The sequence below is a fragment of the Pleurodeles waltl genome, chromosome 4_2, assembly GCF_031143425.1.
Source record: "Pleurodeles waltl isolate 20211129_DDA chromosome 4_2, aPleWal1.hap1.20221129, whole genome shotgun sequence".
Taxonomy (NCBI): Eukaryota; Metazoa; Chordata; class Amphibia; order Caudata; family Salamandridae; genus Pleurodeles; species Pleurodeles waltl.
The window spans coordinates 118565554-118709732 of record NC_090443.1 but is presented as its reverse complement, the minus strand read 5'-3'; the positions used below and the strand labels follow the sequence as shown (position 1 = coordinate 118709732).

Sequence of the window (144179 nt, the reverse complement as noted above, 5' to 3'; positions counted from 1 at the left end):
GAGGGGGGCTGGGGAATGACAGCAATCCACAGTGGACCCGAGGGTGCCTATTTCCAAAACATGGCCCACCATGCTGCAGTAGAGCAGCAGTGATGAGGAGGCGGAGCCTGAGCAAGGGTTGGGAGGGTGGTTGGGGGATGAGTACCCCGTGGATAGCTGGGCCCCTAAGGTCCCTACCCGAGTTTATGGAGCCCAATCGGGGAGGGGGAGGAGGGGCAGACCAAAAGGGGGATTGTGGGTCGTCTGAAGGGGTAGTGGAGGAGGCAGTTTCAATCTCTGGCACCCCGGACCTTCTTTGGCAGGACACGCTGGACTTCGACGAGGATGAGCCAGGCGAGCAGTTTGCGGCTCGGTCACCCTGGCTTGAAGTGAAGGCGGGGGACGGGGCGGCCGGCCAGATGGCGTCAGCAGGACGGCGCGGAGGACGGCGGGAGGCTGCGAACGCTCCCACTGGGTGGTGTGGCTGGTAAGGGTTTAGCGCCCGCCGACGCCCGGGGGGAGCAGCGTCCGGGCTCATCAGGTATGTGGGGGCTGGTGGATTTTTGTCTGCAGGGTGTGAAGTATGTGGTGGTTGCAGTCGGGACCGTGAGAGGGGTGAGGTTGCGTGGCACGCGGAAGAGTCGGACACGAGCATTGAAGAAGGGGAATTGGTGGAAAGTGGGAGTGAGACGGAGTGGTGGGAGCGAGGGAAGGGGCGGGGGGTTGCTAATCCTGTCCTTAAGTCATTTCAGACTGAGAAACGGTTGCTGGGGCGGCCTGGGGGCCGCAAGAAAGACAGCTCTGGGTTGGAGGTGCGGACGGCTCAGGAGCGGCCCCTGTTACTCTCTCCAGGTAAGGAGTCGACGAGCTCAATGGTCTCGGTGGCGACTGAAGCGAGAGAGGATTCGGTGCGCTTGGTCTAGGGAGTGTATGTGCAGGACACGAGGTGGCCACTGACGCCGGGGAGGTCAAGAGTGCGGTCGGGGACGATCCTAAAGGGGTTGGAGCTGCGGGCGGGCCGGCGGCTGGCGACGGGCAGCAAAAGGGTCAGACGACGGGTAGCGCAGAGGAGGAAAAAGAAGGGGAGCCGGCCCCTAAGGGGGTTAAGTTTCCTTACATGGGCACGGCAAAACCGTTAGGGGCTCATTTGATGCAAGCCACGAAGGACAAAATCTGGAAAGGGGAGTACCTTGACGTGCTGAAGTTGCTCCACCGAGAGGTGCGGGCAAAAGAGGGCTCCAAGGAGGAAGAATGGGAACTTTCTAAGAGGCCAAAGGTGCCGGTTAACATCGAGAACTGGACAGCGGCCTTCTTGATTTTCACGAACGTACATTGTGAGCGCTTTCCGGAGCGGGCAGTGGCTTTGTTCAAGTATATGGTCATTATCCGGAAGGCTCACCTTAACTAAAGGGGGTATGCATGGAGACAGTATGATGAGGAATTCAGGGCCCGCATGGCCGCGAATCCCGAGGTGAAATGGGGTGAGATAGATTCCGACCTCTGGCAGCACACTATGGGCCCAGCGAAATTCGGGAAGACAGTCTTTACAGCCAGTGGGTTGCCCATCACTTATCGGCCCTTTCGAGAGCGCCCCACCCAATGGGTGGGGTCCGGGGGCTCTAGCCCAGCTAACTCCACCCCTTCGGGGACTGGACGCTCCAGCGCCTGCTGGGATTACAACAAGGGCTTGTGCACTAGGGAATATTGTAAGTTCCGGCACGAATGATCTAAATGCGCGGGACGCCACCCTGTCACGCATTGTACTGGGTCGCAGGGTGCCACCAATTCAGGAAGTGCCCAGGGGCAAGGTGGCGGGGGCAGACAATCAGCTAGCTACAGGGGCAGGGATGGCCAGCGACAGCGGCAGGGCGTTCCGGTTGAGGTGGACAGACTGGCGGAGTGCCTAGTTGGGTACGACAGACAAACAGACGCTGACTTGCTCATACGGGGCTTCCGATGCGGTTTTCGTTTGGGGTACGAGGGGTCCGCAGGTGCGGCAGTGGGCGGAGAATCTTCGATCCGTGTACGTCAAAGAAGAATTGGTGTGGCGGAAGTTGGAGAAGGAGGTGCGTGAGGGTCGCATGGCTGTCCCTTTCTCAAAATGGCCGATGCAGAACCTCATTGTGTCACCTATTGGTGTTATGCCCTAGAAAGAAAGCGGGCAGTTAAGATTGATACATCACTTGTTGTGGCCTGAGGGGCCGTCGGTCAATGACTTCATCCCAGACGCCTTGACAAAAGTGTCATACGCGTCAGTGGATGTGGCCATCGGAATGGTGGAGCAGCTGGGTCATGGAGCGCTAATGGCTAAGACTGACATTGTCAGCTTTTCGGTTGCTGCCCGTACATCCAGATGATTTCGAGTTTTTAGGGATCCAATTTCAGGGGTTCTGGTATGTAGACAAAGCACTCCCAATGGGGTGCTCCAGCTCCTGCGCGTTGTTTGAGTGCTTCAATACGGCTTTACGATTAACAGGTCACCAGCAGGTGACGCATTACTTGGATGACTTCTTTATCGCGGCTCCGGTGGGCATCCCGCGTTGTGCGGCGGTACTGGGTCAGTTCGTGGAAATCATGGGAGACCTTGGTGTGCCCTTGGCTCCCGATAAGACAGTGGGGCCATGTACGGCGCTGCCATTTCTGGGGATTGAGCGGGATATGGTAACGGGTAACGGAAATTGGATATGTTGCAAAAGAATTTACGACATGTTGCAGAAACGTAAGGTCACTGTGCGTGACATTCAGGTTCTGTTGGGGTACTTGAATTTCGCCTGTTGGGTGGTGAGAGCGGGGAGGACGTTTTGTAGGAGACTTGCTCTGGCGTTAACGGGACGGGCGCTACCACATCAAACGTGCGTTTGAAAGTAGGTGTGCGTGAGGATTTGAGGATGTGGGGCACATTTTTGGACACTTTCAACGGGATTCCTTTGAAAGCTTGGCAGGACTGTGATTGGGATGTACAGTTTTTCTCAGATGTGGCGGGGGCAACGGGGTTTGGTCTGTATTGGGAGGGGCGTTGGTGCGCCTAAGAATGGCCGAGTGAATGGAAGAATGGGGGTCTCAATATAGCGTTTTTGGAGCTTTTTCCATTGGTGGTAGCGGTGTGTCTGTGGGGTCAGGAGCACCGGCACTCGCGGGTGCTTTTTCGGGTGGACAACATGGCGGTGGTACACGTAGTGAATCGGCAGTCGGCGCGGGACGGTCAGGTCTTACAGCTGCTGCGCGTGTTTGTGCTGCAATACTTGAAGAATTATATATTTTTTTGAGCGAGGCATGTGCCGGGAGCTAATAATGACATCGCCGATGCTTTGTCTCGTTCTCAGTGGGAGCGATTCCATGGATTAGCCACGGGTGTGGACCTGTGCAGGATAAGCATGCCTGGGGAGCTATGGAGAATAGGCACAGCAGGATGCTATGGCTCATACTGAATTCTTTGGCGCCGTCTACCAGGCGGGCGTATGCCAAGGCTTGGGAAGAGATTTTGGGCTCCGGGGCACGGCGACGGGTAAGGCAGGAGGACATGGTTAAAGATGTAGTACAGTTCATTATGGGTTTGATTGACCAAGGTCAGTCCAGGGTTACGATATCGGGTAAGTTAACGGCCCTGGGGTTCATGGGTAAGCTTCTGTGGGGTTATCCTCCTTCCGGAGGGGAGTTGGGGCACAGTATTCTGGAAGAGTGGGCAAAAGAAATGGGCAGCACAGGGCGCGTTAGGCGCCCATTGTCTTTGAAATTGTTGAAAAGGCTGTTCCCGGTTTTGGGAGTGATTTGCTTTAATGCGCAGGAAGCGTTACTTTTTCGGACATTAATGTCTTGGTTGTTTTTTTGGGGCCCTACGGGTGTCCGAATTGCTGTGTTTAGCGGGGGGCTTGGGCATTCAGTGGTGTGAGGTGCGCCCCGGCGCGGACGGAGTCGCGCTGCTAATCAGGAGATCGAAGACGGATCAGAGGGGTGTAGGTGCTACGGTTTTTCTTTGACGCTACCCTGATAGATCCATTTGTCCAAGGGTTTTGGAGGGTCAGTTGCGGAAGGAGACAGGTTCCAGTGAGGGCTCAGTATTTCGACATGCAAATGGGAGGGGGGGTGACAGCTTCGCAGTTGTTAGCAGTTTTGCGCAAAGGGTTGGCCTACTTGAGGGTCGATGCCGTGCTATTTGGTGCCCATTCTTTTCGGATCGGGGTCACAACGGAGGCAGGAAACAAAGGGTGGGGCAGACAGGAGTTGATGGCCTTGGGGAGGCGGGGATCAGATTGCTTTAGGCGATACGTGAGAGGTCAAGAGTTTTGGGCCTAGTGATTTGTGGGTTGGTTGGTATATGTGTTCTCATTTTCTTTTTCTTTTCCAGGTGTGGTGATGGGTCCGGAGGCGGCACACCTTTCCATTTGGCTGATCGGACACTCATTTGTCAAATGGGCCCAGCGCCAGGCCCGGAGGACCGCTCTTGGAGAGAATTTAGGTTTTGATCCTGCTCGGTATCAGGTCCGCTGGTTCTGGAAAAGGGGGATGCGCTGGAGTGAACTTTTGCCTCATCTGCAGAAGGTGGCGGGGAGGGGGCAGTGCCATGATTTGTTATGTATTCATTTGGGGGAGAATGATTTAGTGGTCACCACTGGGTTGAACCTCATGAAAGTTATGAAGAGGGATTAACAGATTCTGGTGACTCAGTGGAAGGGATGTCATGTGGTGCTCACAGCATTTGTTCCGCGTCGGGTTTGGAGGGGGGCCAGGAAGCCGGGAGCAATAGAGAGGGCTCGGCGCAAGTTGAACAAGGAGATGAAGAGTTTTTGCAGTGATCGGGGTTTGACCTTTTTTAGAACACGTGGACTTAAGTTTCGAGGATGCAGACTTTTTCAGGGACGATGGGGTTCATCTATCGTTTCTGGGGAATGGAGCTTTATCTTTTGCAGTTGAAAGAACAATTGAAAGCTTTGCTGAAGGAGGCCTGAGGGGGGCAGAAAAAGTCAGGGTCTTTTTCTGGTAGCAGTGACAGCTGCAGGGCAGGCAATAAAAGCTTGGGTGGAGGACGGAGATGGCAGGGCAATTCAGGTATTATAGGGGGAAGGAGCATTAGGTGGAGATGGACAGGCAGGAAACTGCTCATTAGCAGACAGGTTCAAAAGAAGCGGGTAGGACAGGAAAAATTAGGTAGACGAGAGGGGTAAAGAAAAGGCAGGACAAGAGCAAGGAGGGGGAGGGTCGGGTAGGGGAGGGGGAAGGACGTTGGATAGGTTTATTCTATGGTATGTCTAGTGAGGCTTTAGTTTTGTGAGGCAAAGGCCAAGGTGGGGTAATTGTTAGGTGCACCTGTTCCAATAAAGTGGCCTTTTACACACAGAAAACAAGTCGTGGTGTTGTTCACTCCTTCCCAATTAAGACTTTGCCATTAAGTTAACATTTCATCTCAGACTGAGATGAAATAGTAACTTTCAAAAAAAGTCTTAAATGTTTATGAGATCAGTGTTTGTGCCAGCCTGACTGACGCCATTTTGCAGATGGTGAGACTGCTCTATGTTGTTTCACGTCTGTGTGGTACCAGCACTGAAACTTCTCTTGACAACGCAGTGTATGGGCACCTTCTACGTCATGCAGCAGTAGCACTAGCCAGTTGCACGGCTTACAGACTGCTAACAAAATGACACTCCTATCTCACCAAGTGGAGGAGGTTCTGATTCCTCGAAAAAATGTTGCTTTCAAATGCAAACAAGAAAGGATGTTTCTCTCCTGTTCTGTTTGATGTTAGTGCTTTACATTTGGATGATTCAGTCCTGCTTTATTCGAGGCGATGTGGCCTGCGATTTCCTTGATCAAAGTGATTTACAGCCCTGAGTCCCAGCTCTATGTCAGAGGTACCCCTGCTTCCAAATGCAAGCAGTAAATACACAATCCATTGTCAGGACATAATAAACACGGGCCGGGGAGGCTGTAAGAAAGGCATGACAAATGGTCTTGGGCTGTAGTGTATACACTGAAAAAGGAAATTAGAGCCTTGCTTTTCAGGCACACTAGTCTGCTCATGCCTGTGACAAGGGAGCTAGCACTTAAGATGTGCTGTGCAGCTTCATCGGCAGCACACATTCCCTCTTAGAAGACCTTGTCTGGCTGCAGCGATGGTGTCCTGGCTGATCCAGAGCCATCAAAAATGGTGAATTGTCCCCAAGATAAATGGGGTGCTACTGGTCATGGCGGCTTTGTTGGCCCACCACCTCTTTTCAACCTGCTGCATCATTTAACATGTTTGTAAATGATGCAGCTGTATGTTTGTAGTGAACCAGCCAGGGGAGCTAGTCCATCAGGATGAGGGTGATGTGGCCATATGTTTTCATCCCATGAACAAGACGTGAAATGTCTTGGAAGGTGCCGTTTACTGTTTACTGTTTACGTCTTACTATCTCATTGTGTCTAGTTTAACAAATCACAATAGCTTTTTTTTTCTTAGATTTTATTTGTCAAGGTATTTAGATAAAGAAATCTGTGAGGTAATAAGCACTGTTATCTCTGTCCATTATAAAGTTCTCAAGTTACAGAATAAAGCAGCTATCTCAATATCATTAAATGTTTTTATTTATGTCATAACAAGAGTGTAAGAAGAAAATGTCAGACAGGTGCACTGCTGAGAGGGGACAGACTAGACTACCATCTGTGTAGATAAGATAATTAAAAACCTTGCTGGTTGCACTGTAAAATCTGCACACTACAGTAACTAAACAATTTTAATTCTGTAAAATAAGATGTATTTTTCAAGTGTTTAAATATTTCAACTCTACACTACCACAATTGCTTTTTAACCCAACTTGCGTAGTCAAATTTGCTTTAAAATGCGTTATTTTCCCACTCTTTTTTTCAAAATTTTCTTTGGGGGAGATCCCCCCAAACCCACTTTTATGACAGTCGTGCTCACTCGCTTCGCTCGCGGCGCAACACACATCGACAGCTTTTACGCCCCACCACTTTCATAAGTCACCAGCCGCCACTGCTGTGCTGTCTCCCCTGCATTATTTAACCTAATCAGTGAACGAGGCTTTCTTCACTTCAGCACGCATACGTGGGTTAATGACTTACTGAGAAGCAGCAATACGCACAATACACAAATATAACAAACAAACAGATAAAACAATAAAAAACAAAGTTGAAAAGGCATGGTTCGTAGTTGCTGTTACTTCGCCATCTTATAGTTATTGCGCGCAATACATAACGTCTACTTTAAATCGGTCAAATTAGCACTTTAGTAATAACTTGTATGAGACAAAATTCTTTGAAGATAAATCTATCTTGTTGCCGTTGAATGGGCGAAACTAGGAAGCAAATAAGTAACATTTAAGGAACGTCTTTTAGCACAGCTAAGAGTCTGTGTGGCTGGATGCTGTAGGCTCCTCTAAAAAACAAGAATGGGCAAAGCCAATTTCTCTTGTTTATTTGAGAGCTATTGTCTTTTAGCCATGTTGTACATCGTGGTTGCTGTTGAGCATTGCTAAAAGTTAGTAGTGTGGTGCAGAGTGGTGTAGAGTAGAGTGGCGTAGGGGAGAGTGAAGTAGAGTGGTGTAGACTAGAGTAGAGTGACCGAGAGTAGAGTGGAGTGGCTCAGAATGGCATTGAGTGGAGTGGTATAGAGTGGCGTAGAAAGGGATAGCGTAGAGTAGAGTGACATAGTGTGGAGTGATGTGGAGAGGAGTAGAATGGCGTGGATTAGAATAGCATGGTGTAGAGTAGAGTGGTGTAGAGTGGAGTAGAGTATGGTGGCGTGGAGTGACATAGAGTGGAGTGGAGTAGACTGGAGTGGCATAGACTAGTGTGGAGTGGCATGGAGTGGAGCGGATAAGAGTGGAGCGGCACAGAGCAGAGTGGCATAGAGTTGAGTGGCGTAGAGGAGAGTGGCCTAAAGTGGTGTAATGTGCTGTAGAGTGGAGTGGCGTAAAGTGGAACGGCATGGAGTAGATTGGAGTGGCAGAGGGTTAGAGTGGTTGAGTGGAGTGACGTGGCATGGAGTGACCTGATGGGGTATAGAGTGGAGGGGCATACAGTGAACTGGAACTGCGTAGAGTGGCATAGAGTGGAGTGGCACAGAGTGGCATGCAGAGGAGTTTATACTGAGCACAGGGCATAGAGTGAAGTGTCATGGAGCGAAGTGGCTTAGAATGGAATGGTGTGCTGAAGAATAGAGTGGAGTGGTGTAAAGTGGAGTGTGGTGGAGTTGGGTGCAGTGGAGTGGCGTAGAGTAGAGAGACACAGAGGGGAGTGGAGTAGAGAAGGCAGGCGTAGGGTACAGTGGCATGGCGTACAGTATAGGGGTGTAAAGTGGAGTGGCATAGACTGGAGTGGATTGGCATGGAGCAGAGTGGCAAAGAGAGGAGTGGCATAGAGTAGAATGGCATACAGTAGAGTGGCGCAAAGTAGAATGGCACAGAGTGGAGTGGCATTGAGTGGAGTTGTGTAGACTGGAACGGAGTGGAGTGGCACGCAGTGCAGTAGTGTATGGTGGAGTGGCACAGATGGGAGTGGAATTGTGTGGAGTGGCATAGAGTGGCGTAGAGTGGCGTAGAGTGGAGTAGCATAGAGTGCAGTGGCATAGAGTGCAGTAGCGCAGAGTGGCATTGAGTGAAGTGGCATGGAGTGGTGTAGAGTGGAGTGGCGTAGAGTAGAGTGGATTGGCATAGAGTGGTGTGGAGCAGAGTGGCATAGGGTAGAGTGCCATAGAGTAGAGTTGAGTACAGTGGCATGGCATGGAGTGGCCTGATGTGGATTAGATTGTAGTGCCATGGAGTGGAGTGAAGTGGCGTAGAGTGGAGTGGTGAAGAGTAGACGGGTGTGGCAAAGATTAGCACAGAGAGGCTGGGAGTGGTGTAGAGTGGCATGCAGTGTTATAGAGTACAGTGGCATAGAATAGAGTGACGGAGATAGAGTGGCATGGAGTGGAGCAAAGTGGCATAGAGTGGAGTGGTGTAGATTAGCGAAGAGTAGAGTGGAGTGGGGTAGAGTAGAGAGGCATAGATTGAAGCTGTGTGGAGTAGAGCAGTCTGGCGACAAGTGCAGTGGGGTTAAATGGGGCGGAGTAAAGTATAGTGGTGTAGAGTGGAGTGTCGTAGAGTGGAGTGGCACAGAGGGGAGTTGCACTGAATGGACTGGCGTACTGTGGGAAAGAGTGGAGTCGCGTGGAATGGCATAGGGGAGAGTGGACTGGCATTGAGTAGAGTGGAGTGGCATAGTGTAGAAGGGCATAAAGTATAGTGGAGTGGAATGGCATGGAGTGGCATAGAGTGGCATATGGGGTGTAGCGTTGAGGATGGGGGGTTGTGGTGTTACACCCCCTAAATATGTATTATACAGTAAATAATTGGGTACAAGTGCTTTCAGTCTGGTATAGTGAGGTGTCTGTTGGATTTCACCTGGGTTTTTGTACATGCCCACACTGACAGAAACATGCACACACACACACACTCTCTATGTCTGTTGTGAAGGCATTAAAATGATTAGTTTCAAAAAGATTGTGTTTTAAGTACCCCTAAAAATACCATTCCCTCTCTTTTCACTTCACCTTAATGCCTTTTCATGTCTTGCTTCTCATATAATGTATTTTACTAAGAGACTCCGGTGTGATTGTTGGGAAATCTGAGGCTCACCCGCCTCATCTTATTGACCAAACCACACCCCTGGTGGAATAGAGTGGCATAGAGTGGAGTGGCAGAGTGGCATGGAGACCAGTCAAGTAAAGAGGCCTGATGTGGATTAGAGTAGAGTGGTGTTGAGTGGAGTGGTGTGAAGTAGAGCGAAGTGGCATAGAGTGGAGAGACGAAGAATAGAGGACAGTGGTGAAGAGTAGATTGGCGAGGCGTAGAGGGGTGCAGAATGGTATGCCGTGGAGTGGCAAAGAGTAGAGTGTCATAGATTAGAGTGGTATGGAGTAGAATGGCGTGGCGTGGCATAGAGTGGCGTAAAGTGGAGTGTGTTAGAGTAGCATAGACTAGAGTGGCATAGAGTAGAATGGTATGGAGTAGAGGAGCCTGGAGTAGAGTACAGTGGTCCAGAGTGGAGTGGCATAGACTGGAATAGCATACAGTGGAGTGGCATTGAGTGAAGTGGCGTTGAGTAGAGTGGCATACAGTAGAGTGGCATAGATGGAGTAGCGTAGAGTGGAGTGGCGTGGAGTGGCATAGGTGAGAGTGGACTGGCACGAAGTAGAGTGGAGGGCATACAATAGAGTGGCATCGAAGATAGTAGAGTGGAATGGCATGGAGTGGCATACAATAGTGTAGAGTGGAGTGGCATAGAATGACGTAGAGAGGAGTAGCATAGAGTGGAATAGTGCAGAGTGGAGTAGCATAGAGTAGCATAGTGTAGAGTAGAGTGGCATGGAGCAAAGTGGTGTAGGGTGAAGCGGCATCGAGTTGCATGGAGTGGCACTGAGATGTGTGGAGTGGTGTGGCGTGGACTGGAGTAGAGTGCCACAGAGTAGCATAGGGTGGAAAAAGGGGAGGAGTGGCATAAAGTAGGGTGGCATAGAATGAAGTGGTGTACAGTAAAGTGGAGTACAGTGGAGTGGAGTGGAGTACAGTGGCATAGAGTGGAGTAGAGTGGAGTGGTGTAAAGTAGAGTGGCATAGATTGGCATAGAGAAGTGCAGAGTGGAGCGGCGCAGAATGAGTGTAGAGTGTCATGGAGTAATGTCATTTGGAGTGAGCTGGCGTGTAGTAGAATGGCATAGAACGGCATTGTGTGGTGTGTAGTGGCATGACGTAGAGTGGCATAAAGTGCAATAGTGTAGAGCAGAATAGAGTAGAAGAGGAGTGGGGTAGAGTGGCGTGGAGTGGAGCAAAGTGGCAGAGTGGATTAGAGTGGCATAGAGTTGGTGACATAGAATGAAGTTGCATAGAGTACACTGGCACAGAGAACAGTGGCATAAAGTAGAGTGTAGTAGATTGGCATGGAGAGTCGTAGAGTGGAGTGGCACAGAATGGAGTGGTGTAGAGTGTCATGAAGCAATGTGGATTGGATTAGAGTGCTGTAAAATAGAATGGTGTGGAATGGCAGTTTGTGGAGTAAAGTGGCTAAAAGTGCTGCAGTGTGGCATTGTATGGAGTGGAGTAGAATAGCATACAGTCTCCTAGAGTAGAGTGGAGTAGCGTAGAGTAGAGTAGAGTGGGGTAGAGTGAAAGAGTGACGTAGAGTGGAGTGGTGTAGAGTGGAGTGGAGTGGAATGAAGTAGGGTGGAATACAGTGGCATAGAGCGACATAGAGTGGAGTGGCATAAAGTTGTATAGAGTGGTGTGTAGTGGTATAGAGTAGAGCATAGTGGAGAAGAGTGCCTTGGAGTGGCATAGAGTAGAGTGACATGGAGTGGTGTATATTGAAGTGGTGTACAGTAGAGTAGAGTGGCGAAGTGTACAATGGCACAGAGTGGCATAAAGTAGACTGGAGTGGCATAGAGTTGCGTAAAGTCGCATGAAGTGCTAGTGTGGCATGGTGCACAGTGGAGTGGCGTTGAGAGGTGTGGAGCAGTGTGGAACGGTGTGGCATTGAATGCCATGGTGTAAAGTAGAATGGCGTAGAATGCCAATGTGTAGAGTGATGTAGAGTGCTGTAGAGTGGTACTACGTGGAGAGGAGTGGCACAGAGTAGAGTGGAAATGAGTGACGTTGAGTGGAGTGGCATAGAGTGACCTAGAGTATAGTAGAGTTGGATAGGGTAGAGTGGATTGGCATAGAGTAGAGTGGTGTGGAGTGGCAGACTGCCATAGAGTGGCATAGAGTGGAGTAGTGTAGAATGGCATAGAGTAGAACAATTTTGGGTGCAAGTAACCTAATTTAGGAACCAAACTTAAAATCAAGTCAAAGGTATAAGGCGTTAAGGAGATGACTGGCCAGTTAAAAAAGGCAAGCAACGGCAAGCATCATGAAGGTGTACATGTGGCATTAATATATTAAAACATTATAACGACTTACTCCCATGCACCTAACTGTAATTTTATTATAGTTTTACAAGCAAGCCAAAAGATGGAGACATAGATAAACAATGTCCAAAAATGCATTTGAAAACAGAACCAATGGAGAAAGCAGCACAAGAAAACATGTACCTCAATCACAGGGCAATAAATGGATGGACACTAATTAATTGAATTGATCTGTTCCTGGTCCATGCGCCACAGAAAGAAAAGGAAGTGACTCCCGACACGTGGTAGCCAATTAGGAGGCAGCAAAGAAGAATGACAGTGAAGCGGACCATTGGTAAGCAATAGGAGGGCTTTAAACCCCTTTATTGTAAATAATACCCCTTACATGCAAGAGCGCATGCAGTGATGCGCTGTCTCAGACTAGACCTAATCTCAAGGAGCCAACAAACAAGCCATCAAACTTTACAGGTCATTGTTTCTTCACACAAATATGAAATGCCTCCTACAAATAAACGAGAAGAGATTTGGTCTCATGGCTTAGTTGATTACCTTGCAGCCTGGAGACCTGGTTTTTAATTCCGTTTTCAAGCAGGTGTTGCACTGGCTACCACCCTTTTAGATGGGCAAATGCATCTTTTGTTTTGTCATGCTTTTTGTAAAATAAATTGTTGTGCTGGGGATCTGCTGGGCTCTTGCTAATGTTTAAAAAACATTAGATAAGAGTATATATTTGTTTTATTCTAAAATACACACATTGCCATAGTAGTCCCTGCACCTTAAAGGAACTACTTGTAGAGTGGGCTGACTCACTGCAGCATGGTGTATTGGAAGGAAGAAATTTGGGAATCATCTAACAATAAACCAAGTGATGAAGAGGGGTGGATGAAAAAATATCTTTCTATCTTTCTATCTATCTGTCTATCAATCTACTGAATAAAACGTAGGTTAAAGGTACGGAAAAGTTAGGCAAAAATGTCAGTTAAAAACATACAGTTTTAGGTCTCAAATCTATTTTATTATTTCTGAGAGATAACACATACATACACTCACCTACATCCAGTGTCCGGTGAGGTTTAACCGAGGAGAATAAGACCCATATTTATACCTTTTTAGCGCTGCATTTGTGTCATTTTTTTTACGCAAAATCGGGGCAATCTTTCAAAATACAATTGTGGCCCATATTTATACTTTTTGACGCAAAACTGCGTTGGCGCAGTTTTGCGTCAAAAATAATACCGCCGGCTAACGCCATTTTGGTGCGACGTGCGGGCGTCATATTTATACTTTGTCGCACGGCGGCGCCAACAGCAGGTGGGAGTCATTACTTTTGACGCACACTGCGGCGTCAAGTCATAAAGGAAAACTACGTTAACGCGGCGGAAATGACTGTAGGTCGATTTACGACACCGCAAACCGGTTATGCGCCGTTTTTTTTACGCAATAGCGTCAAAAAAACAACCGAACACAGTCATTTCACCAGAGGAGAGCCAAAATGGATCCCAGATGCCACTACAGACCCCAGTAAGATGACAGCAGACCAGGAACCAGCCAGGAGGACCCACACAAGAACCAGGACACTTTTAAGAAGAAAAGAAAGTGTCGCTTTAGTGCAGAGGAGCAGGAAATTCTGGTTAAAGGGGTGACGGAACACCAGCACCAACTGTTTGTCACATCAAAGTTGCCAATCCGTAGGAGAGAGGCCATATGGCAACAAATTGTCGACAAGATTAACAGTGTGGCTGAAGTACGCAGAACAGTCATCGAGTGCAAGAAACGCTGGCATGACTGCAAGTGCAGGACCAAGGAAAAGATGGCCAGGAACAGGAAGGCAGCACTGCAGACTGGAGGTGGGAGTCCAGCACACCAGGAGGCCCTGGACCACATGGAGGAGATGGTCGCAGCCGTCATCCCTGAGGAGATCGTCACAGGGATTCAAGGACAGGACAGCGCAGACTACCAGGAGACGCACATGCAGGGTAAGTCGCATGGGGAATTAAAATGTAATAATGTCATCTACAACCGGGGGGGGAATACCGACCACTAAATGCATGGAAGTCATCTAATACATGGAGTGGCATGGGTAAAGGGGCACGGCAGAGGGGCATGGCCCGTTCTGAGAAGACTTGGGGCACACCATTACACAACACCAACAACAGTCCCATGGGGGCATGCTGTCATGCCAACGATGGAGCAAAGGGAAAGCCACGACAGGAGGGAAGGCCCTACGTCAAACTGACATCCTGGCACACATCAGCCAACATACCCCCTACATTAACTAGGGCCCTATTAGCAATCCTCTAGCCATACCGACAACTGGAATGTAACTGCGACAACAGTTGCCACTACCACCTCTGCTCTGTGTGCAGCTCAAGTAGCCAATGGCAGTAACCTCCCCATGGATCATACACACCTAAATTATGGGTTGAGGATGATGTAGGAAGTTGGCTCTGTATGTGCTATTTCAAAGTAAGGAATAGCATGCACAGAGTCCAAGGGTTCCCCTTAGAGGTAAAATAGTGGTAAAAAGAGATAATACTAATGCTCTATTTTGTGGTAGTGTGGTCGAGCAGTAGGCTTATCCAAGGAGTAGTGTTAAGCATTTGTTGTACATACACATAGACAATAAATGAGGTACACACACTCAGAGACAAATCCAGCCAATAGGTTTTTGTATAGAAAAATATCTTTTCTTAGTTTATTTTAAGAACCACAGGTTCAAATTCTACATGTAATATCTCATTCGAAAGGTATTGCAGGTAAGTACTTTAGGAACTTTAAAGCATAAAAATTGCATGTATACTTTACAAGTTATTGACAAATAGCTGTTTTAAAAGTGGACACAGTGCAATTTTCACAGTTCCTGGGGGAGGTAAGTTTTTGTTAATTTTACCCGGTAAGTAAAACACTTGCAGGGTTCAGTTCTTGGTCCAAGGTAGCCCACCGGGTTCAGAGCAACCCCAAAGTCACCACACCAGCAGCTCAGGGCCGGTCAGGTGCAGAGTTCAAAGTGGTGCCCAAAACACATAGGCTAGAATGGAGAGAAGGGGGTGCCCCGGTTCCGATCTGCTTGCAGGTAAGTACCCGCGTCTTCGGAGGGCAGACCAGAGGGGTTTTGTAGGGCACCGGGGGGGACACAAGCCCACACAGAAATTTCACCCTCAGCGGCGCGGGGGCGGCCGGGTGCAGTGTAGAAACAAGCGTCGGGTTCGCAATGTTAGTCTATGAGAGATCTCGGGATCTCTTCAGCACTGCAGGCAGGCAAAGGGGGGGGTTCCTCGGGGAAACCTCCACTTGGGCAAGGGAGAGGGACTCCTGGGGGTCACTTCTCCAGTGAAAGTCCGGTCCTTCGGGTCCTGGGGGCTGCGGGTGCAGGGTCTCTCCCAGGCGTCGGGACTTTGGATTCAAAGAGTCGCGGTCAGGGGAAGCCTCGGGATTCCCTCTGCAGGCGGCGCTGTGGGGGCTCAGGGGGGACAGGTTTTGGTACTCACAGTATCAGAGTAGTCCTGGGGTCCCTCCTGAGGTGTTGGATCTCCACCAGCCGAGTCGGGGTCGCCGGGTGCAGTGTTGCAAGTCTCACGCTTCTTGCGGGGAGCTTGCAGGGTTCTTTCAAGGCTGCTGGAAACAAAGTTGCAGCCTTTCTTGGAGCAGGTCCGCTGTCCTCGGGAGTTTCTTGTCTTTTCGAAGCAGGGGCAGTCCTCAGAGGATGTCGAGGTCGCTGGTCCCTTTGGAAGGCGTCGCTGGAGCAGGATCTTTGGAAGGCAGGAGACAGGCCGGTGAGTTTCTGGAGCCAAGGCAGTTGTCGTCTTCTGGTCTTCCTCTGCAGGGGTTTTCAGCTAGGCAGTCCTTCTTCTTGTAGTTGCAGGAATCTAATTTTCTAGGGTTCAGGGTAGCCCTTAAATACTAAATTTAAGGGCGTGTTTAGGTCTGGGGGGTTAGTAGCCAATGGCTACTAGCCCTGAGGGTGGGTACACCCTCTTTGTGCCTCCTCCCAAGGGGAGGGGGTCACAATCCTAACCCTATTGGGGGAATCCTCCATCTGCAAGATGGAGGATTTCTAAAAGTTAGAGTCACTTCAGCTCGGGACACCTTAGGGGCTGTCCTGACTGGCCAGTGACTCCTCCTTGTTTTTCTCATTATCTTCTCCGGCCTTGCCGCCAAAAGTGGGGCCTGGCCGGAGGGGGCGGGCAACTCCACTAGCTGGAGTGTCCTGCTGGGTTGGCACAAAGGAGGTGAGCCTTTGAGGCTCACCGCCAGGTGTGACAATTCCTGCCTGGGGGAGGTGTTAGCATCTCCACCCAGTGCAGGCTTTGTTACTGGCCTCAGAGTGACAAAGGCACTCTCCCCATGGGGCCAGCAACATGTCTCGGTTTGTGGCAGGCTGCTAAAACTAGTCAGCCTACACAGATAGTCGGTTAAGTTTCAGGGGGCACCTCTAAGGTGCCCTCTGGGGTGTATTTTACAATAAAATGTACACTGGCATCAGTGTGCATTTATTGTGCTGAGAAGTTTGATACCAAACTTCCCAGTTTTCAGGGTAGCCATTATGGTGCTGTGGAGTTCGTGTTTGACAAACTCCCAGACCATATACTCTTATGGCTACCCTGCACTTACAATGTCTAAGGTTTTGTTTAGACACTGTAGGGGTACCATGCTCATGCACTGGTACCCTCACCTATGGTATAGTGCACCCTGCCTTAGGGCTGTAAGGCCTGCTAGAGGGGTGTCTTACCTATACTGCATAGGCAGTGAGAGGCTGGCATGGCACCCTGAGGGGAGTGCCATGTCGACTTACTCGTTTTGTCCTCACTAGCACACACAAGCTGGCAAGCAGTGTGTCTGTGCTGGGTGAGAGGTCTCCAGGGTGGCATAAGACATGCTGCAGCCCTTAGAGACCTTCCTTGGCATCAGGGCCCTTGGTACTAGGAGTACCAGTTACAAGGGACTTATCTGGATGCCAGGGTCTGCCAATTGTGGATACAAAAGTACAGGTTAGGGAAAGAACACTGGTGCTGGGGCCTGGTTAGCAGGCCTCAGCACACTTTCAATTGTAAACATAGCATCAGCAAAGGCAAAAAGTCAGGGGGCAACCATGCCAAGGAGGCATTTCCTTACACAACCCCCCCCAAACGAAAGAGGATGAGACTAACCTTTCCCAAGAGAGTCTTCATTTTCTAAGTGGAAGAACCTGGAAAGGCCATCTGCATTGGCATGGGCAGTCCCAGGTCTGTGTTCCACTATAAAGTCCATTCCCTGTAGGGAGATGGACCACCTCAACAGTTTAGGATTTTCACCTTTCATTTGCATCAGCCATTTGAGAGGCCTGTGGTCAGTTTGAACTAGGAAGTGAGTCCCAAAGAGGTATGGTCTCAGCTTCTTCAGGGACCAAACCACAGCAAAGGCCTCCCTCTCAATTGCACTCCAACGCTGCTCCCTGGGGAGTAACCTCCTGCTAATGAAAGCAACAGGCTGGTCAAGGCCATCATCATTTGTTTGGGACAAAACTGCCCCTATCCCATGTTCAGAGGCATCAGTCTGCACAATGAACTGCTTAGAATAATCTGGAGCTTTGAGAACTGGTGCTGAGCACATTGCTTGTTTCAGGGTGTCAAAGGCCTGTTGGCATTCCACAGTCCAGTTCACTTTCTTGGGCATTTTCTTGGAGGTGAGTTCAGTGAGGGCTGTCACAATGGATCCATATCCCTTCACAAACCTCCTGTAATACCCAGTCAAGCCAAGGAATGCCCTGACTTGAGTCTGGGTTTTTGGAGCTACCCAGTCCAGAATAGTCTGGATCTTGGGTTGGAGTGGCTGAACTTGGCCTCCACCTACAAGGTGTCCCAAGTAAACCACAGTTCCCTGCCCTATCTGGCATTTGGATGCCTTGATAGAGAGGCCTGCAGATTGCAGAGCCTTCAAAACCTTCTTCAGGTGGACCAGGTGATCCTGCCAGGTGGAGCTAAAGACAGCAATATCATCAAGATAAGCTGTGCTAAAGGACTCCAAGCCAGCAAGGACTTGATTCACCAACCTTTGGAAGGTGGCAGGGGCATTCTTTAAACCAAAGGGCATAACAGTAAACTGATAATGCCCATCAGGTGTGGAGAATGCTGTTTTCTCTTTTGCTCCAGGTGCCATTTTTATTTGCCAGTACCCTGCTGTCAAGTCAAAGGTACTTAAGAATTTGGCAGCACCTAATTTATCTATGAGCTCATCAGCTCTTGGAATTGGATGAGCATCTGTCTTGGTGACAGAATTGAGCCCTCTGTAGTCCACACAAAACCTCATCTCTTTCTTTCCATCTTTGGTGTGAGGTTTGGGGACTAAGACCACTGGGCTAGCCCAGGGGCTGTCAGAGCGCTCAATTACTCCCAATTCCAGCATCTTGTGGACTTCCACCTTGATGCTTTCCTTAACATGGTCAGATTGTCTAAAGATTTTGTTCTTGACAGGCATGCTGTCTCCTGTGTCCACATCATGGGTACACAGGTGTGTCTGACCAGGGGTTAAGGAGAAGAGTTCAGGAAACTGTTGTAGGACTCTCCTACAATCAGCTTGCTGTTGGCCAGAGAGGGTGTCTGAGTAGATCACTCCATCTACTGTGCCATCTTTTGGGTCTGATGACAGAAGATCAGGGAGAGGTTCCCTCTCTGCCTCCTGATCCTCATCTGTTACCATCAACAGATTGACATCAGCCCTGTCATGGAAGAGCTTAAGGCGGTTCACATGGATCACCCTCTTGGGGCTCCTGCTTGTGCCCAGGTCCACCAGGTAGGTGACCTGACTCTTCCTTTCTAGTACTGGGTAAGGGCCACTCCATTTGTCCTGGAGTGCCCTGGGAGCCACAGGCTCCAGAACCCAGACTTTCTGCCCTGGTTGGAACTCAACCAGTGCAGCCTTTTGGTCATACCAAAACTTCTGGAGCTGTTGGCTGGCCTCAAGGTTTTTGGTTGCCTTTTCCATGTACTCTGCCATTCTAGAGCGAAGGCCAAGCACATAGTCCACTATGTCTTGTTTAGGCTCATGGAGAGGTCTCTCCCAGCCTTCTTTAACAAGAGCAAGTGGTCCTCTTACAGGATGACCAAACAGAAGTTCAAAGGGTGAGAATCCTACTCCCTTCTGTGGCACCTCTCTGTAAGCGAAAAGCAGACATGGCAAGAGGACATCCCATCTCCTTTTGAGTTTTTCTGGGAGCCCCATGATCATGCCCTTTAATGTCTTGTTGAATCTCTCAACTAAGCCATTAGTTTGTGGATGGTATGGTGTAGTGAATTTATAAGTCACCCCACACTCATTCCACATGTGCTTTAGGTATGCTGACATGAAGTTGGTACCTCTGTCAGACACCACCTCCTTAGGGAAACCCACTCTGGTAAAGATACCAATGAGGGCCTTGGCTACGGCAGGGGCAGTAGTCGACCTAAGGGGAATAGCTTCAGGATACCTGGTAGCATGATCCACTACTACCAGGATATACATATTTCCTGAGGCTGTGGGAGGTTCTAGTGGACCAACTATGTCCACACCCACTCTTTCAAAGGGAACCCCCACCACTGGAAGTGGAATGAGGGGGGCCTTTGGGTGCCCACCTGTCTTACCACTGGCTTGACAGGTGGGGCAGGAGAGGCAAAACTCCTTAACCATGTTGGACATATTGGGCCAGTAGAAGTGGTTGACTAGCCTCTCCCACGTCTTGGTTTGTCCCAAATGTCCAGCAAGGGGAATGTCATGGGCCAATGTTAGGATGAACTCTCTGAACAGCTGAGGCACTACCACTCTCCTAGTGGCACCAGGTTTGGGGTCTCTGGCCTCAGTGTACAGGAGTCCATCTTCCCAATAGACCCTGTGTGTTCCACTTTTCTTGCCCTTGGACTCTTCAGCAGCTTGCTGCCTAAGGCCTTCAAGAGAGGGACAGGTTTCTTGTCCCTTACACAGCTCCTCCCTTGAGGGTCCCCCTGGGCCTAAGAGCTCAACCTGATAAGGTTCAAGCTCCAAAGGCTCAGTTCCCTCAGAGGGCAGAACTTCTTCCTGAGAAGAGAGGTTCCCTTTCTTTTGCTGTGTTGCAGTTGGTTTCCCAACTGACTTTCCTGTTCTCTTGGTAGGCTGGGCCATTCTTCCAGACTCCAGCTCTACTTGTTCACCCTGTGCCTTGCACTGTGCTCTTGTTTTCACACACACCAGTTCAGGGATACCCAGCATTGCTGCATGGGTTTTTAGTTCTACCTCAGCCCATGCTGAGGACTCCAGGTCATTTCCAAGCAGACAGTCCACTGGGATATTTGAGGAGACCACCACCTGTTTCAGGCCATTGACCCCTCCCCATTCTAAAGTAACCATTGCCATGGGATGTACTTTTCTCTGATTGTCAGCGTTGGTGACTGTGTAAGTTTTTCCAGTCAGGTATTGGCCAGGGGAAACCAGTTTCTCTGTCTCCATGGTGACACTGGCACCTGTATCCCTCAGGCCCTCTATCCTAGTCCCATTAATTAAGAGTTGCTGTCTGTATTTTTGCATGTTAGGCGGCCAGACAGCTAGTGTGGCTAAATCCACCCCACCCTCAGAAACTAGAGTAGCTTCAGTGTGGACCCTGATTTGCTCTGGGCACACTGTTGATCCCACTTGGAGACTAGCCATACCAGTGTTACCTGGATGGGAGTTTGGAGTGGAACCTTTCTTGGGACAGGCCTTGTCTCCAGTTTGGTGTCCATGCTGTTTACAGCTATGACACCAGGCCTTTTTGGGATCAAAGTTTTTACCCTTGTACCCATTGTTTTGTGAAGAGGCTCTGGGCCCACCCTCCTGTGCAGGTTTTTGGGGGCCTGTAGAAGACTCTTTACTATTTTTAGTTTTGGTTGTCTCATCACCCTTCCCCTGGGGAGTCTTTGTGACCCCTTTCTTTTGGTCACCCCCTGTTGAAGTCTTGGACACCCTTGTCTTGACCCAATGGTCCGCCTTCTTTCCCAATTCTTGGGGAGAAATTGGTCCTAGGTCTACCAGATGCTGATGCAGTTTATCATTGAAACAATTACTCAATAGGTGTTCTTTCACAAATAAATTGTACAGCCCATCATAATTACTTACACCACTGCCTTGAATCCAACCATCTAGTGTCTTCACTGAGTAGTCAACAAAGTCAACCCAGGTCTGGCTCGAGGAATTTTGAGCCCCCCTGAACCTAATCCTGTACTCCTCAGTGGAGATTCCAAAGCCCTCAATCAGGGTACCCTTCATGAGGTCATAAGATTCTGCATCTTTTGCAGAGAGTGTGAGGAGTCTATCCCTACACTTTCCAGTGAACATTTCCCAAAGGAGAGCACCCCAGTGAGATCTGTTCACTTTTCTGGTTACACAAGCCCTCTCAAAAGCTGTGAACCATTTGGTGATGTCATCACCATCTTCATATTTGGTCACAATCCCTTTGGGGATTTTTAACATGTCAGGAGAATCTCTGACCCTATTTATATTGCTGCCACCATTGATGGGTCCTAGGCCCATCTCTTGTCTTTCCCTTTCTATGGCTAGGAGCTGTCTCTCTAAAGCCAATCTTTTGGCCATCCTGGCTAACAGGAGGTCATCTTCACTGAGAGCATCCTCAGTGATTTCAGAAATGTGGGACCCTCCTGTGAGGGACTCACCATTTCTGACTAACACAGTTGGAGACAGGACTTGAGGGGTCCTGTTCTCCCTATTTAGGACTGGAGGAGGGACATTGGCCTCCAAGTCACTAATTTCTTCCTCTGTGATGTCATCATCAGAGGGGTTGGCTTTTTCAAACTCTGCCAACAGCTCCTGGAGCTGAATTTTGGTAGGTCTGGAGCCAATGGTTATTTTTTTGATATTACAGAGAGACCTTAGCTCCCTCATCTTAAGATGGAGGTAAGGTGTGGTGTCGAGTTCCACCACATTCATCTCTGTATCAGACATTATTTTGCTAAAAGTTGGAAGACTTTTTAAAGAATCTAACACTGTTTCTAGAATCTAATTTCAAACTTTTAACAAACTTTTAAACTCTAAAAGAAAATGCTAAACAGGGACTTAACACACAAGGCCCTAGCAGGACTTTTAAGAATTTAGAAAAATTTCAAATTGCAAAAATGAATTTCTAATGACAATTTTGGAATTTGTCGTGTGATCAGGTATTGGCTGAGTAGTCCAGCAAATGCAAAGTCTTGTACCCCACCGCTGATCCACCAATGTAGGAAGTTGGCTCTGTATGTGCTATTTCAAAGTAAGGAATAGCATGCACAGAGTCCAAGGGTTCCCCTTAGAGGTAAAATAGTGGTAAAAAGAGATAATACTAATGCTCTATTTTGTGGTAGTGTGGTCGAGCAGTAGGCTTATCCAAGGAGTAGTGTTAAGCATTTGTTGTACATACACATAGACAATAAATGAGGTACACACACTCAGAGACAAATCCAGCCAATAGGTTTTTGTATAGAAAAATATCTTTTCTTAGTTTATTTTAAGAACCACAGGTTCAAATTCTACATGTAATATCTCATTCGAAAGGTATTGCAGGTAAGTACTTTAGGAACTTTAAAGCATAAAAATTGCATGTATACTTTACAAGTTATTGACAAATAGCTGTTTTAAAAGTGGACACTTAGTGCAATTTTCACAGTTCCTGGGGGAGGTAAGTTTTTGTTAATTTTACCCGGTAAGTAAAACACTTGCAGGGTTCAGTTCTTGGTCCAAGGTAGCCCACCGTTGGGGGTTCAGAGCAACCCCAAAGTCACCACACCAGCAGCTCAGGGCCGGTCAGGTGCAGAGTTCAAAGTGGTGCCCAAAACACATAGGCTAGAATGGAGAGAAGGGGGTGCCCCGGTTCCGATCTGCTTGCAGGTAAGTACCCGCGTCTTCGGAGGGCAGACCAGAGGGGTTTTGTAGGGCACCGGGGGGGACACAAGCCCACACAGAAATTTCACCCTCAGCGGCGCGGGGGCGGCCGGGTGCAGTGTAGAAACAAGCGTCGGGTTCGCAATGTTAGTCTATGAGAGATCTCGGGATCTCTTCAGCGCTGCAGGCAGGCAAAGGGGGGGGTTCCTCGGGGAAACCTCCACTTGGGCAAGGGAGAGGGACTCCTGGGGGTCACTTCTCCAGTGAAAGTCCGGTCCTTCGGGTCCTGGGGGCTGCGGGTGCAGGGTCTCTCCCAGGCGTCGGGACTTTGGATTCAAAGAGTCGCGGTCAGGGGAAGCCTCGGGATTCCCTCTGCAGGCGGCGCTGTGGGGGCTCAGGGGGGACAGGTTTTGGTACTCACAGTATCAGAGTAGTCCTGGGGTCCCTCCTGAGGTGTTGGATCTCCACCAGCCGAGTCGGGGTCGCCGGGTGCAGTGTTGCAAGTCTCACGCTTCTTGCGGGGAGCTTGCAGGGTTCTTTCAAGGCTGCTGGAAACAAAGTTGCAGCCTTTCTTGGAGCAGGTCCGCTGTCCTCGGGAGTTTCTTGTCTTTTCGAAGCAGGGGCAGTCCTCAGAGGATGTCGAGGTCGCTGGTCCCTTTGGAAGGCGTCGCTGGAGCAGGATCTTTGGAAGGCAGGAGACAGGCCGGTGAGTTTCTGGAGCCAAGGCAGTTGTCGTCTTCTGGTCTTCCTCTGCAGAGGTTTTCAGCTAGGCAGTCCTTCTTCTTGTAGTTGCAGGAATCTAATTTTCTAGGGTTCAGGGTAGCCCTTAAATACTAAATTTAAGGGCGTGTTTAGGTCTGGGGGGTTAGTAGCCAATGGCTACTAGCCCTGAGGGTGGGTACACCCTCTTTGTGCCTCCTCCCAAGGGGAGGGGGTCACAATCCTAACCCTATTGGGGGAATCCTCCATCTGCAAGATGGAGGATTTCTAAAAGTTAGAGTCACTTCAGCTCGGGACACCTTAGGGGCTGTCCTGACTGGCCAGTGACTCCTCCTTGTTTTTCTCATTATCTTCTCCGGCCTTGCTGCCAAAAGTGGGGCCTGGCCGGAGGGGGCGGGCAACTCCACTAGCTGGAGTGTCCTGCTGGGTTGGCACAAAGGAGGTGAGCCTTTGAGGCTCACCGCCAGGTGTGACAATTCCTGCCTGGGGGAGGTGTTAGCATCTCCACCCAGTGCAGGCTTTGTTACTGGCCTCAGAGTGACAAAGGCACTCTCCCCATGGGGCCAGCAACATGTCTCGGTTTGTGGCAGGCTGCTAAAACTAGTCAGCCTACACAGATAGTCGGTTAAGTTTCAGGGGGCACCTCTAAGGTGCCCTCTGGGGTGTATTTTACAATAAAATGTACACTGGCATCAGTGTGCATTTATTGTGCTGAGAAGTTTGATACCAAACTTCCCAGTGTTCAGGGTAGCCATTATGGTGCTGTGGAGTTCGTGTTTGACAAACTCCCAGACCATATACTCTTATGGCTACCCTGCACTTACAATGTCTAAGGTTTTGTTTAGACACTGTAGGGGTACCATGCTCATGCACTGGTACCCTCACCTATGGTATAGTGCACCCTGCCTTAGGGCTGTAAGGCCTGCTAGAGGGGTGTCTTACCTATACTGCATAGGCAGTGAGAGGCTGGCATGGCACCCTGAGGGGAGTGCTATGTCGACTTACTCGTTTTGTCCTCACTAGCACACACAAGCTGGCAAGCAGTGTGTCTGTGCTGGGTGAGAGGTCTCCAGGGTGGCATAAGACATGCTGCAGCCCTTAGAGACCTTCCTTGGCATCAGGGCCCTTGGTACTAGGAGTACCAGTTACAAGGGACTTATCTGGATGCCAGGGTCTGCCAATTGTGGATACAAAAGTACAGGTTAGGGAAAGAACACTGGTGCTGGGGCCTGGTTAGCAGGCCTCAGCACACTTTCAATTGTAAACATAGCATCAGCAAAGGCAAAAAGTCAGGGGGCAACCATGCCAAGGAGGCATTTCCTTACAGATGACAACTGCAGCAATCCCCAGAAACAAGACAAAGGCCCCAGTACTCTCAAATGTCACTGCCCATAGTTGTCGCAAACATCAGCCAATGTAAACAACAATAGGAGCTACACAGCACTAAGGACACACCCATGCTGCATATGTCAGGGTCCATCCTGTGCCTGGGTAACAAGGCAACATCCTAAATGTCATACTGCTCAGACAACAGCATTGAGGAGGGGACACATGTAACTGGTCACTGAAATACACCTGCACAGTCAGAGGAGGAAATAGGACACTGATACGACTATCAGGGCAATCCAATGTAACACACATTCCCCAACATCAGCAGGACACATTAACAATGCCAACATCCATATCGGATCATAACATTGCCATGCATAGGATATGCCACATGTCGATTACATTTAAGTGGATGTGAACGATCAGAGATTGGGGCAGGTCCAGATTGTTAAGTGTGCTGCCAGGGCCATCAGTAAACCCACAGCCAGTGAAAGTTCTCACAATGAGAATGGATGTACACGGAGGGTCGAGTAGGAAAAGAAGGTGGCAATTCTCTATTTGGCATAAATCAACACCTAGAGGCGATGAGGCTGAAAAGTCTGATAACTCAATAACATACATGTGACACACAGGTGGGCCATAGGCCTGGAAGAATGCCCATCTGAAGGACTGGAGAAATTAACACAAAACAAGATCACAAAGTGAATTCATCAAAAGGCAGGCATGTCACATCAAAATTGCCACAACACAGACACACTAATTGTACCCTGTTTCATTGCAGAGGAAGATGGATCTCCTGCCGATATGCCTGTCCCAGATTTCCCTGATGACATGGATGACGAGCCGATAAACATTCCCCAGGAGACTATCCAAAAGGTCCTTGAAACCCTCCAGACCCCACCTTCAGTCACAAGGAGGAGCACAGAACAAGCAGCCATCGCAGAGGATCCACCCACCACCCCAATTGTAAGATCTGCCAGCTCCAATACAGCTGAGGACTCTGACGACACTGGCACCAGCTTTGAGAGAACTGTAGTTGGAGTACAGCGGGAGCTGGCCAAGGAGGTGCGTGTGGGGATGCAAACTATGGTAGCCAGCCTTGAGGGGGTGCGTTCGTGCATGATGTCATCTGCAGATCAGGCAGCAGCTATGCAAACCCTAACATCCATACTGCAAGGGCTACAAGAAACTGTCAAGGAATTCACCACTGCAGTAAGGGAGTTGCCACAACACCTCGCACCCCAAACCTTCCACTGCATGCATGAATGCAATCATGACTCCCTCAGGGCCGACCTGGCTGCCTACCATCGTGATGTGGCTGCTATTCTCAAGAACCAGCAGACCCTCCTTTCTGCAGTACTGCCCTTAAGACCTTCACAAGGAGCAGCGACCGGGATATCTGACTCCACGTCTTCTAACACTTAGGTGTGTGTTGCCCCTTCACAACCACCACCACCAAGAACAGAGGAGGCAACACACACATCAGAAGAAGAAGACATGGAACAGATCACATTCACAAGGAAAATTACTCGGAAGCACTAGTCCCTGCCACATGGCCCACATTTACCAAGGTCCTGCGCATTGTAACTTGTCTTGCAACAACTTTACTCAAGCACTGTTCTGCAAACCACTGTATATCTTGACACCCAGCCCAGTGATTGTCTCTCTCCTACTCATTGCCAAATCCTGTCCCTCTGCACTGTCTGAAACATCAACCTCAGCATGGCAAAAGCATTTCCGTAACCCTTGTGTTTGATCCCAATTTAAAATGTCACTATAATGGACTCACAATCATGGACAATGTACAGATAGCACTACAGCACTTTTCAATAAATAGCACTTACACAACAAATCTGTCTCTGGGTAATGTGACATATCAACTGTGAAGTAGATAACTGAAATGTGCCTACTGTCAAATTACATAGCTTGTCAATACAACTGTCCTGATAATATGTAGTCAGAGAATTATGCACAGTGCCCATGATTGCATCATACTCTGCCCTTCCTGAGGGACAAATCGGATGAAGTGAGAAACATAATACCACCATGCTGTGTTGGACAGAAGAATGCTTCCTCAGGGGATAACTAAGTCATCAAATAGTGGTCGCAAAATGTTGTAAACATGCAAAAATAACACAATAAACATGCCACACTAATCTAAGTAAACGCTACAAAAACTGCACAAATGAAGGTGTCTGAGTTAACATACAAATAGGTAATCATGCCGAACTGTGTCACAAATGATGTATGAGGGTCATGAAGACAAGAATACAAGATTGCCAATGAGAACTCATCTTATAAGGGTGTGCATGATCATCACACTGCAGTCAGACCTAAAACTGTTTCCCCAATATCAAGTCTGGAAGCACTGTTAGTGACTTTAAAAACACACTTATCAACAGAAACACATTGGGATCCATATTAACGGTGATTGGTGGTTGCAACAAAGGGTCGACACTTTGCAAGGTAGCTCTGGGCTAGCTGCCAATCGTACAGCTCAGTTGGGATTTGTTTGTAGCATAGGACACAGATGTTATAGTACCAAATTGATGTACACTGAATCCAAACCCACGATCAAGTACCATTCAACACATACTATTAAGGGGTAACCAAATATTTATTAAATGCCAACCACAGATGAGGAAACTGAGGGAAATATCTTACCTACCCTATTCTACCCTGACTACTCATTACCCACAACTGTCCCTAACTAACCTAAGCTACACTTAATTATCACATGTAACGAAATGTTCTAAACATCTACCTCCCACCCCCCTTATGAGACAGGACACATGGAGGACAACACATACTAACCTAAACACATACTATACTATCCTAAACAAATATATATATTTTTTTTATTTTTTAACACACAAGAACCCCAAAATAGCCCGACACACACAATAAGTAAAAATATAAAGAATGAGGACCCCCACACACCAACACTAACTAAACTAACAGCCTATACTAACCTAACACTAAGCCCCCTAAGCCCACTAACTATAAGAACAAGGAAAGAGGAGGGAGGGGAGGGAATCATGTCCATCAAAAAAAGGGTCTAGAGGCTGGCCCTCCGGAGGGTCCTCTTAATGTCCTTGACCCGCCAGTTAATGTGCTGCACGTCCCGGCTCAGGTGGCTCAACTTGCGCAGCACTTTGTCCATCTTATGTTCCACTCTGTTGAAGGCTGCAGGGTCAACAGATGGAGCAGTGGCAGTCTGGGTACCGGTGGAGGAGGTCTGTGTGGGTGTGGTGCCAGGCCTAGTGGGCTGTCCTGCACCGGTGGCAATGCTGGGGCCAGGAAGTCCAGCAGATGTTGGACCAACAGTGGCAGCTGTGGGTGGGGCCACCTGACTCTGATTGGTGGTTGTGCTGGTGGTGGCTGTGATGGGCAAAGTAGGCCCACTCTGTGGGAAGGCTCGCCATGCCCCGGAGGCCCGTTCATGGCGATATCGCCGGGCCATCCTCCGGAACCCCGACTCCATCAGCAGGATGTGCTGATATTGCATGGCCCGGCGCTGAAATTCACGGACCTGGTCTGGAGTCATGTTAGCAGCTGTGAAGACAAATGCAGATATTCTACATTAGTAACTGTATTGTGTGAAATGGCACAGCAAGTTAATCAGACATTACACCTACTGTACTTGTAACAGCTTATATCACAATACAGAGCATTAAATGTCCCTGAGGAAGTATATGGCAGGCCACACTACAAAGGTCACATCACACAAAGCACATCCATAACCTACAAGATGGGTAATAACTGGCTTTGACTTGCAATCTGAGTTCTGAAAGTTATCATCTAAGAATCATGCTGCATATCCTCCGCCAAGAGCTGGGCTACAAATGTCAGTGTACGGAAAGCAAAACTAAAGCCACATGGTCTGCAAGTTGTAACTGGACTTGCCAGTATAGTAAGTACCAAGTGCCAAACCTGAGTGTGTATACTAGTATGCAACCAAACCGTCACTTATTCACATGTATGTGTAACATACCGGTAGCATCAGTACTAGGTACCCCATTCACAAACCCATGGCCGTGTTTGAGGGGGGGCGGTGGATACACAACTATAATTTGCCAACAACATGTACACCGAGGAGTGTATAGGAAACTCCACACATGTTTGTCTCTACAGACACACCACAGGTAAAGTCTATCTACAATTAGGAGTCAGCAAACCCTAGAGCACTCATAGGGTCAGACATGTCAGGAAATGCAGAACTTAGTACACAACATATACTTCCAGTGAGGCCTGACTTACATCAGACACAGAGTTGCTAGAACACCCATGATCATGAATTGCATGCACACCTGGGCCATTGCACTGAGGTTCCACAGACTTGTTGCACTACATGTGGAAGTACATGCTGCGAGGAGGTTCTACCTACTGTTTCAAAATAACGTAGGTAAATAGGGAAGCAGATGTCTATTGGAAAGCTATTAGCTCTACCAATCTTAGAGAATGTGGGTCTGACAGGCTGACTAAATTGGGGCTGACTTCCATTGCGACTCTTGGTGATACAAGTGTCATACACATGACTATCCCCTGTACTCACAGTGGGGCCTACAGGGATGTCCTACAATCCCTACATGATACCATTGGATACGCATTGGCAAACTCAAAACATGTGAGAACTGCATTCCCACTCATGGAACAAGAGAAAAGCTTGCCCAACGCATCATACCTTGCTATGCGTCCAACTCACACGAGTCCATAACCAGCAGACACAACACAGAACAGACATATCAACACTTACTGGAGTGGTCTGGGGCCTTAAATGTCGCCACCTCTCCCACAGTGTAGGGTGCCGGTCCACCTGTAAGGTATGGAAGGAAGAAATGTGCTCAAAATCTGTGCACAGTGCAACAATTTCATAAACAAAATCTGTGCACAGTGCAACAATTTCATAAACAAAATCTGTGCACAGTGCAACAATTTCATAAACATTTACAATGTGTAGGCTTAAAAATGAAATGGCAGCCATTCAGACATGATGGTACTGGATCTGATATATCACGGCCAACTTGTACATAGCATGGGTCTCCTGTGACAGTTACACACATATCTGCACACATACATTGGCCCTAACTATCATGTGTTTGCAAACATGCCCCATAATTGGTGAGCACTAAAAAATATGGAGTGTAATCGTCTCATCATGTGCATCCAAGAGAGACATCCAAAGCCTGGTTACTTGAGGACTGCATTACCAGTCAAACATGCCTTGTGGCCATGACACATTTATTGCACATAGGCCCAATGTACAGAGGGAGGGGCAGGGACTTTTGTAAGCCATCCTGTTGTTACAGTATAGTCAATTGATGTGGCCCAGCTATGGTGATTTGCACCAACCATGGAGATGTGAGGCCATGTGCATACACTTGGACTGCCATCCATATTTGGATTGTGGCTCAACTAATTCCAACAAACATCTTAAGATGTTAGCTGAGGGCACCTTACACCTTTTCACAATGTTTTCAAATCAAGAACTGACATGTATCCAAAAAGATCAAGGAACACAATAATCCCACACATTCATAGTACTTCTGTGAACGCTTTCCTTCCACACTCACCAGACTCACATGAGACATATGTCTGAGCCACTTTGCTATTATCAATTGACGTGAAGGCAGTGGAGAAGTGTGGCTAGTGGAGAAGTGTGGCTCAATGGTTAGAGCGGCAGACCCTGATGCAGAAATCTGGCCCGGGACCAGGGTTCAATTCCCGCCTCGGTGGGTCTTGGGCTCAATTTCCTCAGACCTGATCATTCTTGCATCGGTGCCTAATCTAATTCATGGGTCCCACTCTGTAACTCTGGGCAATAGCTTGCTTAATCTCCACAACGGCCCCAACAGCGCTGGGATGCCTGGCTTCAACTTGGAGGTTGCCCAGGAGTGGGCACCTCACAGGGAAAAGCCAGGAGGGGTTCCACAGTGGTATGTGTACATCGCCTTGAGACCCTAACGGGTGAATAGTGCGCTATACAAGTACAAAGTTTACAGTTCACTCATTTTCAGCATCATGTAGTGATTCTAAAGTCAGTCTAGCAATTGCGTCAACATAGTTGGCCTAAATGTTGGTACATCTGTACTTCTCTGTCAATAGTACCCAATTTAGACATGATTGGCTCATATTTTGTTAACTGTTCTGACAAAAAGGCCGCACCAATTTCCTTCATGGAAAAGTAACCTGTAAGTTTGCTGAGCACGTGCTACCTGACAGCTAGCAATTGTGATCCTTGCCACAGTGCATCAATGATCCCCTTATATTTCCCAAGCATTACACACAGTCAGCAAGTTAGCTGGCAGACATTGCACTAATCCCCTGATGTCACCACAGAGCATTTAATTGTGCACATTAACATAATTCATACTCACCAACAGTGCCACCAATCATGATTCCCAGGTGGTCCCTGGTGATGAGGTCAGCCCACCGGTGCTTCAGCTGGTGGTCACTCCTCTGGCTGGCATACACACGCTGCAGGTGATGCAGCACCTTTCCCCACCGGATTCTGCGCGCCTCTATCAGATACCCCTGTATCACCCTGCCCCCTGCCTGGATCATGAGCGGCAAGAAATGCGTCACCAGCCAGATGAAGTCCCCCAACTCCTCTTCCCCCATCCTGCCAAGACGTGGCCTACCAGGCATACTTATAAGTGATGATATGGAATAGAGGTAAAAGAAATAGAAAGGGGAAAAGGGGGAAAGTAGGGGTACAAAGACAGAAAAAAAGTAAACCTAAACACTAAAAGAGCCCAACTATCCCCAAACTAACACTACCCACAACAGACTCCCACAAACAAGAAAAACACAAGATAAATGGACAAATGTAGACCAAACACAGTACTACAGTATACACAAACAATATTTATTTCACAAATGGACTTTACAGATAGCACACAGGACAAAAACAGCACAAAATCTCAGGACAACACTCTCTACACAGCCACACAGTCTAGAAGGATCATAGACTGCAAAGTGAAAGTGAAAGTACACCCACTGTACATGATCTGTAAACAGGATATCCTATTACTTTACTTCCTGTATGAAAAGTCCCGCCTTTTTCGCGTTATGCATCATTTTTTGTTTACCAAAACTGTATTTGCGTCATTTTTTTTGACGCACAGACCTGAATATTAACCTGCATCCACATAATGATACATGGACTGTACAAATATCTGGATGTGGGCTAAATTTCACTCCTGTGCGTCAAAACAAATGACGCAAATATAGTTTTGGTTGTCAAAAAATGACGCACAACGCTAGGGACGTCAAAATTACAGTTCATTAACTGGTTTGGGGCATTTTTACTTGTTTTTTGGTTATTTTACATTCGGAACACATCAGAGATTGGCTAATTGAAGACAGTATGGTGTTGATGGTGTATGTTCACATGTGTGACATCATACTGCAGCGGAACATGATCCACTACACCCTTCACAGTATTTTTACAGTTGGCTGACGCAATAGATGGTCATAAGTGTGGCCTACATATATGTGTTGCACAAATTGTGCATGTTTGGCATAAGGAGAGGATAGCAATGTGACGCACATATGTACAATACCTAAATGCCTTTGGCTCAAAGTGTGTGCTTTGACAACTAATGTGTTGGTTGACCAAGTGTGTGTGTATCACATGAAGCATAATTGTACATATGGTTGTATGAATGTGACGTCCATGTGTCCAATCCTTAGATGCAAGTCAAATTGAAAATGAGCGAGGGCATGTGTTAGTCATACATGTAACAACACCCGTAAAGTGTATTTCCAAGTTTTAGGGTCACGTAGACACCACATGTGACATAGCATGCACCAGATGGATGGCAGACGCTTGTTCATGTCAATGGTCCAGATTTTCTACATCCTATGTCCTAGAGTATTGGTAAGAGCTTCCTAGGCACTACTTGGAGAATCCCACAGTGAGTCATACACATGCATTGAGGAAGTGGGTACCATGTTGTTTGCACAGACAGACAAGGGTGAATCTCATATGTATGATGACACCACAGTTGAGGCCATAGAAGTGAGCCCCAACTATCAAGTGGCTGTGGTGGACCAGCATACAAGACAGCACGTGTCCACTTATTTCCAGTGATCAATTCCACATGTGTGTGGTCCAATGATGATCCTGTAGATTATTTGGGGTGTAATTTGTCACAGTTCGGTCCAGGACTCATCATGAGTCAGTGGCAGCTATTCCTGTATCTACTGAGTATCCTTGGTTGATCAATGTGAGTAAAGTAGATGTGGACATGTGAACCAGCATGTGGATGGTCCCGCCCTATCACTAAAGACGTGGAATGAGACAGTCAACAGGGCAACCTTGGTGTGCTGAGTGAGATAATGTCTCAGGTGTCATGTTCCGGCAGGTGTCATTACAACATTTGTATACAGGTTGGCCTCTGCACTTCCCACTGCATCTGGGAACATCATAGCCTCTGTGCTGATTATTCTCGCAGCTATTCACCACACACGGCCCATCACTATGTTGTGCGCACTGTGATGCTGTATGTGAACTGTCAGGGTCCTGACATTTGTGTATTATTCATGGACATTATCAGAGGTTGTTGGTTGTGCTGAAAGCCTGCGGCCCTGGGACACTGTCACACTTTGTCATTCATGCATAAATGCAACCCAGACAAGGGATGGGCCATGAATTTTGCTTTTCCAAGAGGATGTAACCCAAATTGTACAGTTAAAAGGGTGATGATGCTATACAATGTATTTGGGTATGCATGGAAGAAGCCCATGCCCAATGCCCCCTGATGAATGAGAGGTTTGCTAACGCAAGTGTGGTACATATGTAGACACAGGGATACTTTAGTGTGACACACAGACAGTTGCCAGTCAGGCTGACAGAATGCAAGGTGATTCAGGATCCAGTTACTTGACAACTTGCGTAATCAGTGGTCTGACTGAGACTGTTTTGTGGACAAACCAGACAGTTGACATGTCAAACTGTGTACTTCCTGTGTTTTTGAAGGTGACAAATGAACCCAAGGGCTGTGTTACACGGCTTAATTAGTATCAATGCTTGACGGTGTATTTGACATAATGGCAACTCCTATGCTGTTTCAGGCATCATCAGGGGCAGTGCTTTTTGAAATGGGTGGTGTGCATGGAGGTGATCACAGGTGTGGGCTGCATCTGTTTCTCACCAGTCCTGTAGGTGAGACTTGCATTCTAAGGGCCAACAGACATTTTCACAAGGGGAAGCAATCTACATGTGCTAACAGGGCTTTGAAACTAGAAGACAGTGTATAAATTGACCTGACGTCTTTGCAGTCAGATGTTCTATGACAATGGCATACCATAGGAAAGGGTGTAGCACACTGGTTTGCTAATGTTGGTCTGTGTGTGTAGAGGAGGTAATATCAGGGTACACATCTTAGTATTCCAGGGACCTCTTCCGACAGGTGGGTTGTGACCAGGTGCATGGGTGTGTCATGAGTTAGGAAATGGGCTGATATGTACATGGAATGTCATGTGCGCAATGCATGTCATATGTGTGGCACTTGTGCTGTCTATGTTCTGCTTCTAGGGAACTCTAGTCACAGATATTCCTTGCAAATATTGGATGCAGTTGGACTTACTGCTGTCAAGGGTCTGGTCAGGCATTCTTGTCACTGAAGCGAAAGCACATTGACTGCCTCATGTATGAGGCTTGTTTTCCCCTTATTGAGTGATGGTGTCTTAGTTGTGTGCCATATGCTGTGTTGGACCTTGCTTTCAACATGTAGGTGTGAAATAGTTGTGGTCCTCTGCTATTGGCCTTCAAGGGAGATATGTACATGATATATGTCATTAAGAGTGTGTGTGTATATGTGACCATTGTATGTTAGGCATCACATTAGCTCTGGGATGTTCTGTGTCCTACTCAGTATCTCAGCAATGCTCCATGAGCCAACACTCTTATTCTGATAAGTAGAGATGAAGGTGTGCAAAAAGGAATAGCCAGACCATTATATGGTGATTAGAATAGATGTTTATTTCAATTTGTTAACTAAAGTGGTGAAGGTGATCATATTCAGAAGAAATTATTTACAATCTGTTGCCGTCTGCGTATACCAGCGGCTGTGTTCTGTAGTTCCCCCTCCTGTTGCAGGCCAGCATCCTCCTCTTCCTCCTCTTCAGGCATGTGTAGCTTTGGTTCCAGGAGGGGAATGTTTCTTTTGATACAAATGTTGTGCAATATTGCACATGTGAGGATGATCCTACAGACCATCTCAGAGGTATATAGGAGGCTACCACCAGTGATGTCGAGGCAGCAGAACCTTGACTTGAGGATGCCGAAGGTCCGCTCGACAATGCTGCGTGTCCTCCTATGGGCGTCGTTGTATGCAGGCTGTACAGCAGTACATGACAAATGGTGTCATAATCCATGGCTGGATGCCATACCCCTGATCAGCTGCAAGAAAAAATTAATGGGATCATGTTGATGTAGCTTGCCCCATTGAAATCACCTTTCATGGCAGTAGTTGTCTTGTGTTGTCTGTGACTCTTTTGTGTACTAATGTGGCATCCTATGCTTGTAGGCTGTACCATCTGCATTGTGTTGTTTCGTTGGCTGGACGAGTTTTTGTCTGCTAACCGTTTGTCAGAAGTATGTTTTGGGATTTGCAGTACAGTGTGCCCTCCATAGCATTGTGACTTGTGATACGGGTGTCCGTGTTTCTTCACTGGGGGTGAGATGATAGTTCCATGCACAGTTAAAATTGAAAGTGTTGTTAACACGTTCATATCAAAGTACCCTGGACATCCCAAACCTTGAAACTTATGCAATGGATTAATGTAAAGGTCATTGGGACACTTACAATTTGCAAGGTGACATTTAGGCAACCACGCTCATTGACGTCTTAACATTAGGCTGTACAGTAATTTCCGATGTGTGACAGGTTCAATGGTGACTTAAGAAACATGGCTAGCGATGTCACGACCTCAGTGTGTTCCTGTTCACATGTTGCTGTTATGGTGTATGTGTTGTGTGTCCTAGAGGGTTGCTATGCAGTGTGTATATAAGTAGGTTTTTGTACTTACCAACAAGTAGTCCATTGCCATACCGTCCATCCTAGAAGTGTTAATTGATGGTGCAGTGACGGAAGATGTATGAGTCATGGACACTCCCAGGATATTTGACCACGATGTTGGTGATCAATCCCTGGTGATTGATGGAATGTGTGTGCTTCCTGTTGCGGTAGAGGTGTTCAGTTGCAGCAGGTGGTACAAGGCGTACATGTGTGCAGTTGATTGCACCAAGGACGTGTGGGAAGCCACTGATGAGGTAGAACCCCTGTTTTGTTTCCTGCTGCTTCTGCAGTGTGTTAGGGAAACAGATGCGGCGAAGCAGATGTCAGTCGAATGATGGCATCCAGTACTTTGGGCAAAAAGGCGGAGAATGATGGTTGTGATATTCCGCCAACCAGGGCACCAGTTGTTTGGAAAGAGCCGCTTGCCAGCCTCTGAAGTACGGCAAGCAGCTTTGTTTCTGTTGGGATGGTGTGGGGTGTCACCAAAGTGGGGGCCAACTCCTGTTCAATGTTGCGCAGCAGCTGCTGAATGGCCTGCCAGTTCAACCAGTACCTCTGTATGATGTTGTGTTCCCTGAGGCCCTGAAGGGTGGTTCTTGGGCGGAATATCCTCTCCTGCCTTCTGCGCTGCCTTTGAGGTCCCTGCTGGTGTTGTTGTCGCTGCTGTTGTTGCAGCTGTGCTCTGCGTCTGCGTGCACGCTGGATTAGTATCACCTCCATGGCTCCCTGTTGCTGCTCTGCTGTTTGTTCTGTGTGTTCTGATTAAATACAGGTGTGTTTGCCCCATTTTAACGGCTGCCCTGACCCAGCGTTAATTTTTGACGCAAATCGGGCTGTGCGTCATTTTCTGGCTCCGCCTCCCGGCCGTGCGTCATTTTTGCCCGAAAGCATAAATATGACACACGGCCCTTTAAGCCATTTTTTGGACGGGAACACATACCTTGCATTTAATTAACGCAAGGTGGGTTGCCGCATCCAAAAAATGACGCACACAGCGGAATTTTGTCGTCCGCGGGCTCGGGCGTCAAAGTTTAAATACGGGGCAAAGTTTGCGCTGATTGTGCGTCAAAATCTTTGACGCACAATCGGCGCAGACGGAGTATAAATATGCCCCTGTATTTTGTAAGTTTGCTCCGATTTTGCGTCAGAAAACGACGCAAATGCGGCGCTAAAAAAGTATAAATATGGGCCTAAGAGAGAAGAATGAAAGAAGAGAAAGACCATGAGAGCAGTGGGTGGGGAGTTAACATGGACTAAAGAATCACATAAGTCCATATTTATACTTTTTTTGCTCCGCATTTGCGTCATTTTTTGGCGCAAAGGCAGCGCAAACTTACAAAATACAATTGTTTTTGTAAGTTTGCGCTGCTTTAGTGTAAAAAAATTACGCAAGTGCAGCGCAAAAAAAGTATAAATATGGGTCATAGTGCCCCAAAGGAAGGAAAAGGCCAATCCACACATAATGATGCTTGTTCAGACAGGATTTGGCATTATAAGATGGGGTTCATGTGGGTTCTCCAATAATGATACTGTCTGCTGTCTCCAGAACGCCCACTTGGGCACCTTATGTGAGCTGGAGAATTGGGAGATATATTGGACGAGAGAGTTCGCTAAATTTGTGTGCCAGGATGTGGATACACGTACCCCACAAGAAATTGTGGCAACCTGGCTTCCCGTGAGGCAGTGATTTTTCCATTCCAGTAACCTCCCAAAGTTTGTGCAGCCAGTCCGTGAGGGTGGGAGTATAGTCAGTGTCTCATTTGGAGGTGATGGCTTGTTTAGGTGTGCAGAGGGCAATCATGATCGCCTTTTCTTTACTGGAGAGTAGGGGGTAGGTTAGCATGGTTGGCAGTCCTAGTAGAATGTAGCCAGGCAGGGATGGTATGCCTTTTCAAAACATTTTGTTAATGCTCTTAAGTACCTCTTCAGTACCATTTGAGTTTTGGGCAACGCCACAGCAAACGTGTCAAAGTGCCTCTTTCATTGCAACTGCACCAACAGGAGTCCTAGCAGCCAGTTTTCCATTTTGCTACCTGCGCTGGGGTATAATACCAATAGGGGGAGACCTTAAGTAGGGCTTCCTATCCTACAGCACTGTGAGAGGAGATTCCTCCCTGAAGAATATCTGTCCATTCCTTAAGCACGAATCAACGTTCCAACTCTGCTTACCATCTCTTTTGAGCTGTAGACTTCGAGGGATGGGCTGTTTTGTTTAGGAAGGTGTAAAGGGCTGAAAGGAGGCCCTTGTCATCCTGTTTGGTGACCAACCATTTCCCAAATGGCGTTAGATGTCTGCATGCTTGGGGTTTAGTCTTGGGTTGGGTGATCCAGTGCTTGATGGCGCTGTACGCCTAGCCTATGCAGATGGCAAGTCCATGAAGCCTATCTGGTCAAAGAGGTCTCTTATCCTTTTTGCAATTTGCTGCTTGTGTCTGTCGTGTGGCTGCAGGAGGGAATTCAGAGTGTGAGGGGAAGGTGGGTGTTGATAAGGCCGTGTGTTGCAGCTAGACACGAGATGCCGGGCACGAGATGACGGCTGCGTTCCTGGGTTCTCAATTGAGAATCCAGGTACGGAGAAGTGTGGGAGAGGGTGGACAGTTGGAGGGAGGAATGGAGGTGGAAAGCAGTCTCCAAAGGGACGTGCTGTATTGTTGTTTACTTCAGGCAGAATTTTTACAAGAATTAAAGTATTGGGGAAACCTACGATGTTTGGAACTTCCATCATAATACCTTGTTCCCAGAATCCCTTGAGTAACTGGGGAGATGTGCACTCCAGGAGGTGGGTGTTTTTTCAGAAGCAAGGGGACCTTCTAAATGTGGACCCCTGTCATGCTCAGATGCATAAAACACCAGTGCTCCTCCAGGAGAGGACTGTTCCATGCCACCATGTAGAGTAGCAGCGCCACATGATAATGCATGAGATGGATTACCCCCAGGCCTCCCTCTGCCCTGGGTAAGTAATCCCTCCTACAGTCAACGTGGCCTCTTGCCTCCCCATATGTAGGACTCTATCATCTGTTGTAGTCTGAGGTCATGGGGTGGTGGGGTGAGTGGGAGAGTCTGCATAACGTGCAGGATCTCGGGGAGAAGGTCATTTTTGTAGCGGCTTGTAGTGGCTATGCAGCCAAGCCAGGATAACCCCTACCCCTCCAGGACTGTAGGTCAAACTGTGCCACAGTTAAAAGGTCCACATAATTGCACTCTTCTATAGCACCCAGTGTGTCACAGATCTTAAGCCTTAAGTAGGGGACACAGGAGTCTGCCCACCGAAAAGGGAATTGGCACTCCAGTTAAAGCCTATCAGCCTGTGGGATCGTAAGACCGAGGGCCTTTGACTTCTGGATGTTCATTCTAAATCCAGCTGCTCGACCAAATCTCTCCAGGTGCTTCAACAGAGCGGGCAATGGTGAGAAGGGCATATAGTGCTATCTTATGCTCATGGCGCCCAAATGTGATGTTAGTAATCTGTGGGGCTGTTTGAATCCTTTCCGCAAAGGGCTCCATGTAGAGTGAAAGGAGAAGGAAAGTGGGCATCTCTCGAGACGCAGAAGACTTGTCATTCGGGCTTCAAGTCACCGATTCAGGCCCATATTTATACAATTTACACATTTTATACAGTTGTATTTTGTATGTTTGCGCTTCATTTGCGTCAAAAAATGACGCAAATGCGGCGCTAAAAAGTATAAATATGGGCCCCAGTCTCCAAGTGGCAGTGGCTCTGGCCCAGGAGCCAACAGCGGAGAAGCCCTCCAGTGCGAAGTTGCCGAACTGAGGCGCAAGGACTCGAATCTGGATAATGAGATGCAGCAACTGATGGCAGACTGTGCTCCGAGGCGTCACCAGATCTGTATAAGGAGTTTCAATTGGATGTAGAAGACTGAGGAGCCATCACTGGAGACGTGGTCCTTCCTGATGCTTGTTGCCATGGCGACCTGCACCATAGAACTCTATGCTAGGTCCTGGGAAGGCCTGGGATGCAGTAAGATTGCCAGTATTAGGCCCCTTGGCCTATACGATCTCTGGTTTTATAACTCTGTTGCCTGTACTCTAGAATGACCTTTGACCACCCTGAATATCTGGGTTAGTAATTGATGGCACTGAAAACGACATCTGACCAGTGTGAGCCTCACCTTCAGGATCCTGCTGCTTGACCTCTGCCCTGTGACCCCTACAAGCATGCGGAGCAAGTGCCATGATGCCTGACCTTTGACACTACAAACAGCCTTTTCTCCATATATACCTCTGTAATCACCACCATGTAGTCATCCTTTGGAAGGATCTTAGCTTTAGTACCACTTTGAGCTTTGGGTTACTTTGTTTACTTCCCACCTTTCCATCTGAAGAATGTTCTACTGACTTGTATCCTTCCCAATGTAAATTATGTTGAACCTCTCTTACTCCATGTGTTGTAGGCTTGCGTGTCACACATCAGAAGAACGTAGTGCCATCCTTTGACAAGCTTATCTTCTATTTGGAAGGAGTGCTAGGGTCAGTGCCAAGTCATGTCATGCCATCCTGTGAAATAAGTCTTAACTTCTCCATCTTTTGGGGCTAATGAGTCTGTAGCACGAGTAACCATCCTGTGGGTAGATAGATCTCTACGTCTTCTGGGAGTAAGTGCTTTAAGTGCCTCATCATCCCACCCTGTGGCAGCTATGTCATCCCTTTCTTTGCAGACAAATATCACCTTCTCCATCAGAGGGGCTCCCAAGGGTCAGCCAGCATCGAGTCATCTCACTGTGTGGGTGTGGATACATCACCACTTCTCCATTCAAGAGTTCCTTGGGGTCATTTCCATGCTGTCCCTTCCTGTGATGGATATGTCTGTGCTTCTCCATCGAGAAGTTTTTTGGGGTCACCGCCATGCTGTCCTTTCCTGTGATAGATATGTCTGTGCTCCTCCATCGAGGAGTTCCTTGGGGTCAATGCTGTCCTATCCAGTGACATATATCTCTATGCTTCTCTGTGTAAGGTGAGGACTATGGTCGAGGAGAACCCGGTGATCAGTCTGACTTCACTCCATCCTGTGGCGGAGACATCTCTGTTTCCATGAAAGAGGGTATTTGGGATAAGTGACACGTCACCCCTCACTGTGGCATAGTTGTCTCTTCTTCACATGCCCAGAGAGGGTAGTCTTTACCAGTTCAGAGTAATAAAGGGCAGATTTGCCTCATGCCATGACCATTGGGTTATATAGCAAATAGTGAAAGCCCTCTTACCTGAAGGATGAGCTACTAGCCCTTGCAGGGATGAGGAAAACATTCCGATTGAGTTTAAAACAATGTGCTTCTGACCTGTTTGTGACCTTAGTGTTGTGGCTGCTACCTACTGTTCATTTCATCTCAGGATTTCAAAACATGTGAAACGAGTTTAAATAAAAACACACAGTGAATGGAAAAAAAATGTGTGGCTTGTATAGCTACATTTCACCCCTGTGCAAAAAAGTGGACCCAGGCCCATTGCCTCAAGTATCCTCCACAAGAATGACCAGTGTACTTGGTCAAATGCCATTTCAGGGTCGATTGACATGTGAAGTGCTGGGGTCTGGAAATGGTGGACTTTGTCTATGAGGTGCACAAGGCACTGAGGGGGTTATTACAACTTTGGAGGAGGTGTTAATCCGTCCCAAAAGTGACGGTAAAGTGACGGATATACCATCAGCCGTATTACGAGTCCATTATATCCTATGGAACTCGTAATACGGCTGGTGGTATATCCGTCACATTTGGGACGGATTAACACCTCCTCCAAAGTTGTAATAACCCCCTGAGTGTCTCTCTTTGTTATGACTCCTGCCTGGTCAGAGTCAATTAGACCTTGCATAACCAGACTTAAACGTGATGCTAGGACACCTGGAAATAATTTGGCATCCACATTCAAGACGGAGATTGGGTGATAGGAGGACCTCTGCTTGTGGCCCTTCCCAGGTCTGAGGATCACAGTTATCAATGCCTCTCTCATGGTGTTGGTGATGGACCCTGTGTGGCAAATGAGTTATAGAGGCATGTAAGGAGGGGGCCTAGCTGGGCAGCAAATACAGTATAAAACTTGGAGGCAAAGCCATCCAGGCCTGGGGCTTTCTGAGTTGGAGGCGATCAATTACAGAAAGGACCTCATCAATGGGGGTATCTGTTTCTAGGGGTCTGTCTCTGGGAGATGTGTTACATGAATGTCTGCAAGGTAAACATCTATGTCTGAGGGATATACTGTTTCAGCATTGTAAAGATCAGCATAAAAGCTCTCAAAGGCCTGTGAAATATGCATCTGTGTGTAGGACTTGCCCCGATGATGTGCGGATCTCTGTGACTCTCGTCTTGTGATTGCATGCTTGAAGCTTATTAGTGAGGAGCCCCCTGCCCTCTTCCTGCCCATGTAGTATGTTTTGTTTTAGTTAGAGGAAGAAATATTCCGCTCTGTCTGTGTCCAGAGCATTAAGCTGCTTGCAAGCCACTGTCAGTTGCCTCCAGACTCTGCTGCATACTGTCTGCTTGTTGGCGTGTTCAAGATTTCTCACCTGTTCCTCTAATGTGGGGCGGTTGTCCCTTCTAAGCTTATTAAGCCTGGCAGAGATTACTATAAATGTCCCTCTAATTACTGTTTTCAGCATTTTCCACAGGAGGGAGATGGGGGTGTTTGGTGTGTAGTCATTGGTTTGGAGGAAGTGATGGATAGTATCCCTGACCTCCCGGAGTGTGGATTTGTGTGATAGGATGGTGTTGTTAGGCCACCAGATGCCACAGGGGATGGTTGACCCAGGGGCACAAAAGGAGAGCAACAAGGGGTAGTGGTCAGAGAGTGCATCACACATATTTGAGAATGTGTAGTGGCAGCTAAGACACCAGGTGTAACAAGGAAATAATCTATATGGGCATATATATTGGAGGCGTAGAAGAATGTGTAGTCTTGTGATGAGGGGTTTTGAGCCCTCCACAAATTGGTGAAATCCAAATCTCGCAGCCATCGCAGGACTTCTTGATTGAAGGCCCCAGGTTGTCCTACCTGTTGGCCCGATCTGACTAAAACTGTGTCTTGGACAATGTTGAAGCCTCTCCCAATGATGATATCTGTGTTGGTAGAGGTTGTGACAAGTCCTACGGCATTCCTGACTAATGGCTCCTGCCTGTCATTAGGCACGTAAAGTGTAGCAAGTATGAAGGAGAAGGCGTTGAGGGAAATCCGCAGAGAGAGAAGTCTTCCAGGGAGATCTTCTTCAGTGTGTGTGACTTGCCCCTGGTATTTCTTGGCTAGTAGTATTGCTAGTAGTATTGCTACTCCTCCACATTTACTAGGCCTAGATGAAAAATATTGTCTGTCAAACTCGGGAGACAGCATTCTCTGCCAGTCTTTCATCAATCTGTGCGTCTCTTGAAGACAGCATACATCACACTCTCAGTCTCTAAGCATGGACAGCAGTGCTAGATGTTTTAGGGGTGCATTCAGGCCTTGGACATTGAGACCAAAGAGCATATTTATAAACTGTGTGCACCAACAAAATGTCACTATTTTTGATGCTCCGGTGGCACAGACTACAAAATTATATCTATGAGGCCAAGCAAAGCCACTTTGTGTGGCTTTGATTTGCCTCATATATATGGAGTAAAGCAAGGCAGCGCAAGTTGCTGCATTGCCTTACTCTGTGCCAGGGAGGAATTCAATGGGTGTTGCAATGTGTTTTCCCATGCAACACCCATGGATATTGACGCATCCGTAGATTGACAAGAGCCTGTAAACCTGGGCATGCACCAAAACCTTACGCCACCCCAGAGCAGCCGTAACGAGGAGAAATAATTTTCTTTCTCCTCGTCATTTCCTTTTTCCATGTGTGCAGCATTCGCCAGCACACAGAGAGGAAAATACCTCTATGGATTGCTTCTGTGCAGGAAGGTGCCCCTTCCTGCACAAAAACAATCCTGCTGACAAAGCAGGCACCCTTGCAACATAGTGCAAGGGTGCCTGCAGTGGCGCCAGGCTGCCAAAACTATGGCAATGCATGGGGGAAGGACAGGATTGCACCATATTGCATCAATACAGTGCATTCCTGCCCTTTCACTTTGGCATAGGGCAGCGCAGCAAGTCACATCCCTGTAAATGTGGCCCTTAGTATTTTAACCATAGGCAAAGCATGAAGGTTGTTCTAAGGCGGAGGAGGATGGAGGTTGCATAGGAGACAGTGCTGCGATCTTGGGGAAGAGGGTATGATGCCGAACGAGATGTGTGGCCTGAAGTGGGAAGGGGGGACAAACTAGAAGGGTAATTTGTGAAGTAACTGCTGCCTCCATGAGAGCCCAAAGCAAGGTGTAAGTGAAGTTCATGGAGACGTTCATCTCGGTAGGACAGGTGCTGAGTGAATGCTTGGTTAATAATGGACCTGTGCCGGCCTGACACTGTGGCCACAATGTTGTCTTTGTGCCGCGGACGTCAGGGACTCGTTCCTCTCCTATCTGGCGTGTCGGGTGAAACGATCTGTTTGTGGCCAATTCTGGGATGCCTTCCATAGGTCTCTGCATGAGAAGGTGTGCAGGGGACCGTAGGGCAGCAGTTCTTATTGGTCAGGCAGTCAGAATACAGAAAGACCACTCCGACTCAGCCGCCATCTTGGTCATGCTCCCATCCCCCCATGCATTCAGTTATAAATTAACAGAACCACTGAAACTCACCAGTTATAGTTACCTCATGTACATATAACGTGTGCCCCCAAAGTAACCATAACTCATACCCCACCATGAAAAGTGTTGTTATTAGGAATGTAATTTCAAACTGTTGCAGTAATGTTATCAATGATGTAGAATGTTTCGTGAGAGATGTAATACAGGAGGTAGTATGCAGTGTACGGCAAGCGTGCAAGGTATAATTACGTGAGATAACTATCTAATGAATTTCAGTGTTTCTTGGTTCAAAATAGTAAGTTTGATTTTTAACTGACACTTTCACCTATAACGTCCCTTTTACCTGTGTTTATTTCACAGAACTTCCAACTTTGTTTAAAGTAGGATATTATTACAATTCTTAACAATAACATCACTTTAACCTTGTTTTTTTCCAGTGTTTTTTAAGGTAAAGTAAGATGTACATCCCCATGCGCGCTAAGGGGTTGGACGCTCAACCATCTGCCATGCACTGCCTTTGGCTCTCTGCGCCGAGGGGTTAGGCACAGGACCTGGCAGCACACCTGTCTGTAATGTAACATATAATGGGTATCATTTTAAGAAACACAGACCTATTTTCTCTCTCAAAGGATCAGATCACAAACATACAAAAAGCAAGCCTATTGGATTTATCAAGGGGTCATCGGATCAACATATATAAAGCAGGCCTATTGGCTTTGTCAAAAAGTCACCAGTAACCAAAAACAAATGTATATTTTATACATTTACTCATTACAAAATATTTTCTTTAGAGGACTAAAAAGAAACATTAAACATGTCTTTGAGTCTTTCTAAATCTTTTTTAGCCTACAAAGTGTAACCATAGAACCAACCAGAAGAGGTTCTTGCACTCCTGCTGAACAGCATACAACTCCAGCTGTACTTTAAAAAATATGGTAGGCTTTTCTGGGGTCATGGATTAAATTTTTAAAAAACGTTGTTAGGGGGCTCTGTGTTCCCTGCAGCCCCCAACATCTATAAAAAGTGATTTGTGGTGCCTCTGTCTCTTCTAGGTGCACCACCAGCATAAAAAAAGTTAAATAGAAAGCCCTTTCAGGGGATTAGGGGGCACACCCCAACTAGAGTAGCAAATGTGAAATTAGCACCTACCCCGCTCATTAGTTATCACTGTTGTGTTTCCTTTTTTTTCAAATTTGGAGAGGGGAGCTGCATGTCATTTCCAGGCCCGAGGGACCCCATCCCTCTGGGCTAATCCCTTTTTTTAGTGTGAAGGGGGCCATGCAGCCACTCTCCCAGAGCCACTTATGGGCCTTGGGGATCCCATCTCCCAGGGAAGACCATGGGCCTGATTCTGACCCTGGCGGCCGGTGACCGCCAGGGGGATTCAGACACCCCCTACCGCCATCCTGTTCATGGCGGGAAACCCGCCATGAACAGGATGGCGGTAGGGGGTGCCGCGGGGCCCCTGGGGGCCCCTGCAGTGCCCATGCCAATGGCATGGGCACTGCAGGGGCCCCCGTGAGAGGGCCCCGCAAAGTATTTCAGTGTCTGCTATGCAGACACTGAAATACGCGACGGGTGCAACTGCACCCGTCGCACCTTCCCACTACGCCGGCTCAATTCTGAGCCGGCGTCCTCGTGGGAAGGTTGATTTGCCCTGGGCTGGCGGGCGGCCTTTTGGCGGCCGCCCGCCAGCCCAGGGCAAATCTCAGAATCACCGCAGCGGTCTTTCGACCGCGGTGCGGTGTTCTGACGGGGTTACTTTGGCGAATGACCCCCCATGTTTTTTAGGAGGGGCATGAGTCCCCTCTCTTTAGCCCTCTAAAGGCCCCGGGGACCCTATCCCTCCCGCTGTTACATTTTTAAAGGGGGGATGTGGCCCATCTCCCCAAGCCAACGAAGGGCCCCGTGACCCTATCCCCAGAGGACTTTTATGTGGGAAAAGGGGATTATGGGTCCCCTTCCTGAAGCCATCCAGTGATGCCATCCCCCAGCTCTCAATGACGGAAGTGCCCCAAGGACCCCATCCCGTGGGAACCGATAGTTCCCTGGCACGCTCTTGCAGGTAGGAAACGCAGGTTTGTTTGCTCCTGGTGGAAGCAGAAAAAAGCTGCTCCTGCAAGGCAGGAGCAAACAGATATAGCTGGCTATTGCCACATCGGGGATGGTTGTAATCAGGGGAGCCGGCAGGAGAAAGGCACTGGGGCACCCAAGTCATTTTACAATGAGGTGCGGCCCTGGGGGATGGGTTTCCAGGGGCCTCATAATGCCCTGGGGAGAGAGGGCATGCACACCGGCCCCCCCTGAGAAGCTTCCTTTTTAAAATGGAGCGAGACAGTCTCTTTGTTTTTTTAATTAGTGTCCTGGCTCCACAGATCCTCAGTAATGGTAAAAAAAAAGAAAGGATTACATTTTTTTGGCCTCGTAGGTGGAGGAGGTACCAGGCCTTGGAATGGGGCAGGGTATCCCTACCATGTCCTCCATAGTTTTTTAAACTTTTTTTCATGACAGGGGATTGAGTCTCCAAGCTCTAAAATGGCTGCCACCACCTCTTTGCTGGTGTGGTGATAGTCAAACAGATCATATCTTTTGATTTATTGGATTACGTGATATATTCATAAAATGTTAACTTTAATTTCTCAAAAAACACTGATCGACTTTACTCCAAATCACACAAAAAAACACCCTTCCTAGGCCAAGTTCTAGCTTTTGGTTGAAACTTTCAAGGAAGGAGCTGAGGTGGATTAACTTTTTGGGGAATTTTTTGTGAAGATGTGTCAAATGATGACAAAGTTATAATCAAAACATAAAATGCTTCCCCTACGGAAACGTGGTTGTAACTACATAATGCGACCGCCATTTTAAAACTATATATATCAAAAACTCTTGGCTAACGCAAGACGTTAAAAAAAAATAGAGATCCAGTGCAAATCACTATCTCAGGTTGGAAATACGTGTAATACTACATAGGTGCGATGTAAAAATAACTTGTAAAGTATGCCGTTAAATACTGCCTTGATTACATGTTTATACTCCGTGCTGCTTTACCATCTAGTTTCTGCATCGAATCTGCTCAGCACCAGAAGTAACAAATGGAGCAGTATATATATATATATATATACATATATATATATATATATACCTCAATCCTGATGTAGTTAGCTTATTTCAGGACATTGTCCACAACATCAGACACAGGGTCCAAAAGTAATCAATAGTGCCCCTGGGCAGATCTTTACCTTGGGACGTTTTTTCGAATGGAAAGGAGGAATGTTGGTGATGAATCTATGGTTAGCTATTCCCCAGAAAGAGCATTTCAGAAATAGGTAACTTCTGATGAATACTTATAACCATAGATTTCTCAACTTTACAATAGATATGAAAGCATTACTTCACCAGGTGGTTAGTCTGTGGGATGGCTCAAGAACAAAAAGTCCTGTAAGGGGGGGGGCGTGGCTTGGCTCACGCTAAGATTACCTAAGAGCACTCAGCGGCTCCTAAATTGTTTACCCCAACATCCGACCAGAATCTGCTAGCATTCTGCTAAGCAAGAAGTACTACATGGTCCACGAGATCCAGCTGAGGTGGGAGGTGTGCGCTCAACTGAGACTTCCCTGGGAATCCATCAGCTGTCACGAGGGACACAAGCCGCCAGTGACAAGAGGGAGGCCGCTCAACCAAGGGTCAAGGCAGTGGCAGCGTGATCTGGGGCCGCAGCCGGATGAGCCGGATCTCTTGTGTTGACAAGCCCCAGCGGGCCCGAGTATGCGGCTGGTTTTCCCCAGTGAAGAAGAGTGCGTTCTCTCCTGTGGTCCTCAGATGGGGCTGCCTCCCTAGGGCCAGGAAGGAGTAAGAGAGAGAGAGAGAGCCGACAGGCTTGGAGTTGGGGGTGTGGCCCACCGGAGCTGAAGCAGCAAGGCCAGAGGATGTGGCTTTACCTCCACCGTCTGGAGCAGCTGTGAGTATGAGAGTATGGAGGGGAGGACACTGCAGTTCTAATAATTACCTTTCCCGGGAGCATCAGCACAGGCCTGAGACCTAACCTTTATTTCCCCTCCAACCTGCATCCAACTGCATGAAGGGCCTACCATGAGGGTCACAATCTTTGAGAGTGCGCACCTAACTCATCACATAGGACACTACTAACTGCCATTGTGGGAGGGGAAGTCCCTCGGTGAAATCTTGGGCGCAGGAAGACTCTCTATGTTTAGGGCCCAGACTATATAGATCAGACCAGATCTCTGCTGCAGGCCTACCGCCATGCCGGCTCCAACAGGGAGGGCTGGGAGAACTCGAGAGGGGGGGGTCAGACACAAGAGACCACGATGATCTTTGCATGGACGTTGGACCTACGTCGGAAGAGCGGAGGGGTGGTTGCGACCTGTGGAGGGGATGGAGGTCTCCTGTTTCCCCTCCTCCAGACAGGATCCCATTCTAACTGTCAGCATTAAACCGAAAGGCCAAGCCCCTACACAATCCAACAAAATGGACAAATACGCTATAAATAAACAGCCCCCACCACCCAATGGCTCAGAATCAATTATGTCAGAGGAGGCGGCACCCTCTATGGGTGCTACAATGGCCAATATTCAAGTACTAAAGTCCTCATCTAAAATGCTAGAAGAGCAAGTTCAATGTGTTACAAAGCAACATACGATGATGGCTGCCAGACTTGAAGACCAAGAAGGTAGGGCAAGGAGAAATAACATCAGAGTGGTCAGGTACCAGAAGGGGCGGAGGAACCCTGCATAGACCACTATGCCTCTATGTGCCCAAAGCACCTTTCAAACTTTTTCTAAGTGGAACAGGCTCACAGAGAGCCGATCCCTCCACCAAAACCTGCCCCCCCAGAACAATTAATGCAAGGATCTTCAACCATTGTGACCGTGATGCTATACTGCAAGCAGCAACATCGTAGCTGTGATGAAGCTAAAAAAGCCCTGGCCGCTAAGGAACTCAAATATATGATTCTTTTCCAGTTGAAACTTTGAGTGATGGCAAGGGAAAATCCTGGTACTTCACCACACCAGTGGAAGCCTGGGACTGGACTGAAGGCCAGTGCCCATCGAGGCAGAGGGCCCAAAAGGAAGAGACAAAATGATGGTCTAACGATCAGCAAACAGACGACCCACCTACGTGTACCCTGAAACACTCCGACACCGCAGAGGGAGAAGGGAACTGACCCCAGAACTAGACAACCTCTTGGTCCATGGGCCATCCCGATCACTTCTAGTATGGAATATATGGTATGCAGGGAGAGTAGGGATGGGGACAGAGTGAGAAGCAGGACAGGATTCTCCCAGGGAAGTGTGAGACCACACAAAGTAGCTGAGTGTTGTGAGTACACTAGCACATCCAAGAGCTTGATTAAAGTAAGATGCTGTTGCTTGCAACATGTAGACCTATTTGGGTATAGTCATTACATCCTTGAATATCAAGTTTGCAATAACCAATGCTTGTTAAGATCTCATTTATTATAACCAATAGTTGTTGATTATGCACATTGTATTCCACCTGCTCCAACTGTAACTGCCAAAACATGTGCTCTTCACAATGTGATCTGTATTTAACATGTGCCACAATCAGGAGGATAATTGCTCATTTCCTTAACAAGCAATTAACTGCCAAAAGGCACATGTGCATATCTGATTATTTAAGGATGCTTGTGAGTCTGAGACCATGCTTGGCGTTGTACCTATTGCTCTGCTCACCTGTTTCCAGTCAAGTCAATTTCCTTGTCCTCCAGCCTGCCTCCAGTCGAGTTCCAGTGCAAACTGAGTTCCTTGTTCTCCAGCCTGCCTGCAGTCGAGTTCCAATGTTCCTCGTTCTCTGACCAGTTTCCAGTTGAATTCCAGCATTCCTCCGGACATCCTCAAGTCAAGTTCTAGCGTTCCTTGCCCTCTGGTCGGCTTCCTGCAGAGTCCTGGCTCTCCTCTTCTGTCTTCTAACGACAATCCCGTATTTCCTGTAAAAAAGAGAAAATATGAAAGATGAAAAAACCCAGTTTGGGTTCTTCTGAAATTTCAAAGCAAGTAACTTCATTTCAGATAAAGAAAGATTATTCACCTAAATGAAACAAAAGAGAGCTCTGTCTTTTTACATAATTTATGACAATAAGAACTAGTGTGATTTATCGCTTGGATGGGAATCCAAGATACCGCTAAACCAGTGGTTTTCAAACTTTTTAATACTGCACCCCGCCTCCCCCCCGGGGGGAGTAATCAGGCCCCTCCTCAGAATTTTTCATAATTATTCTATTAAGTTGGCAATGTTTAAATATGTCTAGACTTATTTAAACATTGCAGTTAAAGTTCTGTTACCTTTTTAAAAATGGAATAAACGTTTTTCTGCTTAAAACAAAGCAATGTTAACTGCATAATGCTTCTTTAGGCCAGGGCCTGGGCCCCCCAAGATCACTTGAGGCCCCTGTAGGTGTGCCCACTCCCCAGTTTGAAGACCCCAGCACTAAACAGACATTAAGGAAAGATGTATTTCCTGTCACAAGCGCTCCCCTGAGAATTAGGAAATTGGAAATAGAACAAGTTTATCAGAACTATTATTGGCAAGAGATTATGCCAGAACACAAAGAAGCCCTTTAGTCAAGTTGATTGTTTTTCAATTTGGACATTGCTTCAGAGACTCTGAAAGTATTGTAAAAAGAGGAAGAGCCTTGTTCAGTCTAATAGAAACATATGCACAATGTGTCAACAATAACTGTCATTATTCAATGTACAATAGTTTATGCAAGTTCAATGCATTAATGAAGAAATTCTTTTGCAGCCCAGAATCCTAAAAAACAAGAACCCAGTATTTTGAGAAATCAGAAGTCCTGGCACCAAACGCAACATGCAGTCCAGTGTTCAGCAGTCCGATTCTGCAGTCCACGAAGCAGAAGCTGGTATTTTCTCTTTTCCTCTTCTCAAAATCCACTTCCCCTTGAGGACTTGCGAGAAGGCAATGTACTCTTCATCGCAGTCACATTAGTCCTCACCAGGATAGGGGAAGTATCATCGCCCCATTGGAATGCCTATAATTCAGGTGAGCAGCTCGCACAGAACACTGATATCCTCCCCCGGAGCGCAGAGGTGATTGACACTCATAATTAAGGTAACACACAGAATGCTTTACAAAATGTATGTTTTAAAAAGGTACATACATATACTTTGCACTATTTGGTCCATCTGGGCAGAGCCAGCCAACCCTTATCACATTTATTGTTAAAGTGTTGGTGACAGGTGCCTACTGATTATCTGGGAAATTATGTAAAACGGAATGCCGCAGAATTTCTCAGAAAGAACTTCTATCTGCAACTAGGACACCTCCTAGATGATGTCACACACCGGAGGAAGCTTCCACTTTCAATGATGGGTCGAGCCTCTCTTTTTAAAATGATGACCCTTCTCTGCCTACTGTATGCATTCCAGACTACCCCCATTTAAAGTGCCTTCAGATTTCTTTACAAAGATCAACAGCGAACTGTGCAGACTCCTGTGGGACAGAGGTAACCTCCGCATATCCCTTGTTATGGCACAAAGAGGAGTGTTCGGAGTGGGCTAGTGGTCCAACTATATAGGTATACTATTGGGTGGCCCTGCTAGTCTCTGTAAATAATTGGATTTTTGTCAACATGGAGGAACTAGCCTATATGGTTTACAGAGCGGCAGTGGGAGATGGAGGGTACCCTTTTGTGCTATACTCTAGAAAACGGGAAGGCCAGTTTATGTTCCATACAGAGGCAACCTTGAAAGCATGGAGAGAGGCCACCAAATTATTGGTGGGAAGGTAAATTCATGAACATGACTCCACTCTGGTCTAGTGACCAACGAAGTGAACTTCGCAATCCGAAGGGACTCTATAGATGGGAACTAATAGGCATTGACTATTTGGGAGACAGCTGGAGAGAAGGGGCTCTGATATCTCTTGAGAACGTGCAGAGGGAATATGCGATGGGGGCCTCAGAAAGCTTCAAGTACACCCAGCTGGGCCACACACTCAGGGGGCATATACGAGAGGGTGACCAGCTCCCTGAATCGACCCCATTGGAGGACCGGCTGCTCCCAGAACCCATACCCGAAAAGGCAATCTCCCTAACCTACAGTAAAATAATGAATAACTCCCCCAATCCCTGCTGTTCTCTATGTGAGGCAAAGGAGGGTGATGTGAGTACAATAGAGGACGATGATTGGCAGGAGGTCATCCAGAGCCCTAGGGAGATGGCAAATCACTCCAGATTTACCTTATACAACTTAGAATTCTTCACAGATCATATTACTCCAGATCCCTCCTGCATCGCATGGGCCACTACGAATCTGACTTGTGCAGAACAGGGTATGGCATGGTACGGTCAATTTTCCATATTCTATGAGGCTGCCCCATAATCCAGCAATTATGGAACCAGGTGGTTCAAAACATGGCTCAGGTAATGGGCCTCACGCCCCTACTTGAAGCCAGATGGCAAGGGTTACACATAACTGGGGAGGAAACACAGCCACGTTCTCAGAAGATGTCGCTGATGCTAGTGGCAGGGGCGTAGCCGAGGGAAACATAGCAAGAGCATGGGGAGCAGCTAGGCCCCCGGACATTCATTTCTGGGAAAATAACTTGGATTGGTGTCAGCGCGCAGAGCAGGTAATATATCAGATTCGGGGTTGACCCCAAAAGTATGACAAAATATGGTCTCAATGGCAAGTATGCAGAGGCTTGTGAATGGGCAGGAGATGGGCCAAGGGACTGGGTTAGTTAAAACACAAGTCTGCCATTAGGGCATAATCTAGGAGTAGTCAAAGTCATGCAATTGTACATTCTATGGGATTTTTATTTTTATTTTCCCAGGTTGATTATCCTACAGTTGTGATGTATTGACACTCTGTGTTCTCTCTCCTTTGGCCAAGAACTATATTCCGTGCTTGCAATTGTATCAAATGTTACATACTGAGCAGATGTTTACTAAAATAAATACAATTTAAAAAAAAGACCCTGTAAGACCAAATGGCTAAAATCCCCTTCCCATCAGAACGGCTGTCAAGGCAGCAGTGCTTTGTGAAAATGTGCACTAAAGCCCACGTTGCAGCCTGGAAAATATCCAGGACAGGCACTCCACATGGCAGCGCATTTGTAGCACACTTGACCCTAGTGGAATCAGCTTCCAAGAAAAAAATCAAATAGTTTCTGGTGGGCATATCGTAACTGACAGGAATAGCCCAAATCTATGATGTGATCATGTAATAAGTGTCAACGTCGTTGTACAAAAGTGCCCTTGTTGGCATGGTTACCCCCACTTGTGGCCTGATATTGATGCCAATTTGACTGAGAGTGTGTTGGGATCGTGCTAACCAGGCCCCAGCACCAGTGTTCTTTCCCAAAAAGCGTACCATTGTTTCCACAAGTGGAACACCCCTGGCACACAGTTAAGTCCCTCCTAAAAGGTACCCATGGTACCAAGGGCCCTGTGGCCAGGGAAAGTCCCGAAGGGCTGCAGCATGTATTATTCCACCCTGGGGGACCCCTCACCAAGAACATGCACACTGCCATTGCAGCTTGTGTGTGCTGGTGGGGAGAAAAAGTCAAAGTCGACATAGTACACCTCCCACAAACTGCTGGCTGTGGCACAGGTAAGTCACTCCTCTACCAGGCCTTATAACCCGAAGGCAGGGTGCACTATACCAAAGATGAGGGCATGGCTGCATGAGCAATATGCCCCTACAGTGTCTAAGTCCATTCTTAGACATTGTAAGTGCAGTGTGGCCAAACTGAGTATATAGTCTGGGAGTTGGCATTACGAAAACCACAGCTTCATAATTGCTTCACTGAATACTGGGATGTTTGGTATCAAACTTCTCAGCACAATAAACCCACACTGATGCCAGTGTTGGATTTATTAAAAAATGCACCCAGTGGGCATCTTAGAGATGCCCCCTGCATGTTAGTCAAACTACTAGTGCAGGACTGACCAGTCTGTGCCAACCTGCCACTTTAGGATGGGTTTCTGAGAAAATGGAGTGAGAGCATTTGTGCTCTCGGTGGCCAGAAACAAAGCCTGTCCTGAGTGGAGGTGCTTCACTCCTCCCCCCCTACAGGAACTGTAACACCTGGTGGTGAGCCTCAAAGGCTCAGGCCTCCTTTTACAGTGCCCCAGGGCACTCCAGCTAGTTGAGATGCCCGCCCCTCGGACAAAGCCTAATTTTGGCGGCAAGTCCAGTGGGAAAATTACGGAAAGCAGTTAGGAGTGACCATCACAGCTGGAACCACCCCTAAGGTGTCCAGAGCTGAGGTAACCCCACTCCTTCCAAGATCCTCCATCTTAGTTTTGAGGGCAGGGGCCAATAGGGTTAGGTCTGTGTCCCCCTCCCCAAAGGGAGTGAACACAGGAAGGGTGTAGCCATCCTCAAGGACAGTAGCTATTGGCTACTGCCCTCTGACCCCTTTAACTCTCCTAAATCCAGAATTTAATGGCTCTCGTGAACCCAGTTTGTCAGATTCCTGGCGACCTCACAAGAAGAAAGAAGAAAGACTGCTAAGCTGAAATCCCAGCAGGGAAGTCTGAAGACGCAAACTAATTTGGCCCCAGCCCTACAGGCCTGTCTCCAGCTTCAAAAACCCTGCAAGAAGAAAGCGACGCATCCTGCAGGACCAGTGACCTCTGAAAAGCCTCCAGAGGACTGCCTGCATCACAGAAGACCATAAGCTCCCTTGGACAGTGACTCTGTCCAAAAAGAAACTCCATCTAAGGACTCCAAAACTGCCCGGGATCTGCGAGTCCTTCCCTCTCTGCACTCTATTCCCTCGGCCTGAGCCAGGTGACCCAACCGACTAGAGCTGGTCCCCAGGCGATTCCAAGCAAGTACCCACCCTGGGTTGAGCCCTCCTGTCCACCACGATGACGACGCCTGTAGGAGGCTGGCCTGGCTTGTAGTGGGTACCAGAGGTACTTACACCTTGTGCCAGGTCCAGTTTTCCCTTATTAGTGTAGAAGAGGTGTTTCTAGCAGCTTGAGCTGATTGAAGGTAGCTATGGCAAAGCAGCTTAGGCTGAACTAGGAGAAATGTAAAGCTCCTACTATACCCCTGGTGTCATATGCACAATATCATAAGGAAACACAATACACAGAGTTACTAAAAATAAAGGTACTTTATTTTTATGACAATATGCCAAAAGTATCTCAGTGAGTACCCTCAGTATGAGGATAAGTTATATACACAAGATATATGTACACAAACCAAAATTAGGTAAGTAATAGCAAGAAAAGTAATGCAAACAGTGTAGAATTACAATAGATTGCAATAGGAGCACTTGGGTATAGGGGCAACACAAACCATATACTCCAAAAGTGGAATGCGAACCACGAATGGACCCCAAACCTATGTGAGCTTGTAGAGGGTCGCTGGGACTGTAAGAAAGCAGTGAGGGTTAGAAAAATAGCCCACCCCAAGACCCTGAAAAGTAGGTGTAAAGTGGTGATAGGGGGATTCTGCAGGAAGAACAAACACCAGCAATGCAACAACAGTGGATTTCCAGACCTGAGTACCTGTAAGACAAGGGGACCAAGTCCAATAGTCGTGACAGTGTCGAGAGTGGGCAGGAGCCCAGGAAATGCCAGCTGAGGGTGCAAGGAAGCTGCCACCTGTTGGAAGAAGCTTGGAGTTCTGCAAGAAAGAAGAGGACTATGAACTTCTCTTTTGGAAGACGGATGTCCCACGTCACAATGAAGCTTGCAGAGGTGTTCCCATGCAGAAAGACCGCAAACAAGCCTTGCTAGCTGCAAGGGTCGCAGTAGAGGTTTTTGGGTGCTGCTGTGGCCCAGGAGGGACCAGGATGTCGCCACTTGGAGGAGGAGACAAAGGGGGCGCCCAGCAATTCAGGGAGCCCTCACAGAAGCAGGCAGCACCCGCAAAAGTACCGGAACAGGCACTTGGAAGGAAAGTGAACCGGAGTCCACGTGAAGTCACAAAAGGGAGTCCCACGACGCCGGAGGACAACTCAGAAGGTTGTGCACTGCAGGAAGGAGAGCCGGGGACCCAGGCTTGGCTGTGCACAAAGGAAATCCTGGAAGAGTGCACAAGAGCCAGAGCAGCTGCAAATCATGCGGTACCCAGCAATGCAGTCTAGCGTGGGGAGGCAAGGACTCATCGAGAAAAATAAATTAGTCAAGAAAATAGATATATACGTATGTACACACAAAAGGAACACAGCCCAGTCCACAATGTTTGTAGGCCAAATGGTCACAGGCCAAAGTCCAAGGCCACACATGTCACCTGCATCAATACGGAGAGAACACTGCAGGGGCATCAGTTGGTAAATAGGCAGGCACCTGAGGGGGTTGAGGGGCATCTCAGCCGGGAGATGGCACAAGACCACTGGTTCTGGAGGGGGCAACATGCCCATTGTTTGGTCCTGAAGAGTGCAAGGCCACAGTCTCTCAAGTGAGTGACTTGCCCACTTGCTCTGGAGGGGGCAACATGCCCATTGCTTGGTCCTCGGGAGTGCAAGGTAAAAATCTCTCAAGTGGGTGACTTGCCCACTTGCTCTGGAGGGGGCAACATGCCCTGTGCTTAGTGCTGGGGAGTGCAAGGCCACAGTCTCTGGAGGGGGTGGCTCACCCACTGGTGCTGAAGGGGACCTCGTGCCCTGTGCTCTTGATCCTGGGGTGTCTTGGCAATGTGGGTGTCTTACCCACTGATTCTGGAGGGGGCCTCGTGCCCTGAGCTCTTGATCCTGGGGTCTCTTGGCAATGTGGGTGTCTTACCCACTGGTTCTGGAGGGAGCCTCGGGCCCCATGCTCTTGATCTTGGGGAGTGCAAGGTCACAGTCTCTCAGGTGGGTGTCATACCCACTGGATTTACAGGGGGAATGCCGCACAGTAGCCCATGGAGGCAGGATTACATACCGTCCGCTGGTGGTGACGGCTGCTCAGTGGTGGTGATTGTGCTGCTGGTGGAGGGAGGCTCCTGTCCATCCCCTGCAGACTCGGACGGCTGCCCACTGGAGGAGGTGGTGCTGCTGGTGGGGAGAGGCTCCTGCCCGTCCCCTGGAGCCTCGGAAGGCTGCACAACCATGGTTGGTGGTGGCAGCTCCGTCACAGTTCCTGGCCCAGGCCCCTTGCTCTTCCTGCCTGCTGGTGCAGGCTCCTTGCTCTGTCTGGCAGCTGTGGCAGGCTCTTTTACCTTCTTAGCAGCTGCTGGGGCAGGCTCCTTGCTTTTTCTGGCAGCTGGGGCAGGCTCCTTTACCTTCTTAGCAGCAGCTGGGGCAGGCTCCTTTACCTTCTTGCCTGCTGGGGCATGCTCCTTGGTCTTTCTGGCAGCCGAGGCAGACTCCTTTCCCTTGAGGCTGCCTGGTGCAGGCTCCTTCACCTTCAGGACATGTGGCCTGGATCCTTTTCCACCATGAGTGGGTGTGGTGACGACTGGGCCCGTGGACTTGCTGGCTGAGGTGCTTGGCTGGGTTCTTCCCACCCTAGCCATACGTGCAGGACGGAGGGGGGGGGGGGAGGGAAGAGATCAATGGTGGATAGGAATAGTTTTTTAGGGACATTGGGGGGAGAGGGAGAAGGAATGGGAGTGGAGGAAGAGGGAATTGTTGTTGGAGGTGTCTGTCTGCTGATTTTGGATGCAGGTGCATGGCCTGGATGCTGTAGTGAGGTGGGTGGCTGTTGAGTGTCTGAGTGCTTACGTTTGTGTACCTTAGGGGGGGTTAGACACAGTGGGAGAGGACACAGAGGACATGTGCCTGGCTGTTGTGGAGGTGTCTGCCAGTGAGGTGTGTGTTCTGCTTGGTGTGGTGATGATGATGGTAGTGGATGATGATGTAGTGCATGCAGGTGTGGGTGTAGATGGAACTGGGAGGGAGAAAGAGGAGGAGGGGGAGACAGTGGAAATAGTGGATGTTGGTGTGTCTGCATCTGGATGGTGTTTGTGAGAGTGCCTGTGGGATGAAGTGTGGTGCTTGTGTTTGCCTGTACCACTCTTGTGTGTTGTCTTGTGTGCATGCTCGTCTGCCTGTGTGCTTGGGATAGGTTGGGGTTGAGGAGAATGGGACTGGGAAGAGGAAGTTGGAGGGGGAGAGGATAGAAACAGGGACAATGGCTGCCATCAGAGGGGAGGCCAGAGCCTGAATCGATCTCTGTTGGGCCGCCAATCCAGTGTGAAAGCCCTCCAGAAATGCATTAGTCTGTTGCAGCTGGGGTGCCAGCCCCTGGATGGCATTCACAATGGTTGACTGCCCTCCAGAGATGGGTCTCAGGAGGTCAATAGCTTCCTCACTCAGGGCAGCAGGGCTAACTGGGGCAGGGTCTGAGGTGCCTTGGGCGAAGAAGATGCCCAACCTTCTGGGTGAGTGGGCATGGGCAACTCGATGAGGGGCTGCTAGGAGGGCGGTGCTGGTACGGAGGTGGCGGCTGTACCTGTGGCTGGGGTGGTCACAGAGGTGTCCGCCACCACCAGGGAGCTTCCATCAGAGGAGGTATCTGTATCAGAACTGTCCCCTCCAGTCTCCGCCGTGGTGCTCCCCTCGCCCTCTGTCCCACTCGTGCCCTCAGCTTCGTTGGACTCTGCCTCCTGGGTCCTGTGGGATGCAGCTCCCTCTGTCTCTGGAGCCTCTGCTTCTCCACCAGACGATGCTAATGCACATAAGGACAGGGTGACAAAACAAAAACGGGGGGGGAGAGACAAAGTATAAACTTGGTCAACGGCTGCACCAACACCACCGCTGGTGTACACAGCACCCTCACACACAGGGAACAGCCCTATACAATATGCCATAGCACTACCTGAGAAATAGTTATCAGGTAAGCCATGGGAAGGGGCACACACCGCCAAATGCAGCACACCTGGGACCCAACCAGCCCTGGCCAGTAGTGGATGCATACGAGCTAGGTAGCAAAATGTTCCCTTCTGAACCATAGCCACCAGGGCACCTATGCTGCAATGTCAGGCCTGGCCTAGGGGCACCCACTGACACACATCCCCCACCCGAATACCACCCTACCATACGTAAGTTGTAATGATGTGCACTGTAGTCACACACTTGTGGCTGCTGTGATGCCCTCAAGCGCCCATCCAGCTCAGTATAGGCCACCGCCAGTATGTGGGCTATCGGGGGGGTCAGGCGACGGGCACCCCTTCCTCGTTGGGAGGCCATCCCCAGCTGGGCATCTGCCATCTTCCGTGCCCAGTGTTGCAGGTCCTCCCACCGTTTCCAACAGTGGGTGCTCTGCCTGCCGTAAATCCCCAGGGTCTGCAAGTCCTTGGCGATGGCATGCCATATACCTTTCTTTTGATGGGCACTGACCTGCAGAGGAAATACACACAGGAAAATAGATTTCGTCAAACAGTTCTGCCTGTTACACTTATGGCCCTCTATACCCCTTCACATCACCTTTTACACACACATGGCCCAGCACACAACCAATACGCCGCCCAGAGGACATCCACCCACCCCCATTACACAATGCCTTCACACACAACTCCATGCATTCATGCCACATGCATCGTGCCCACAGTGTATTCACTTGTTGGTCAGGAGGCCCACACAGCAGTCCGTACTGGGGTCGGACCCCATCCACCAGTATCTCCAACTCCGCCAAAGTTAAGGCTGAGGCCCTTTCCCTAGTCACACAGGCCATGGTAGGTTCCAGACACAGGTCACAGCAGCACATGCAGTGTAGGTCCTTTCCTGTTGAAGATCAGGTAGCAAGTGAGGAATCAGATAGAAAATGGCAGTCACTTCCATGGCGGTGCATACTGTCACCGCCGGCGTAGATCATCATTGGCCACTGTAACCCATAAGGCCCAATGTTATCCAATGAGGAGTTGCACTGCGGTTCTCGACCACCTCTTACAACGGTGCACAACATCAGCTGAATTACATCACTCCCACCTGTCCTGCCACACAGGACAGGCGGATACCATTTCAGGGGTGGGGGCAGGCCCAGGATATTTGCTGCGTCACTGGTGAATTAGGTCATACTGTACAAATCACACTTACCCATTACAAGTTAACAGCATGCAAAGTTCTGTTGTAGCCCCATTGTTCAGTTTGTGACCGGATCCTCACTCTTTTGCCCCATAGCCTGCTACCGCTGTGGATAAATAGGAGATGAAGACATACCCCCATGTACAGACCCCTGGTGGACTTGGCAACAATGGAGGACAGGCATATTATCCTCACCTATACACTGGAGAGGGCCACAATCACAGAGCTGTGTGCCCAATTGGAGCCTGACCTGATATCTGGTATCCGTCACCCCACTGGGATCCCTCCTCTTGTGCACGTTCTATCAGTGCTCCATTTCCTGGCAACTGGTTCTTTCCAAGTGACAGTGGGCTTGGCAGCAGGAATGTCACAGCCAATGTTCTCAATAGTGCTAACAAGAGTGTTGTCTGCCCTGATTAAACACATGTGCAGCCACATTGTATTTCCCCAGGTTGAAGATTTGGCCACAGTGAAGGCCGAGTTCTATGCAATGGGACAGATCCCCAACATAATTGGGGCGACTGATGGAACACATATTGTATTTGCCCCCACACCCCCATCACAATGAAAAGGTGTTCAGAAATCGGAAGAGTTTCCACTCTACGATGGTGTGCTTGGCGGACCAGTACATCTCCCGCGTCAATGCTAAGTATCCTGGGTCAGTGCATGATGCTTTTGTCCTGAGGAATAGCAGCATCCCTAATGTGATGGCCCAGCTACAGAGGCACAGGGTCTGGCTAATAGGTGAGCCCTGGTTCCCACCCAGTATATGTTGGTGTATGGGTATGGTGTGGGCCATATGGGATAGTGTGTGGCTAAATGTTGTCCCTCAATATTGGCAGGTGAGTCTGGTTACCCCAAACTATCATGGCTGCTGACCGCTGTGAGGAAAGCCAGGACAAGGGCTGAAGAACGTTATAATGAGGCTCATGGACGAACCAGAAGGATAATAGAAAGGACCTTTGGCCTCCTGAAGGCCAGGTTCCGTTGCCTCCATCTAACAGGTGGATCCCTGTGCCACTCACCCAAGAAGGTCTGCCAGATAGTAGTGGCATGCTGCATGTTGCACAACCTTGCCCTGAAACGCCATGTGCCTTTTCTGCAGGAAGAGGAGGCTGGAGATGCCCGTATGGCAGCAGTGGACCCTGTGGACAGTGAGGATGAGGAGGCAGAGGATGAGGATGAGGACAACAGAACATCAGTGATCAGACAATACTTCGAATGACACACAGGTAAGACAGTGTTACTTCACATTTCTATTCAATTTGTTTGAATTTCTGTGGCACTGGCATGCTGATATTTCCCACTTCTATGCCCACTTACTGTACCCTTTGGCAATTCATTTTGCAGATGTTGGTGACCTCACATATGCTCCTGGTGTAATCATTGCAGCCAGCTGCAGGTCATTAATCTATTCTCATTTTATGTACAGTTAAATTCCAATGTTTGTACCTGTTTAAATGAATACATACTTGAAAAATATGACTTACTCCGAACTTCGTTTTTTTGCAAGGGTGTTCATTGAAGTGCTAACATTTTGAGGGGCAAGTGCAATGGGATGATGATGGAGGAAAGTCCAGGCTATTGTTCCAGTCTATTTGTAGCACAGATGCATTGTCCAAGGGTACATAGGAAGGGGGGCAATGGCAGTACAAGGTGGACAGGGGGTGACATTCAGGAGAGTCTCATTTCCTGGCAGGGGTCTTGGCAAGTGTCTCTGGCTTCTGTCTGGATCACAGGGAATGTTTGCGGGTGGTTCTCCTTCTGCAGGGGGAGGGGTGCTGGTGGCCTGTGAGTCCTGTGGCGGGCCTCCAGGCCACTAGCAGCAGCGGAGGTGGAAGGCTGTTATGATGTCTGGCGAGTGGCAGGGGCCCGCTGTTGTGTGACTGCTTCCCTCATAATATTGGCCATGTCTGCCAGCACCCCAGCTATGGAGATCAGGGTGTTGTTGATGGCCTGCAAGTCCTCCCTGATCCCCTGGTACTGTCCCTCCTGAAGCAGCCTGTTCTCCCACACATTGTCCAGGATCTGGGCCATCGTATCCTGGAAATGCTGATATGCTCCCAGGATCTCTGCAAGTGCCTCCTGGAGAGTCAGTTCCCTGGGTCTGTCCTCTATCTGGTGCACAGCAGTCCTCCCAGTGTCCCTGTTGGCCTGTGCCTCTGTCCCCTGAACCATGTGCCCACTGCCACTGACCCCAGGTCTCTGATTGTCATGGGTTTGAAGTGTGCCCTGGGGTCCCTGTAGAGGTGGACACACTGCTGATTGATGTGTCCTGGGGACAGAGGTATGGGTACGCTGGGTGGGTACTGTGGTGGTGGTGTTTCCTGATCGGGGAGGCTCTGTGGTGGTGTGTGACTGGGCCTGGGTAACCAGCTGTCCAGAGGTCCCTGATGGGCCAGGTTGGTCATCCAGATCCTGAAGACCAGAGTTGCTGTCATCACTGTGGGCCTCTTCTGTTGGGGGACTGGATATTGCTGGCACCTCCTCTCCGCTGACATTGGCTGGGGTTGTGGGGATGTAAATGATGTGTTATGGTTTCTGTGTCTGACATATTGTGCATCCGTGACTTGCCCTCTTTGGTTGTATTTGCCCTGCCAGCTTTCACTTGTGTATGTTGGTGTACGGTGGGATAGCTAGTTCTCTATAGTGTGCATGCTTTAGTGATGAGTGTCCATGCAGGGCTATGAGTGGTGTCCATGCATTGGTAGAGCATGCAGTGCTTGGCATTGGGATGGGTGAGATGTGATGGCGGGGTGTGTGGGTAGTGGTGGAGTGGTGGGAGTGAGATTAGGGGTATGTGATGGCATGCAGGTAGGGGGTGGTAGTAGTAGAGATGTGACTTACCAGAGTCCAGCCCTCCTCTTACTCTGGCCAGGCCCTCAGGATGCAGGATTGCCAAGACTTGCTCCTCCCATGCTGTTAGTTGTGAGGGAGGAGGTGGGGTCCACCACCAGTCCTCTGTACAGCAAGTTGGTGTCTTGCTGCAATGGAACGTACCTTCCCCCGTAGGTCGTTCCACCTCTTTCCTGATGTCATCCATAGTTCTTGGGTGCTGTCCCACAACGTTGACCCTGTCCATGATTCTCCGCCATAGCTCCACCTTACTAGCTATCGTTAACTGCTGCACCTGTGCTCCAAATAGCTGTAGCTCTACCCTGATGATTTCCTCCACCATGACCCTTAGCTCCTCCTCTGTGAATCAGGGGTGTCTTTGTGGTGCCATGGGTGTAGGTGAGGGTGTGTTGGGTAATGTGTTTAGGTGTGTGATATTGGGTGCGTGAGTGGTGTATAGGTGTGAGTAGTGTGTGGCTCTGGTTGTGTCTGTGGTCTTGTTGTCTCTCTCTGGTGGCAATTGTTTTAATGGTAAAGGGTTGTGGGTAATGTGGGTGTGTGTTTTATAGAGGTGGGAGTGGGTGGGTGTGGTGTATGTATGGGTGTCAGGTGTGTGTTGTTTGTATTGTCCAATGTGGTGTTGTTTTGTTTGTGGTTGTATTGTGAGCGCAGCGGTATGTACTGCCAATGGTTTACCGCCATTGAATGCCCGCCGTAGTGATTCGTGGGTCATAATGCGGTGGGCGTAGTTCTGTTGGCGTAACGGTGTGGGTTTTGATACCGCCAGTTTCTCACTGACCTTTGGTGTGGTGGATTTGTGTCTGTGGCTGAATACTGGCGGATTGGTGTATGTGTTTCATAATATGGTGAATGGATATCCGCTGCGGTATTTTGGCGGCAGACAGCGTAGCGGTAAGTGGGATTTACCGCCAATGTCATAATGAGGGCCTGAGTGTGTGCTTCATTTATTGACTGTGTGTGTACAACAAATGCTTTGCACTACTCTCTGATAAGCCTAACTGCTCGATCACACTATCACAAAAAAGAGGATTAGTATTATTTACTTTAGCCTATGTTAAGTCTCTGAGGAACCCCTGGACTATATCTCATTTTGATATAGTATATGCAGAGCCAGCTTCCTACTGTGGCTTTCCCATGGTCCCCATTGTAGTCTATTCTTGCCCTGTGCAGTAGGCAGACCCACACATGGAGGGGTACCATTTTTATCAGGAGGCGTATAGGAACATTGGAGGGTAGGACTTTTGCCATTTTCATGAAGTTCTGAAGTTTTCTGACACACAAAGTTAAAGAAACTGCAATTTCCTTACCCATACTTTAACATTTGGAGGGGGCAGGGGGTTTTGGGTAATAAAACAAGGTAGAATTCGATCAATCACTATAACTTATTCAGTTTGAAATAACAAACTATAAAAGACAATCACACAAACAATTCTGACAGTATTCAGTTAAAACATTGAAGGCACAATTTAAGAAACATGCAACAGACTAACAAATAAAAGGATCACTTAGGCCCTCATTCTGACCTTGGCGGGCGGCGGAGGCCGCCCGCCAAAGTCCCGCCGTCAGGTTACCGTTCCGCGGTCGAAAGACCGCGGCGGTAATTCTGACTTTCCCGCTGGGCTGGCGGGCGGTCGCCTTCAGACCGCCAGCCAGCCCAGCGGGAAAGAGGCTTCCACGATGAAGCCGGCTCGGAATCGAGCCGGCGGAGTGGAAGCTGTGCGACGGGTGCAGTTGCACCCGTCGCGTATTTCACTGTCTGCACAGCAGACAGTGAAATACATGTAGGGGCCCTCTTACGGGGGCCCCTGCAATGCCCATGCCAGTGGCATGGGCACTGCAGGGGCCCCCAGGGGCCCCGCGACCCCCCCTACCGCCATCCGGATCTCGGCGGTCCGACCGCCGGGATCTGGATGGCGGTAGGGGGGGTCGGAATCCCCGCGGCGGTGCAGCAAGCTGCGCCGCCGCGGAGGATTCAATGGGGCCGCGGTACACTGGCGGGACCCCGCCAGTGGTGCCGGTCCGACCGCGGCTTTACCGCCGCGGTCGGAATCCCCATTGGAGCACCGCCGGCCTGTCGGCGGTGCTCCCGCGGTCCTCCGCCCTGGCGGTCTAAGACCGCCAGGGTCAGAATGACCACCTTAATGTCTGTGAAAACAAAAAAGCAGGCCTAACCTGAGCAATTTTGTTCTATCTAAGAGTGGCTTTAAAAAACGAGATCTGAGATGCTTGTAAATTGGACAGTATAAAGTAAAGTGCGTAGTCTTGAGTGGAGGTAGAGTCACAAATACAAGTTGAGTGACCATCCTTTGGGAGAACTCAATAAAGGATGAATCATGTTTAACCTAAAACGTGTTAGTAAGTAACAATGAGAGTTACCCATGTCATGTAAAAGATGTGGCACTGTATGCAGATTAGTCTGCACAAGAATATATGACCTAACTGCAACCTTTGATGAATCAAGGGTGTCCCTCTCTTCACTAAGAAAGGTGTCTTTCACCCAAATGAGATCCGCTTTCTTGATGGACTCAGGATTACTAAAAATCACCCTAGTTTAAATAAGTAATTCTTAATGTAACAAATCCATAGCATGTGCAAAACATGATTCAGTCCTGGACAATCCTTTAAAAAAGGTCCAGCTTCAGCTACAGCTAATCAGACAACCATCAGGGGCGACTGGTGTTCATTGGCAAAAGGGGCATTGCCCTGCCACACTCGGGGGAGAGGCAAGAACAGGGAAATAAACACAGAGGAGCTGAAAATAAATTACTACTCTGAGACAGTGTGCTGAATCTCTTGGGTAAAATCTAGTAAACCTTGCAGATGTCCTACTGTGAAAGAGCCAGCCGGGCGAGGCTTTCCCGACCTGCAGGCACAAGCTACAGCAGTGTCATCACAGGAGAGGGAGTGCGGAATTAGGAACACAAAAGGATGATGGACGGAGTGCTGACAATGCAAACACTCACCCCCAGTCACAGGTCTGGGTTTAATCCATCGTTCTTTTGCTCACCATGCCACCCCAGTTTGGACCCAGCCATATGCAAATCAGTCTTGACCCTGTTCCTCATTAGAACAGTCCAGCCCGAACTGCCAGGCCAGGTCCTTCCTGGACCGGAAACAAGCAGCCTGGGACCGGTTTCAGGGTATCACCCTTCTTCAGCCAGGCTAGCTTGATTCCAGTGGCACAGTGAGCAAGGGACCCACGTCTGGGCATACCCTTCCCACTTAGGACAACTTTAGCAACACAAAAGGATGATGGACGGAGTGCTGACAATGCAAACACTCACCCCCAGTCACAGATCTGGGTTTAATCCATTGTTCTTTTGCTCACCATGCCACCCCAGTTTGGACCCAGCCATATGCAAATCAGTCTTGACCCTGTTTCTCATTTTAACAGTCCAGCCCAAACTGCCAGGCCAGGTCCTCCCTGGACCGGAAACAAGCATCCTGGGACCGGTTTCAGGGTATCACCCTTCTTCAGCCAGGCTAGCTTGATTCCAGTGGCACAGTGAGCAAGGGACCCACGTCTGGGCATACCCTTCCCACTTAGGGCAACTTTAGAAACACAAAAGGATGATGGACGGAGTGCTGACAATGCAAACACTCACCCCCAGTCACAGATCTGGGTTTAATCCATCGTTCTTTTGCTCACCATGCCACCCCATGCATTCCGTCCATCACTTGTTCTTTTTGCATTTGTCGCCCTAAGTGGGAAGGGTATGCCCAGACGTGTGTCCCGTGCTTCCCATGCCACTGGATTCAAGCTAGCCTGGCTGATGAGGGTGAAACCCCGAAACCGGTCCCAGGATGCTTGTTTCCAGTCCAGAGAAGACCTGGCATGGCAGTTTGGGCTGGACTGTTCCCATGGGGAACAGGGTCAAGACTGATTTGCATATGGCTGGGTCCAAACTGGAATGGCAGGGGCAGCAAAAAAATGATGGATTCAGGCCCAGATCCCTGTACTGGGGGTGAATGTTTGACATTGTTCAGTATTCCGTCCATCACTTGTTCTTTTTGCATTTGTCACCCTAAGTGGGAAGGGTATGCCCAGACGTTGGTCCCGTGCTTCCCATGCCACTGGATTCAAGCTAGCCTGGCTGATGAGTGGTGAAACCCCGAAACTAGTCCCAGGATGCTTGTTTCCAGTCCAGGGAAGAACTGGCATTGCAGTTTGGGCTGGACTGTTCCCATGGGGAACAGGGTCAAGACTGATTTGCATATGGCTGGGTCCAAACTGGAATAGCATGGGCAGCAAAAAACGATGGATTTAGGCCCAGATCCCTGTACTGGGGGTGAATGTTTGACATTGTTCAGCATTCCATCCGTCACTTGTTCTTTTTGCATTTGTGCGGAATTAGGAAGCCATGTATCACATTGGCCCTGGGAGGCATTACAAAGCTCCATTCACTTAAATGGCTGGGGTTGGGACAGGCTGATGAGACAAGGAGGGAGTGGGTGGCAAAAATTTATTGGTCATCACAGAGGGTAGGCTGTAGGAGGGGTGCAGGGGGCTGCTCTCCTGGCAGTAACGTATTTAGTACTGCATTTGCTTTCACTTTGAAAAAACATTATGGAGCTGAGCATGACAGAGTGCTCCTTTTTCTTGACTCCATAGAGGCCCAAGAGAAGGAAGGAACCAGCTGCAGACTGCAAATGCAATAGTGGACTAAGAGGTAAGTGTGTGTTTAAGCTTCTGCCTTCATCAGGGGTATTAATCTCTGTAGGAGGCTGGCCTGGTGTGTGGTGGGTACCTATGGTACTTACACCTTATACCAGGTCCAGTTATCCCTTATTAGTGTAGTGTCTAGAAGCCAGGCTCTCTAGAGGTAGCTGTGGATGAGCAGCCAAGGGTTATCTAGGAGACATGCAAAGTTCATGCAATACCAGTGTAGTCACACAGTTCTCACAAACATAAAATAGAATACTCAGTGTTACAAAAATAAAGGTACTTTATTTTGGTGACACAAATACCAAAAATACTACAGAGACTATACTCCCTTAGGTGGTAAGTAATACACAAATTAGATACACTAATATGCAGAAATAGGCATAAAAACAGTTAGAAAACAGTGCAATTATTGAAAATCACAATAGTTAGAAATGGGCCTATGGGAGCACAAACCATATACTAAGAAGGTGGAATGTGAAAGTCTGTCCCCCACCTAGGCAAGTGTAGTCTGCAGAGGGGAGCTGGGAGTACTAGAAAAGTCCAAAGGTAAGTACCACAACCCAACCCAGCGACCAGGAAAACAGGAGTAAATGACAGTAAGTTTCCTAGATCACACACAGAAACAAGAAGAATTATGCAAAACCCAGAAGAGACTGCAAGACACTAACAGTGGATTCCTGGACAAGAAGACCTGTGGAAGAAGGGGACCGAGTCCAAGAAACACAGAAGAGTCCAGGAAGAACAGGAGCCCCTGCTAACCCAGATGAAGGTGCAAAAGGAGAACCACTGTTGGAGAAGAAAGTCAGTACTGCACCTAAGAAGACGAAGTCGGGTTCCTGAAGGGTGCAAGTGATGTCCCACGCTGGATGGAGGATTGCAGTCGGGTTTGCATCATTGAAGTCCGCCAACACGCCTTGGCACACGCAAAGCTCGTGTTTAGCGGAAAATGGCGCTGCTGGGGACCAGTAAGGACCAGGTGGACTCCACCCTAGAAAGGGAGTCAGAGGGGGCCCTCAGCAACACAGAGAGCCCACAGAACACCAGGCAGCACAAACAGGAGTCCCACAGGACGGGGACAAGAAAGTTGCATAAGAGGCCCACGCAGCACTATAACAAAGGCTCCCACATCGCAGGAGAACCACTCAGGAAGCTGTGCGTCACAGGATAGAGTGCTGAGGGCCAGAGCTTCAAGATGCATGAATATCTTAGAAGAAGGATGCCAACAAGGCTTGGCAGCTGCAGAAGATGCCGTGCACTGGAGTACTGTCTTGCATGGGGAGGCACGGTCTTACCTCCACCAAAATTGGACAGTTGGAAGAGAGGACTGTCAGGACCACTTCAGTCCACACACATGATGCAGGATCCACGCAGCTCAGCTGGAGAGGGGATCCACGCAGCCAGTCGTTATTGCAGTTGGTGCCTGCAGAAGCAGGGGAGTGACTCCATCACCCCAAGGTAGATTACTTCTTCCTTCTGATGCAGGCTGAAGGCGGGCTGTCCTCAGAGGATGCACTACCAGGGAAATGTTGCAGTTGCTGGAAGAAGCCAGAGATACAATGTTGCAGGAGGCATCTTGCTTCTTTGTTGCAGCTTGTAGGTTCCTGAAGAGTCCAGCTGCAGGTCCTTCGGTCAGAAGTCAAAGTGGAGGATGCAGAGGATTCCTGCTGGAGTCTTGCAATCTGAATCTGAGGAACCACCCAAAGGAGAGACCCTAAATAGCCCTGAAAGGGAGGATGGTCACCTAACCAGGTAAGCACCTATCAGGGGAGGGCTCTGAAGTAACCTGCTGACTCTGGCCGCTCAGATGCTCTCAGAATTCTCTGCCAACCTTGAATCCAAGATGGCAAAACCCAGGGACCCTCTGGAGGAGCTCTGAGAACCACCCCTGGGATGGTAATGGACAGGGGAGTAGTCACTCCCCTTTCCTTTGGCCAGTGTCAAGCCAGAGCAGGGACTGGAGGTCCCTGAACTGGTGTAGACTGGTTTATGCAAGGAGGGCACCAAATGTGCCCTTCAAAGCATTTCCAGTGGCTTGGAGAGGCTATCCCTCCCTAGCCTGTAACATCTATTTCCAAAGGGAGGGGGTGTAACACCCCTCTCCCAAAGGAAATCCTTTGTTCTTCCTGGGCTCAAGCTTTTCAAGCAACAGGAGGGCACACATCTGTCTGGGCGGTGGCAGCAGCTTGAGCTGCCTGGAAACCTTCAGATGGCTGAAATGGCAATACTGGGGTCTGCTAAGGAGCCCCAGAGTGCATGGAATCATACAATCAATGCTTGCAAAAGCCTTGGGGTATGATTCCAACATGTTTGATACCAAACATGCCTATGTTCGGAGTTACCATTATGTAGCTAGACATAGGTAGTGACCTATGTCCAGTGAACGCGTAAAATGACATCTTCGCACTCACGAAGTCCGGGAAAATGGGTCTGAAGTTTGTGGGGGCACCCCTGCTAGTGTAGGGGTGCCCTCACACACAGGGACCTTGCACTCTGTGCTCCGGACTGGAAGGCCTGCTATAGGGGTGACTTATAAGTGACCTGGTGCAGTAAAAATGGCAGTGAAAGGGTGCTTGCACCTTTTAACGCAGGCTGCCCATGGCAGACCTGCAGAAGCATTTGCATGGGCTCCCTATGGGTAGCAACATATATGCGCGGGCCCATAGGGATCCCCTGGAACCCCAATGCCCTGGGTACCTAGGTACCATAAACTAGGGACTTATAAGGGGGCACGAGTATGCCAATTGTGAGTGAAATACAGGCTTTTGGGAGAGAGAGAACAATCACTGGGGTCCCAGTTAGACGGATCCCAGTGAACACTGTCAAACACACTGGGTAACCATGACAAGAAAGAGGGTACTTTTCTACAATCCCCCACCACCACTACCACTCGAGCAGCTACAGTGAGGTGGGGTTCTTGATAAAACATTTGCTTGCTATTCTACCACCCTAAATGCAGAGGCCACAGGACTTCTATCCTGTTTAAAAGCTATAGAATCTGCCACCTTCCTTGTAGAAGCCTTTCAGAACACTGTCTTTGGCCCCTCCCTAAAGATTGCTCTACCTCATGCCACAGCTGCCCTTTTACTCAACGCTAAACCACAGCATGTGTTGATGGCAAGATGAACCAGGTACAAAACTCTATTGCTGTTCACTTCTCATATTAGTTACCTTAGTCTGGAAGAATGTCTTGAACCCCAACTACTTGCTGCACACTGCCCAGGATGGTGAGATAAATGACTGCCTCGTAACCACACATCTCACTCCTAATGGTCTCTTTGATGCAACAATACCCAATTGTGATCTTGTGCATTGTGTTGATAGATCAGGTCTCAAAAATGACTGTGACTTATTGTTGGCCGGTTATGCTGTATGTACACTGTACGAAGTTGTTGAAAGCTGAGGCTTATCTCAAGTAAGTGAACTGGTTCCTTGTATTCTTGCTGGTCAAATAAGTGCTACTATTGTCACTGACTCAAACTATACCTTTACAGTAGCCCATGGCTTTAGGCTTCTCTAGATTCAAAATGGTACCCTCACATCATCTGCCACCCCGATTTTGAAGGTTTGCTTGATGCTCTTAATGTTACCATCAAAACTAGGACCTGTAACATCAGTATCATCCCTGTCTTCTAAGGATGAACTGTCTAGGATAACACTTTTGCCAGGCAAACTACCCAAACGGCTGCTCTGTCACCAAGTCCTGAAGTCACCCTGTATGTTTCTCTGCTATTGAGTCTCTTACACTTGCACAAAAAGATATGTCTAAATTGCAGTAATATTCCAGAGGTGGAGAAGGAGCATTGGATGAAGCTCGATGAAGTATGGAGGGACAGCATCAGAAGAATAATTGCCCTAAAATGTCTTCTCTCCAACCTTGACCAACTGCATTATACGTGTACCCTTTCTATGTAGTTATATATCTGTATATTTATTATGTTACTTCTACTGTAGAAGAACAATAACCTTTGACTCTCCCCAGTGCTCTACTCTATGTCTCATCCTATACCTCTCTCAATAAATCCCTTACCCCTACACTCTGACTCATCCAACACCTCATTCTACTATTATGATCTCCAAAATAACCGGCTCGCCTCAAACCTCATTTCACAACTATGCTCTCCAAAATAACTCTTTCTAGTCTTCCCTCATGTGTCCCTCCTTGACCCATCCCAAATCTCGTTACTACTATGATCTCCCTAATCCTTTTCTAGATTCTTCCCTCCTCTATCCCTCTTTTGACTCATCCCAAACCTCATTTTACTACTATGATTTCCCAAATAACACCTCCTAGACTCTATCCCTCCTCTATCCCTCCATTCTCCTCATCAATCAACCTAACAGACATGTCCACTGCTCACATTAACAACTTAAATTCCCCCATACTAATCCACCACTAATCCTTTTTAGGTTCTGGAGTAGCATGCCACTCACTGAAAACCACTTCAACGCCTCATCAAGGGGTAGTATGTACTATATAAATACAGTTATAACTTTGGTATTGTCCACATCAACAGATATGTCATGACCAGTGACGGACTGGTTGGCTCTATTTTTAGGTCTGGCCTACTAGATAGCACAAGCTGTGTGGTTGCAAAAGACCTTGTGTTAACTCACCAAGAACTTACATCAGGCTTAAAGCCCACCCGTTAGTTACCATTATTTGGCTTTATTGTCACTTTTATTGACTTATTATGTGATGGCTTGCCCCTTTTATTATATCCTGCCACAGTTCACGTTTGAGAACTACTTTTATTTTTATTTTTTTGCTTAAGCACTCTATGAGAGTGCATGTTTTTCCAGCTGTTCCCCTTGTGTACGTACCCCCACTCTGTTCCATTTCCCTCTCTTGTCTCTGTGCTTCTGTCCCACTGCGATCCTTGTTGCTCTCTTGCCTTTGTGCTTTTCCCTATGCAGTTCTTTCCCTCAAGTACATCTCCCCTCCCCTCTTTGTAGCTCCCTCCCCACCTGGCACCCCAAACTGCTCCTCCATTGCCCCCATCTCGGATCTGTAAAGTAAACATACAAATGGTGCCCTTATCAAGAGCAAACATCATGACACATACACCTACAAAATAAAGCAGCAACATCATTGTACTTTTTTTTACTATCCTTTTGTTGTAGATGGACAGCATCAGCATATTTGCCAATGCTGCACAGCGTGAGCAAAAGGCATTGACAGAGTCACTCAAAGTGCAACCTATTGGCTTTGCCAACGCTCCTTCCATTTTGCTGCCCAACAGTATTGCCAGTCCTGTTCCACCCGTCAAGCCCACAGTGCTAGGAATAGAAACAAAACCACCTTTGCTGCCCCCGACCCACCTTCTTGAGGTCAGTTCGTCCCTATCCAGACGGACTTTGTCCAAATGCTGTTCCTCTCAATACATTTCGGTCTAGTCTGAGTGCTTTCAAACCTGATTAAAGCCTATCCTTGCTCTCATGATGACACAATTACATTTGTAAAACACTCATTAGGATTTTTATTCCCAAAATTGGGGTCCTGTATTGGAATGGGAGTGACAAGGGTACACGCTTTGTGTCTACTGTAGTGTTGGACTTGTGCAAGACTCTAGGGATTAAACACAACTTTAACTGTGTTTACAACCACGAGTCTTCCGGAAAAGTACTATCTCAACTCCACTTTCAAAAGAAAGCCACTACATTGCTCCTGAAAAGGTACACAGGTGACCCAAGGACGAGCCATCCCTAGCCAAACACTAATCTACATACTTACAAGAGTGTCACCTGCCAAAATACAAAAAATCTGTAAAACATCATGTTCAATGCATTGTCCCGCCGACCCAATCAGAGTGAGAGAGGTCTGGCACTCAGTATCAGAAACCTAATAATGCCTGGGTAACGAAAATAGCTGGCTGTTGTAGGTTTTCATGAAGAACAGGGTTGACACCTGCAACCAAAGGACAGGTAGCCTGAAGCAGCATTTTACTTGCAGTTACTTTCAAAAGTTTCCAAAATGCACTGTACCCAGCTTATTGCCATTGGGTACACTGACCTCATAGAAACCACACATATATCTGGTACCCCCACACTGTGGAGGTCTAGGACCATTAAGGGGTGAAACCACGGCATATATATATTACTGATGACGGGAAATCGGAAGGAATTACCATGTTTTGCGGAAAATTGCTACAAATCCTAAAGACGGTATGTTCAGAGTCTTTTATTGGCAGGGCTTTAAGTGGGCCGGGTCCTCACGGTGCTCAGCACAGGCTGTTCTGAAAAAAAAACACAGGTGCAGAGTAGAGGTCCCTATCGGACTCTCCATTTTTGCCCTATGGTGAAAAAAAGATCTTTCTCTGCAACAGTACCACCCTTCACTGGCTTTGATCTAACTTCAAAGAGATTTGTTATAGTTATAACACCGGGGTCGGTGTTAGGATTTTTGGGGCCCCAGGCGAAAGGGAAGATGTGAGGCCCCTCTAATTTGCATGTGACATCACCAGAAGTGACACCATAGAAAGTGACACAGTAGTTTTAATCTTCTTTGGTATCACATCAGTAACACTGATAAAAAGATAAATAAATAGTTGTAGAAGTTGATTACACTAGTCACATTAAATGGAAAACCTAGGCATAGGTCTCACAAAGATGGATTTCCTTACCTGACTAAATCACAGATCAGAACTAAAAGAGCAGCAGAGTTGTGTAGAAACAAAGCAAATCATGTAATATAGACAAGTGTCATGTTTCCATGTGAGGCTGCATCAAAGAAGGGTTAAAACCACCCCTGTGCTGAAAAGGCTGTTTAAAATGTGAGTTTTTACAGTTCCCAAATTATACGTCATTTGATTTATTCCATTCATTTGGATCTTGTACTGCCACATTTATGATGGAAAAATAAAAATTCAAGTTTCAGAATGCAAAAAAATAACATCTGAACTACTTACATGTGGTATAAAGAATAATATCTGAACTACTTACATGAGGTATAAAGAAGTAACTTGAGAACTCCTCTGGTGGAAGCCTCTGCTAGTGCGAGTTACAGTTTTCATATAAATCCCACATACTGTGACGGGACAAAACGTTTGATGATGCACTTACTTTTGAACCATTAGTGAAGCCAGTTGTGAGGATAAGGCAGTGGACAGCTTTGGTGTGATTGTGTTCACGCAAGTGTGAGTAGTGTTGTAGCAGTATACCAGTACACTTTATTCCTGCTGCTGCTATGAGATCAGAGTTTAGGCCTTTCTATCATCTGGACAGGGAAACAATATCAGCAATTAGATTTTGCCTCTAGGGTACTGCAGAACAGCTACATTTCTTAGCTAGAAACTGGAAGCTGATGCCGTACTCGTCCCCAGAAAATTGGTCTTATATACTCTTGCAGTCATTAACAAGTTCTTGCATCGCATTGCTGAGGGGATGTTACATAAGTGCTCTTCCTGTGGTGGTGAACTAAAGGCTTCATTTATGTGGGCATTGCATAGAACTGCAATAAGTTTGCCATACCATGGGGCTAGCAAAAGCTGGCAGGGGTCACAAAGTGTTTTTCTCTGCAGCACTCTTGAAGAAGGCACTGAGAATACACAGTGTATTTTGGACACCTGGCTTATTGCTACAATTATAATAAATACCTCAAGCACAGCTCATGGCTTTATAAGGCTTTCCTTAGAGCCTTACACTTCAAACAACATGCTACAATTTACAATTACTAGTGTAATTTTGAAGTAGCAGTTCGGTGTCACACAAAATGTCATACATATAATGTAGATATGCCATATGTAAACACACCGCAAATTCAGAAATGTCACAACTAGGCAAGGGATAGTCAGAAAATTAAAAGACCCCTCACTTTGAACCAAAGCTTTTATTGCACCAAGCAAGTCATCGTAACTGTTAGGGAAACTACTTTTCCAACCAGTGACGCAAAGAAAACACAAACACCAGGCAAGGCTCTGGAACAGATGAAATGTTTGTTGGCAGGCCAAGTCAGAAGGCAGACACACATCCCAGTGTTACGTCTTACAAGCAAGCATCTTCTGCCCTGAGACATTTAAGTAAGGCAGTTTTATATGTTTGAAAGTGCTGTCACAGCAAACCCCAAAAGGGGACACAGTCCAAACATGAGCAAGCATATACAAAATAGAAATGCTGCATATACACAAACTTAAACACCACAGAGTAAAATTATACAAATGCAGTGTGGGCAGAAAAAAGTGAACAGACAATAGGTGGGCTGTAGGCAAAAGGGGTCTGGGTTGCTGACTGGCTGAACTTAAAGTGTGAGACCAAGCTAAATTTAACAACGTGGCTTGGAGACGTTTGTTTGCACAGCTGGTGCAGGTGTTAGAGAGGTCAGCAGGGAAGTCTTGGGGCAGTGCTAAAATAGTAATGTGAATGAGTGGTACCATTCTGTGAATGAGAGGGGAGCAATTGAACAAGCATCTTCGTCAGAGAAAGGAATAAATAGCTTTTTGGGATTTAGATAATGGCAGAGAGAATTGGAACTGAAGTATGATATCTATGTGGTACATACATATGGATAGTAATAATATATTTTCCTCAACAATCCCCCCTTTGATATTAATATCATACACCATTGTAAAAATATATTATATATGTGGTAGAGGCATAATACTAACAACGTATCAATAAAATACATATCTTTGGATGGCATTACAACATTGCACAATTTTTAAATGAAATACACATATTGTTGTCCAGATATACACCTATGAGATAATCATTATACAAGAATGGACTAAATGATATGCTAGTACCCAATGCATTCATGTGTTATAGGTCTATAGCCATTAAATCAACTAAATACAGGTAGCGCACACAAAATTAAGGTACTAAAAATATTATTTGTACTACGCGATGCATTTTTTTCTTCAACAGTTATAGATATGAAGTCTTTATGTTACTCAGTTCTAAGGCACTTTCTCTAATTGTCAGTAAGGCAATGGCACACAGTATGCTGTCCTCTGCTTCTCCTTCTGGTCTGCATTCGTTTTGTTCAGGGGCAGTTTCACGGACCCACCCTGCGGTGTCTTCTTCAGTCTATTTTTCTGCAGGTGCGACCATCACCTTTCTTCAAGTCTAAGTTGCATGCTTCACTCAACTGCATCAGTTGGTGTCACCTGACACTTGATGAGGGGCCATCAGCATGGCTCTTAGGAATGGTCTGGTCTGTCTCTCCTTTTTCTGGTATGCTGCGCTGCTCCACGGGTTGCAGGTGCTCATCCGTTGCAGACACCTCCGTCTCGGTTGTTGTTGGTGCGGATCTGCACCTAGTGTCGTGAATCCACTCAAGACGTCCCTGTCCCTGCCCCTTCACCGCCATCTGCATCACCAGGAGCACGAGCTGTGGTCCAGTCCACCTAGAACTAAGAGAAACATCTTTTACCATGACCACATCTCCAGTTTGTGGGCTCTGATGATGGATGGGGAAAAGCTTCCTTCACCTGGAGATGGTGATGCCTCAAGACTGCTGACAACTTTATAGCATAGTCAGAAATGTTTTCATCAGTCCACAGCAGTGCTGCTTGAGATACTGGGAGAGGCAACCTCAACCACACAGAAATAGGCTGCCCCATCAGTACTTCAAGGGGGACAAAGAGGTTGTTCTAGATGGCGTTGCCCTTATGACATGCAACACCAAAGGCAGAGCATCAGGCCGTTTCAGGCCTGTTGCATCAGTTGTCTTTGCTAATCTATTTTTTATTGTGGAGTTCATCCTCTCCACCTGTCCTGAACATTTGGGGGTAGTAAGGGGCATGCAGTTTCCACGCTATTCCCAAATGTTCACACATCTTTTGCACAACTGCAGCCACAAATTCATCCTCTCTGTCACTATTTATGCCCTGGGGACTTCAAATCGGGGTATGATACCTTTCATCAAGCATCGTACAACAGTTGCTGCATCATTCTTCCTTGTGGGAAACATCTCCACCCATTTTGAAAATTGATCCACACACACCAGCAAATATTTGAATCCATTCACGGGCGGCATGTAGGCAACATCTATTTGGACGCTGGTAAAGGGATCCTGTGGTACTGTTAAGTGATCATGTGCAGCACGGGACCGGCCTTTAGTATGTTGGGCACAGACAAGACATCAGGAGCAGAACTGTGCAGTGAAGGCTGTTATCCCTGGAGCAAACTTTTCCTGTCTAATTAGCTCATTCATCCCCCCTTGTGCTATGTGAATCGTTCTATGAGCAAGCCTGGTAAGGAGAAGGAACAAACTGCATGGAGCCACAGGTCTCCCATCCCGGTGCGCCCACAATCCCCCATCTTTTGCTCACATCTAGCATCAATCCACACTTTCTCCTCACCTGGTGTTACAGACCATAGTGCTTCCTTCACATCATCTTGCAACAATTGTCTCTGAATGAGCTGAATTTTTGGAATGCTTTTTGTCATTAGGGGCACCATCTCTACTGGCTGTAACATGCTCTGTTTTGCTGCTGTGTCAGCCATGGCGTTTCCTCTGGCTATCTTGGTATTAGCTCCTGTATTGGCCTCGCATTTTATGAATGCTATGCTATTGAGTAGTAGTATTGCTTTTAACAAGTTCTTTACCAAAAGGCTATTTTAAATGGGGCACCCTGCTGCTGTTATGAAACCACGATACTGCAACAGCTGGTCAAAATCGTGGACAACTTCAAAGACATAACATGAGTCAGTATAAATGTTAACAGTTTTCCCTTCAGATAGGATGCATGCTCTTGTTACAGCATACACCTCAGATTGCAGGGCAGATGTACCAGAGGGCAGAGCTGAACTTTCAATTATGGTGTCTACTGTTGTTATGTAATCAGTGTCTGTTAGTCTGCTGGAGGAACCATCAGTGTACCACTAATAGTCTGCCTTTTCTAATGGTGTCTGTTCTAAATCTGGTCTGGGGATGGTGCAAGTTTCTGCAACCTTAACACAATCATGGTCAGTGGTCTCATCAGAATCACCTATTGCAGGTAATAATGTTGCCAAATTAACAGGTAGGCATTTTTTAATGGTGATATTAGTGTTAGAGAACAATGTGACCTCATAACCTGTGCACCTGGCTGCCGAAAAATGCTGTGTTGCTGCTGATGACAGCAACAACTGTACCAAATGTGGCACATAAACAATACAAGGGTAGTCCATTGCAATGGGAGCTGTCCTTTCTACCATCACAGAGGCTTTGGCCACTGCTCTCAAACAAGCTGGATGCCCAGTCACTGCTCAAGGCAAAGTCACAGAGTAATACACCACAGGTCTTTTTCCAGAGCCATGCGGCTGTGTCAGCAAACCATTTGCAGTGCCGCTTTACTCTGACACATAAAGATGGAAGGGCAGTTTGTAATCAGGCTGCCCCAATTTTGGTGCAGTACACAATGGCATTTTCAGTTTATTGAAACATTCTGTAAGTTCATTAGTCCATACAATGTTGTTGGGTGCTTCTTGTAGTTTGCATTTCCTCAAGATTGCATCATAGGATCTGTACTCAGGTATCCACTGGCGGCAGTAGTTCATCATCGCCAGGAAGGACATCATTCCTTTCTTGGTGGACTTGGGCTGCATGCTTTGATCCGTTTGTATTCTATCAGGTGATATGCAGAGTGTGCCTTTGGATACCACATAACCCAGGTAAGTCGCCTCTTTTGTGCAGCACTGAAATTTTACCAATGAGGCTTTGTGTCCTCTCACCTGGAGGTGCTTCAGCAGAGCTACGGAGTCTTTTTCACAAGCCTCAAGTGATGGAGATGCCATGAGGAGATCATCAGCGTACTACTGCAAGATGGCACTGCTGCCTTCTAGGTGTAGCCTGTCCAGGTCTCTCTTTACTGCCTGTGCGACTCTCTGTGAAGCCTTGGGTGAGTCTTGTGAAAGTGTACTGGGTATCTTTTATTGTGAAGGCAAAGAGGTACTCACTCTCTGGATGGACTCTAATACTGAAAAACGCACCTGCCAAATCTATAAATGAAAAGTACTCTCCTTCTGCAGGTATAGAAGATTATATAGTATTGGTGTCAGGCACAACAGGTGCTAAGGGAACCACAATGTTGTTTATCTGGAGTAAATCCTGTATGAATCTATACTGCCCTGTGTTGCCCTTGGGCAATAGAATTATTGGGCTATTACAGGGGCTATTGGTCTTTTTAATGATACCCTGTTGTAAGAGAGACTCAATCACAGGTTTTATTCCCTCCTCTGCCTGAGGTGACAGTCTATACTGACGCACATAAGGTAGTCCTGCATTTTCCTTAAGCATCACTTTATGGGGAGAGCATGTTTTTAACAATCCTGCCTCATTTTTGTGTTTTTCCCAAACCTCTGAGTTCACTTGTTCTAGAACCTTGTTTTAGTCAAGTGTAAAGCCATATTCCCTACAAGCTTGTCAAAACAGCAGCCTTGTCGTTTCTGAGCGTACACACTGTCCAACACCATTCTTCTCCATCTCCCAACACAGACACAACTCCCAAAGAAAATGTAAAATCCTTAGTTCTTGGTAAGACCTGAAGACGTTTGACCATGGGGCACAAAATGTTAGGGTAGAATCCTGGTGCTACAGCTATAGGCATGTGTTGTTCTGGAACTGGCCCTAAAAGAATGTCTCTTCCTGTGGTCCTAGTTCAATGCTCACTGCTGCAGTTAGCGCTGTGTTAACCAATTTTAACCTGCGCTCAGGTGCTTGTAAGTAAATCCCATTTCTTGAAACACATACTGTTGCAAAATTTTTGCAGAGGAGGTACCTTCCCAGCAAACTGATGGGCGCATCTGGTGACAGGAGAAACTGATGGGTCATTGTGAAATCCTCAACAGAAACTGGTAGGGGTTCTGATAATTCTTCATGCATCAGCATTCCATCTACCGCTACAGTAGTTACTGTTTTGCCACTACTGGCCCCCCCAACTCGTTTCTTACTGCTGAAATGGTAGCACTACTGTCTATCAGAAAATTAATTTCCTTACCTCCTACCTTAATTGGGAACAAGGGATTCTCCTCAGGTGTGTCAGATACTGTAACAGGGTCACAGGGACCCTGTTCCGGGACGGTGCCCCAAGACCGACGGTCCAGTGCCCCTGGGGCACCGCGGACAGCATAAACACAGGAACGCCCGTTTTCAACCCGGACGTCCGGGTTACATGTATAAAAAGAAAGGACTGACTAATGAGGCGCGCTGCGTTCGAGGAGGAAGAAGAGGAAGACCGGCATCGGGAAGACGAGAGAGGAGTCCCGCAAGAAAAACCCCCAAACGGTGAACCACCTAGGGAGACAGGAGCAGATAGCAGAGGCAAAGAGGAACCAGGGGCACCTCGATGGGAGGACACACCGTCGGCAGTGAGGACTTCCCGCTCCAAAGCCGACCCCAGGCTGTTACTGGGTGGGAGAGGGGAGCGCGGGCAGTGCGAGGCAATGAAGGAGAGACAGGACAAATAGACAGTCCGCCTCTCCGTTTTTCCTTTTTTGTGCTTTATTTATGTTTTTTTTTTCTCCTTTCGACTAACCTTCACTACCTATTATTGGTCAGGGAGAATCCTGTGAAGATAACAGGACTCCAAAGATAAAGAAAAGCCTTTTTTGTTTTGTTAAAACAACGGCGAGCACAACACCACAGGGCTTAACGACCGGGGAGCACTCGCCGAGTTGCCTGTTTTCCCACCACACCGCACCTACCCCTCTAACCAGATGATAAACAGGAAATGAAGAATTAAAATACTTACCACTTTCTTTTGATTTTCCTTTTTTTTTTTTTTTGATTGACACCGCTCTTCCACCCCGATTCCACCACACTTGGGAGGGACGATCCTAAAAGATAGAAAAAAAAGAGAAGAAACTTATTAAGACAAAGGAAAAGAAAGAAGAAAATAAAGGATCAGAGGAGAAAATGAACAAGAGAAGAAGAGGGAGAAATAGAGACCCTGAGAGAAATAAGGAAACTCCAGTAGTACTCCATGATAACGTTTAGAATTATAAACTTGAAAACAGCTTAAAAATAATAATAAAAATATCAGTTTTGACCTATATCCTGACTCCGATCAGATTATTAACATCTCCAAACCACTGGGACATCCCACGTCCTCTACAGATACCTTCATCATAAAGCACTGGGCTTGTCGGTTTTCTGCTGCTTGGGTCATCTCTCTCTCTCTCAACGTGGTACTATGCAGATTCATATTGTTCCTGAAAAGGTTTCCTCAGGGAGGGCTGTGTTTCCTTGAAGTCTCTAGGCATGAGTGGTGCCGATGGCTGGACCTCATCCCTGCCAAACCTGTCAGCCCTTCTAGAAGTAGTGGCATTTGGTACTGTTTTAACTCTGTCTGCTTCAGTTGTTTTCAAAACCACAGTGGTTACATAGTGACAAAAAATGCTGCTTTGTTTGCACAGTTACTTAATTCTAATAAATTTTGGCTATATGTTGTGGGCCAATCCTTTGCTAGTTCTAGCTCCTTTTTATTAGGTTTTTCGCACTCTCTGTTCACCACTGCTACTGCAGAACAGTCTCTGGGCTCTGTGGGGACATTTTCCTGCACTTTCTTTTTTTAAAGCAGAGCTTCCTTTTAGCAATTGAAAGCCAATGCTGCAAGCACTCCCTTATATAGTGTGAATCCCATGATGGGTCAACCCGTAATTCTATAATATCTGTCAAGTGTTCAACATCATCTATCTCAAGAGAACCAAATCTAGGCCACCTCCCCTTATTCCCCTTCCAAGTCCAGACTAGCGCACACATCCATCCACCACTTCACTCTATCCATCCTTTCACTCATCCATCCTTACATTCACACATTTACTCATCCAACAATCCTCCCATCCATTTTTTCACTCATCTCCCTATCTACTCTTTCAATCCGTCCGTCCACCCTTACACTCAACCCATCCATCATACCTTTCACTCTTCCTTCCACCCATACTTTCACTAATCCACCCACTAATCCATCCATCCACTTACCCTTTCACTCATCCAACTTTTCACTTACTCATCCATGCATCCTCTTATCATCCATCCATCCAGTTTCACTTATCCATCCATTCACTCATCCGTACATCCACTCTTTCACTCCATTAATCTCACCATCATTCCTGCTTTTTACTCATTCATCCATCCCCACTTTCACTCAGCTATCCATCCTTTCACTCAGTCATCCATTCTTTCGCTCATCCATCTACCCTTCCATTCAGCAGGAGGTTCACAGGTCAAGCATGATGCGTACATCCAGGACGTGAGGCAACTGCGACATGGCGTTGTAGTTCCTTTTTTTACCTTTATATAGCAGGAACTAGGCCCAAGGTCTTTGGAGTGCTTTCCAAAAAAAAAAAATCCCATCACAAAAGGTCAGGGATTTTTAGACATGGGGAGATTTAATGATTTGCCCAGAATCACAGCACTTAGAGCCAACGCCAAGACCTGTGCATGGTTCCCCACTTCCATTAAACTACTCCATGTGCTGGAGTTTCATCCCCTTGGCTTCACAGCACTGCGGCCGAGGAAAGGGAGGCCCCCTGCCCTTGGCCATGCAGCACTGAATAATGGCTGCAAGGCCCAGGGTAGGGGGATTTCATACCTGAACCTTGCAGCCTGATGCAGTGCTTCAAGGCCCAAGGGACTGAGTTTTGCTAAACACTGCCCTGCCATGTCAGTCTTTTCTGGCTGCTCCCTTCTTCCCCAACACACTTCTCCTCACCTGTTACTGTCCAGTTGGTCCTTAGAACAAAGGGGCCCTTTTGTTGCCTGGCAACGCAAAACAGAAAAGGCAGGGAAGGCTTCAGGACAGTTTTTTTAAGGAAGGTGCTGCCCAGCCCATGATGTTCTGAGCCAACACAATTCCTGGCTTTACTGCAACCCACTTCCCCACCCACTGTTTTCTTTCTCCAACCCTGCACCCCTAGGAATTCCACCACGCCCTTGGACGAGGGAGGTCAAGACACCTCCCCTAACAAATGCATTTGTGATGTGATTGGATTAGGGAGGAGGCACTGGAGGAGCAGGTGGGCTGATTGATAGTATTGCATTACACACTGAGGCAGGGCCCCATGTTTTCAACCGGAGCGCGGGGCCCTGGGCAGCTGCCCACATTGCCCATGTTTAATGCCGTCCCTGCCCAAACTCTTTCCTTCTCTCACTGATTCTGCCAGTCACATACACTGCTCCTCTTCCCCTTTCTGTTTCCTCAAGCCTCTTGCTCTTTGTTGCTGTTCTGCCCCCATTATTTTCATCTGTCTACTCTTTGCTGTACTTTCACTCTGTCATCTCTGCACCACCTCTTATATATGTTCCTTTCTTTGCTGTACCCCCTTTATACGCACTGCACTTCCATTCTCTGTGATTCACCCTTTTCCTTCACCCTAGGTGAAAAAGGTTGTCATCTGAACGGTTTCCTAGTGGCACACTTGTATTTTAATGTCCTGGTCGGAAAAAAAAGAAGCAAAAGTTCCTAAAGCCGGTATTTTAAACCCTTACCTGTATATACTTCAAACATCAGGTATAAATTGAAAGTAAACTGCTACTGAGTTGGTGGCGGGTTAAACCTTAAGAATGCACCTGTCTTAGACTACCATAAATATTAAAACTCTGTGAACTATATTGTCGCCCAATATCTATGGCTATACCTGTGCACAAATCACGGCACCTGCCACCAAAGGGGCAATCCTGAAAGGATTACATACAAAAAGATATGGATAGTGCACCACTGCGCAAAGTCAGTAAAGTCCAGTAACACAACGTTGTCTTTTAAACATCTTCATTTTTTATTATTGCTTTTTCTTGAACAAATGAGCAATCAGCCAACGCGTTTCGTCCTACACAAAAGGACTTCTTCAGGGCTGAAATGTAACACAAAGAGAATGTATATATCACATATCATATAAATTGAAAGTACTTTTAAATGTGTTCTAGAAATGCATTAATGATACCTGATGAATCATAAAAGTAAAGAAAGGCAGGAAAGTAATGTTACAAATTAAAACATACTATTTTTTAAAGCTCTATTTAGTGTAATGCTGGATCTTTGCAGACTCTTTGAAAACAACAAACGGCTGGTATTTTAATCTTGGGAAACTGGCAACCCTAAGGTGAGCAATGTTCATTGTTATGCATTGTGTTTCTGTCTTTTATTGTGAGCCCTGCAGGATACCCTGCTTTTCATTCATGCAGGGGCAGGGCTCACTTCACACCTAAGGGTACTTCAAATACCCATCCAATCACTGTTATCATGCAGATGCAGTGATTAGATTACTGAAGCCCTTTAGGACCATGGGTGTGATGCCTCCTTCCTTGGGGCTTGCAGCACTGCACCACTATTGTAACCAAGGGCCACATGTATGAAGATCAGGTTTTGCGACTCGCAAATTGCGTGACTTAGTGAGTCGCAAAACCTTATGTACAACAGTGTCAATTACACTGTTTGCGATTTGCAATGGGGTCGCAAATGACCTACCTCATGAATATTTATGAGGTAGGTCGCAATTTGCGACCCCATTGGGAATGGCGGCGCTCACAGGGATGGTGGCCTGCTGGGGTCAGCAGACCACCATATCTGTGACTGCTTTTAAATAAAGCAGTATTTTTTTTTTATGCAGCCCATTTTCCTTAAAGGAAAACTGAATGCATTTTGAAAACAAAAATGTAAAGTTTTCTTTTCATTTTTTCAGAGCAGGCAGTGGTCCCTGGGACCACTGCCTGCTCTGAAAAAATGGGTTAGCAGGAATTTGAGACTGGTGCTAACTGCGATTGTTTTGTGACCGCATTTGCGGTCACAAAACAATCATATATCGGACTGCGACTCTCAATTAGGAAGGGAACGTCCTTTCCTAATTGCAACTCGCAAACCCTTTTTGCGATTTGGTAAATAGATTACTGAATCACAAAAATGGGTCTGTACATACCAAAATGCTTTTTTCTCTTCGCAAACGGTTTTCAACTAGGAAAAAGGTACGTACATGTGGCCCTAAGTCTTTTAAAAGACACTCCTGCGAGGCTCCTCTTGCATGTTAACAGGTGCGGGGCCCTGGGCAGCTGCCCTCACTGCCTATGCTTAGCGTCAGCCCTGTATAACACAGTCTCATTTCAGAACTCAATCATTTTCAATATTTTATACAACGAAACCATTGTTGATTATTTACCTTATGCAACTAACAACTGGTCCCAAAGTCAACAGTCCTGGCTTGTAGGTGTAATGTTACTTGGTGTATAAACATCTGGATGAAATGACTGAAAGAAGCAGCAAAATACTAGTTGGGCAGGACACTATTCTAGCACAGGTTTTTTTGCTTACGTGTTTTAAGCCACGCCTTTAATTACATCGGCCATGCCTTACGAGAGACCCCCCCCCCAGTTTTTTCATCCCACTTTAAGCTCTGCCTATGGACAGTCTGTGACCAAGGAAGTGGGAGCTTTGGTATGCACCAATACATTCCTTAGGTCTTACAAAATTGAAAATACTTAGTTTTCATAGCTCCCATATAGTTTCGAGTTTAAGAATCAGCCATTATTTTGTGACCTGTGGTAAAAAGGTACAAGTTTCTAAACAACCCAGTGCTGCTTTTTAATTAGCGCAAGCTCCAGTCACTGAGATGCGCAAACACATCGGCATTATGAGTATTAAGAAAATATTAACTGTTTATACGAGTAGAGGGAAATACTACCTTAAAACAAGCAATACCTGTGAGAATACATGTATTCTTATTTAAGTATCACGTTCCAGCCCAGCGAAAATGTTAAGTTATGAACAATCGTCCAGTATTTGTCTCTGGGAACTCTGTCACTGATATTACAAAAGAGAAGTGACACAGTCACCAACAGTTAGAACTGCTGCATATGAAAATGATGATTTCCAGCGAAACATTCAAGAGCAGCTGGGCAACGAACGACGCCTATTTGCATAAAAAAGAAACACTCCCGTTTTTAATCACAACTCTATAGATAGTGCTGCTTTTTGAGGAGCTTTGCTGCTTCTGGTATTCCCGCTGTCAAAAAATAAACGACGGAACTAGCGTCCTTCCTCATTTTCCACAACGCTCTACCAGCAGGCAAGGTAATAGCAAAGGTGGGCATTCGGTTAGGCGACAGTGTTAAGTCTCTTTCAATTGGGTGCTGTAAGAGCACTGACCTGTTGTGGTTGGCTATTTGAGTGAGTAAGGCTCCTGGGATTGACTGCCTGAAGCGCTCTCTGCGACTGGTTAAGGGGGCACTCCGCTTCCTCTTGCCATTGGTTGGATCAAGTGCATACGCCTCGCCCACTCCGTGTCACATCTGAGCAACGGGCACAGGGAAGTAGAACGAGAGTAGATTCGGCAGTAGGTGCCTGGTGCTCGCAAGAGCAGTTGTTATCAGTCCGGTAAGTAATTCATCATGTCTTGGGTAGGGTGAAAAAAACTTGATAGGAAATAAGCTTGATAAAATAGAGCCGTATATCTGTGCGCATGCGCAGCATGCATATGAGCTTCTTTTAGGTGTCTCTTAAAGGGGCATTGCCCAAATACCTACGACTGTTATTCTATATATGGGGTAGCGTTATAGCTGCAAAGTAGTTTCATTCTGAGAGTTCCGGCATTTTCCGTAACACACGAGACGTAGCATTCCGGGACTTGTAGTTTACCGTATCCCTGTAAATATGGCATAAGAAATCCCAGCAAGCAAAAACTGTTAGTTAACTGGCTGAGGGTGACAAGCTTGGCGTGAATCCACTTGTTAACTAAGGCCAATGGGTGTATTAACTGTCCAAAGTGTACCACAGGTTCTACTTTTGATAGAGTGAACAAAGGAGACCCAATGCACCCCGAACGTGCAGATTCAGTTTTCTGTCCCATAATACATATAAGATGCCTAGCGTTATAGATGAAATCTCACGATTAATGTGAAAAAAGTCTTTTAATTTGTTATCTCTCCTAAAATAACAGTGCAGCTTAAAATCAAGTAAAGGCAAGCCCAGTTCTGCCTCTTCCATAGTCCCACTGTCATCGTGCCAGATTTCTCAAATGCTCCAATTATGTGCGTGAGTAGTTTATCCAATTTGTTTTTATGTTCTTTTCATTTTAGTACTCGTAGTTTTGTTTATCGAATGTATGGCCAGAACTACACACACTGTAATCCCAGGATACAAATTGGACAGTATGATCTATTCTTTTATGGGCCTAGGGAAACAGCGAAGTCATAAGTCGACGAGGGCGCTTCATTTAAAGTAAACGGTGAAAACATTTTTAGAACGGTGATACGAGGGGTAGGTTTTGGATGGATTTTGCTTGGTAGGGGGTGGAGAGTAATGCGATAAAAAACAAAAATCCACACTCCAAATGTGTCTAATCAAGGGTGCGTTGACCCGGTATGCTCGTGTAGGTGAGTTGACAGATATGAGACTATACATCTGGGATATTGTCGACTCTTTCTTAGTGTAAACAGAGACCATAAATACCAGTCAGTCTTTGTTTACGTCTACTGGACTAACCCACCTAAAACTATGGTCAGTCCATTGATAAAAGCCAGTGCTCGTGATAATGTGATCACTGGTGACATGGAGCCAGGTGTTAGAAGTGTAACCAAAGAAAACTAGAATACCTTAACAGGTCCGTGGTGGGGCAGGGGACTCTTCTGGTAAGAAGAAGGACTTCTGCAAACATGCTTCTTATGTTAGTATAAGCACAAGTATATTTTAGTCTCAAATAGCATCATGGAATATGTACTCAATGAGACACCAGTCTATATTTTCTAAAATTCTTACATTTCTCACTTGTTGAGACACCAAACAATACAACCCCCTGCGTTGCGAGACCCCCATAAAAGTACAAAAAATGTCGCCTCCATCCATAAAACCACTGGGAAGATTGCAAAAAAGTTAGTTTGCATCCAGTGCCTTGGCGTCTGAAATGGAACTTCGGTTCGAATTAAATGAAGTCTTGACACATTCCGGCAGTCTCCTTTATTTTAATGAGCCAATTTTCTCTGTTATGATTTAATGTATGTGAACAATTAAGTAAACACATTCACAGTATGTGGATATTTTTGCTTACATCGTAAGACGCATTCCGTTGAAGTGATGCTCCGTTTAAAATAAAGTTACCCTCGATCAGCGAAAACAAAAGTAAACTTTAACAGAATGTTCAGGCAGACAATCTCGTTATTATTGCAAGTGGGTGTACTTGTTTGTTTACATTCGGACGTTGGACTGAACTTTCCACTGTTTATAGTAATTTTTTAAATTAAAATGTTGCCCTTCCCCTATAATGATGATAGTTATGATTGTTTGCAGTTGTGTTGATACCGTTTCTTTTAGATTGACATGAAAACTCTCTCTTGGTAACTCCGGATGCGGGAGGTGACCTACATTGTCCAAACTACTACCAAATGCAGCTATCTATTTGGTTTCCTATTTCCAGTGTAAGGAAGACATCTTGCACGGTCGCTATAGTGATTTCTCCATGTACAGCGGGCTTCAAGAAGAGAGGGACACGCTTCAGGCGACTGTGCCTTTCTAAAATTATGTCATTCAAAAATTCTGCATGATTTATGCTACAAATCCATTGAGGGGAGCGAGGGAGAGAAGCTGTTATATCAACAGTGAAGGACGGGGTCCGTTTCGGACAGTGATTAATTACAGTAGCACTTGTTCATTGGTGAGTAGAGAGAGAAGAGACAATAGCTTCCATAAATCTGTTTGCAAGAGTCCCATGTAAGCTCCCTTTTGGATCCTTGAGTTGGCCATGAGAAATGCAAGAATCGGAACCAGGAGCTGGGCATACCTTCGAGCAGTGCTTGAAATTGAAAAATACAGGGAGTGCAGAATTATTAGGCAAGTTGTATTTTTGAGGATTAATTTTATTATTGAACAACAACCATGTTCTCAATGAACCCAAAAAACTCATTAATATCAAAGCTGAATATTTTTGGAAGTAGTTTTTAGTTTGTTTTTAGTTTTAGCTATGTTAGGGGGATATCTGTGTGTGCAGGTGACTATTACTGTGCATAATTATTAGGCAACTTAACAAAAAAAAATATATACCCATTTCAATTATTTATTATTACCAGTGAAACCAATATAACATCTCAACATTCACAAATATACATTTCTGACATTCAAAAACAAAACAAAAACAAATCAGTGACCAATATAGCCACCTTTCTTTGCAAGGCACTCAAAAGCCTGCCATCCATGGATTCTGTCAGTGTTTTGATCTGTTCACCATCAACATTGCGTGCAGCAGCAACCACAGCCTCCCAGACACTGTTCAGAGAGGTGCACTGTTTTCCCTCCTTGTAAATCTCACATTTGATGATGGACCACAGGTTCTCAATGGGGTTCAGATCAGGTGAACAAGGAGGCCATGTCATTAGATTTCCTTCTTTTATACCCTTTCTTGCCAGCCACGCTGTGGAGTACTTGGACGCGTGTGATGGAGCATTGTCCTGCATGAAAATCATGTTTTTCTTGAAGGATGCAGACTTCTTCCTGTACCACTGCTTGAAGAAGGTGTCTTCCAGGAACTGGCAGTAGGACTGGGAGTTGAGCTTGACTCCATCCTCAACCCGAAAAGGTCCCACAAGCTCATCTTTGATGATACCAGCCCAAACCAGTACTCCACCTCCACCTTGCTGGCGTCTGAGTCGGACTGGAGCTCTCTGCCCTTTACCAATCCAGCCACGGGCCCATCCATCTGGCCCATCAAGACTCACTCTCATTTCATCAGTCCATAAAACCTTATAAAAATCAGTCTTGAGATATTTCTTGGCCCAGTCTTGACGTTTCAGCTTGTGTGTCTTGTTCAGTGGTGGTCGTCTTTCAGCCTTTCTTACCTTGGCCATGTCTCTGAGTATTGCACACCTTGTGCTTTTGGGCACTCCAGTGATGTTGCAGCTCTGAAATATGGCCAAACTGGTGGCAAGTGGCATCGTGGCAGCTGCACGCTTGACTTTTCTCAGTTCATGGGCAGTTATTTTGCGCCTTGGTTTTTCCACACGCTTCTTGCGACCCTGTTGACTATTTTGAATGAAACGCTTGATTGTTCGATGATCACGCTTCAGAAGCTTTGCAATTTTAAGAGTGCTGCATCCCTCTGCAAGATATCTCACTATTTTTGACTTTTCTGAGCCTGTCAAGTCCTTCTTGTGACCCATTTTGCCAAAGGAAAGGATGTTGCCTAATAATTATGCACACCTGATATAGGGTGTTGATGTCATTAGACCACACCCCTTCTCATTACAGAGATGCACATCACCTAATATGCTTAATTGGTAGTAGGCTTTCGAGCCTATACAGCTTGGAGTAAGACAACATGCATAAAGAGGATGATGTGGTCAAAATACTCATTTGCCTAATAATTCTGCACTCCCTGTAGAAGTGCAGGTACTCTGTAGCAGAGTACCTGCACTTCTATCTGGGAAGTGCTGGTGCTCTTTAATTACAAGTATTATGTTTGTCCCAAGAAGTGCAGGTACTCTCCTTCGCAAAATAAAAAAGTGCCGGTACTCAGTACCAGACAGTACCGACCCATTTAAACCACTGCCTTCGAGGGTTTTCTTTTCCAGCGAGTGTTTTTTTCTAGTCACTCATCAGGGCGTGGAAACCACAGGAGAACTCGCATCCCAGTGTTCCTGCTGTGTTTAAAGCACACTTTGTTTCTCGGGTTTTCATGCTGAACTCGTGTGGGCATCCTCTAATTGGTAAGTGTACTATAAAAAATAAATAATTTGCCTGTCTCCCGTGCCACTTTTAAATTTCTGCTCCATGTAAAGCCACAAACGAGTCCCAATTTATCATGCAAGCGCGCTAGAGCATTACCGTGAAAAGCTTTTACACTCTGATTTCCGCACTCTAAACATTATTGAGCAGTGCTTTGATTCATGGTTGGGGCAACCGGAGCGTTATCCTAATGCAGTAGGACAAGCTTGAGTTCAACCGGGATTCAGGTTTTTAAGCCTCCAAATAGTCTCAATCCAGTCTCAATACATTCACAATGATTGTGGGAGTAAACTTTTCATATTAAGAATCTTGGTGGACAGTATTTACATATTCGTTCATAATTTTGAAAACCGGACGCATTTCCTCTTCCGTGTTTGAACAAGTGCAGCCCTAGTTCAAGTATTATTTAAGGTAAATTATATATGGCAGTAACACATTCTCAGAATATAAATTAAATTCTACACTACGAAACCTGTTATATTAGTGCACGAGGATCTCAATTTCTTGTGATATCATCTCCATCTTTATGTTGGTATTAATATTTGTGGATCTCTGCTAGATGAATCTCTTGTTGCCCGGAGACTGGTCTATGCCATGTTGTAACCTCATTTGATTCAAAAGAACACATCCAGTAGACCTGTGAGGATAACTGGAGAAAGGACACTTTTCAGATTAGCATTTGAATAATCGTCTAAAATTATTTAACCCCATCAATCTTTTCTAAATCATTTACATAAAAGAGAATGCAAGGTGAATTAAATGGTCTGCAAGCTTAATGAAAAGGTTTTTGTTGGATGCAGCATTTCAACACAAGGGAACAAAGACAGCGCTATTGCCAAATTAGAAAGGTAGCTAATTAATTTTATTATCTGCAAAATGAGTGTCACAATAATGGAAAAATATTAAACCAAGTTGTGGAATATAGCATACCTAGTGCAAGTATTTACTGAAAACATGAAAAATAAAAAGGAAGGTTAGCACACAGCACCTAATTGGAGGGGGGGAGGGGTCATGATTTAGAAAGACAAGAGGTGGTGACTGAATAAAAGGTGGATCGTTCAGGAGGCAGAAAATGCAGGAACCAGATCAGACATCTGCCATTACGTTAGTGTTACTGGTTTCAAAGTAACTCAGAACACATTTTACACCGTGCATGTAAACAAATGTCGGTTTTGGATGCTGCTATATGTAGGAAAGTACCATCTTGCCTGGCATGTTACCCCCATTTTTCACTGTATATATGTTGTTTTAGTTGTATGTGTCACTGGGACCCTGGTAACCCAGGGCCCCAGTGCTCATAAGTGTGCCTGAATGTGTTACCTGTGGAGTGACTAACTGTCTCACTGAGGCTCTGCTAATCAGAACCTCAGTGGTTATGCTCTCTCATTTCTTTCCAAATTGTCACTAACAGGCTAGTGACCATTTTTACCAATTTACATTGGCTTACTGGAACACCCTTATAACTCCCTAGTATATGGTACTGAGGTACCCAGGGTATTGGGGTTCCAGGAGATCCCTATGGGCTGCAGCATTTCTTTTGCCACCCATAGGGAGCTCTGACAATTCTTACACAGGCCTGCCACTGCAGCCTGAGTGAAATAACGTCCACGTTATTTCACAGCCATTTTACACTGCACTTAAGTAACTTATAAGTCACCTATATGTCTAACCTTTACCTGGTAAAGGTTAGGTGCAAAGTTACTTAGTGTGAGGGCACCCTGGCACTAGCCAAGGTGCCCCCACATTGTTCAGAGCCAATTCCCTGAACTTTGTGAGTGCGGTGACACCATTACACGCGTGCACTACATATAGGTCACTACCTATATGTAGCTTCACAATGGTAACTCCGAATATGGCCATGTAACATGTCTATGATCATGGAATTGCCCCCTCTATACCATCCTGGCATAGTTGGCACAATCCCATGATCCCAGTGGTCTGTAGCACAGACCCTGGTACTGCCAAACTGCCCTTCCTGGGGTTTCACTGCAGCTGCTGCTGCTGCCAACCCCTCAGACAGGCATCTGCCCTCCTGGGGTCCAGCCAGGCCTGGCCCAGGATGGCAGAACAAAGAACTTCCTCTGAGAGAGGGTGTTACACCCTCTCCCTTTGGAAAATGGTGTGAAGGCAGGGGAGGAGTAGCCTCCCCCAGCCTCTGGAAATGCTTTGTTGGGCACAGATGTGCCCAATTCTGCATAAGCCAGTCTACACCGGTTCAGGGGACCCCTTAGCCCTGCTCTGGCGCGAAACTGGACAAAGGAAAGGGGAGTGACCACTCCCCTGACCTGCACCTCCCCAGGGAGGTGTCCAGAGCTCCTCCAGTGTGCTCCAGACCTCTGCCATCTTGGAAACAGAGGTGCTGCTGGCACACTGGACTGCTCTGAGTGGCCAGTGCCACCAGGTGACGTCAGAGAGTTCCTTGTGATAGGCTCCTTCAGGTGTTGCTAGCCTATCCTCTCTCCTAGGTAGCCAAACCCTCTTTTCTGGCTATTTAGGGTCTCTGTCTCTGGGGAAACTTTAGATAACGAATGCAAGAGCTCATCCGAGTTCCTCTGCATCTCTCTCTTCACCTTCTGCCAAGGAATCGACTGCTGACCGCGCTGGAAGCCTGCAAACCTGCAACATAGTAGCAAAGACGACTACTGCAGCTCTGTAACGCTGATCCTGCCGCCTTCTCGACTGTTTTCCTGCTTGTGCATGCTGTGGGGGTAGTCTGCCTCCTCTCTGTACCAGAAGCTCCGAAGAAATCTCCCGTGGGTCGACGGAATCTTCCCCCTGCAACCGCAGGCACCAAAAAGCTGCATTACCGGTTCCTTGGGTCTCCTCTCAGCATGACGAGCGAGGTCCCTCGAATCCAGCGACTCTGTCCAAGTGACCCCCACAGTCCAGTGACTCTTCAGTCCAAGTTTGGTGGAGGTAAGTCCTTGCCTCACCTCGCTGGGCTGCATTGCTGGGAACCGCGACTTTTGCAGCTACTTCGGTCCCTGTGCACTTCCGGCGGAAATCCTTTGTGCACAGCCAAGCCTGGGTCCACGGCACTCTAACCTGCATTGCACGACTTTCTAAATTGGTCTCCGACGACGTGGGACTCCTTTGTGCAACTTCGGCGAGCACCGTTTCACGCATCCTCGTAGTGCCTGTTTCTGGCACTTCTCCGGGTGCTACCGGCTTCAGAGAGGGCTCCTTGTCTTGCTCGACGTCCCCTCTCTCTGCTGGTCCAATTTGCGACCTCCTGGGCCTCAGCAGCGTCCAAAAACGCTAACCGCACGATTTGCAACTAGCAAGGCTTGTTGGCGTTCTTTCGGCGGGAAAACACTTCTGCACGACTCTCCACGGCGAGAGGGATCCGTCCACCAAAGGGGAAGTCTCTAGCCCTTTTCGTTCCTGCAGAAACCTCAGCTTCTTCTGTCCAGTAGAAGCTTCTTTGCACCCGCAGCTGGCATTTCCTGGGCATTTGCCCATCTCCGACTTGCTTGTGACTTTTGGACTTGGTCCCCTTGTTCCACAGGTACCCTAGATTGGAAATCCACAGTTGTTGCATTGCTGGTTTGTGTCTTTCCTGCATTATTCCTCTAACACGACTTCTTTGTCCTTAGGGGAACTTTAGTGCACTTTGCACTCACTTTTCAGGGTCTTGGGGAGGGTTATTTTTCTAACTCTCACTATTTTCTAATAGTCCCAGCGACCCTCTACAAGGTCACATAGGTTTGGGGTCCATTCGTGGTTCGCATTCCACTTTTGGAGTATATGGTTTGTGTTGCCCCTATCCCTATGTTTCCCCATTGCATCCTATTGTAACTATACATTGTTTGCACTGTTTTCTAAGACTATACTGCATATTTTTGCTATTGTGTATATATATCTTGTGTATATTTGCTATCCTCTCACTGAGGGTACACTCTAAGATACTTTGGCATATTGTCATAAAAATAAAGTACCTTTATTTTTAGTATAACTGTGTATTGTGTTTTCTTATGATATTGTGCATATGACACTAAGTGGTACTGTAGTAGCTTCACACGTCTCCTAGTTCAGCCTAAGCTGCTCTGCTAAGCTACCATTATCTATCAGCCTAAGCTGCTAGACACCCTATACACTAATAAGGGATAACTGGGCCTGGTGCAAGGTGCAAGTACCCCTTGGTACTCACTACAAGCCAGTCCAGCCTCCTACATTGGTGGCAGCGGTGGGATAAGTGCTTTGAGACTACTTACCACTCTTGTCATTGTACTTTTCATAAGAGAAAAATATACAAAACAAGGTCAGTGTATATACACATAGCCAAAAAGTTTTGCATTTCCTCTTTTCACTCTTTTCTAAGTGCTGAAAAGTACTCCTAACTTTCTAAAAAGTTCTAAAAAGTTTTTTAAAAGTTTTTTTTCTCTGTCTTTCTAAAAGCTCTGACAAACTTTTTATCTTTTACTATCACTTTAACTCTCTCTAAAAATGTCTGGCACAGGTCAAAATGTTGATCTGTCCAAACTTGCATATGACCACCTTAGCTGGAAAGGAGCAAGGAGTCTCTGTGTAGAGAGAGGTTTGAGTGTAGGAAAGAATCCTTCCTTGGAACTGTTACTTAGCATGCTTAGAGAACAGGATAAGGCTAGAAGTGCCCCATCTGTTGAAAAAGTAGCTAATGGTTCTCAATCTGATCCAGGGACTCCCCCAGGAAAAGATTCAGGAAAGAAACTTCCTAGCCTGCCCATTACTAGACAGTCTAGCATAGTTGGTAATGATGATGAGCCACACCATATAAATAGTGTTGTCTCACATCATAGCAAAAGCATTTATTCTCACCATACTGGTAGTGATGTTTCTGTTAGCCAAGCTGTTAGGGTGGCTTCTGTAAGGGACAGGTCTCCTTCTGTCCATTCTCACCATACTTCTGTTTCAAGGCATGTCCCTCCCACCCACCCTGATGACAGATTGTTAGAAAGGGAGCTCAATAGATTGAGAGTGGAACAAACCAGACTGAAGCTCAAGAAGCAACAGCTGGATTTGGATAGACAGACTTTAGAAGTAGAGAAGGAGAGACAGAAGTTGGGTTTAGAAACCCATGGTGGCAGCAGCAGTATTCCCCATAGTCATCCTGCAAAAGAGCATGATTCCAGGAATCTGTACAAGATAGTTCCCCCTTATAAGGAGGGGGATGACATTAACAAGTGGTTTGCTGCACTTGAGAGGGCCTGTGTTGTACAGGATGTCCCTCAAAGGCAGTGGGCTGCTATCCTATGGCTATCATTTAGTGGAAAAGGTAGGGATAGGCTCCTTACTGTGAAAGAAAATGATGCTAATAATTTCCAAGTTCTTAAGAATGCACTCCTGGATGGTTATGGCTTAACCACTGAACAATACAGGATAAAGTTTAGAGAGACCAAAAAGGAGTCTTCACAAGGCTGGGTTGATTTCATTGACCATTCAGTGAAGGCCTTGGAGGGGTGGTTACATGGCAGTAAAGTTACTGATTATGACAGCCTGTATAACTTGATCCTGAGAGAGCATATTCTTAATAATTGTGTGTCTGATTTGTTGCACCAGTACTTGGTGGACTCTGATCTGACCTCTCCCCAAGAATTGGGAAAGAAGGCAGACAAATGGGTCAGAACAAGGGTGAACAGAAAAGTTCATACAGGGGGTGACAAAGATGGCAACAAAAAGAAGGATGGTAAGTCTTCTGACAAGGGTGGGGACAAATCTAAAAATTAGTCTTCATCAGGCCCACAAAAACACTCTGGTGGGGGTGGTGGGCCCAAATCCTCTTTTAATCAGAACAAGGAAAAGAAACCATGGTGCTATTTATGTAAAATAAAAGGCCATTGGACAACATATCCCAGTTGTCCAAAGAAAGGCACCAAGCCTCCTACCACTACAACCCCTACTGCTACACCTAGTGTCCCTACTAATAGCAGTGGTGGTGGGAGCAAACCTACTAATAGCCAATCCAAGGGAGTAGCTGGGCTCACTATTGGTAACTTAATTGGGGTTGGCCTTGTTAGGGAGGCCACAGAGGCTGTGTTAGTCTCTGAGGGGGCTATTGATTTAGCCACCTTAGTTGCTTGTCCCCTTAATATGGATAAGTACAAGCAGCTACCCCTAATAAATGGTGTTGAGGTTCAGGCCTACAGGGACACTGGTGCCAGTGTGACTATGGTCATAGAGAAACTGGTCCACCCTGAACAACACCTACTTGGTCACCAGTACCAAGTAACCGATGCTCACAACAACACACTTAGCCACCCCATGGCTGTTGTAAATCTCAACTGGGGGGGGGGTTACTGGTCCAAAGAAAGTTGTGGTAGCTTCAGATTTACCTGTAGACTGTCTATTAGGGAATGATTTGGAGACATCAGCTTGGTCAGATGTGGAGTTGGAGGCCCATGCAGCAATGCTGGGCATCCCAGGGCATATTTTTGCTTTGACAAGGGCTCAGGCCAAAAAGCAAAAAGGACAGGGAAGCTTGGATCCTGGAACAATGGACCAAGTGCTCCCTAAAGCTAGGGCTAGTAGAAGCAAACCACTTCCTACTATCCCTCCCTCTACAGTGGATTCTACTTCTGAGGAAGAAGAATTCCCTCCCTGTGCAGAACCTACACCAGAGGAGCTGGAAGCAGACACTGCTGAGCTTTTGGGTGAAGGGGGGCCTGCCAGAGAGGAGCTGAGTGTGGCACAGCAAACCTGTCCCACATTAGAGGGTCTCAGACAGCAAGCTGTCAAACAGGCTAACGGGGATGTCAGTGACTCTCACAGAGTTTACTGGGAGGACAACCTCTTGTACACTGAGCATAGGGATCCTAAACCTGGAGCTGCCGGGAGATTAGTGATTCCTCAGGAGTACAGAAAGTTCCTCCTAACCCTGGCACATGACATTCCCCTAGCTGGACACCTGGGTCAAATGAAAACTTGGGACAGATTGGTTCCATTGTTTCATTGGCCTAGGATGTCTGAGGACACAAAGGAATTTTGTAAGTCCTGTGAAACCTGTCAAGCCAGTGGCAAGACAGGTGGCACCCCAAAGGCACCCCTTATTCCACTGCCTGTGGTTGGGGTTCCCTTTGAAAGGGTAGGGGTTGACATAGTTGGCCCCCTTGACCCTCCTACTGCTTCAGGCAATAGATTTATCTTGGTGGTAGTGGACCATGCCACAAGATATCCTGAAGCTATTCCTTTAAGGACCACTACAGCACCTGCAGTGGCAAAGGCCCTCCTGTGAATATTTTCCAGGGTGGGCTTCCCAAAGGAAGTGATATCAGACAGGGGAAGCAATTTAATGTCTGCATACTTAAAGGCCATGTGGAAGGAGTGTGGTGTAACTTACAAGTTCACAACACCCTATCATCCACAAACAAATGGACTGGTGGAGAGATTTAATAAAACTCTCAAAGGCATGATTATGGGTCTCCCTGAAAAACTCCACAGGAGATGGGATATCCTTCTACCATGCCTCCTTTTTGCCTACAGGGAGGTACCCCAGAAAGGAGTGGGCTTCAGCCCCTTTGAACTTCTTTTTGGACACCCTGTTAGGGGTCCACTCACACTTGTAAAGGAGGGTTGGGAACAACCTTTAAAAGCTCCTAAGCAGGATATTGTGGATTATGTACTTGGCCTCAGATCAAGGATGGCTGAGTACATGAAAAAGGCCAGTAAAAACCTTCAGGCCAGCCAAGAGCTCCAGAAGCAATGGCATGATCAGAAGGCTGTTTTGGTTCAGTACCAACCAGGGCAGAAAGTGTGGGTCTTGGAGCCTGTGGCCCCAAGAGCACTCCAAGATAAATGGAGTGGTCCCCACACAATTGTTGAAAAGAAGGGAGAAGTCACCTATTTAGTTGACTTAGGCACTGCCAGGAGTCCCCTTATGGTGCTCCATGTCAATCGCCTGAAACCCTACTATGACAGGGCTGATCTCACCCTGCTCATGGCAACTGATGAGGGACAGGAAGAAGACAGTGATTCTCTACCTGATCTCTTCTCTTCCACAGAACAAGATGCTCTTGTGGAAGGTGTAGTTTTGGCTGATTGTCTTACTGCTGAGCAGAAAGATAATTGCATAAATCTCCTAGATCAATTCTCTGAACTCTTCTCTACTGTGCCAGGTACCACTTCTTGGTGTGAGCACACTATAGATACTGGAGACAGTTTACCTGTCAAAAGTAAGATCTATAGGCAGCCTGACCATGTCAGGGACTGCATAAAGCAAGAGGTCCAGAAAATGTTAGAACTAGGAGTGGTTGAGCACTCTGACAGTCCATGGGCTTCTCCTGTGGTACTGGTACCAAAACCCCATTCCAAAGAAGGAAATGCGGTTTTGTGTAGACTATAGAGGTCTCAACTTGGTAACCAAAACTGATGCTCACCCTATACGCAGGGCAGATGAGCTCATAGATACACTGGCATCTGCCAAGTATCTAAGCACTTTTGATTTGACTGCAGGGTATTGGCAGATCAAATTATCAGAAGATGCTAAAACTAAGACTGCATTTTCTACCATTGGAGGACATTACCAGTTTACTGTAATGCCTTTTGGTTTGAAAAATGCACCTGCCACTTTTCAGAGGCTGGTGAACACAGTCCTGCAAGGGCTGGAAGCTTTTAGTGCAGCATATTTGGACGATATAGCTGTCTTTAGCTCCAGCTGGGATGATCACCTGGTCCACCTATGGAAAGTTTTGGAGGCCCTGCAAAAGGCAGGCCTCACTATCAAGGCTTCAAAGTGCCAGATAGGGCAGAGTAAGGTGGTTTATCTGGGACACCTTGTTGGTGGGGAACAGATTGCACCACTTCAGGGGAAAATCCAAACAATTATTGATTGGGTTCCCCCTACCACTCAGACTCAGGTGAGAGCCTTCCTAGGCCTCACTGGGTATTACAGGAGGTTCATTAAGAACTATGGCTCCATTGCAGCCCCTCTTAATGACCTCACATCCAAGAAAATGCCTAAAAAGGTATTATGGACAGCAAACTGTCAGAAAGCTTTTGAGGAGCTGAAGCAGGCCATGTGCTCTGCACCTGTCCTGAAAAGCCCTTGTTACTCTAAAAAATTCTATGTCCAAACTGATGCATCTGAATTAGGAGTAGGGGCAGTCCTATCACAACTTAATTCTGAGGGCCAGGATCAACCTGTTGCTTTTATTAGTAGAAGGTTGACCCCTAGAGAAAAGCGTTGGTCTGCCATAGAGAGGGAGGCCTTTGCTGTGGTCTGGGCTCTGAAGAAGTTGAGGCCATACCTGTTTGGCACTCACTTCATTGTTCAGACAGACCACAAACCTCTACTTTGGCTAAAACAAATGAAGGGTGAAAATCCTAAATTGTTGAGGTGGTCCATATCCCTACAGGGAATGGACTATACAGTGGAACATAGACCTGGGAGTAGCCACTCCAATGCAGATGGACTCTCCAGATATTTCCACTTAGACAATGAAGACTCATCAGGTCATGGCTAGTCTTATTGTCCTTCGTTTGGGGGGGGTTGTGTAGGAAAGTACCATCTTGCCTGGCATGTTACCCCCATTTTTCACTGTATATATGTTGTTTTAGTTGTATGTGTCACTGGGACCCTGGTAACCCAGGGCCCCAGTGCTCATAAGTGTGCCTGAATGTGTTACCTGTGGAGTGACTAACTGTCTCACTGAGGCTCTGCTAATCAGAACCTCAGTGGTTATGCTCTCTCATTTCTTTCCAAATTGTCACTAACAGGCTAGTGACCATTTTTACCAATTTACATTGGCTTACTGGAACACCCTTATAATTCCCTAGTATATGGTACTGAGGTACCCAGGGTATTGGGGTTCCAGGAGATCCCTATGGGCTGCAGCATTTCTTTTGCCACCCATAGGGAGCTCTGACAATTCTTACACAGGCCTGCCACTGCAGCCTGAGTGAAATAACGTCCACGTTATTTCACAGCCATTTTACACTGCACTTAAGTAACTTATAAGTCACCTATATGTCTAACCTTTACCTGGTAAAGGTTAGGTGCAAAGTTACTTAGTGTGAGGGCACCCTGGCACTAGCCAAGGTGCCCCCACATTGTTCAGAGCCAATTCCCTGAACTTTGTGAGTGCGGGGACACCATTACACGCGTGCACTACATATAGGTCACTACCTATATGTAGCTTCACAATGGTAACTCCGAATATGGCCATGTAACATGTCTATGATCATGGAATTGCCCCCTCTATACCATCCTGGCATAGTTGGCACAATCCCATGATCCCAGTGGTCTGTAGCACAGACCCTGGTACTGCCAAACTGCCCTTCCTGGGGTTTCACTGCAGCTGCTGCTGCTGCCAACCCCTCAGACAGGCATCTGCCCTCCTGGGGTCCAGCCAGGCCTGGCCCAGGATGGCAGAACAAAGAACTTCCTCTGAGAGAGGGTGTTACACCCTCTCCCTTTGGAAAATGGTGTGAAGGCAGGGGAGGAGTAGCCTCCCCCAGCCTCTGGAAATGCTTTGTTGGGCACAGATGTGCCCAATTCTGCATAAGCCAGTCTACACCGGTTCAGGGGACCCCTTAGCCCTGCTCTGGCGCGAAACTGGACAAAGGAAAGGGGAGTGACCACTCCCCTGACCTGCACCTCCCCTGGGAGGTGTCCAGAGCAACTCCAGTGTGCTCCAGACCTCTGCCATCTTGGAAACAGAGGTGCTGCTGGCACACTGGACTGCTCTGAGTGGCCAGTGCCACCAGGTGACGCCAGAGACTCCTTGTGATAGGCTCCTTCAGGTGTTGCTAGCCTATCCTCTCTCCTAGGTAGCCAAACCCTCTTTTCTGGCTATTTAGGGTCTCTGTCTCTGGGGAAACTTTAGATAACGAATGCAAGAGCTCATCCGAGTTCCTCTGCATCTCTCTCTTCACCTTCTGCCAAGGAATCGACTGCTGACCGCGCTGGAAGCCTGCAAACCTGCAACATAGTAGCAAAGACGACTACTGCAACTCTGTAACGCTGATCCTGCCGCCTTCTCGACTGTTTTCCTGCTTGTGCATGCTGTGGGGGTAGTCTGCCTCCTCTCTGTACCAGAAGCTCCGAAGAAATCTCCCGTGGGTCGACGGAATCTTCCCCCTGCAACCGCAGGCACCAAAAAGCTGCATTACCGGTCCCTTGGGTCTCCTCTCAGCATGACGAGCGAGGTCCCTCGAATCCAGCGACTCTGTCCAAGTGACCCCCACAGTCCAGTGACTCTTCAGTCCAAGTTTGGTGGAGGTAAGTCCTTGCCTCACCTCGCTGGGCTGCATTGCTGGGAACCGCGACTTTTGCAGCTACTTCGGCCCCTGTGCACTTCCGGCGGAAATCCTTTGTGCACAGCCAAGCCTGGGTCCACGGCACTGTAACCTGCATTGCACGACTTTCTAAATTGGTCTCCGGCGACGTGGGACTCCTTTGTGCAACTTCGGCGAGCACCGTTTCACGCATCCTCGTAGTGCCTGTTTCTGGCACTTCTCCAGGTGCTACCGGCTTCAGAGAGGGCTCCTTGTCTTGCTCGACGTCCCCTCTCTCTGCTGGTCCAATTTGCGACCTCCTGGTCCCTCCTGGGCCTCAGCAGCGTCCAAAAACGCTAACCGCACGATTTGCAGCTAGCAAGGCTTGTTGGCGTTCTTTCGGCGGGAAAACACTTCTGCACGACTCTCCACGGCGAGAGGGATCCGTCCACCAAAGGGGAAGTCTCTAGCCCTTTTCGTTCCTGCAGAAACCTCAGCTTCTTCTGTCCAGTAGAAGCTTCTTTGCACCCGCAGCTGGCATTTCCTGGGCATTTGCCCATCTCCGACTTGCTTGTGACTTTTGGACTTGGTCCCCTTGTTCCACAGGTACCCTAGATTGGAAATCCACAGTTGTTGCATTGCTGGTTTGTGTCTTTCCTGCATTATTCCTCTAACACGACTTCTTTGTCCTTAGGGGAACTTTAGTGCACTTTGCACTCACTTTTCAGGGTCTTGGGGAGGGTTATTTTTCTAACTCTCACTATTTTCTAATAGTCCCAGCGACCCTCTACAAGGTCACATAGGTTTGGGGTCCATTCGTGGTTCGCATTCCACTTTTGGAGTATATGGTTTGTGTTGCCCCTATCCCTATGTTTCCCCATTGCATCCTATTGTAACTATACATTGTTTGCACTGTTTTCTAAGACTATACTGCATATTTTTGCTACTGTGTATATATATCTTGTGTATATTTGCTATCCTGTCACTGAGGGTACACTCTAAGATACTTTGGCATATTGTCATAAAAATAAAGTACCTTTATTTTTAGTATAACTGTGTATTGTGTTTTCTTATGATATTGTGCATATGACACTAAGTGGTACTGTAGTAGCTTCACACGTCTCCTAGTTCAGCCTAAGCTGCTCTGCTAAGCTACCATTATCTATCAGCCTAAGCTGCTAGACACCCTATACACTAATAAGGGATAACTGGGCCTGGTGCAAGGTGCAAGTACCCCTTGGTACTCACTACAAGCCAGTCCAGCCTCCTACACTATACACCTATGTATACTGTTCTGCATATTTGTACCCAGCGTGTCTATCTGTTTCACTGTGTAAGTTCTGGCCCCGAGTGTCCTAACGTAAAATTTAAGGGATTGTGTTAATTTGTTATGTTTGATGACGGCTGACGGCCTCTTAAAGACAAAAGTTGGCCGAAACGTTACGCTTGTAAAATCTCCAGCGCTTGCACATGTGGGGTTGCAATGTGAGAAGATAAAAAGACATTTTCAAAAAAGCAGATCTGCAACTGATGGCTCAAATGCTTTTAGGGTTAGGTAGCAGCAGTGTTTACATACTACCACGCATTACCTCTCTTTCAATCTTTGCAGTTTACATAGTGGCACCGTTTTTTAAATTTCATTTGTGATGTATCTTGTTTTCTTCTTTCCAATTATAGCAAATTAATTAAGCAAAATGGCCTCTGACGATCGGTGGTCACCTGAGGAAGCAGATAGGCCGACTTCTAAATTGCTTCGGAAATCAAAAGATTCTCCTTTTGTCCCAGCAGGTGAGCATTGCCCTTTCTAAGGAACTTTCCTTTATAAAACAATTCCTATCGTAGAAAACACACTTCAACAGCAAACCAGTAGCGCTGTCCCAGGTCCTCAAATTGATATTTTCAACATATTTGTATCTTGGCTTCCCCAGCCTCCTACTTTCTTGATATTTCAAATGAAAACAATCTCCCTTAGGTTACCTCGGATAAGGGTCACGTTAGAAGCTAAGAAGGTTCGAAGATTTATTATTGGATCTGAGGCATCCTAATCTTAATGTCACTTATGCTCATTCCATTACACATTATAGCTCTCTGATTATTAAGGCGTTTTTGTAACACTCACATTCTTTGTTATATTTGCTTTAGTGCCCTTTTAGATTTTGTAGATGCACAAAATTACCAATCATAAAATGCAGTCAGTACAGTAAATTCAATGAGAATTGTGCTTCTAACGTTGAATGAGTTGACAGCCTGCAAAGGGAGGTATTCAATATGTACCAGAATTCTTTTAAATCTATTTTGGGAAGAGGACTCTGGGCAAACCTAGACAAGTGCACATTTCCTACTTTAGTTCAGCACCCTATTATTCGCGTAGTTCAGCACCCGATTCCTCACTTAGGCCCATATTTATACTTTTCTTGCGCCGCACTTGTGTCGTTTTTTGACGCAAAAGCGGCGCAAACTTGAAAAATACAATTGTATTTTGTAAGTTTGCGCCGCTTTGCGGCGCAAGAAAAATATAAATAAGGGCCTTAGTTCAGCATTGTGCTCTAAATTTCTCTAATTGCCCCGTTAATTGCAAATCCATTTTTTGACAGTGTTGCCGTCCCTGATCCTTTTAAATGACCTAATTGATGACATTGTGCATTGTGTTGATGGCCTTTCTGTGGGTTACTTGCGCTCCGGTATTGACATTGCCAAAATGGTACCATTTGGTGCTTTTCATGGTAATCCCTGTAGCAGTACCAAGGATTGAACAGTTACCTTCTGGAACAGTGGTTCTTAACTGGTGGTCTGGCAACCCCTGGGGGTCGCCAATGCCTTCTCAGGAGGTCTGCAACTGCTTAGAACATTAACTAATATTATTAGATTACTTAAATGTAATAAATAGATAGGCAAAATGTCAAATTTAAATTTTAAAATGTTCTGCAAATGTGAAGGAATTTAAAATTGAAGGCTAAAAAAGAATTATGGAGGATGGGTTGCCTCAATTGAATTTGGAAAAGCTCCAGTTTTCCCATTAAGATCATTACAGTTCATAGATTTTTTTCATATTTGTTTGTGAATTAAATAGAATATTTCATAATTTGTATTGGTTTTAAGAATGCTTGATTCTGAATTTTGTGTATTGTCTTACCATTCAAATAATCGAAATTGCCATGTCTGAGGTCCCCCTATTCCAATAATAATGCAGTGGGGGACGGGGGTCTCCGGATTACAATAATGATTCAGTGGGAGTCTCTGCACTCCAGTAATGATTAAGTCCACTGAGATCAAAGGGTTATAAACCACTGTTCTAGAAGAAATCCTAGTCGGGCACACATACCACCTTCTGACTGAATAGTTATCAGCCAACTACAGAGCTCTTCAAATACTCCTCACTCAGGTATTCAAGGCATTCTATGGTAAACCCTCTTCTGCCGGTCCTGCATGGTCAAATGAACTGACCCCCCTTCCTTGCAAGGACGCTACGTTTTCCATCTTTAATCCACTATGTGCTCCCCCCCCAACCGCTTGCAAGGACGCTGCGTTTTCCATCTTTAATCCACCATGTGCCATGTTTTGGTTCCGAGACACTCGCTTACTTACGGTACTTGCTTGGCTGGAATACAAGGGATCTGAAGCTGCATGTCATCCCCTAATGACAATGCCAGGTCCTGCAGCTCAATGCACCAACAAACCTCAACCCTTCTTAAACTCCTGATATCATCCCTTCAGCTCCTGGAACCTGTGCATGCTCTGTTCATGTTTGCACCGGTCGTCAATCATGCCCTATTCCCTTTTAAACCTAATCCATCCAAACGTCTGTGACTGTACATTCTGTGTACATTTTACGTAGAACTCTTCTAGTAATTATGTTATTTTTAAAAACTCAAATAAAAAAGCGACAAAACATGCCACAACACAAAAAAGAAATGTAATATTACTTTGATGTTGTGTTTGAATACGGCTTTGAATGTAATTCTACTGTTAATAGGAAGCAGTCGCCTAGCTGCATACACTGACAAGACGAATATCATAAGCTGCTGGTCACTTCCGCTTTCCAAAACAAGCCTTGCTCACCGCTTCTTTCTCTGATTTGATATTGGCCATCAATAACTAATGTAAATTTAACCAGGCATGGGATTGTTGTATTAAGATATGACTTTTAGTCAAAGTCTGCTCACTGATTTCCGGCCTTAGCTCTTCAGTATGTGTGTACTCATGGCAGTGTCACAAGATCCCAGGTATTTCCAATGTGGGACAGGAATGCTGTACCAATTCCAGATAATGATTTCCATTTAGATTTAGAAAATACCAGTTTTCTTGTGTGGCTAGCTTGAAAATCGGGCACGGATTTCACTCCGAGACCTTTGTGGACTAGAGAGCCTTCGTTCTGTACTGAGCAATACACAGGGAGTGGCTGCAAACCGCTAAACTTTGAGATGCCCAATTACAGAACGAATTCACACTATTTCGACTGTTACAGTGCACATTTAAAATACGAATATCGAATCTTTGGAGGACGGAAGTTGTGCACTCTGTCAGTACAGTTCCTTTACAAGGTCAAATATGGCTGTCCTAGTTGTGCTTTAAGTAGCATTTCACACCCCACGCCACCAGATGCCCTCTTCAAAGAGGGCTGTCCCAGAAAGTTTATTTTTAGACAAAGAAGTGTCTTGAATGTCTTTGTACAGCACAGTGATGCGTTTTAAATACCTTATCAGTTTTTCAGTGAGATAAAACGCGAGACTGCCAATAAGCACTCAAAAGTCTGCAGCAGATCTTTGCTGGCAGCATTTGCAGAACAATTGACGTAGTTTTGGCCGCATCACTAACTCCATCCCTCTAAGCTTTTTAAATATCTTTATTGAATTTTCAAAAAGCAGTAAAATAAAAAAACGAAAACAACTTGGAGCATCCACAGCAGTACATTCGAAAGTTAAATTTTGTATAGCATTGAACGTGCCCCCCACTCCAAAGTTGAAAACCTGCATTAAATGATGCCGACAAGGCCATAGATGTTGGCTTTCTCTTGAACTGCAAGACCTTATTCCAGGTTTCTGCAGCATTGCCAGCTGTTTTAAATCTCCACTTCGCTGTCCTTCCTTTTTCAAAATGAGGATGGTGACTACTTCTAAGACCGAAACTTTCGAAATTGTAAGCATTTCCTTCCACAGATCAAAACAGGTCCACATAGAAATAAAATAAGGGAGTAGAAGAGTGGTACACGTCTATCGGTGTGGCAGAATTGGATCGTTGTGTTTTAATTTGGCCCCTCCTGTAATGACACGAGGGCGGTAATATTTACAGTACTGTTAGGGTTATATTTTTGTAATGTGCATTGGTCCGGGAAATAGACGTTTTCTGTTGGAGTACCCCTTTCAATTCAATCTAACGAGAGGGGCACGTGTGAGAAATATGTCTGTTGCTGTAAATCGGTGTTTATTTAATTTCCACAAGAACATTCAACAGGACACTAATGAGGGTTGTTGTTCATTACGTTTGGATAATCCGGTTAGTTTAGCACGCAGCCGTGCAAGACCTACAGCGTCCTTTCATCAAGAAAACAGCATCTGAGCTTCTTGGCTGGGCCACGCAGGGACAGGAAGGCCCCACATCAGTGGCTGTCAACCTGATTAGTATGCAGTGCTGTCTGTGTAGGAGGGGGGGAGGGTCACAGCGGCCTCAGCTTCCCTCCCCCCCACCCCCCACCCTTCCAGATCACAGTGGGTTGATTTAATTTGAAAATGAAGTGATGTGTCGGGTGTATTGATTTTGACCAGAGCACTGTGGGATCATGTAGCATGTATCGAGTGGCTTTGGGATTGTTAGAAGATTAGTGTCCCTCACGTTGGAGCTAAAGTGCAAAGGGGCATATTTATACTTTTTGACGCAAAACTGTGCTAATGCAGTTTTGCATAAAAAATATTAGCGCCTTCTAGCGCCATTCCTGAGTGCAAGTTGTGCGCCATATTTATGGAATGGGGCAAGCTGGCGCAAAAGATTGACGAGAGTAAAAAAAAAAATGACTTTAACCATTGCACCCTGTCGTAAAGAAAAATGACGTTAATGCTGCAAAGGTGGCGCATGTCACAAAAGTGTTAATTTTTAGCCCGTATTAGCGCCAAATGTAAACATGCAAGCAGGAAAAAGTGCAAGTGCAACTGAAAATGGAAGAATCAGGTAAGGAGAGACCCCAGGGAGACCCCAATCGGCTAAGCACCAGCCAGTAGGATCCACAGAAGTCCCTGAAGAAGGAGAAGAAAAAGCACAAGTGCTGCTACGGAGTGGAGAAGCACGATATCCTTGTCAGAGAGGTGATGGAGCACCAACACCAGCTCTTCGTCACCTCCAAATTGCCTATTGGTTAAAGAGAGGCTATATGGCAGCAAATAGTGAACAAAATCAACTCCGTGGCAGAGGTGAAGACAACTGTCACTGAGTGCAAGAAGCGCTGGCATGATTGCAAGCGTAGAACTAAGGAGAAATTGGTGAAGAACAGAAGGGCAACCCTGCAGACTGGAGGTGGAACCACAGGAGGCCCTGGATGAGCTGGAGGAGATGGTTGTAGTGGTCATCCTGGAAGAGCTGGTCTCAGGAATCCAAGGACAGGACAGCGCAGACTACCAACCACCACCACAAATGCAGGGTAAGTTGCATGTGGGAATCAACGGAAATCTTACAAATACCAGAAGGGGGAGGTAGATAGGACATAACCAATTCATGCCAGAGGAGTGCATGGGGACACATGCATCCTGAATCCAGATGCCCCATCCCCATACAAGCAACACATAAACACACGCTTTGGTTGTGCTAGACCCCCCAACATGTACACAATGTGGATATGCACCAATCACCAGGGCTATACTCCAACACATAAATATGCAGCAGATTGGCTGGAAGGGACGAGTATATACCATGCCTGAGGCTGTGCCATCACAACACCCCTTGCATATCCTTGCATATTGTCAAACTTCCTGTAACTACACAACTTAAACTTCTGACACTGGGACGAAGTCAATACCATTGAGTATGGTGTTGTATCTCACAAAAATGCTTCCCTACCGCCTTGTAGCATTGCCAGTACACATGCGTCACATCTTTCAGCACATATTGAAATGCCACCTTAGCTAACCTGGCTTGTACATGAGCAGGAAGGGACTCCACCCTCCACGGAAACAATTCAACCCCTCAAGGCAGCCACACCTACATCATGCAGCAACAATGCCTGTCTCTGTGCAGGGAGAACAAATTGGTGCATCTGCAGGGGGAATTGCAGGGCTGTCCCATATCTCAGTAAACATGGCACTTCCCTGCATAACTAACCTGGTCCAGTGTTGAGTTACACATATTGCTGCTGACCCAAACTGTGAAACAAGAGAAAAATCTACACTACACCTTGCAACCTGTGAAACACAAAACATACAGGGTGAACCCACAATAACTCAGACACAACCATATTGCACACATGGGAATGGGCAAACAATTGAACAAAGACAATACATGGTGCATGTCTCTGAACAGAATGGTGCCCATTACGAAATTCTACGTTGGAGGCTGCCCGCCAAAGTTATGTGTTGGAAAGACCGCCAGTGCGGTCTACCCTCCGCGGTAGGCATTATGAAATGTACGCCTGGGACGGTGGGTGAAAACTGTGTCTCGGGCTGCCTGCTCTGTGGGAAACTCACCACAACATTGACGCTGGCTTGCAATATAGCCAGGGCCAATGTTGGGGTGTGCTTATCACTGCCTGTAAATTGGGCAGTGGAAAGTGCAAAGGGGCTGCCCATGCACTGCTCATGCCAAGTGCAAGGGAAGTGCAGGGACACCCTACACCCCATTAGCACCAGCTGTTGCATGGTGGACGGACTGCCATGCAAAGCCTGGTGGGAAAGTGGGATAATAATCTGGAGGGCAGTGCTGATTGCAGTGCTCGCCTGGAGGATCAAGACCGGTTGCACCGCAAGCCCGTAGGCTTCTGGCAACCTGGCTGTGTACAGGCCATTGGACTGTGGCACTTACATCCAATGTGCCCGTTGGACCGCTGCAGTTGGCAGCCGTCTGAGCACCACTGCCATAGGACCGCCAAACTCGTCATGAGGGCCCATGTGTGCTGTAGTACAAGTAGCTGCAGTCACACCATCAAACAAGGTAGAGGCCCTGATCAAGCTGAAAATGAAGGTGAGTGGCTGTGTACCAAATTAGGCTGTATCACGTAATGACATTCAGTAAATGCATTTTTGACCAAAAGCCAAAAGCATATGGACCATCCATATGTCCACCCCTGTGCCAGTGGTACATTAGCTTTGCACCACCAACGCCGCATCACTTGCACCATAGTACAAGGAAGGCTGCGTTTAGTGGGAGAATATTGTTGTGTAGGAAGGAGCACCTTTCTGCACAACAAGAAACCGATACGGCAATCTGCTTGGTCCATGTGTGCAGTGTAATGCAGCACACATTGACAAAGGAAAACATAAGGAAGAAATAAAGTATACGTCGACTTTGCACCCTGCTAATGTCACCCCTGACGTGGTGATAGACATTGACGCAGCCTCAGGTCAACAAAAACACGTAAGTCTGGGGCTGCAACAAAATTCAATGGGCGATGGTGTGGGCCACCCACAGCAACAGCCAATGCACGCCCCTTCCACACAAAGTGCTGCATGGGAAGGAGCCTATTTTTTACATGGTGGCGTCAAGGCACAAGAAGTGGTTTAATGCTACCTAGTAAATACGGTGCAGACCATAGTGCCACTGGAGCGTCCCTTTACGTGACACTTTAGTGGCACTAGGGGCTAAAAATATATGCCACATATGGTACAATATCAACCATGGGCCTTTAACTAGTCACCAGGCCTCCACAAACCGAATACATTATGTGCCATGTCAACTGCCACAACAATCTAAGATTGATTAAAAAATATCTCATTGCAGAGGATGATGGCTTCCCTCCTGCTGACCTGCCTGTCCTGGACTCCGTGATGGCCGGGATGACCAGCTGACAATCATCAATGAACCGACTCTCCAGGATGTCTTAGGATCTCTCCAGACACCATCTCCAGTTGCAAGGAGGACATACAGCGTTGCGGGGTCTCCACATGAACCACCCAACAACCAAAACATACCACCTGCCAGTACTGACATGGCCCTGGATACTGAGGACCCAGAGACCACCTTTTAGAAGACAGTGGTAGGAGTCCAGCGGGAGCTGGCCAAGCTATTGCGGCTGGGGATGGAGACCGTGGCAGGCAGCCTAGAAGGATTGCTGACTTGCCTCATAACAGGTTAATGAAAACACAGCTGCCAACCGAGGCACACACTTCCCACTGCGTGGATTTCAGCAGTCCCTCGCGGACATAGCTGCTGCCATAAGAGAGAGGCCACAACAATTCCCCTCCCAAACTGACAGCAGCATTGCAGACAACAGGCTGGAGTCCATTCAGCGGTAAGTGGCCTCCCTCAGGCTGTCTACCACCGCGATGTTGCAGCTATATTGAAAATTCAGCAGTTCCTCCTTGCTGCAGTGATGCCTTATGTCTTACCACAAATGGCAGCTGCTGGGAACTTGAACTCCACTTCTTTTTCCCCTGAAGTGTGTGTGGCCCCTTCTACCTCTACAACAGCTCCACTAAAGGCACAAGAGGCACCACACACATCAGAGGTTGAAGATGTGGAACAAACTTCTTTCAGTAGGAAGAGTACCCGGTAGCACCAGTATGTGCCACATGGACAATTCTCCTAAGTTCTGACCTCAAGATCATGCAAGTGTTGTCACAGTAGGAAATGTGCTCTCTTCACCCACCCACTGTTGACTTGCTGCTATTTACTGTCATTGTCTCTGACATACCAATTGGCAATTTTTGTTCCTCCTCACTAATGGACACTACTCCTAAGCATGTCTCATGGCATGTCCCTCAACCCTGGACTCTGATTGTGTCACATATCCATGACTTTCACTAATGGGGTCTCAGGCCAGGACATTGTAAATAAGTCACTTTCACATTTCCACCTTTATATAAACATCTTGTACACATTCAGCATGTCTAAGTTGTCTGTGATCCAACTACTCTGCTAAATGATTGAATTGCGTGAATCCATTGTATGGCAGTACATGAGTGCAAGACTGTGGGACACCAAGCTACACATGGATGCCAACATGGGAAAGGTGTATGATGGTGTTGTGTGATGCAATGGATTTACTGAGTATAAAAAATAAAATGTTTGCATTTATCATTTACTTCTGATATACGGCAGGTATGGCTGAGAACCAATTCAATGCCATCATAGACAGCTGGGAGTCCCAGAACAACTCATTTGTGTGGTACAGAGGTAGCTAACCTCATCAGTGATGGCCACCTGTAAGTGTTGCAGGATACAGTTCCAATTGTGCCTGTTGTCAGATGTGACACAGTCCCCAATATTGAAACTATAGGACCCCACCAATGACAGCTGAAGAACCAGACTTACCTGTCCAAGACAAAGTACACATGGACATTGTGAATGGTGGATACACTTGATGGCAAGTGCATAGACCAGTTGACCTGATGTTGCAGACAAAGTGAAAGCTCCTTTGTCAATAGGGGAAGCACATGGGAAATCAGGTATTACAAGGCAGTAAGGTTTCCATTGGCCATTCCCCCAGTTTGCCCAGTGCACGCATGAAAAGACCCAGATACTCATGCAACTGACACAAAAAGAATGCTAAAATCAAGAGGATTTATTATTAAAACATCAACCTATATAGTAACTAAAACCCACCCTATCCTAAGCTAACCTATACTAACTGTATTCCTCCAACAACCCCATCTATCTAATCTAATCTAAATGTATCTTTCACATGGAACACCACACTCTAAACATTGGCCCCCACCCCCTTAAGAGACAAGATACAAGTATGTCATCAATTACTAAACTACACATGTACTAACTTATCCTATTTATTATATAAATATATATATTTTTGGAATTTTCTATTTTTTTTAAATTACATAAGGACACATACCCCAACATTACCCACCCACCAACCCACCACCAATAAAAAACATTGTGATAAAAACCCACCTCCCAACATACGTAACCTAACTAATGCCTACCCTACACTAACCCTAACCTAATACTGTCTAAAACCCAACCCAAAACTAACAAAAATGCAATAGGGAGGGGAAGGAATTGTGAGGAAGTCCAAATAGTCATAAGGCTCATTTGTTCAGTTTTTTATTTTTTTTTTATTTATGAACTTTAATGTTCTCCGGTTGTCAGCCGATTCCTCTGCCAGTTTGTTCAGTCTCTTGAGGATAGAATTCAAGGCCCCCCTGAGGTCCAGCTCAAACTAAGTCGGTACACTGGCTTCTGGTGGCTGTACCTGTGGCTATGTGCTAACAGGTGGTGGAGTTGATGTTAAGGGCGTAGGTGGAGCTGGGACCCCCTCCATCTGTGAGGTGCTGGCTCCTGTGTTCCTTGGTGCCTGCCTCGTGGGACCACCATGTGGAAAGGCACGCCATTCCCCGGAAGCTCTCTCATGTCTGTAACACCGGGCCACCCTGCGGTATCCCGCTTCCACTTCCAGGATGTGGTGGTAACGGACTGCCCTCTTCATGAACATGCGCCTCTGCTCAAGAGTCATGTTGGCAGCTGAAATATGAGGACATGCAAGCATCAGTATCAGCATTGGGTGGAGTTTGTACAGAGATTACATTTACACTGCATCAGCAACTAATACATACAGTCCCACACACATTCCACAACAATGACTTGATCCTCATCTATGTCTAAAGCCAACCAGACATCATCAGCATCGTGTACATGTCAGTGAGATAACAGCAATCCATAGTAAATCAAAAGGGCCCTGAGCTGACAGGAACAAATACAACTCTTATCAACATTTGTGTCATCTAACTTGTGAGAATCACATGCCTCTACAGGACTTATTTAACTGTCTCACTGGCCATTAGGGGGCCTGGGCATGCTATCCATCTCCTCAACACCCCTGGTGATACATCACAGACTGACCACTCATTATGGAGTCAAGGTGTGGCCTATATCATTGTGGGGCTGCTAACTACCAACCTGCTATTCTTAGGTCAGGTAAATCTACATTCATGTGTCCTGGTGTAAGACCTGCCCTGAGTATATGTTACAAAGGGCCACCCCATATCCCATTATGTGCCCACATGTACAACTGATACAATGTTGGCAGAAGAACGCTGGGCAAAGTCTGAGCTGCACATCATAGTTGTCAACACATTACAGAACTGAAGTCCCCTACGCTGTGCTATGTAGTCCTACATGTGTAAAACAGCATACATAAGGTGTTTGTATGGATGGCCTTAAGCCCTTAGTGATATTGGCCCAGCATTGTGTGCTGCAACTGTATTGTGTAAGGTGTTACATCATTAGCACATGCAGGTCATACATTATCAAGGTACCAGCTACACACACACAGTTCACATACTTTGCATATGTGATGTGACCTACATTAGTCACAATTATCATGGTGGCAAGACCATGTTGTGAAAACTGCAGACATCTGGGCCCATATACATGTGAAAATGACGGAGCGAGATGCAGCTCCAAAATTTACTGCGCCGTGCTCCGTCAATTTCACAATGCAGGGATGCGCCGTATTTATTTGGATAAGGGGCACACCTGTGTTGTCCCCTGCATTGTCCCTAAATGTATCTGTCTACGCCATTGCAGGCATCCTTACACCATCGTGCATGGATGTCTGTGTTGAGGGGTGTTATTTTTCATGTGTAAGAAGGTGTCCTTTTCCGCACATAAAGAATAATTTCTGGCAATTTTGCTCTTTCTGTGCATGCTGCAGAATGGAGCACGCATAGAAAAAGGGAAGAATGAGGAGGATAAAAGTATTCCTCCGCGTAGCGCTTTGATTTTGGCGCTGCCTCAGGTTTACAGAATCTCACAGATTTAAGGCAGCATCAAAATGTAATGGGTGTTGCTGTGGCACGCCCACAACAACACCCATTGCACACCCCTCTGACGCCGAACACTGCGTCAGAGGGGCCAATATTTACAAGGAGGCATAACACCACTAAAATTTGTGTTACACCTTCTTATAAATATGGAGCTGAGGTTAGTGTGAGTGAAGCGTCATGTTAAGTGATGCTCTAGTGGCTGTTACATATGGCCCCTGGTGTGGGAGAATCATAGACTTTTTCCCACAACCATCTGGGGTGGAGTTGTCCACAAATTGTGTACATTACTGACTGTTGTGCAGCACATAATGGCTCCCTGCTGTCCTGCAGGCACATTAGATCTGAAGGTTAATTAGGCACCTGTGGTGTGTGTGTTCCCTATATAATCCCACTAGTGACTTCTGCAGATAGAATAGAACCCACATCTGTACCTTTTTGTCAATAAGCGTATGCTATGTGTGGCACACAGTGCTGACAATAGTGCTGTGGCAAAGTGGTTGTCTGCAGGCATGCTATGTAAAGCTGCCCTGTGACCCATAATGGTAGACAGCTATGAATATGTGGTCAGCCATAACTATTCCTGTTACACACAATTCTATGCCAGCACACTTTGGTTCGTGAACTACATGCAAGCCATTCTCATTGCATTACATTCCAGCATACATGATGGAAGTATCCATCCTCCTATGATATCAGATCACTGGTCTGGACCAAATACTTCTATCATTGCATTCCACACCTTTGACTGACTCACAGCATTCCCTGGATTGGCTAACGGGACGCACAATATGACACTTGCTGAATGCTTCGGGGTCTTGTATATGCACCACCTCTCCAATGGTGTAGGAGACTGGTCCACCTGCAAGACATGAATGGAAAACATTGCACAGTGTAAAAGGCAAGTTGCAGTATATGGACAACATTGTACAGTGTAAACTTGTTAGGCTGAATCAGGTAGTCGTCCTAGTGGTAGATCAGTCACTGACCAACTCCTATGATCACTCTATTACACACACTCTCAGATAAGGTAGACCCACGCACCTACAAACCGTCACTGTCCCTGACACTCCTGTGGTGCTTCTCACTGCACCATTTATACATGACATTGTCATGCAGCTGTCTGGTAGCATGACACCTCCATTACCATATGGGACTGCTTGATAATGTTTATTCCATCTGAGGGGCATGCAATGGTTGACACAGTGCCTGGCCCATTGTGACACCCATGGCATTTTAGCCGGCATCTGATGTTGTAAACATCTACATCATTGTCACAGCTAACTGACAATCTACTACTCTGGGGTTGTGTGGTTATTCCAAGGTCTTGAAGAATGCTGCCATCATGCATCCTTCAGTCAAGTAAGTAATTTGTGTGTGGCATCTCAAGGCACACATACTTCCAAAATAGCTATGGGAGTGTACATGTGATGTTGAGGTACCTACCTGCACATTGACAAGATGAAATCATAAATGCAGTGCCAATAGTATGTGGCTGCCTTTGCTGCCATGGTATAGGATTGTTAGTCTAGGGAGGAATTAGTACATGGGCACACAAATACGGCTCAATACAGACACAATTGCTCAGTGGTCAAATGATGCATCTGGTGGTACAGGTTAGTGAGTGGTATGCCAGTGATGAAGCTGATGCAGGGAAGCCCCATACTGTCAGTGATAAGCGGCAGGCCTGTGGAACTGACACAGCACGTGTCCGGTTACTGACATCGTATAGGTTGTCTGTGATACACAATGAACTGGAACAAAGGAACTGCCAGTAGACTGGAGCATTGCATGTTCAAGCACCCTTACATGGCCTACGCTATTTACACATAGGGCCCGATAGGACTAGAGTGGTGCATTACCAATTGCATCTGTACTGTCATTGTGGCCTTCAGTGCACTCCTTACTCACTGCCATGTGTATGCGTAGTCAGAAATATGTCACAGCATGGTGCATGTGTCGTCCAACATCATCTATTCATGTGAAGGTCAATGATGCACTCAGCAGGAGATGCAACAGATCATCAAAACTACTGCTGGGTAAATGGGGGCTCTTCTCGTACATTTGAATGCCCACATTACACAGCTTCTCACAGCAGCCGTTCTGCATGCTGGAAAATGATACCTAGGGATTTATTTTCAGACTCAGCAGATGAAAATTTGGGATCACAACAATGTTTTGGGGGCCACTTTCATGCATGTTGCATGGCGCAGGCCTCATTTGTAGCTGCTCATTACCTAGTTACAATATGCATGCATCACAACACTTGAATATGGTTATGTATGGTAAATTATACATCTGCCCTGCATTTGCTTCCTTGTTGTACAATTGAAATGCTGCCCTAATGTGGGCCATAGACTCTACATACAGGTCGCATACGACATGTCCACATACATTGCATGCAGCACTCAAACTTAACAGCAACTGTCATGCATATGCTAACAGAATTAGGTTGTATGGCAATGGGTGACTTACCAACTGTTCCACCAATCTCCACTCCTAGATAGTCGAGCAGATCCTACTCCCTCAACACCAGATCTGCCCAGTGGTACTTGATTTGGTGGTCGTTCCTTCCAGTTTTGAAAATCCGGGTCAGATGATGGAGCACCTTGCCCCACCGCAGCTGTCTTGCCTCCGTGGTGTAGCCTTGGATCACCCAGCCACCCAGTTGCAGCATCATGGGGAGGTAGTGTGCAGCGAGCCAGATGAACACCCCCCTACCCCCCGAGGCTCATCAGCAGACATCCGGCTCATCCTCCCTTTTTCACACCTTACCAGTGGTGTATGGAATTCACCCAAATAAAAAATAAATGAAACTTAACCCCTACTCCTACCCCAACTACTTAACTACTCCAGCCAAACTCCTGACAATATAGAGACAATTACAGCACACTCAATAGAAAAATACAAGTATTGAGACAATAAGTATACAAAATTAACACAGGACACAGAACAATGTTCACAACACACGCAGCAAACACTCCATAAATCTACCAGCACCAAAAACACAACCTGACACGGTCACAGGGAAACAGACTGTAATGTGAAAGTGCATGTTTTCAGGCAGGATGTCCTCGTACATCACTTCCTGGGCGTATGTGTCACGTTTTTCAGTCATGCATTGTTTTTGTTTGACGCATGACAGGTTTGTGCCGTATTTTCACACCATTAGCATGTAAAAGGCCCATTGACGTGCAATGAACACACAGGGTATTTGCATCTATTAGCCTAGTGGTAATGTATAGCAAATGCGTATGCATGAACACTTTTCACGCATGCCGGTATTGCGTGGATTTTTGCATTGTGACCGTTGAGTGTACCGTGACTGACTTGAGGTGTTACATGGAGTGTACAACTATGGTGTGTATGTGTAATGGCAACATGTGGGTGTATGTCCAGTACTGTATTATGGTGACAATGGGATGTTGGACCTATGGGTTTGTTTGTGAGTGTGCTGCATGCAATTACTGAATATCTCATGCACATGTGCATGTGTAGCTATACTGTGTCCACAGACATGTTGGCATACATGTGTACGTAAGCTAATGTTGGTGTGGACTACATTGTTCTGTCTGAGATACAGATATTCAAATACCTACGACAGCAAACATGTTTGGTGGCATATGTTCAACACATGGTAATGCATGTGACAACCATGTAAACTTCTACACACAGTATTCAGTGGACTTGGACTGCATTAAAATCACGTCAACCCAGCCAATTTGTCTGTGTATGCATGTTCACTCTGTGCTGTGTCATTGGATTTCCCTTCATGTTGCTCTGCTACACATGTGCCATTTGTGCCCTCGTGCACCATAGTTGCAGGAGATGTCATGTACACATGTGTTGTGTAAGATTGGTATCTGCCGTGTGTGCATATGGACATATGTTTTGTGATTTCTGTCACATGTGACGACAGTGGTGTGTTCCTGGACGTGAAATCTCACATTACATTCTTTCTGCATGGATACATGGATACATGTTGCCATTTGACAAATGCATGTGTTGTTACATCAGTACCACCCATGTATCCGTATGTCAGAACACATGTGTAGCTCATTTCTGTCAGTCACTGATTTTGTGACACCTATGCCCTACTCTCCGGCTAGGTTGCCTTTTGCTCTCAATCCATACACATTTCCATGGCTGAGCCAATAAAGTGGTCCATGTGTGCTGACATATGTGGCTTACGTGTGCATGCCATCAACTAGACACCCATATCTGTCCCCTCAGGTTAGTGATGACTGTCACAAACAGCGGCATATCACTGTGTCACAGTGTTGCAGTCTGGCATAGCTGCCAGCCTACTCATCATCACAAAAGTGTGAGTTCCTATGGCAACACAAAACCATGGTTGCATGTGAGGAGGTAAGTCAATGGAACCCCAGTTTAATCCCACCCCTGTGCACATGCATCAGGCCCCTGACAATGTGATATGTTCATGTAGCTAGAGCAGTGGTGTGTGGGTTCATTGAGGCAGGGACCTAGCATCTTCATGTTTGCCACTTAGCAGTATTTTGCACACTCCCCAGCAGACACATGCACATTTGTGGTCAAACAGTCCTGGATATCACCTTTACCGCTGCTGTACTTGATGTCAGCTTTCCCCTCTCACGTACATCTCTCTGATCTTGGACATATTGTACATATGACATGTTTTGATGTCCTTATCATTTCCCTGGGGCATTTTGTTGGCCTAATATCTCTGTTGTGACTTCAACATTGGAAACATGCCAGGGTACAGATGGTGTTATCTCTCGCAGCCTTCTGTCATGGTGGCATGCGATGGACAAATATCATGGTATTCAAGTCGGCAACATGACTGGGTCATGTGTTTATACAGTCGGTCCTGGTCTACGTGTGTCCCTTCTCCGTGTATTCCTGCACTACCGGTGAGGCATGTATTGTCACCTACATTGCTCCCATTCTTTGGTCTGTTAGCACTTTGTGCACATCTCATACTGCAATATTGTCTATGTATACATGGACATGATGCAGCATGTGACTTGTGTTCATGGAAGATGTTCACATCTCCTTCTCCTGCCAACTTGATAGTTATAGTTCCATTGTCTGTATTTGTGAGTTGTCATGTGCTACACACATACACATGACATCACTCCTCCCACACCACTTTTGTTGTCTACATTTGACATCCCATGTCGTATTTATAAGCATATGTGGGTGTCTGGAAGCAGCCCATCCAGTATGTTTATTGTACATGTGTTAGGATTACTTCCAGCATGGAACAGCCTATGTAACTCTTACCATGACTGACTGATATTGAGGTGTCACATCTCAGTGCTGGAGAGTTTATTAGCCAATTGCAACATATTTGGGTAGGTCTACTACTCTGTTTGGCATTGTGTCTCAGACATATTTCAACAATGCTGGACAGAGTAGCACATACCATGCCTGATTGCGGTGTTGGGGGCCACAACATGTATAGGACTAATTGTCTATTTTGCCATCATGCACTTGTCCTGTCATGTGAGTGACAATTGGTTGTGTGTATTGCTTTGTGATATAGTTTTATACAGCATACTAGATATACATGTTGGCACATCATGCATTGTTGATCCTGGCAAAACCGTTGCTACCTAGAACATACACCCTTATATCAGTGTGCACATGTTTGCCTAGATTTGGGCTAGCCATGTGTCAGAACAGGAGATTTGTGTGAAACGTTCGCACCTTCTGTACATTGTGATCATTTGCTATTCTGACTACATTCTACCCAGTTGAATATGTGGTGGTGCATTGTCCCAAAATATCCATTGATGGTGGCATTGGGTCGTGTGTTTAGATATTGGTTCTGCACCCGTAGCTACTTATGTAGACAAGGTAAGCCATTGCACACTTCACAGCCAAATTGTGTATGTGCTATACGTGAGGTATAGCCCACCATGTGCCCGGTTTGTGCACATTGGCAGTGCTTGAACACATTTCCATGGTTACACTGTGCAGGCTCAGCATGGGATATTGGTTACAATCCCTCGGTTTCAGCTGAGGGACAACAGTTCACAATGATGTACCACCCTTGTCACACGTACCATGCAGGCAATGCTACTGTCACCATGAGTTGTGACAGTGTACAGTACCCACATGACTTGTTATCCATGTGGTGATAGCCCCTACCTCATATGTGCCGCCTTGCATTCATTCTGTTATACATGGTGTTGTTGTGGTAGATGATCTAGGTATTGGCACCTTTCCCATTTGACAGAACAAAATATGGGGTGGTGCATGGATCTAGACCTTCATGATTCCACTGCCCGCAAATTGCGTGTCACTGATATTTGATAAGGTGGCAGTAGACCCACTCATGTCACAAACATTTTTGTTACCATAATGGTCACCTTTGTGTTACCTACCTGCTCACTGTGGTTAGAGTCACATTCCAATTAAGTATGTAGTCAAGAATGAGTAGACCAAGGAGATTCAGGTGCAAAGTGATTTATTAGTGCTATTTACAAGGTGATGTTTAAATATTGTGGACATGTGAAGAAGTTCTCCACAATGTGGAGTCTCCTACGAACTCCAGCTGCAGTGTCAATTTGTTCCCCCTCCACATGATCTGCTCCATCATCATCCCCATCTTCGCTGGGAACATCATACTGTTCATCCCTGGGGATATTTATCCGGACACAAATGTTGTGCAGGATTGCACATGCCAAGATGATATTACAGACAAGTGGTGGAGCATATAAGAGTCTTCCTCCTGTCAGGGCCAGACACCTTAACCTGGATTTAAGCAGGCCAGATGTCCTCACCACCACATTGTGGCCTTCACACTGAGCTATTGGTTTCTTTTTTTAAGCCCTTTATGGGCTATCTGGGACCATGAGGGAGCCCTCAAGAGTTCCCCCGAGGTCCCTATATATTTATATATTTTTTTATTATTATTTTACAGAAGTTCTGCGGATCCATAAAAAAATGCTTTTTAGACCTGGGGACCCCAGCAACAGAGCTAAGGGTTCAGGGTGTTCATACCCTAGCCCCTCTTGTATTTTTTGTTATTTTTTTCTTTCTGTGACTCTGTTCAAGCCGAGTACCAAGATGGCTGCCAACACTTCCTGGTTTGAAGTGTTGGCAGCCAATTAGATCTCAGCATGAGATCAGGGGGGGTTGTGAATCCTTTGCGTCCCTATACATACAAATTTGGATTTCTCTACTTTCTTAAAAACTAATGAACACATTTTCACCAAATAACAAAAAAGGGTTCTTTCTGGACCAAGAGCTACATTTCTGCCAAATTTGGTGTAATTCCGTCCAGTGGTTTTTACGCTATTGGCGTTCAATTTTTCCTATGAGAATTTAACATTGGAAACCCTCTAAATTTCACACCCTCCCCCTTTATCTCGACCCGTGTGTGACGGATCACCCTGACATTTTCCAGACAGCAGCTCACATGACTGTCAAATTTCTTTGGAAAAGTTTATGAAGATTCATCAAGGGGCACCAAAGATACAGGCAAGCAAATAACAGCTTTTTCTATAGAAACTAGGTCCTAACTATAACTACCTAGTGGCGACCGGCCCTAGGTAAGATATATATATAACCCATTCAGTCTTAGAGTGCCACATAAATTATGCAGAAAGGAAATAGGGAACACTGCCAGCTCCTTTGTATGGAGTACTCAAAAACTCCATTGACTCTCCAAAACTGCTCACCTCAAATGTCTGTTTTAGGATGGCGTGGAAAGCACAGTGCTATCCGTGCAGAACTCAATAATGACAAAATATTTTTCGACTCCAGGCAAAGTATTAGCACCTAGTATAAGTCAAAGTAATACCCTTTCAGACTTATACTGGGTGCTCCCTTGTGTCTGGACAAAGCTATGTATCTCTTATGTAGCCGAGCCCAGGACATATTGTTTGGGGTCAAGGACAACAAGTTTTAAGGTTTATTTTGTCCTTGGGATAAGTAGGCCCAAACCCCTGCAACATAAACCCTTTGGCTGTCAATTTACAGTAACACATTACAGAGCAGGGAATGGAATTGTTTGCAGTTGAGATAATATTTGTGTCTATATGTTAATGCTGTTTGAACTTGTATTCATGGTTCAGTAATACAAAACTTTTATTATTAGGGTAAACATTCTAAATATATGTTGTAAGCTCGGACTGCACTACTGACAGTGGTTCCAGTAAAAACAAAATGTGTGCACGTTTGCAAAGTTTTAAAATATGAGGCGACATATAGTGCTCCCAGAATGCTCTCTGATTAAATGCGAATATTTGCAAGAGCTTGAAAGCAAGTTTCATTTTTTTTCTTTTAAAAATAAAATGTTCACAAAAAAAATACAACTAAGAAAAAAAAAAGTTTTGCTAAACTACTGTAAAATGTAAGGTACCATTAGTTTGGAGCATCATTTAGTGAAGTGTGTTGATGCATGCTAGTATTACTGAAAAAAAATCATAATGGAAAGTCAGTGTAAATAAGCAATGGCAAAGCCAGTAGGTATGACACTGGTGGTCAGTCGTTTGGTTATTGCGTGTCTTGTTTTGACATGACTTTTGTAAAACTTTATTGCTATGGGAGCTGCTGGGCCCTCACCATAGTAACAAATACACATTTCCACCGTAGTTCTTGTGAAAGATAAGATTGCGATTATCGTAATGTAAGGGAACAGATTTGTACAGCACAGAATTTGTCAATCTTGAGGGTATCCAGGTGCTGAGAAGGAGCGGGCTCTGCAAGTAGGACCAGTCACCGTGCATCCAGTCGATAGATGGAGAGAGAGAGAGAGAGAGGTAGAATTTTATAAAACCGAAGGTCTTGGTTAATGCCAGCCCTAATTAGGGGGCCAATTCTTAAAGAAAGTCACAAAAGTGCACCCAAGGAATAGATCTTTAACAGAAGTAGACAGTAAATCATACTCCTAGAAAATATTTTTGAACTGTACTTTAGCACAAGGAAATATGCATGTGTAGATTTGCTCATGCAAAAATCTATTGATCGTTTTACAAGTTCACTTTCCCTATAGCTACTTTTTCCCCAACCTTTGAAGAAGTTTTACTTCTGACCCTTGACCAGCCTTTCTCAGTATGGAAAATTATTAGAGATGAGCTGGGAAAAACTCTTAAAATGTTCAAGTTAGTAGGTTTGCAGACTCAAAGGGGCATTCCAAACCTGGAAGTATTGCTTACCGCTAGCTCCAGTCCTAGAATGTAGATATGCATAAAGGTGGTAAAATAAGGAAGCTGTTCAAGCCCTACTGTAGTGTCATCCCTGGCACAATCAGAGAGGCTCTTATCAGAGCTTTTATATAATGAGATTGCTGCCATACTACATGGCACTAGACACTGGACAAGTAGATTTTTTTTCCAGGACTTGTAGATATATAAAGCAACCTGTCCCATGAACATATAGATGTTTTATTAAATTCCACATCCCTGATTCCATGCTGGCTTGGGTGGTATTTTTCCAATACAAAGCTGTAAAACTGTGCCTGGAGTGGTAAAAGGCTTTTGTCATTTTTCAGCTTTGCGTTGATGGCACTAGCTAATCCAGTGCTTAAAGACTGCTGCAAAATGCTTTATCCCTTTTCTAGTTTGGAGTGGATGGCATTATGCTAACTCTATGCTTAAAAACTCTGCTAGATACACAGACTTGTGACTTAAGCAGTTTAGGAATTAGTAATGTTTTAGAGTGATAAATATATATTCCCTTATATCGAGCCCTGGAATGAGGGAATCCTGCAGCTTTCAATATAAGTCTTATCACATAGATATGTTCTGCCCCTACCCCCCGGGTATTCAAAGGGTGAAAGCACAGTCTGAATTCAGATTGCAATCAATTTATAATATATATCACGAATCTACCAGGAAATGTGCCAGTTGATTTGTTGGAGATACTACCTCTCTGGCATTTAGACTGCCAAGTTAGACAATCTGCTGATCAGCTGCCAGTAGTCGATAATGGTTTTTGGCCAGCAACAAACAGGTAGTATTTAAATGAGTGTCTGTAAAGAAGTCTGTCCAAAACTGTTGATGCTAAATAACCATTAACATTCATAGATTTTAGTTAAAACAGAAGTACGAGCCGGTGTGCCAGAACGTTGTTTTTATATTCCAGAAATAGATACGTTAAAAGACTCCAGACCAGGTAACTTTTGTAGTAGATTAATTCCACGTATTTTGAACTATGTGGAGTCTTGTTGTTTGTCCCGCAGGTATTGCCGGCTTCTTTGCTGTGGTGGCATATGGCCTCTACAGGCTGAAGCACAGAGGAGACCAGAAGATGTCCGTGCATCTCATCCACATGCGTGTTGGGGCCCAAGGATTTGTAGTGGGAGCCATGACCTTTGGTGAGTATTATTCTTTTTTCATCACACATTTCCCTACCCTCAAGTTACCTGGCACAACAAGTGACCACCACTCATTTTGTAGGTATGTTATTTAGTGTTGCCCCATTAGGTGACACCTTCCAAGTCTTTTGTTTCATTTGATGTGCAGATACTGCAGCAATCTGCCACTTGTATGAACCACAGAAAATGCACATGAATGGGAGTCTCATTTAACAACAAAGGCATACTTTTCTGAACACCACTGGCATAAAATAACTTGCTGTATTACACGTGAAGCTCATTCCAGGAAAAGCACAACATAGAAATGGTTATTATTTGTGCCAATAGCAATAAAGGTTGGAAACTTCCTTTATTAAAAGAAATTAAGGGCCAGATGTATCAAGGTTTTTTGCATTAGCAAACGGCGAATGCAAAAAGCCAGTTCAGAATGTATGAAAGACATTCTGAACGCAATTTTAAGGAATCGCAAAAATAGCGATTCCTTATAATTGCAACGCTGTTTAGAGAGTCGCAAATTGCGACTCTCTAAATAACAAATCGCAAATATGGATTCCTTATTTGCGATTTCTTAGCACATGTATGAAGCCATTCCTAAATGCGATTTGGGCATTTAGGAATCGCTATTTACCATCAGGTTGAACCTGGTGGTAACCATGTGCAAAATTTAAAAATGCATTTAAAATGCATTTTTAAAATGTACATGTAAAGCACACATGCCCTTTTGGCATGTGTGCACCTTACATGTCCCCCAAAAAATCTTTGGGGTGCAGCGGAGGGGGCCTTAGGCCCCCAGCACCCTGGGGTTTTGCATTTCCCAAATTGCGATTTCTGGTTAAGAAATCGCAATTTTGGAAATGCAAAAAATTCACAGAAATGAGCCAACAGGCCCATTGGTGCGAATGGGGACAGATTCTCTATTTGCGATTCGGTAATAGCATTTGCGATTTTTAAGAAATCGCTATTACCGAATCACAAAAATCATACATACCTTTTTGCATTTCTGAAATAGCGATTTCTTAAAAATCGCTATTTGAGAATCGCAAATCGGTTGTATGATGCATCTAGCCCTAAATGCCTAGCGTATATTCCAGGCTCATTCGTTATTCGGCAAGTGAGTTGCAGGACTGGAAACAAACCAGACCTCACTTTCGTTGCACCTTACTTGCATCACACCCTGCAATTTAAGAATTAAAAAGTGCCTTCAGCCATACCACTTCCATCTGTACCCTTAGCACTGTGGAGGCCAAATCTAAACTTGGACATGTTAAACGTGAAGTGTAGGACCCCGGTGGCACTGTAATGTTCCATGATTCTCACGCCCCAATTGTGGTAAGCGTCATAATTCTGCCTATCCAGAAATTTGCACCGTCACAAGCTCTGCCAATGTATATCTCTATATCTCTCCTGATGAGGAACACCTTTGTGACTTGGGAATTAGATAGTTTGAAAAGAATGAGGTTTACTGTTGTTAGCCTCTGTAAGCAATGTAGGTTATTCATTCTTGTAGAGTGATCCCCCAACTGGAAACAAATCCACTGCTGGGGTTATCTGCATTCAACAATGTGGAATGCTGTAAGGCTTTACATTTCAGCTCAGTCATTCAAAAAAATCATAAAGCAGCCCACGGGGGAAAAAACATTGAAAAAAAAACCTGCCTTAAAATAGGGCCTAGTACATACGTGGAAAACTAAGTCTTAAACATGTAGGCACTGAGACTTTGCCGAGAAACACGTGGCTATTGATCTTTGTTCATACTAATGGCTGCAGATGAGATGCTAAGATCAAAGGACTTTGCACGTATCTGGAGGCTACCACATTAATTAAGGAGCTTCTGTTTTTTGTACAGCCAGGATGTGGTGTGCATTAGAAGAGGATATGTTGCAGCACCAATTAGTGTACCCACAAAATCAAAGTGTAATGCTGTTAAATGACTCAAAATCAGCAGTAACACGGACTCACATTTGAAGTTGTTGTTGTAACATAAATTCTGGTTTATATGTCAAGCCTTTAAGGAGCGTATACATGATACAAACAGTTGTAGCTGGATCATATCTTGCCACTCCAATAGCAGCTCCGTTATTTCCAAATGTGCTGCAAATCCAATAAGATCCTCTCTGAATGAGCAAACGCCTAGTACATCTCCACAGTAGACTAGTCACGTACCCCATGCCCATAAGTCAGCATTCCTCCTAGTTACTGGGAGAGTAACAAACATATGTCCAGGGGATTCAACTTTCTGCCTTTACATACCACTTAGTAGACAAAATCCACTTGGGTGGCACCACATTATCAATAATCTTTAAAAGATGAACGAGAACGGTTTGATAAAATGAGGTTGAAGCAGCGTATCCAGAACAGCATCACCCGAAGCTCTTAGCCAGTTTCCATACAAATGAATCTGGGAGGTTCAAGTCTTTAATAAGTTCCCTATGGTGCTGCGCATGACCAACAACACATCTGACTTCGATGAGCCATCATGGGACTGGCCTGCATCAACCGTAAAGCTTACACTCACCCTCACTGCTTACACTATACTTAAGCAAAACCTCACACTAAGAGTAACCCAACCTTACACTAAGGCTAAGGCTAATGGAAAAAACAACACAAGGTCAAATACTGGGAGTACTGTTGGCAAAACACTGAACAGTTATTGATTGGCTTTTCCCCAAAAAACCCACTGGATAAGCATGCAGAAAAGGTATGTTAGAATGGGCTATGGCTCAGGATTTCCTTATTGGGGCTATTAGAAGGGATGACGTGTGCAGTAGCGGATTTAGCCCCGAGGGCAGCTATGATGGTTGCACTGGCAGATCAGATATCATACTGCCTTAGACTTATTGAATTAAGATAATGAGTCATACTGATGAAAATGATATGATTGAGGTCCAAAAACACAGCACTTATAGACTACTCAGTATTTATAGAATGTGTAATTGTTGAGAATATGACAATATATATATATTTGAGAACATGGCAACATATATTCTGATATGAATGAGGAAGAGTGTAATCTGGCACTCTGGCTGAGATGAATAGTAACATGATATATTGATTGATTTTCTCATATAAGCATCTTGATGCAACTTATGTTTTCATTTATTACTATAAAGTGTTAGATGTTTTAAAAAAACCTTATCCTAAGATTGATCTAACATTACATTGAGACTGAGCTAACCTTATCCTATATGAAGTTTACCAGTAACCAAGCCAAGTCGATGTAGTAGTAGTAATCAGTATAGAAGTATCTATGTTATATGTTGATATAATGATAAATCATTAATGTGGTATCTATTACTTGTTATGTTGATGCGGGTTGCACATTTTTAGGTCAAGCCTAGGCATGGAGCAGCACTGTCTGCAAGACATGCTGTATTCAGTCTATGGGCTTTAACCATGCCCACTTTTGCCATTAATTCTTTCTTGTGCTTGTCTTAAATGCTTCCTTTCTAAATGTCCCTCCCTTTGTGTGCTTAGTTCCCTCCTAGGTGATGTTACTAGGAGAACATTTTTGTTGGCCATCACATTACGTTCCTCCTATTACAGCGTGTGATGGCCCTTCCTCCCATCTGGTTTCATTTTTGCCTTTATTCCCAGTCGGGATCCTTTCTCCACACGGCTCGGTTCCCGTTCATGTTACATATGATTCTACTTTTTAAATTAACTTTTCCTTGAATTGAAACTTACGTTCTATTGTTTTATTTGAACTGCTGATGCCGAGACTCGAACCCGGCTTCCCAGTTCCAAAGTCGGCAGCTATAAATGTTATGCCACATCTGTTCTTCAAGACAAGTGGCACTTTTTCTCTGTGTACTCCGAGAGTTCACCCCTATGAGTTTTCTTCACTTCAGGTACGTGGTTTTTCTTTCATTTATGTTTTGATTTTATGTGCAAAGGCCTGCGGTATGGGGCATTGAATATTGGTAGATGCAGTGCTTTGCATGTCTTTATTACAGGATGCCTCCCCGCTGAGCAACTAGGAATCAGTCATAGTTGTGGCCAGATCCTGAAGTTTCTTTTAGCAGCTTGCTCTAGTGGCTGCTGCTTCTTGTTTTACATCCTGTGTCTCTGGCACCGTACGTGCTCTGTTTTACTTCTCTTCAGGAAAGAAGTGTGGGATTCATTTGTCCCTTTCTCGCGGTCGGAACTGGCAAGCATTGCACTCTGGCACAAAGTGCTGTACCGCCGGTAAAGCACTTCGAGGCGTCAGAGTTTACCCACCAAACAGGAGAACTGGGAGCAAAGTCCAGATGCTCTTCAGCGTTAATATTCTTATACCTGTAAAATAAATATTTTGTGAAAGCTTAAATAAATGTGTTTATTTGAATTTGATGACTGTCGGAAGATTAGCTCATTGAGGCCTGGTACTTGGGCAGTATGAACCAGTTAAGGTGAGTTTTGCAAAACGAGTTTGATGAATCACTTTTTTTTTTTAAGTTCACTAACAAACAGATGATTGTGGGTTCCGGTAGGGTAACAATTAGAAGAGGCCTGTAGTATGCACATTTGTTTCATTAGTAATAGCAAATAGTGCAATTATGTATTGTGTGACATGCACAAAAGCAGCTCTGCTGCTTTTAGCTAGGTTCACGCAATACAAACCTTACTAACATGCTTGCATTGCACCGTTAGAAACACACAAAGTGGTTTAAACTAGAATGAAGTGGAACCCAAATCATGTCACAAAAACTAAAGACATATTTAAGACGTGAGGCATTTTTAAATGGTTTTATGACCACTCCTTACCAACCCTGCCTACAGAAGTAGACATGAATTACTCATAGCATCCACTGTAGGATTTATTGCAATATGCTTGCATTTTATCATTTCATTATCCTCCCAAGCGGCATCTAACTCGACTGTAGCCCAAACATTCAGATGACACAAGGGTTTTTAGACCATAATCAGGTGGTCTGACAGCACCTGTTCAAATGGCATTACTGCTGCCTGCTAGGTATAGGTATAATGTGATGCCCTAATCCTGGCCACAGGGACCTTTTCTCATCTTTACAAGTTGTTCAAAAGTCTCTTCTGCTTCTCTTTATCATTGCAGAAACAAATCTCTGTTTTCTCAGTTGTTCCAACAATCCCCATGAAATGTCTTGACTAGGAGACGACAGAATCAGATCACATATATTTTGGTCTGATTTTCAGAAGTGGATTACTAGACCTATATGTACCCCTGAGACATCTTGAGTACAACTGAGTGCATTGCCTTCAATATTTCCACTTTATCACATTCAGGCAGATAGGCTTTGATGTGAAGTTTCATATTTTATTTGATAACATTATAACTTAAGCCCTTTGTGGCTAAAACTACTCTTAGTTCGTAGAAGTGCAGGGTTTGTGGAAATATTTTCCAATTCTGTTTTGGGGGCTTTCTTGAGGAGGCATTTCAACGGACCAAAGGAGTGATGATACCAAATTGTTCTTCACACCGCTATCTGTCCTTTCTGTTGTCCAGGGCAGAGCCGGCCATCTCCCCAGCAGGCTAAGGGCCATGGGACTTCTTTTACAGCAGCATGGGTTGCCATCACTCAGCTATGTCCCCCATGGCCGGGTTCTAGTGGAGAACTTTTTCTAGGGTTGGTTTTAGATTTCGCTCTGGCTCTTCTGCTGTTGATTCAACACGTTTTAAGCAACTTCAGTAAGCCTCATAAGAAGGACTTAAAATTGCATATTGAGTTTTCTTTCTTATGCCAGTGATTACTTATGAAGTTATTTAGAGAAATAGTCTAGTTTTTTTTTTGGGTGGGGGGGAATTGTGTAGGTCAGCCAGCAACTCTGACGGTGGGGCGGTGAAAATGGTATTCTATTGTAATCAGCATGGCAGATTGAAATTAGTATGCTGAATGGCAACATTTTCATTGTTTGCTGCAGATGGAGGAAGAAGGTAAATGGAAGTGTTTTAGTTATATGCAGGGCTACTAGAATTATGTGGCAGGAGAGGGCCAAATTATGAGACCTGGTTGACCAATTTATGAGGCAAGAAAAGTCCAATCATGCAAATAGCTCTAAACTCTTGCAAATGGGAGACCTACTCCCTTGCAAATGCTTGTTATTTCATATGATAAGATTTTTAAAAAATATTTTTTTTTCTCAAATTCATAAATGGGGGTATAAATAGCATTTGAAAAGGTCTGCTTAGTGCTTAACATTTTAACACTCTCTAATTTTAACTGTTTAAAGTCTTAATCCAGTGTGTGTTATTATTTTAGGAGTCTAACTACCCCCTTGTATTTACGTTTGTATGCAGCTATTTCAACATGAAGCTTAATATATTGTTTTTCAAGGATTCATATGTGTTGATGACACGTGTTTAAGGTGTGCAATCACTATTGCAATGTCACAATTATCCAGTAAAACAGTTAACAGCATTAAGTTCACAGTAAGCAGTCATCGCTTATCCACTACATCTACAAACTGTAAGAGATCCAATCAAGTATTTTGTTTTAATCCAGAAGGTGATTCTTTTCTGGCCAGGTGAATAAGTGATATTTTGCAAGTATAGCTGCTCGCCATTGCATTAATAGCGTGATCTTACAAATGAGCTATGTTCCAGCGTAGGACTGCCCTTTCAGGTACGGTGTCACTGCCATATGGGGTGGCTTGAGTGCCAGCATGTGGGCCAGTGGTGTTGGTCCTGTCAAGGCCCCCGGGATCACATATCATATCTCCCACACGCTGGCCCTTTCGAGCAGGCCCATCTGACAGAGCCAGAGTGCCGGACTGAGCAGTCCAACCCTGCTGTATTCTTCTCCAGGGAGCTATCGACAAGTCACTGCGCCAGACCTGTTGTGAGAAATAAAACGTTTAGGTAGCGACTGCATTATAAAGACCTGCTGCACCTTTTAGTAGACATTGCCATGCTAATGTTGCATATCTTGTGTATCCCTTTATTATAGGTGTTATATATTCCATGTACAAGGAGTACATCAAACCACAATTTGAAGACCACTCCGAAAAGTGAACCGTTTCCCAGGCATTACAATATGTGTAGTAAATGTTTGTGGCGATATTATCTGTCTGATCACTGTCAGACCCTTTGCCTCGGTCACTATCTGCTAATCTGGAAATCAGTCAGTATTAATTGAACGACATGAAAATGAGCCTTCCGTAGTTGTGATGTCTTTGTGGCGGTGTCATTTCCAGGTGTGTTGATTGTACTATTTCAGAACCCCCTTTTAAAAATAAATGATTTGTATTGTACTGCTTGTGGCACAAGAATGAAGATAAACTGGGTTCCAAATATATGATATGGAACCCATATGTGATCATCTCTTCTAGAGGAAAGCAGAGGATTCCCAAGTCGTTTTCCAACTGCTGCCGTGTCCCACCCAAAAACTTCACTTTGCTCCTATTCAGGTGAAACTAAGTGATCTCGGATGTGTCACTCTCTCGCTCGGGGTGCCCGAAGTGTTTCACATCCTATTGGCAGGCCTGCTGCACCAACGCTGATATTTGGTCCAAATCGTGAGTGAATATGGACCACTGATTTATCAAACACGAGAGTTGAGAGGTCTCAACCATTTCCCTACCTGCAGACACTGCAGGCAGTTTGGCGCCGCTTGTTCCGTCTGTGCACGTGGATGTATTCATTCTGAGGCTGCCTGTCACCCACTCACTGCTGCATTACAGCAGGCCAAGACAGGGAGAATGCAGTCGGAACACGGGGACAGGTTTACCAAGATTTAAAGTGCCCTGTGTTGTGCGAACGACTAGAAGTGGGCCTATACCGATTTTACAATGTGTTGTGTGCCAATTATGTCGTTGGCCAAGAAAACACAAATAATGCTGTGCATGTCTAAATACAGTTACAGTACAATGTGCGACGCTAAACGCGATCTAGCGGTGCACCACGACGGCACATAGGACTAGCAATATTCTGAATGGGTTTTGTACTCGAAGTACAGCTTCGAGTACAATCGTTTTCAAGCAGGCGGACGTTCACAGTAAAACATGTAATATATGTAATTTTATCAAAACATTACATGTAGTACACCGTACACGTGGAAATATCACTCAAAATCTATTTGCCCGACTTTTGTGCCTGTTTTCATTTGGCTGTAGGTCCCACTACATCCTTGGCTTTAGTTGTCTGACTTTTCATAGAATCGCACAGGTATCTGCACTGTTCCTGCCACAATACGCCCACTTTATATGAATAAGCAGGCGTTCCTTACAATGCGACCTTTTGCGTTCTTTTGGCCACAAACCTTGATCAACACTATCTTCTGTGGTCTTTAGCATGACGCAAGTGCCCATACAAAACATTAGGGGCCATATTTATACTTTTTGACGCACAACTGCGCCAACGCAGTTGTGCGGCAAAAATTTTAACGCCATTCCAAAGCGCCATGCGGGCGCCTTATTTATGGAATGACGTTAGCCGGCGCAGCTGACTGGCGTGCGTAAAAAAAAATGACCCACACCAGGCAGCACCGGCGTAAGGGAAAATGGAGCTTGGGCGTCAAAAAATGGGGTAAGTCATGTCTGAAGCAAAATATTGGCCTAAACCCGATTTGCGCCATTTTTTTTTTACTCCCAACCCCCATTGAAATGACTCCTGTCTTAGCAAAGACAGGAGTCATGCCCCCATGCCCAATGGCCATGCCAAGGGGACTAATGTCCCCTGGGCATGGTCATTGGGCATAGTGGCATGTAGGGGGGCACAAATCAGGCCCCCCTATGCCACAAAAAAATAAAAATAAAATACTTACCTTAAGTTCCCTGGGATGGGTCCCTCCATCCTTGGGCGTCCTCCTGGGGTGGGCAAGGGTGGCAGGGGGTGTCCCTGGGGGCATGGGAGGGCACCTCTGGGCTCCTTCCGAGCCCACAGGTCCCTTAACGCCTGCCCTGACCAGGCGTTAAAAAATGACGCAAAAGCGGCTGGACGTCATTTTTTTTGACCCGCCCACTCCTGTGCGTCTTTTTTGCATGGGAGTTTAAATAAGGTGCACATGCCTTGGAGTCATTTTTTAGACGGGAACGCCTACCTTGCATATCATTAACGCAAGGTAGGTGTCCACGCTAAAAAAATGACGCAAACTCCAAGATCTTTGGCGCTAGACGGGTCTAACGCCAAAGTATAAATATGGAGTTAGCTTTGCGTAAAAAAAAAACGACGCAATTCCGGCGCAAACAGAGTATAAATATGCCCCTAGGTGGTTGTTCTGAAAGGGCACAATTACATGGAAAGCCGCACACTGATCTCAGTAGCCACAATTAGAATACAGCGTCAGGCGTGCTGTGATCCCTCCTTGTGCTCTGCCGTGTCAGAGAGATGTGGTCATGTTTTAATTGCACTAATAAAAGTTTGTTCTAACGAGGTTTTGTGTGTTTATGTTTCTTTGCCTGCAAGCAAGTCGTTCACCACTGTTAAAATGAATTTCCAGCAACTTCTGACGTGTATTACGGGTGAGTAGGGTGACCCGATTTTACATCTCCAAAACAGGGACGTTTAGGAAAAGGAAAAGTAGGACTACAATTTTATATCAACCGAACGGCATAGAAGGATAGCCCTCAACAAACTAGAACCACAAAAGAAGCACTAAGAAAGGAAATAAAATGCAAATGTTTTAAACCTAGTATAATACATTTTAATTAAATTACTTTATTAAAATAGCGGCCGACACAAAAACATGCCTGTTTTTAGTCGACTTTCTCCAAAAAACAGGACATGAGCTACAGCTGGTGAAAAAACGGGACTGTCCCGGCAAATCTGGTGCGCCTGGTCACCCTAGGAGCGTGTAGAAGCTGCATTTTAATATGGTGATCCTCTATGAACTTGGATGGGGTGGAATGACCCTGTCCCATTGTCTCAAGTATTAAAGCTGTTAAGGGTGACTTTTGGGAGATTAAACTTGGGAAACCCTCAAGTTTGTCCCCTAGAAAGACAATGGACTTCTCAGTACAATTATCGGTGCTTCACTGAGACTACTCATAATTAGAGCTGCTAGAATAGCTGTATCATCTTCAGATACCCATGCCGCTGCAGTGAGAAACCAGCATTGGCAAAGCCAGAAGGTCTCGCTCAAATGAGCGCTATTGTTTATGCCAATGTGTTTTAATTGTGTTGTATACCAGTGTGGCTGCTGTTAGCATGGCTTAAAGTTAGTAGTATAGAAGAGATTGGTATGGAGTGGAGCAAAGTAGAGTGTCGTGGAGTGGCAAAGAAAGGAAGTGTCATAGAATGGAGTGTCTAGAGTGTCTTCTTACCTGAAATGGAGTAGAGGGTCATAGAGCAAAGTGGTGCAGAGTGGAGTGTTTCACAGGAGTGGCAGCGTGGAATGGTGTAAAATGTGTAGACTGGCATTGAGTATCATATACTGGAGTAGAGTGGAGGGGGAAAGAAAATAATCTCCTGAAGTGGAGTAAAATGGTGTAGAGTGGAGGTTCATGAAGTGGAGTACGGGAGCATACAGTGAAGTGGAGTGTTAGATTGGAGAGGCATTGAGTACAGTGTCAGAGTGGAGTAAGGTGGTGAAGTGGGTAATGGAGTAGAATGTCAGACTGAAGTGGTGTAGAGTGGAGTATGCATGGTGTGGTAGTGCACTGCCATTACAGACAACACATTTTCACTTGAAATTACCATTACATTTGCACAGAGATAGGGGGTGATTCTAAGCAACCGCCAGAAGACCGTACCGCGGTCAAAAGACCGCGGCGGTCATTCTGGGTTTCGCACTGGGCTGGCGGGCGACCGCCGAAAGTCCGCCTGCCAGCCCAGCGGGAAACACCCTTCCCACGAGGACGCCGGCTCAGAATGGAGCCGGCGGAGTGGGAAGGTGCGACGGGTGCAGTTGCACCCGTCGCGAATTTCAGTGTCTGCAAAGCAGACACTGAAATTCTTCGTGGGGCCCTCTTACGGGGGCCCTTGCAGTGCCCATGCCATTGGCATGGGCACTGCAGGGGCCCCCAGGGGCCCGCGGCACCCCCTACCGCCATCCTGTTCCTGGCGGGAGACCCGCCAGGAACAGGATGGCGGTAGGGGGTGTCAGAATCCCCATGGCGGCGGAGCGCGCTCCGCCGCCATGGAGGATTCTCAAGGGCAGCGGGAAGTCGGCGGTACACCGCCGACTTTCCGTTTCTGGCCGCGGCTGAACCGCCGCGGTCAGAATGCCCAGCGGTGCACCGCCAGCCTGTTGGCGGTGCTACCGCCGACCTCCGCCATGGCGGTAATTACCGCCAGGGTCAGAATGACCCCCATAGTGTCTTACTGGTAACACTATAAAGCACAGAAACAATAATATGTGGAAAGTGGCATCACCTAGTGTATTGCTTTGATCATATTAAAATATTTGTTTTCACAACACTTCAGGATTACAAAAAAAGTATTTCATTTGTGCTTTCCTAATTCCGTTATATTCATAAATGTTCATAAAGTTCATTTACTGGCATTTAAATTCTGTCTTGTGCTAGGAAAAATAACATCCTGTTGATTTTCCCATCCCAAAATGATTGTCACGTAAATCCTCTCACTTTGAAGTCAGAGAAAGAAAAGTATGCACCATCCTCCCTCGTAAGACAGAGCCTAACATTTGACCTCTGTCTTTGATTGCAAGGCAAATGTGGCAAGATAAAAACATTTAAAGGCCTGTTGATTGCTATTTCACTTGAAAACTCCTGCATGGTTGTACTGCGGGTGCTTTAGAAAGTGTGCTTCTCACCTACCTGCGGGTCCTTCTTTGGCTCACAGCAAAGGACTCCGATGATCTTTGGCTTGCTCGATCTTGAATTGGTTTTCCACGTTGTGTAAAATGTAAGATTTTCCTGGGAAATACCTGTAGTCCAACAATGCACACCTGTAGGAAAGTGCCACTGTTGGCATGGTTACCCCCCACACACATTTTGCCTAGTGTTGATGCCAGCTTTGATTGCAAGTGTGCTGGGATCCTGCTAACCAGGCCCCAGCACCAGTGTTCTTTCCCAAAATGTGTTCCTTTGTTTCCACAATTGGCACACCCTTGGCACACAGTTAAGTCCCTTGTAAAAGGTACCCATGGTACCAAGGGTCCTGTGGCCAGGGAAGGTCCCCAAGGGCTGTAGCATGTATTATGCCACCGTAGGGGACCCCTCACCCAGTACATGTACACTGCCTTTGCAGCTTGTGTGTGCTGGGGGGAGAAAACGGCTAAGTCGACATGGAACCCCTCTCAGGGAGCCATGCCCACAAACCACTTCCTGTGGCATTGGTAAGACACCCCTGTAGCAGGCCTTACAGCCCTAAGACAGGGTGCACTATACCACAGGCGAGGGCATAGCTGCATGAGCAATATGCCCCTACATTGTCTAAGTCCATTCTTAGACATTGTAAGTGCAGTGTAGCCATATTGAGTATATGGTCTGTGAGTTTGTCATTACAAACTCCACAGCTCTATAATGGCTTCTCTGAATACTGGCAAATTTGATATCAAACCTCTCAGCACAATAAACCCAAACTGATGCGGGATTTATTGAAAAATGCACACAGAGGGCATCTTAGAGATGCCCCCTGTATGTTAGCCACACTGCTCGTTTAGGACTGACCGGTCTGTGCCAGCCTGTCACTTTCAGGCAAGTTTCTGACCACATGGGGTGAGAGCCTTTGTGCTCTCAGTGGTCAGAAACAAAGCCTGTCCTGGGTGGAGGTGCTTCACACCTCCACCTACAGAAACTGTAACACCTGGAGGTGAGCCTCTAAGACTCAAGCCTCAGATTACGGTGCCCCAGGGCACTCTAGCTAGTAGAGTTGCCTGCCTCCTGGACAAAGCCCGACTTTTGGTGGCAAGTCCGGTGGGAAAGTTAGTGAAAACAGGGAGGAGTGACCACCCCTAAAGTGTCCCGAGCTGAGGTGACCCCCACCCTGCAGAATCCTCCATCTTGTTTTGGAGGACAGGGACCAATAGTATTAGGGTTGTGCCCCCTCCCCAAAGGGAGTGTGCACAAGTAGGGTGTAGTCACCCTCAGGGACATTAGCCATTGGCTACTGCCCTCTGACCCCTGTAACGCCCCTAAATCCAGGACTTAAGGGCCTCCCTGTACCCAGCTCACCAGATTCCTGGCGACCTGACAAGAAGGACTGCATAGCTGAAACCCCCAGCAGAGAGGAAGGAAGACGACAACTGATTTGGCCCCAGCCCTACCGGCCTATCTTCTGCTTCAAAGGACGTGCAAAAGAACAGTGATGCATTCAGCGGGACCAGTGACCTCTGCCCGGTTCCAGAGGACTGCCCTACACCCAAAAGGACCAAGAACTCCTGAGGACAGCGGCCCTGTCCAAGAAGAATCAACAGCCAAGGACTCCAGCCTCACTCCGAATGCATGAGCCTTGCCCACTCCGCACCCAACGCTCACAGCCCGTGTCCAGGTGGTCCAACCAACTAGAAAGAATCCCCAGGCGATTACTTGCAAGTGCCCACCCTGGATTGACCTCTCCCACCCCCCTTCCATGATGACACCTGCAGAGGAAATCCAGAGGACCCCCCTGACTGTGAAGCTGCAGACGAGGATATCGAACACCTAAAGACCCACTGCACCCGCAGCCCCCAGGCCTTGGAGAATCCAACCTCCGGTGCAGCTCTGTTCACCAGGTGGCACTCTTCCCTGTCCAGCCTGTGGTCTGCCCGAGACGACCCCCTGGACCTTGCCTGCAGCGTCTGAGTGACCCCCGGGGTCCCCCCATAGAGAATCATTGGAGGCCAGACATCATGTTTGCACCCTGCACCCGGCCACCCCAGTGCTGCTGAGGGTGTATGTTTGGTGCCTACTTGTGGTTCCCCCCCACCAGTGCTCCTCTAAACCTCCCAGGTCTGCCCTCCCAAGTTGCAGGTATCTGCAGACCTGAAACCGAGTGCCCCCAATCTCCATAGGAGCACATGTTATTTTACCTACACTTTGACCTCTGCACCCTGCCGGCCCGGTGTCACTGGTGGTAAGTGTTTAGGGTTAACTTGGACCCCAACTGGTGGACTTCCTAACCATGAAGACTGGAACTGTAAGTGATGTACTTACCTGTAAACCGAACTAACTTTTCGTCCCCCCGAAACTGTTTCTGAAAATTGCAGTGTCAAGTTTTAAAACAGATTATTGCGTGTAATGGAAATCCTTTCTAGACCTCCTATTATGAGCAACAGAAACGTGGAAATCAAGCACATCGAATTTTCTGAGTCTGCTTTCCTACCTGTGGGCCTGAAAAACAGGCATTTTATTCATGCTATGCATACAACGGTATTATGTGAACACACAGCAGGACCAGTGTTCTAAGTAACAATATCAAAAGAACAATATTGGCAAAGCCATTTTGAGCTATCAGCTTTGGCAATGCTGTACAGTAGTGCAGGTGCTTTACAGTGTGGCTAAAACTAATTTGAAAAGTGGTAGGACATTTAGTAAAAGTGGATTGTTGCTGGAAGCACCGTAGTCCTATATTTATTATTATTATTAGCCATGCAGCACAGCAGTTGCGCTGCTATACAACATGGCTACACATCATTGGTAAAGTTGACTATGCCCATGCTGGTATAGCATGAACAAAAGGCAATATCTGATAGAGACTTACAGTTGCAGATTCCTTATCTTAGAATTTTTGCCCAGGCGTCAGACTGGATCTGGAGATTTTTTTCTTCGAGCAATACCCTTGCACGTCAGTAGGGGGCGTCAGTCGACTCCGTGGGCGTCGTTTGAGTTTTAGTCACCATGATGACAGCAGGAGTAATACATAGACGCCGCATCAGCGCAGTGATGTAAGTTCTTTTCTTTCCGCGCCACACACCGATCCAGAGCTACCCTTGGTCACTTTTTGACCGACTTCGACTCTTTTGTCGACTTATGTTGAGTTTTTTGGTGCGTCAAGGGATGTCCCCAAAGACCGGTTTCAAACCGTGCGAGGACTGTCACTGCATGATGTCGGTGACGGATCTGCATCAGGTCTGCTTGTGGTGCCTCTAGCGTGACCACGACCTGAAGTCGTGCTCGGAGTGCCGGGTTATGCACCCAAAGGCCTTGAGGGAGCAGTCCCTCAAGCTTATGGTGGCCCGGCGCTCATCTCTGCGTAGGTGCTGGTCTTGCTCGATAGGAAGGTCTCAAGACCTGTCAAAGAGCCACCACCACTTCTTCTTCAAAGTCTTGGGGTTAAGGTAAGAAGAAGAAGAAGTCTAAGAGATCCCGTCATCCTTCGACTTCACCCCATCACGCGGCTGATGCAACATGGGAGGAGCGTCGACGCTTGAGGCTTCAGTCTTCGGAGCCTGCTTCTGGGTCTGCTCTGCGACTCCCTGAGTTTCTGTGAAACGGGGCTACCCCTGCCCAATTAAAGGAGTTTTATGAGCCTGACCCTGCTACCGCACCTTTGGGCCCAAAGGGTTCGGTCGGGGGGCCTTCGGGTTCCGCGCTGGCGGCTCTGACACAGGCAACCGAAGTCCCCTCTGGATCCGCTCTCAGATCCGCACCGGCACAGGTTGTACCATTGAGTCCTTCCCTGGTGCCGATTTCATTGTCGACGTCGACTCGATCCTGATCCCAGACGACTCGACGTCAGACCGGCATCGGCTGACGATGACGCCATCTTCGATGGGGCCTATTCACCCCCAGGTTGGATCCGGACCCTTTTTCTTATGGGTATGAATTCGGGGAAGTATTGGAGGGGTCCCTGGACCCTTATGAATACCAGGATGACCCTAACTTAGACTGGGCACAGGATTTGGGCGAGGCCAATGGTCTGGCTACCTTTCCAGACGCTGGCATGCTGTTTTCTCCTACCGTGGCTACGGCAGAGGGAGCAACTTATTCCATGGAGGTCAGTAGGGTAGCTGAGGTCCTCAGCCTTGAGCTGCCTACTGTTCTGGTCAGGTCTAATCTCCTAACGTAGGTGTTTCAACCAGGAGCTTCCACATCTGAGCCTCTTCTTCCATTCAGTGAAGCCCTCACCCATGTCCTTTTGGGTACTTGGTCCAGACCCAGTACAGCAGGTTCTGTGAACAGGAAAATCGCATGCTGCCATCGGCCCACCCCGAACTACCCTAAATTCCTGTCCCAACACCCCACGCCTGAGAGCTTTGACATCCAGGCATCCTCAACCTCTGGCGCATTCCCTTCCACACCTCCAGATAGGGAATCAAAAAGGCTGGAACAATTTGGAAAGAAGATGTTTTCTTCTTCCAGTCTTGCGCTGTGGTCAGTGAATACCGCATGCCTTTTGGGCTGCTATACCGACTCTCTGTGGGATATGGTCACGCAAGTTCTGCCGCAGATACCGGAAGAGGCCTGTGCTACAGTCTCCCAAGCTGTCACTGATGGGAGAGACGTGGCAAAGTTCACTATCAGATGTGGGCTCGACACGACCGACTCTCTAGGTAGATTGGTTGTGACATTGGTGGCCTTGAGGCACCACATCTGGTTACGTTTATCTGGTTTCTCAGGGGATGTCCAACAGACTTTTATGGACATGCCCTTTGATGTCTGCCGTCTCTTTGGAGACAAGGCAGACTTGGCTTTAGAGAGGTTCAAGGACTCCTGGGCTACGGCTCGATTCCTCGGCCTTTCCACTGCCCCTCGTCCCCAACAGTCCATCTGTTGCCCCTTTTGTGGCCACAGAAGGGGCTCCCTGTCGCGTCCCTTTCCCAGCCACCGTACCACCCATGCTATTCAGCCGCTGCGTGGCTGGGGACATAGAATCCCACATGGTTGTGGGACAGGGAACCAGTGGTCCGCCCTTATGTCAAAAACATACCATATCTCAATGGGTACTTCTTTGCATCAAGGTGTGTTAAGCTTTGGCAAAGAAGCAACCCCCTGAGGGCTTGTGCGCTCATTCCACCAGATCAACTGCTGCTTCCACTGCGCCAGCACGCGGAGTTCTGTCCTGGATATCTGCAGGCAGCTACGTAGGCATCCTTGCACACGTTTACAAAACATTACTGGCTGGATAGTCAGGTCCGTCAGGACAGCTACTTTGGTCGTTCGGTCCTGCAGGACTTTCTAGTAGGATCTTGGTTTGCAGCCCACCTCCGAGGATGGCACTGGTTGGGTATCTAGTCCAAGGTAAGGAATCTGCAAATAAAAGTCTCTGTCAGATGTACAAGTTACTTACCTTCGGTAACGATATATCTGGTACATACATATTCTAGTTGCAGATTCCTTACCGACCCACCCATCCTCCCGCTTGCAAAATGATTTCCATGGACAGGGCTTTCCCATTCAGGGCCTTAGCTCTGGCGCTCCAATTTCAGTGTTCTTTCCAGCTCTGCTCTTTGGCGTGGATAGTCGTGAAAATAAACAGAAGTCACTGCGCTGAGGCGGCCTCTTTGAACTACTCCCGACGTCATCAGGGCGACAGCGACGCCAACGACACCCGCGGAGTCGACCGAGGCCACCTACCAACACGCAAGGGTTTTGCTCAAAGAAAAAAATCTCTTGATCCAGTCTGACGCCTGGGGGGAAACTCTAAGGTAAGTAATCTGCAACTAGAATATGTCTCTACCAGATATATTGTTACCAAAGGTAAGTAACTTCCACAAAAGAGCAAGTAGTACCAAATCCCAGACCTTTGGTTTTTGCCAATGATTGTTAGGTCTCATCACACCACCCCTGTGATTCCAAGCAAATCAATTAATCACCGTATGCGTGGCAAGAAAATGCTACACAAAGAAAGCAATTGCACCCATATCCAAGTCTTAGTGAAAATACATTTGGAAGCAGGTAACATCTGTGGGCATAATAAATGCAGGTAACATCTGTTGATATATACAAACATCCATTTGAAAGAAGTAAAGGACTTATTTCCAATACGCGTAACATAGTAAAAACATAGCTACAAATGGCAAGAGGCTACACAAGAACAACAGGAAAGAAGAAAAATTAAAAGTGATACCTCAATCAGCAGAAAGACGGCAATCAAGCTGAAGCAATCAGTACTTGGTCCATGCTGTAGCCGTAAGAAGAGGAAATGATGCCAACATGTGATGGTCAATTAAAAGACAGCAAATAAGAGCAACATTGAAGCCAATAACTGTAAAGCAATGAGCGGGCTGCAGACCTCTTGTATACAGTACCTCTTGCAAATGAGAGCACATGTATTGCATGCTCTCTCTCAGGCACAACCTAAAAATGCAGGCCACAAATCAGGTGAAAATATGTAGGTTTTTACTAAATTTCTCTTAAAAAGGACATTTCTGATGGATACAACTACCTGTGGATTCCTCACCTCATGAATACTCCCATGGCGCCAGCATTCGACTGAAATCTTCTTACTAGTCTCTGCACGTCGACGAGGACGTCACTGTCGCCCACGCGACGCCGTCTGACGTCATAC

The 144179-nt window shown here is 46.6% G+C and overlaps 1 protein-coding gene and 1 long non-coding RNA gene across 4 annotated transcripts; one reads left to right on the top strand and one right to left on the bottom strand.

Annotated features, from left to right (window-relative positions):
• Positions 1-75229: 75229 nt before the first annotated feature.
• On the bottom strand, positions 75230-86859 carry LOC138292355 (uncharacterized). The gene is made up of 4 exons (XR_011202660.1): positions 85932-86859; positions 84420-84632; positions 81533-81617; positions 75230-77209 (listed from the first exon to the last, which is right to left on the bottom strand). It is a non-coding gene; the product is annotated as an uncharacterized lncRNA (long non-coding RNA).
• A 138-nt stretch (positions 86860-86997) lies between these two features.
• On the top strand, positions 86998-135220 carry HIGD1C (HIG1 hypoxia inducible domain family member 1C). 3 transcript variants are annotated; one of them, XM_069230914.1, is made up of 5 exons: positions 87013-87145; positions 87708-87798; positions 104348-104458; positions 125759-125893; positions 132796-135220. In XM_069230914.1, exons 3-5 carry the CDS (start codon positions 104365-104367, stop codon positions 132858-132860), a joined length of 294 nt encoding a protein of 97 aa, XP_069087015.1. In that variant the 5' UTR covers positions 87013-87145; positions 87708-87798; positions 104348-104364; the 3' UTR covers positions 132861-135220. The 3 variants fall into 3 exon arrangements, with proteins under 3 accessions (XP_069087016.1, XP_069087015.1, XP_069087014.1); XM_069230913.1 differs by having other exon boundaries at positions 87708-87802; XM_069230915.1 differs by lacking the exon at positions 87708-87798 and having other exon boundaries at positions 86998-87145.
• The last annotated feature ends 8959 nt before the right edge of the window (positions 135221-144179 follow it).

Bases quoted from the DNA above. Each gene is read 5' to 3' on its own strand.
- HIGD1C (XM_069230915.1), top strand. From the start codon at position 104,365: ATGGCCTCTGACGATCGGTGGTCACCTGAGGAAGCAGATAGGCCGACT. The intron at 104,459-125,758 runs GTGAGCATTGCC...TTTGTCCCGCAG, and splicing joins TTCTCCTTTTGTCCCAGCAG to GTATTGCCGGCTTCTTTGCT. The intron at 125,894-132,795 runs GTGAGTATTATT...CCTTTATTATAG, and splicing joins AGTGGGAGCCATGACCTTTG to GTGTTATATATTCCATGTAC.